This window comes from Lepidochelys olivacea (genome assembly GCF_965140295.1).
Source record: "Lepidochelys olivacea isolate rLepOli2 genome assembly, chromosome: 3".
Taxonomy (NCBI): domain Eukaryota; kingdom Metazoa; phylum Chordata; order Testudines; family Cheloniidae; genus Lepidochelys; species Lepidochelys olivacea.
Window position 1 is genome coordinate 1,432,805 of NC_140413.1, and position 139,168 is coordinate 1,571,972.

At 56.6% G+C, this 139,168-nt stretch overlaps 4 protein-coding genes across 14 annotated transcripts; 1 reads left to right on the forward strand and 3 right to left on the reverse strand.

Moving 5' to 3' along the window:
• Positions 1-10,791: 10,791 nt before the first annotated feature.
• On the reverse strand, positions 10,792-16,198 carry PRR30 (proline rich 30). Its single transcript, XM_084624054.1, has 2 exons — positions 15,033-16,198; positions 10,792-13,910 (listed from the first exon to the last, which is right to left on the reverse strand). The coding sequence occupies exons 1-2, from the start codon at positions 15,910-15,912 to the stop codon at positions 10,849-10,851; spliced, it is 3,942 nt and encodes a 1,313-aa protein (XP_084480180.1). The 5' UTR covers positions 15,913-16,198; the 3' UTR covers positions 10,792-10,848.
• An 11,149-nt stretch (positions 16,199-27,347) lies between these two features.
• On the forward strand, positions 27,348-29,151 carry OST4 (oligosaccharyltransferase complex subunit 4, non-catalytic). The gene is made up of 3 exons (XM_084624536.1): positions 27,348-27,467; positions 28,184-28,312; positions 29,003-29,151. Exon 2 carries the CDS (start codon positions 28,185-28,187, stop codon positions 28,296-28,298), a length of 114 nt encoding a protein of 37 aa, XP_084480662.1. The 5' UTR covers positions 27,348-27,467; position 28,184; the 3' UTR covers positions 28,299-28,312; positions 29,003-29,151.
• Positions 29,152-30,435: 1,284 nt separating this feature from the next.
• AGBL5 (AGBL carboxypeptidase 5) lies at positions 30,436-75,724 on the reverse strand. 10 transcript variants are annotated; one of them, XM_084624532.1, is made up of 18 exons: positions 75,606-75,724; positions 74,462-74,566; positions 73,075-73,382; positions 72,182-72,236; positions 69,126-69,292; positions 60,044-60,248; positions 56,912-57,090; positions 55,084-55,642; positions 54,375-54,544; positions 52,805-52,940; positions 52,091-52,257; positions 50,800-51,008; positions 38,627-38,797; positions 36,483-36,598; positions 34,455-34,501; positions 32,656-32,798; positions 32,075-32,166; positions 30,436-31,790 (listed from the first exon to the last, which is right to left on the reverse strand). In XM_084624532.1, the coding sequence occupies exons 3-18, from the start codon at positions 73,308-73,310 to the stop codon at positions 31,713-31,715; spliced, it is 2,730 nt and encodes a 909-aa protein (XP_084480658.1). In that variant the 5' UTR covers positions 73,311-73,382; positions 74,462-74,566; positions 75,606-75,724; the 3' UTR covers positions 30,436-31,712. The 10 variants fall into 10 exon arrangements, with proteins under 10 accessions (XP_084480658.1, XP_084480657.1, XP_084480656.1 ...); XM_084624531.1 differs by having other exon boundaries at positions 60,044-60,221; positions 72,182-72,353; XM_084624530.1 differs by having other exon boundaries at positions 32,667-32,798; positions 72,182-72,353.
• Positions 75,725-80,785: 5,061 nt separating this feature from the next.
• Positions 80,786-118,198, reverse strand: TMEM214 (transmembrane protein 214). Of its 2 annotated transcripts, XM_084625053.1 has the most exons (17): positions 118,029-118,198; positions 116,738-116,943; positions 112,766-112,916; positions 107,226-107,360; positions 105,672-105,754; positions 101,091-101,196; positions 98,941-99,022; positions 92,688-92,789; positions 91,587-91,728; positions 90,292-90,383; positions 89,205-89,253; positions 87,573-87,686; positions 86,892-87,009; positions 85,590-85,683; positions 85,161-85,329; positions 84,490-84,641; positions 80,786-83,515 (listed from the first exon to the last, which is right to left on the reverse strand). In XM_084625053.1, the coding sequence occupies exons 1-17, from the start codon at positions 118,162-118,164 to the stop codon at positions 83,389-83,391; spliced, it is 2,058 nt and encodes a 685-aa protein (XP_084481179.1). In that variant the 5' UTR covers positions 118,165-118,198; the 3' UTR covers positions 80,786-83,388. The 2 variants fall into 2 exon arrangements, with proteins under 2 accessions (XP_084481179.1, XP_084481180.1); XM_084625054.1 differs by lacking the exon at positions 85,161-85,329 and having other exon boundaries at positions 83,374-83,515.
• Positions 118,199-139,168: the final 20,970 nt, after the last annotated feature.

Below are 139,168 nucleotides of genomic sequence, written 5' to 3' on the forward strand. Positions count from 1 at the left end.
GAGCCAGGCGGGGGGGCCAGGGCTGGGGTAGCGGGGGGCTGCGGGCCGGGAGCGAGGGGCACAGGCCGAGCCAGGCGGGGGGGCCCAGGGCTGGGGTAGCGGGGGGCTGCGGGCCGGGAGCGAGGGGCACAAGCCGAGCCAGGCGGGGGGCCCAGGGCTGGGGTAGCGGGGGGCTGCGGGCCGGGAGCGAGGGGCAGGATCGGGCGTCACCGGCTCCCAGGGGAATTTCTGTCCACGGGGACATTGCCTGCGGCTGGTTTCCCGGCAGAGCCGTCTGAGTCACGTCCGGGGGGAGCCGGCCTGGTATCAGCCCAGCCCCTTCCCAGCTCCCTGCTGCAGCCGGGGTCTCCCTTGGCCGGTCCTGCCCACGCCCCGCGTCTGGTCACTCGTCGGCCCAGAGCACTAGTGATGCCCGGTGACCTGGCACCATGCCAGCACGGCAGGGAGCCAGCTGGTCCCACGCCCCCACCCTACCTAGCGCCAGGCCCCCACCCTACCTAGCGCCAGGCCCCCACCCTACCCAGCGCCAGGCCCCCACCGCACCCAGCGCCAGGCCCCCACCGCACCCAGCGCCAGGCCCCCACCCTACCCAGCGCCAGGCCCCCACTGCACCCAGCACCAGGCCCCCACCCTACCCAGCGCCAGGCCCCCACCGCACCCAGCGCCAGGCCCCCACCCTACCCAGCGCCAGGCCCCCACTGCACCCAGCGCCAGGCCCCCACCGCACCCAGCGCCAGGCCCCCACCCTACCCAGCGCCAGGCCCCCACTGCACCCAGCACCAGGCCCCCACCCTACCCAGCGCCAGGCCCCCACCGCACCCAGCGCCAGGCCCCCACCCTACCCAGCGCCAGGCCCCCACTGCACCCAGCGCCAGGCCCCCACCGCACCCAGCGCCAGGCCCCCACCCTACCCAGCGCCAGGCCCCCACCGCACCCAGAGCCAGGCCCCCACCCTACCCAGCGCCAGGCCCCCACCGCACCCAGCGCCAGGCCCCCACCCTACCCAGCACCAGGCCCCCACCGCACCCAGCGCCAGGCCCCCACCGCACCCAGCGCCAGGCCCCCACCCTACCCAGCGCCATGCCCCCACCGCACCCAGCGCCAGGCCCCCACCGCACCCAGCGCCAGGCCCCCATCGCACCCAGCGCCAGGCCCCCACTGCACCCAGCGCCATGCCCCCACCCTACCCAGTGCCAGGCCCCCATCGCACCCAGTGCCATGCCCCCACCGCACCCAGCGCCAGGCCCCCACCGCACCCAGCGCCAGGCCCCCATCTCACCCAGCGCCAGGCCCCCACTGCACCCAGTGCCAGGCCCCCACCGCACCCAGCGCCAGACCCCATCCTACCCAGCGCCAGGCCCCCATCTCACCCAGCGCCAGGCCCCCACCGCACCCAGCGCCAGGCCCCCATCTCACCCAGCGCCAGGCCCCCACTGCACCCAGTGCCAGGCACCCACCGCACCCAGCGCCAGGCCCCCATCTCACCCAGCGCCAGGCCCCCACTGCACCCAGTGCCAGGCACCCACCGCACCCAGCGCCAGGCCCCCATCTCACCCAGCGCCAGGCCCCCACTGCACCCAGTGCCAGGCACCCACCGCACCCAGCGCCAGGCCCCCATCCTACCCAGCGCCAGGCCCCCATCTCTCCCAGCGCCAGGCCCCCATCCTACCCAGCGCCATGCCCCCAGTGCCAGGCACCCACCCTACCCAGCGCCATGCCCCCACCGCACCCAGCGCCAGGCCCCCACCGCACCCAGCGCCAGGCCCCCATCTCACCCAGCGCCAGGCCCTCACCACACCCTGTGCCAACCCCACCCGATCCCACTCTGCTCATGCAGCCCCCTACCACGGTCACCTCCACATGCTCTCCCTGTTTCCAACCTCCTGCCAGCCCCACTGGTACCCCAGGCCCCGTCATCTGCCCAGCCAGACCCAGGGCCCCGGTGCTGGCAGCTCAGGGCCGGGCCGTGTCCTCCAGCAAGCAGGGCTTGTCACGGAGTGTGGGGGAGTCCGGGCCCTGCACCCCTGTTCCTGGGATCCACTGAGCCTCTCCGCCAGCCAGTAAAACGGAAGGTTTATTGGACAACAGGAACACCGTCCAAAACAGAGCTTGTGGGTACCCCCAGGACCCCTCAGTCAAGTCCTTCTGGGGGAGCAGGGAGCTTAGACCCCAGCCCTGGGGTTCCCTGCGTTCCTCCACCCAGCCCCAAACTGAAAACTAAACCCCCCCAGCAGGCTCCCTCCTGCAGCCTTGTCCAGTTTCCCGGGCAGAGGTGTTACCTCCCCCCCCTCCTGGCTCAGGTGACAGGCTCTCAGGTCTCCCATCCCCAGGACACATTCCCAGGGCAACACCCCCTCCCTCCCCCCCGCTGCGTCACATCGCCACAGGTCTCCCAGCAACGCCCGGGGTGGGGGGCACCCCACCGAGAGCCCCAATCCTGCCCAGGTGGCAGCCACTGACCCTGTAACACCCCCCGGCTGCAAGGTGCTGGCTATGCTGGGGGGGGGGGCTACAGAGCCCCGCCCCGCCCCTCCCCACGTGACCCCCCCACAAACTTCTCACAGCCCCCCGCTGTTGCCTACATTTTCCCTTGGGGGGCTGGAAGGGTCACTCCTGGATCCTGCTTTCTCTGCAGCTCCCCCCAGCCAGGGCCACTCACCCCACCCCTTTGTAGTACTGCTGCCCCTGAGCATCCCGTCAGCTCCCCACACATCCTGGAGGGGGTGGGGATGATGGGGGGGAGGGCTGGAACAATGGGGGTGGGGGGTTGCTGGGGGGCAGGGCTGGGATGATGTGGGTGGGGGATGGGGTCGCTGGGGGGCAAGGCTGGCATGATGGGGTGGGAGGATGGGGTCGCTGCGGGGCAGGGCTGGGATGATGGGGTGGGGAGGTTGCTGGGGGGCATGGATGAGATGATGGCGTGGGGGGATGGGGTCGCTGTGGGGCAGGACTGGGATTATGGGGGTGGGGGAATCATTGGGGGGCAGGGCTGGCATGATGGGGGTGGGGGAATCACTGGGGGGCAGGACTGGCATGATGGGGTGGGGGGGTGGCGAAGGGGCTCAGCCCTGGGGTGGTGGGTCCTGGCGCCCCCGGCTGGACGGTGCTGTCCCTGCCCCAGGCATGGCCCCTTGCTGCTGGCTGAGGGGGGCAGGGCCTGGCCTGGTCTCCATTAGCCCTGACAGCGCCTGGAGCCAGCCGCGCACCTTCCCTTTTATGGCGAAAGCTTCTGGCTGCAGGGGGGGGGGGGGGGCTGGCTGTGGGGGGGGGGCTGGGCCTGGGTGGCTGCTCTGGCAAAGCAAGGTCTGGGGGAGGGGTGCACCTTCTGGGAGCGGGGGATGGCACTGGGGGGCAGGGATGGGGGAATCCCCCCCGGTTGTGCCTGGGTGGGAGGGTCCCAGGCAGGGCTCTGGACCAAATGATGCTCACCCAGGTCCCCACTGCAGAGCCCCCCACCCACCTCCGGGATGATGGGGGTCGGGAGTTCAGATGGGGTCACTGGGGAGCAGGGCTGGGATGATAGGGGTGCATGGGTGGGACTAGCTCAGCTGGGCCTGCAGTGGGGCTGGGGGTGGGGTGCTGGCTCCCATCCAGCCCCGGGGGGGACTGGCTGGCTCAGTGGGGCAGGGATTGGGGCCTACGGCCTGTCCCCACTAGGGGATGCTGGCTCCAATCCAGGTGATACATAGCGACTCCGGGGCCCCCACTTGCAAAGCGACCCCCCAACCTGCCAGCCCCCGGGGCAGAGCCCGGCTCTGCCGGGGGCTGAGGGGCTGACGCCAGGTCACCAACCCCAGGAGTCAGGCTCATCCTCCACATCGGGCGCTTACGGCCAAACACTGGCTCGGGGGTGCTGGGATTTGCGGTTTGGTGCCCTGGGGTCCCATTTGGCAGCTTCCTCCAGCTCCTCAGGGCGAGAAACTCACATCTCCAGTAAGCCTGGAATCTCCCAGAGCCCCTGACTCCGGGAGATGGGGCTTTAGGGAAAACCATATGGAGCAGGGACCTCCTGCAACCTCGTGAGAGTTGGCACCACTGGCCAGGCCTGGGCCCTGCCCCGTCCCACCGTGGGCCCCTCCCCAGGGCAGCCCCTTCCCCTCCCCCAGGGCTGAGCTGGGCTAAGGGCCAGGTTCCTTTGGTTTTCTTTGTACAGTCGGCCCTTTGGGCCACAGCCACGAAGGCAGATCGGCAGGGAGCACCCCACGGCTCCAGCCCCACGGCTCCAGCCCCACGGCGCGTAGCAGTGGGTGCTGTGGGGAGTGGGGTGGGAGCACTGGCTGTGGGGGGAACTCCAAGCTGGGGGCACTGTGGGGAGCAGGGGGAGGCTGGCTGGGTGGGGGGAGTCCACAGCAGGGGGGGCTGTGGGGGAGGCGAGCTGCTCCTGAGGGGTGACCTGGTACTTTTCTCATTAACCCTGTGGGTGCTGGGTGCCCCCGAAGCCAGGTTGGGGGGTCAGGTACTTGGGCGGGGGTAGCTGGGTTCGCACCCTCTCCCTGCAGCTGGGATCCCCCCAAACATTCCCACCCCCCCCCACAGCAGTGCCTGTCACGGGGGGGATGGGGGGGCGGTATCAGCACTGGGAACTAGTGGCTGGAGGCGGCTGCATGGGGTGCCCAGGTCTGGGCTGGGGGGTGGGGGATGGGCACATATGGGGGGGGTCTGGGTGAGAAGGGGGGAGATTTTTGGTGGGGGCAGCCCCAACTTGATGCAACAGAATCAGCATCATCACCTCCAACTAGGCCAGTTTGTGACCTGACTGGGGGGAGAATCAGTGGGGCTCGGACTCCTGGGTTCTTTTGTCCATGCTCTGACCCTGGGCACAGCCCTCCCCTCCCTGGGACAGTGACCCCCCATCCTGGGGTGCCCCCCCAGGGGCCATGCAGTGTTGTTGGCTCATATCCTGGGGTGGGGGTGGGGGTGGGGGTGTGCTCAGGAACATTCCTGGAGGTCTCCAGCCAGCCCAGTCCCTGCCACCCCCGCCCCCTCCATGGCCTGGACCCTGACCCCCAACAACCCCCTCCCCCATAGGCCTCAGAGTCACCGGGCTCCCTGCAGCAGGGACCGCGCCCACGTGCAGTTGGGGGGGACACCGCTGCCCTCTGCTGGCGTTTCTAAGACCGGCTTGGGCAGAGCAGCTCGCCAGCCCCCCTCTCCCCCGAGCCGGGGGACACACAGCTGGCATAGTGGGGGGGGGCTGCAGGTCGGGAGTGAGGGGCTCTGGCAGAGCTGTGTGCTGGGGGGGGGACACAGCTGGCATAGTGGGGGGGGCTGCAGGTCGGGAGTGAGGGGCACCGGCAGAGCTGTGTGCTGGGGGGGGACACAGCTGGCATAGCGGGGGGGCTGCAGGTCGGGAGTGAGGGGCACCGGCAGAGCTGTGTGCTGGGGGGGGGGACACAGCTGGCATAGCGGGGGGCGGCTGTAGGTCGGGAGTGAGGGGCACCGGCAGAGCTGTGTGCTGGGGGGGGACACAGCTGGCATAGTGGGGGGGGCTGCAGGTCGGGAGTGAGGGGCTCTGGCACAGCTGTGTGCTGGGGGGGGGACACAGCTGGCATAGCGGGGGGGCTGCAGGTTGGGAGTGAGGGGCACCGGCACAGCTGTGTGCTGGGGGGGGGACACAGCTGGCATAGTGGGGAGGCTGCAGGTCGGGAGTGAGGGGCACCGGCAGAGCTGTGTGCTGGGGGGGGACACAGCTGGTATAGCGGGGGGGGGCTGCAGGTCGGGAGTGAGGGGCACCGGCAGAGCCGTGTGCTGGGGGGGGGACACAGCTGGTATAGCGGGGGGGGGCTGCAGGTCGGGAGTGAGGGGCACCGGCAGAGCCATGTGCTGGGGGGGGACACAGCTGGCATAGCGGGGGGGGCTGCAGGTCGGGAGTGAGGGGCACCGGCAGGGCTGTGTGCTGGGGGGGGGACACAGCTGGCATAGCGGGGGGGGCTGCAGGTCGGGAGTGAGGGGCACCGGCAGGGCTGTGTGCTGGGGGGGGGACACAGCTGGCATAGCGGGGGGGGCTGCAGGTCGGGAGTGAGGGGCACCGGCAGGGCTGTGTGCTGGGGGGGGGACACAGCTGGCATAGCGGGGGGGGCTGCAGGTCGGGAGTGAGGGGCACCGGCAGGGCTGTGTGCTGGGGGGGGGACACAGCTGGCATAGCGGGGGGGGCTGTAGGTCGGGAGTGAGGGGCACCGGCAGAGCTGTGTGCTGGGGGGGGACACAGCTGGCATAGCGGGGGGGGCTGCAGGTCGGGAGTGAGGGGCACCGGCAGGGCTGTGTGCTGGGGCGGGGGACACAGCTGGCATAGCGGGGGGGGGCTGCAGGTTGGGTGTGAGGGGCACCGGCAGAGCTGTGTGCTGGGGGGGGACACAGCTGGCATAGCGGGGGGGGGCTGTAGGTCGGGAGTGAGGGGCACCGGCAGGGCTGTGTGCTGGGGCGGGGGACACAGCTGGCATAGCGGGGGGGGCTGCAGGTTGGGTGTGAGGGGCACCGGCAGAGCTGTGTGCTGGGGGGGGACACAGCTGGCATAGCGGGGGGGGCTGTAGGTCGGGAGTGAGGGGCACCGGCAGGGCTGTGTGCTGGGGGGGGACACAGCTGGCATAGCGGGGGGGAGCTGTAGGTCGGGAGTGAGGGGCACCGGCAGGGCTGTGTGCTGTGGGGGGGGACACAGCTGGCATAGCGGGGGGGCTGTAGGTCGGGAGTGAGGGGCACCGGCAGGGCTGTGTGCTGGGGGGGGACACAGCTGGCATAGAGGGGGGGAGCTGTAGGTCGGGAGTGAGGGGCACCGGCAGGGCTGTGTGCTGTGGGGGGGGACACAGCTGGCATAGAGGGGTGGGGGGGCTGTAGGTCGGGAGTGAGGGGCACCGGCAGGGCTGTGTGCTGGGGGGGGGACACAGCTGGCATAGCGGGGGGGAGCTGTAGGTCGGGAGTGAGGGGCACCGGCAGGGCTGTGTGCTGTGGGGGGGGACACAGCTGGCATAGCGGGGGGGGCTGTAGGTCGGGAGTGAGGGGCACCGGCAGGGCTGTGTGCTGGGGGGGGACACAGCTGGCATAGCGGGGGGGGCTGTAGGTCGGGAGTGAGGGGCACCGGCAGAGCTGTGTGCTGGGGGGGGACACAGCTGGCATAGAGGGGTGGGGGGGCTGTAGGTCAGGAGTGAGGGGCACCGGCAGGGCTGTGTGCTGGGGGGGGACACAGCTGGCATAGCCGGGGGGGGGCTGCGGGTTGGGAGTGAGGGGCACCGGCAGAGCTGAGGGGGAGGGGGATCCGGCAGTGGCTGCATTGTTGGGTGTGGGGGGACATTCCCCCTGCTAAATACGACAGGAGCATGACAGTGTGGCCGGGCCAGGGGTCGGCTGTGCGGGGGTGTGTGTGAGGAGCAGCCAGGGCCTGGTTGGGAAGAGGCAGGTGTGACGTTACTGACATGAACTGGGACCGTATAGATCATTGTTGCAACCAAAGTCCTGTTGTGGCACCAAATCTTGTATAAAGGGGGTCAAATAAGGTGTCTCAGACGAGGTGATGCTTGGCTGGTTAGGATTGTGCTTGTGTTCCGCTTTCAGGGGACACCCCAGACACGTTGGCCTCAGCTCTGCCCAGCCGGCTGGACGGCCCAGTAAGGACCATCAGGGACACAACTGACCCTCTGAGAGAAGGCAGACGCGCCTGGGGACTCAGCAAAGTGTGCCGGGACTTGCCCCTGTGACTCCAAACTCCATTTTGCTGTAATTTTCCACAGTAAGAACAAAGAGGGGTTCTTACACCTGGAGGAGACTATAAAAGGCTGATGCCTCGTCTCCATCCAGTCTTTAATCCTGCTTCATACTCTGGAAGGACTGGGCTACACTGAAGCTTTGAACCAAGGACCGAAGGACCCCTCCCAGCTGGGGATGTTCTCCAGAGACTTGATCTGAACCTGCCGTTTATTCCATCACTGCTGCAAGCCTCAGCCAAGCACTTTGCAATGACTGTATGTCAGTGATTCCATTTCACCAATTCTAGCTCTCATCTCTATCTTTTCCCTTTTATGAATAAACCTTTAGATTTTATATTCTAAAGGATTGGCAACAGTGTGATTTGTGGGTAAGATCTGACTTGTATATTGACCCGGGTCTGGGGCTTGGTCCTTTGGGATCGAGGGAACCTTTTTTCTTTCACTGGGGTATTGGTTTTCATAACCATTCTTCCCCACAACGAGGGGCACTGGTGAGGATACTGGGAAACTGGAGTGTCTGAGGGAATTGCTTGTGTGACTTGTGGTTAGCCAGTGGGGTGAGACCGAAGTCCTCTCTGTCTGGCTGGTTGGGTTTGCCTTGGGGTGCACAGAAACCCCAGCCTTGGGCTGTGACTGCCCTGCTCTAAGCAATTTGTCCTGAATCGGCACTCTCCGTTGGGTCCCGCCAGAACCGGCATCCTTACAGCAGGTGTGCAATAAGGGGAGGGTGCAAGGAGCAGCCAGGGGCAGGTCGTGATGAGGGGGCAGGTGTGCAAGGAGCAGTGTGGGGGGTGCAGGGTGTGGGGCCTCGCTCCTGGCTGGGTCGCTGCTGCCCAGTCCCAGGCTCGTGGGGGTGCAGGCTGAGTACTGCCAGGGCCTGGTGGGAGGGGAGGAGCCCTGGGGCGGCAGGGAGGGGGGCTGGGCTCACAGGCTGGCGTGGGGGCACATTGGAGCCCAGAGCTAACCCCCCCCCCTCGGAGCCCCACCAGTTCCTCTACCTGCCCCCGCCCCCCATTACTTTGCAGCAGGATCCTGACTATGCCTGGCCATGGGCCCTGCTGGATGGGTCAGGGCTGGAGAAGCCCCAGGACCCATCCCCCATCCTGGGGTGGGGAGGGAGCTGGCTCCCACGCTCCCCTTCCCCACTCAGGCACATCTCCCCCCACCCAGCCCCCCCCCGAGCCGAGGGCGGCAGTCGTTCCCGTTTAACCTCCCTCCAGCCCTGCCACGTCCGTGCTCCGGGTGCCCGGGGCTTCAGGGTGCGCTGGCCTCGGCTGCCTGCTGCAGGCTGGATGCTGAGCAGAGGAAACACCTGGCTGCAGAGTGGCCTGGCACCCACCCTGCTGAGCCCCCCAGCCCATGCCAGGGCGGACGGGATTGGCACTCGGCAGGGGACATGGGCCTGGCAGGAAGCACCAGGCCCCTCGGACCCAGCACCGCAGAAATCACCTGCCCCAGAGCAGTGGGGGAGGGGGGAAGGGCTGGGGGGCAGGAACGTGACGGTGGGGCTTGGCAGTGAACGGGTCCAGCCACATCTCGCTTACCCCCGTGTCCTGCCAGCTGCACCACCCCGGGCACCCAGCAGTGCCAGGCTCCCTCCAGGTGTCGTCGCAGCCCTTTGGCCAGGATGCCAGGCCAGGCGACAGCCCTGCACTCACCTGCCAGGTGCCACGGGGCACCCGCCTGCAGCCTGCCCGGGTCTGACCCCCAGGGCCTTGTGGCTTTGCAGGAGCCAGCCCGAGTCGGGGGCATCACTAGGCTGCACTCAGGGGCACGAGCCTGGCACAGGCAGAGCCCAGCTCATTCCCGAGACCAGCCCCCAGGCACTGACCCCATGGGGGAGCAGGCAAGGCTGGCCCCAGCCCCCTCCCCATAGTTCCCACCCGTAACCCTTGTTCCCTCCTAAAGCCCACTGCCAGGGGCCAGAGTTGCCTGGGCCCCCAGCCCCACACCTACCCTGCCTCTGACCCCAGAGCTCAGGTGAAATGTCCCTAGAATGGGGCCTCCCGGCGACACCCCATACCCCCAGCTGGACCCATCTCCCTGGCAGGAGTCAGCAGGGTGCCCTGAACCCCCCATGGCTTCTGCCCCCCGGGTCGGGCCCATCCAGAGCTCTCCAGCCCCCCCACCCGGCTGCCCTCTCACCTCCCGGCGCCAGGCCCTCAGCCGCACGCCCCACCCTGGCCAAGCTCCAGGCAGGGCAAAGATGAGAGGAACCAGCTGGAGCAGCAGCAATGAGCGGCTGACTCAGCACAGGGTGGGGGCCAGGCCCCCCCGAGGTCTCGCACCCCCCCCGACTGCTGCCCCTGGGGACGGCGGGTCACCCCCTTCTGCCAGACAGGCAAGCTCCCTGCTGACCCCTGGGCCCCCAGCCCCTTTCGTCCCGCAGGTGCCCTCACGGCATGGGGCACAACACCTATCAGCGGGGTGCACCCCACCCCCCAGGCAGCTGTACAGGGCCCCTCCCCACTGTGGGGATGCAGCCCCCTCTGGGGCGGGGCAGGGCAGCTGGCTCCCAGCCCCCCAGCGACCGGACGGTACGAACTGGGGCCAGGCTTGGCAATGGAGCAGATGCCCCGGTGCCATCAAGGTGTGGACGGGCCAGGGGAGCACTGCCACCTGGTGGCCGGTGGGGAGACAGCCCTGGGCAGAACCCGCACCAGGTGGGTGGGCGCCTGGCCCTGCCCGCGGTGGGCGTGATGCTTTGCGGGCTCTCTTGGGAGCTTACGAGCCCTGGTTGCTATCAGGACACTGCACCCGGCGGTCCCTGGGACATACATGCAGCAGAGACCCCAGCCCAAGGGCACTGCTGGTTTCCCCTCCTCCCCTGGCTGCCGGGAGCAGGGAGCTGCGGGCGGTGGCAGGGGGGTGTGAACCGAGGAACGGGGGCTCTGGGGCAGAAGCTGCCTGGCACACAGGGGCCTGAGTCTCCCCCAGGCAGAGCTGGGGGATGGGCACACATGGTGCGGATGGGGCAGCCCTGCACAAGTCATGCCAGGCAGGCCCGGGTCCAGCTGGGTTTATTGGCCTCAAGAACAGAAGAGCAGGTTGATGGGAGGGATGCGGGGTGCCTGGCCCCCTGTGCCCTGGCAGCTGGTAGCCCCTCCCTGCGCCTGCCCATTTCAGCCCTGCTCCCCAGGGAGGGCTTGGATCAGCTGGAGACCTGAGCACTCTGGGGGCGCCCGCTGGGGGCTGGCTGCACCACGGGGCCCCCTGATCTCCGGGGGGAGGTTCTGGGCTTGGCTCTGCCCCACAGCTTGGCCCAGGCCTGCTGGACAGACGGGAACAGTCTCTTAAGGCCAGTGTCTCTTGGCACCTGGGCCAGGGGGGGCGCGGGGCTGGCTCCCCGCTGTGGTGCTGCTGGCCGGGACTGGCTCTGAGGCGCTGGTGCCCCTGGGACTGCCCTGAGGGGGGCACGGACACAGCTCTGGTCTCTTGGTGGCCTCGGGTCCCGGGAGGGCTCCTGGGCCCTGGCGGCCGTGGCTCCGGGCGGCTCCGTGGTGCTGCCAGAGGCAGACCCCTCGTGGAGCTGGCAGGAGGGAGCCCTGCGCTGGGCCCCCAGGCCGGAGTGAGGCATGGTGGGGCGTGGTGGGGTGCTTGGCCGGGCGGCCTGGCTGCACGCCCTGCAGGGAGGCGGCTCCCTGGGGTGCTGGACACCCAGGGCTCCGCCCGGGCCCCGCTGGCTCCTGGGCTGCCCACAGGGTGCCCCCTCCCAGGCCCTGCCCGGCCCCACCTTGCCAGGGGGCTCCAAGATCAGCTGCCACTTACAGGCTTGTTTCCTCTTGATCCTCAGCAGAAAGCCCAGGCTCATGTGGAGGCGGCTGCGGCCCCGCCCCAGGCGCAGCTGGGGGTACACGACGAGGCGGGGGCCGCGCGGGCCCTGGGGCGTCGGGTGGTGGGGGCAGGTGCCCTCCAGGCAGCAGCAGCATTGCAGGCAGACGGGGTACTCCACGCTCCACGGGCCCCAGCCCAGCAGCCGCAGCTGCAGGTCCCGCGCTGCCCGCTCGGTGCCCAGCGACTTCACAATGGAGCGGATCAGCCACTTGGGGCTGGCAGGGGCACCCCGGGGGTGTCCGGCTTCCGGGGGGCAGGAGGGACCCTCGCTGCCCCGTGCCCCTAACTTGGGGTGACTGTCCGTCCTCAGGACAATGCGCTTCTTCGGGTGGCGCTGCGTCCTGCCCGGGACCCGGCACTGGGATGGGATGGCGGAGAGCTCCGGCTGCAGGGCCAGCCTGGGGGGGCTGCGGGCAGCCCCATGGCTGTGGGGTCGGGTGGTGTCTCCCCAGGTGATTCCAGGCTGCACAGGCCATGGGGAGCGCCATGAGCCACTCTGCCCTCTGGGCTGCACTACACTGCCATCTTCCTCTCCGGCAGCCCTGGGTCCCGACAGGCCCACTGCCCTGGGGAGAGGCTTGGAGGTGGGGTGTGTGGCCTCTGGCTTCCCCGGGCTGGGCACCCTCGGCAGGGAGTGGGCACATTCACCCTTCTTGAAGTAGAGCTGGAATGGGGGTTGGCTGGCTGGTGCGTGGCCTGGGTTGGGCAGGCGGCTGGCTGGTGCGTGACCTTGGGTGGGTGGGCGGCTGGCAGGTGCATGGCCCAGGCTGGGCGGGCGGCTGGCTGGTGCATGGCCCAGGCTGGGCGGGCGGCTGGATGCTGTGTGGCCCGGGGTGGGCGGGCAGCTGGCTGGTGCGTGGCCCGGGGTGGGTGGGCGGCTGGCTGGCGCGTGGCCCGGGGTGGGTGGGCGGCTGGCTGGCGCGTGGCCCGGGGTGGGCGGGCGGTGGGATGCTGTGTGGCCCGGGATGGGCGGGCGGCTGGCTGGCGCGTGGCCCGGGGTGGGTGGGCGGCTGGCTGGCGCGTGGCCCGGGGTGGGCGGGCGGTGGGATGCTGTGTGGCCCGGGATGGGCGAGCGGCGGGATGCTGTGTGGCCTGGGGTGGGCAGGCGGCTGGCTGGCGCATGGCCCGGGGTGGGCGGGCGACTGGCTAGTGCGTGGCCCGGGGTGGGCGGGTGGCCGGATGCTGTGTGGCCCGGGGTCGGTGGGCGGCTGGCTGATGCATGGCCCGGGGTGGGCGGGCGGCTGGATGCTGTGTGGCCCGGGGTGGATGGGCGGCTGGCTGGTGCGTGGCCCGAGGTGGGCGGGTGGCCGGATGCTGTGTGGCCTGGGGTGGGCAGGCGGCTGGCTGGCGCATGGCCCGGGGTGGGCGGGCGACTGGCTAGTGCGTGGCCCGGGGTGGGCGGGTGGCCGGATGCTGTGTGGCCCGGGGTGGATGGGCGGCTGGCTGGTGCGTGGCCCGAGGTGGGCGGGTGGCCGGATGCTGTGTGGCCTGGGGTGGGTGGGCGGCTGGCTGGTGCGTGGCCCGAGGTGGGCGGGTGGCCGGATGCTACGTGGCCCGGGGTGGGCGGGCGGCTGGCTGGCACGTGGCCCGGGGCAGGTGGCATGAACCGATGCAGTGAGGCCTGGACCCTGCCGGGCAGCCCCCAGCGATGCTGAGCCTGCACGGTGATGAGATGAGACTCCAGTTCCCTCCGGGCACTGCTGCAAAGGAAGGGCAGCTCCTGGGGGCCGATGGCCACCTCCCTGGGGCGCCTGGCTGGCCGGGCGCTGGGGGGGGGTGCCGGGGCCAGGAAGGCTGCCAGGGAGCGCTGCAGGACGGGGGGCAGGCCCCACTGGTGCTGCAGCTTCTTGCTGCGGATATGCCACTCCAAGCTGTGGCGGGAGGCGGTGCTCAGGAAGGGGGTGCCCTGCTCGGCGAGCTCCAGCCCTGGTCGCCGCACAGCGCTGGGGCCGGGCAGGCGGGGGGCGCTGGGGACCAGCCGGGCCAGGGACTGCGTGTACAGGCCAGGCAGCCCCCACAGCAAGAGCAGCCCCTTCTGCCGGAGGTTGAGCTCGACGCGCCGCGCGGCCTCCGGCTCCAGGGCCGGGCACGTGCTGGGGCGGGGCTGCCGGTGTCTCTGGCCCGGGTGCAGCAGCTTGGGCAGGGCCGGCGGCTTCCCCACGGGGGCGGCTTCCTGCGAGGCACTCACCAGGCTGGGCAAAGCCCCCGCCTTGATCTCCAGACACTTCCGCGCCCCGTGGGCCTGCAGCCTGGCAGCTGCCTGCGGGCTCAGCCTGTCCAGGGCAGCGCAGGCGTGGGGCACGGGGCGTCCGGCGTCTCCATGGGGCAGTGCCACGTCACACACGCAGGGCTCCTGGCTGTGCCGGACGGCGTCAGCGCCTGAGGGGACAGGACAGGAAGGTGAGCGGCCATGGGGCCCAAGCCCTGTCCTTCGACCCCTTTTGAGGAGACCCCCAGCCCCCTTAAAGCTCCGGGTACCCCCCTTAGAGCTGAAGGAGCCCCCCATCCCCCCTTAGAGCTCCGGGTACCCCCATAGAGGTCCAGGAGCCCCCCCATCCCCCCTTAGAGCTCCGGGTACCCCCATAGAAGTCCAGGAGCCCCCCAGCCCCATTAGAGCTCCGGGTACCCCCATAAAGGTCTAGGAGTCCCCCATCCCCCCTTAGAGCTCCGGGTACCCCCATAGAAGCCCAGGAGCCCCCCAGCCCCATTAGAGCTCCGGGTACCCCCATAAAGGTCTAGGAGCCCCCCATCCTCCCTTAGAGCTCCGGGTACCCCCATAAAGGTCCAGGAGCCCCCCCATCCCCCCTTAGAGCTCCGGGTACCCCCATAAAGGTCCAGGAGCCCCCCAGCCCCATTAGAGCTCCGGCCTCCCGCAGCACTTGTGGCTCGCCGCTGCCGTCTGCTGGCAATGCCAGGAACCCGGCTAACGCACCCGCCAGTGGGGCTCCCCCTGGCTCCCAGTGTCCAGGGTGGGCCTGGGGCAGAGCTGCTGCAGTGCGGCCCCTGCTCCCGCCCCACGCCCCGGGCAGCCTGCAGCTCGTCTCTCTGCATCGCCCCGGGGCAGGACCAGTGACAGCCCGCTGGCGGGCAGAGGGGGCAGCGCAGGGGCTCTCCCTGCCCAGGCTCATCCCCGCAGAGGCTCATTGGCCCCCCTGCGTCCCAGGCCTTGAGGGAGGGGGGACGAAGCCCTGCACCAAGGCCTGGCGCTGACCCGGTGCCAGGGGCTCACCAGCCCCGCAGCGTCAGGGCTCTAAGTCCTGCCCTGCTGCCCGCCGAAGGGGCTGCTGGCCCTTTGAACGGGCCCCAAATGTGCCCTGTGCCCCCATCCTGGTACCCTGGGGGTCAGGCAGGGAGCCCGAGGGGGCTACACCCAGGCGCAGGAGGAAGGCCTGAGCTGGGCGAAGGGCGCTGCTGGTGACTGGGAGCCAAGGCCCTGGGGCACGGGCACCGTACCCATCGCCAGGGCCCAGAGCAGCAAACACCCCCCCCCCCCAGGCTTACGGGGCTGGGGCTTCCTCTCGCCCGGCGCTGGCAGCAGGAGGGCTTTCAGCAACTGCAGGAGGGCGCTGGGGAAGGCCCAGATGTGCCAAGGTGTCTCTTGCTGGCTCTGCCCGTCCCCATCTGCCTGCCTCCGGCTGCCCACCACAGCAGCCTCCTCCTTCCTTGGCCCTTTGGCCAGGGCCTCCGTGAGCCGTGTGGGGAGGCCCCAGAGGGAGGCCAGGGTCTTGCACTCCAGGCTGCGGATGGACTCCTTTGGCACGGCTGGGAACGCCGGACCCCGGGGCTTCCCGGCCTGGGCCCCGGGGCGGACGGACGTGGGCGGTGCAGCTTTTCGGCCAGGGTCAGCGCTGCTCTGGGACCATCTCACCAGCCACGGCAGCGCCTCCAGCCGGCACTCCAAGCTCTTCCTGGCCAGATGGCGCTGCAGCCTGGCCACCTTGGCCAAGGTGAGGTGGCCCAGCACGGCCCGGGAGTGGGAGCCTGCTGGGATGCACGCACGGGACTCCTGGCTCTGCTGGGGACGCAGGGGGCTGGCACCAGCTCTCTGGGTCTTGGAAAGTCCATGGAGTCCGTGGTGTGGTTCTAAGCCCTGTTCCGTGCCCGTCGGCCCGGCATTGGGGCTGCGCGGGGTCAGGGGCGGCAGGGTGCCGTAGGACGCTGGGCAGAGGCAGCTCTGCTCCTGGCGGAGCTGCTGGCTCAAAACATGCCACTCCAGCTCCTCGTGCCCCTCGGAGCTGCGGAAAGAGACCCTGCTTGTGCTGAAGGTGACGCCTGCCCTGGTGCCCCCAGCCCCCGGGCACAGGGTGGGCGCGCTGGGGACCAGCGGGGCCGGGGACTCGGTGTGGGGCGTCGGGGCCCCCCACAGGTGGTTACACTGCATGCTGAACTCCAGGCTGCGCGGCGTGACCTGGCCCAGGATGGGCAGCCTCGGGCTCCGCGCCCGACGGCCCCGGGCCCCCGCAGCCGGGCGCTTGGGGAGGGGCTGAGAGTTGCTAGCAGGCGTTGTGTTTCCAGCCGCTCCTGGGCAATGGACCGGGTGCCACGGGCGAGGCAGCAGGGGTGCCAGGGGCAGGGTCTCCCAGGACTCCCATGGGTGCCAGGCAGCGTCTCTTCCCGAGCAGCAGGGGCAGCTGCCCAGCGAGGAGGGGCAGGAGTCCACAGAGCTGGAAGCACCACTGGGGAACTCAGCCCGCCAGGCCGCCCTGTGGGAGAGAGAGACACGGACAGCGAGCGAGGGAGTGCATGGCACAGGCTGGGCATGGCGCGGGGCAGCTGGGGCGAGTCGGGGCTGGCCGCGGGGAGGGGGATCAGGGTGGGGCAGGGCCGATGGCGGGACGGGGTCGAGGGCGGGGCAGGACGGGGCTGGCCGCGGGGAGGGGGATCTGGGTGGGGCAGGGCCGATGGCGGGACGGGGCCGAGGGCGGGGCAGGACGGGGCTGGCCGCGGGGAGGGGGATCTGGGTGGGGCAGGGCCGATGGCGGGACGGGGTCGAGGGCGGGGCAGGACGGGGCTGGCCGCGGGGAGGGGGATCTGGGTGGGGCAGGGCCGATGGCGGGACGGGGCCGAGGGCGGGGCAGGACGGGGCTGGCCGCGGGGAGGGGGATCTGGGTGGGGCAGGGCCGATGGCGGGACGGGGCCGAGGGCGGGGCAGGACGGGGCTGCCCGCGGGGAGGGGGATCTGGGTGGGGCAGGGCCGATGGCGGGACGGGGTCGAGGGCGGGGCAGGACGGGGCTGGCCGCGGGGAGGGGGATCTGGGTGGGGCAGGGCCGATGGCGGGACGGGGCCGAGGGTGGGGCAGGACGGGGCTGGCCGCGGGGAGGGGGATCTGGGTGGGGCAGGGCCGATGGCGGGACGGGGTCGAGGGCGGGGCAGGACGGGGCTGGCCGCGGGGAGGGGGATCTGGGTGGGGCAGGGCCGATGGCGGGACGGGGCCGAGGGCGGGGCAGGACGGGGCTGCCCGCGGGGAGGGGGATCTGGGTGGGGCAGGGCCGATGGCGGGACGGGGCCGAGGGTGGGGCAGGACGGGGCTGGCCGCGGGGAGGGGGATCTGGGTGGGGCAGGGCCGATGGCGGGACGGGGCCGAGGGTGGGGCAGGACGGGGCTGGCCGCGGGGAGGGGGATCTGGGTGGGGCAGGGCCGATGGCGGGACGGGGCCGAGGGTGGGGCAGGACGGGGCTGGCCGCGGGGAGGGGGATCTGGGTGGGGCAGGGCCGATGGCGGGACGGGGCCGAGGGTGGGGCAGGACGGGGCTGGCCGCGGGGAGGGGGATCTGGGTGGGGCAGGGCCGATGGCGGGACGGGGCCGAGGGTGGGGCAGGACGGGGCTGGCCGCGGGGAGGGGGATCTGGGTGGGGCAGGGCCGATGGCGGGACGGGGCCGAGGGTGGGGCAGGACGGGGCTGCCCGCGGGGAGGGGGATCTGGGTGGGGCAGGGCCGATGGCGGGACGGGGCCGAGGGTGGGGCAGGACGGGGCTGCCCGCGGGGAGGGGGATCTGGGGTGGAGAGGGATTGGGCCCGTCCGTAGTCCCAAGGTGCCGTCTGCGGCTGGGCTGGGGCACAAGCTCCATGGGGGGCAGGGAGGGGGGCAGATCCGTGGGCTGGGGGGGGCTCCGTGAAGTGCTGAATCGGCATCTGGCCAGACCGAAGTGCTGCCCTCCCTGGGTGCGAGAAGGGCATGTGCCGGCCGTGGGGGGTGGCATGGGGGGGCTCAGCTCCCAGAGCAGGAGGCTGTTTGCCAAGTGGGGTGAAGTGGGCGGCTGAGGGGACCCTGACGGGACCCCGAGGGGACCCAGGCCCCGCCCCACGGAGGATGGGCCCCACTTGCCTGTGTCTGCATCGCAGGCAGAGGGCCCCACCCCCACCCCCCTCTGGGGCCCGGCCCCCACCCCCCTGAGGCTCCCCCTTACGGGCTGGCGACTTCGCCCAGGTGCCGGGCAAGGTGCAGCAGGTGGCATTCCACCGTGCGCAGCGCGTGGCCCCAGGGCAGCTCCTGGGGCAGGGCCGGGCAGCTGCAGGAAAGGAGCGAGCTCAGGTCAGCTCCCCGAGACGGGCCTCTCCCGCCCCTCTGCCCCCCAGCCCTCGTGCGTACCTGGGCCCTCGGGACGGCGCTCGCCCCCGGGGTCCCTGCTCCTGCGGCTCAGAGGGGGCTGGAGGAGACACAGAGCAGACCGTGAGCTGCTGGGGGCCTGCCGGACCGTGCCCCGAGCTCGGCAGCCGTACGGGGAGAAGGGGGCTGCTCACCTTGCCGTGCTCTCCGGCGGCCCCTCTGCCTCATCCTCCTGCGCTGGGCCTGCTGGGCACACACGACACGAGTGGCCATCACGGCTCGGCTAGGACGGGCAGGACACCTGCCCATGGGCAGCTCTGTCCTGGGGCTGCCGGCCCCCTGCAGCACTGGGGCCTTCGCTGGCCAGCTGGCCCGGAGCTGGGGGCTGCTGGGCGCTGCCAGAGGCAGCTCCCCCCCCAGACTGCCCCACACGCAGGCCTGTGCATGGACAAGTCACTGATTTCTCTAGGGACCCCAGGGGAGGCGGGACGGGACCTACAGGGTGAAGCCATAGCCGGGCTACGCTGCCCACCCCAAAATCATGGCCTGGCCATCGCCCTGAGAGCGAATTCGGGCACCCACCCAGGACACAAGTGACGTGGCTTCGAATCCCCATTGAGTCCCAGGGTGAGCAAGGGCAGGTTGTCACGGAGTCCCTGGGCGATGCTCTGGAGCTGCTCCCCATGAAGCCAGGCAGGACTCTGGGGAAGTCGCCTTCCTGTGAGCAGCCTGTCTGCAGGACACACAGCTCCCCCGGCTCCACCTTCCTGGGTCTGACCTCGGAGCAGTCAGCCTCCTCTGCCCCTCCGTGCACCCAGGCGGGGCTCCTGGGGAAGCCCGAGGGTCCTGCCCCCCAACTTCGCAGTCAGACGGGACTCTCAGCCAGCCAGTAAAACAGAAGGTTTATTAGACGACAGGAACATGGTCTAAAATGGAGCTTGTAGGTGCAGAGAACGGGACCCCTCAGCTGGGTCCATTTTGGGGGGCAGGGAGCCAGACAACCACGTCCGCACTTCACTCCATGTCCCAGCCAGCCCCAAACTGAAACTCCCTCCAGCCCCTCCTCCTCTGGGCTTTGTCCCTGTCCCGGGCCAGGTGGTCACCTGATTCCTTTGTTCTCCAACCCTTTAGCTCTCACCTTGCAGGGGGGGAAGGGCCCAGGCCATCAGTTGCCAGGAAACAGGGTGTTGGCCATTGTCTGTGTCCAGACCCCTGCACACACCTGCCCTCTAGGGCTCTGCAAGGATCATACACCCTTACCCCACCACCTAGATACTTAACAACTGCATAGGGGAAACTGAGGCACCCCCACAGTATTCAGAGGGAACATTAAGAACAGTCCCACTTTGTCACACAGGTCCCCCGTCTCCTGTCTCTCCCCTGCCCTGCAGCCCGTCTCGGGGTGTGAGAACAACACGAGGCCCAAGGCAGGCTCTGCAGACGCAGCCCGGGCCCTGCCTCCATGGCACTATTTGGCGTCTCCCTAAGCCAGGCGCCAGGAGCCGATGCAGGGAGAGTTCGGGGTGCTCTGCATTGGCGATTCTGGGGGTTTCTTGCCCCGGTCCTTGCATGAGGAGGCAGTGCCCCGGCCGCACAGTGGGTGTGAGCCACACGCTGCTCTAATCCCCCAGCACGGCTTGGGGTATTTGCACCTTTGATCCCCCTGTGACGAAGTGGGAATGTTCTTAATGGGGCCAGCCCCGCCCCGCCCCAGCTGTGTGTGCCTCAGTTTCCCCTATGTGTTACTCGAGTATCTAGGTGGAGGGATCGGGGTGGCGGGGGGAGATGATCTGTGCAGAGACCCCAAGAGGGCAGGTGTGACTGTGATGGGCTGCCTGGGCACAGAGACTGACCGACACTCTGTGGCCTGGCAACTGACGGCCAGAGCCCGGCAGCCAGTGGTGTTGGAGAAGAGAGACCAGGTGACCTGTTTGCCCAGTGGGACTAAGTGGGATTGTTCTTAATGTTCTCTCTGAATACTGTAGGTGTGCCTCAGTTTCCCCTATGCAGTTCTTAAGTATCCAGGTGGTGGGATAAGGGGGTGAGATTGTGGCAGAGCCCTAGGGGGCCAGCGTGATGGTGTCTGCACAGAGACTGGCCGACACCCTGTCTCCTGGCCCCTGATGGCCTGGGGCCCTCCCCTGCAAGGTGCCAACTGAAGGGGTTGGAGAACAAAGAGATCAGGTGGCCTCCTGGCCTGGGAGAGAGACAAAGGCCAGAGGAGGGGCTGGGGGTGACGGAGGTTTGGCTGGGGGAAAGGGCTCTGGGGTCCTGGGCTCCTCTTCCCCCAAGATGGTTGGCTGAAAGTTCCTGATTCCTGTCCTAACAAAAACTGTCCTACGCTGTGCTCCTGTCGACTGATAACCCTTCTGGTTTCCACCGCTGGCTGAGGGTCACGCCTGACTGCGGGTTTGGGGTGCAGGGCCTGTCGGGAGCTCCCAGCGAGAACAGGGGGCTGAATGCCTCAAAGCCGAGGAGGGTTCCCCTAGCAGAGCGTGCCCTGAGGGGAGCCACTGTCACACTAGAGGGTCCTGCCTGGGTTTGATTCAGAGCCTGTGACCTCCGGGAGACCCAGGCCGGGGGGAGAACAGGGGAGACTAAGTCTGGGCTGCTGGGCTGCTGGAAGCGAGTCAGCCTCTTGGTTTGGGATTCGGGGGGGAGCCCAGGGCTCTGGGTCCCCCCAGATGGACTTTGCTGAAGGTCCCCACTCCCTGTGCTCACAAGCGCTGATCTGCGCTGGGTTCCCGATGACTAATAACCCATCTGTGTCACACGCTGGCTGCAGGGTCACTGCTGGCTGCAGAGAGGGGGCAGGGCCCTTTGGGGGTGCAAGGAGTCCCGTCCAGGGGGGCTCACTGTGGGGCGCTCCCGGGGCGAGCAGGGGGCTGAGTGCTCCGAGGTCAGACCCAGGAGGTGCCGAAGCCGAGCAGGCTCCTGGCCCTGGTCACAGGTGCCCTGAGGGGGAGACACTGCCCCAGAGTCCACACCCCTCTCCCCCCCAGGGTCTGCTCAGGCCTCTGGCCTCTCTCTCTGGGCAGTGCCGGTGTCCTTCTCCCTCCTAACAGTCCCTCACACCCGCTGTGACTGTCCCGAGTCCAGCCCTGGGCCATGCTCCGCCCGAGGCTCTGAGCGCCGCGCCTGTCCCCGGGGTCCCAGCTCTTCCCAGGCATCCGGAGGCAGAAAGAGCCAAACTGCCCTGGCCGCGCTAGGGGCCGCGTCCTGCCGCAGTGCTGGGCCTCTCCTCGGCCCAGAGTCAGCTCCAGTTGGGGAATCCAAACGAAGGCCCTGGGTCGGGTCAGGCTGGCCCTGGGCCACCCCTGGGCCATGTCTCCTGAAACCCGGCCTGAGCAATGGGGGCACTTCCTGCCTGCCAGGGCCGTTCTAGCCACCCTGGCGGAGCAGAGCCAGGCACCGGCCCACGCAGCCCACCCCAGCGGTAACGCGATCCGGTGCCCAGAGCACGCCGGGCTCCCATGGGCTGCCCCGCCTTCCCCGGCCTCTCACTCACCCCCCGTGCTGCCAGGCTCCTGAGAGCCCAGAGCCCGGCGAGCAGCAGCCCAGCCCTCAGCACGGCCAGGGGGGCCCCCGAGCTCAGACACGGGAGCAGCTCGCTCATGGCCTGGGGCAGCCCTGAGAACAGCAGCTGCCTGAGCCCCGCTGGGCTGGGCGATCAGTGCCACACGTGCGATCCCCGCATCACAATGGAGCTGTGTCAGGCCCCGGCACGGCTCTGGGGCTCAGCAAAGACCAGGTGATGCCGCCGAGACCTCACAATAGGGGGCAGAGCCGGGCTGGCCAGGGCTCCACACAACTGGGTCCCCCGGGAAAGGGGAGCTCGCCCCCCGGCTGGGCAGTGCCAGGCTGGCAGGACGGGGGTGCTGGGCTTTCAGAGCTGCTCCAGCTGGGTTCCAGCCTGAGCGCCACTCGCCAGGGCCTGCCCGGAGCCCGCCCGGAGCCCGCGGCGCAGGGCCAGGGCGAGACCAGCCCGGGCAGCCCCACGCTTGGCGACGCTGGGGCGTCCCTGTCCCGCGCCGCTGCCTTGTGTCCGCCGGAGCCGCGTGGCCCGGGGCAGGGCACCCAGCGGCTCCCCTGGCTCTGGGGTTGGGGCGCCTGGCCCAGCAGCCCACCCCATGCCCCGGGTCCCCGCAGAGTCTCCTTGTGTGCGGAGGGAGAGGGGGAGGGCAGCTCGTGGGGGGGCCAGGCTCAGGGGTGGCTGCCAGGAGCAGGGGCAGCGAGTTATATGGGCCCGTGGTGCCCGGGCTCCAGCAATATTCAGAGCACAGGGGCCCGGCTCCACCAATGGTTGGGGCCAGGTCTCTGCCCCAGCCCCACCTGCCGGCCCCACACGCCTCCCCCAGAGCGACGCTGCCTGGGCCCTGAGCTGCTCCACGCCGCGGCCGGCTACAAGAGGGAGTGGTGCGGGGGGATGAGGTGCACACGTGATGGAGCCCCCCCCAGGGGACGCCCTAGGAGCACGTGCAGTGACAGTGGGGCTGGGGGGAGTCCCCATCTCTGGCCCAGCCCCAGGGTAGCCTGCACCCCAAACCCCTCATCCCCGGCCCCGCCCCACCCCAGAGCCCACCCACCCAGCCGGAGCCCTCACCCCCCCACCCCCACCCCAACCCCCTCATCCCCGGCCCCGCCCCACCCCAGAGCCCACCCACCCAGCCGGAGCCCTCATCCCCCCACCCCCACCCCTCATCCCCAGCCCTGCCCCACCCCAGAGCCCACCCTCCCAGCCGGAGCCCTCACACCCCAACCCCCTCCCCAACCCCCTCATCCCCAGCCCTGCCCCACCCCAGAGCCCACCCTCTCAGCCGGAACCTTCACCTCCCCCACCACAATCCCCACCCCCACCCCACACCAGAGCCCCCACTCCCAGCCGGAGCCCTCACACCCTAACCCCCACCCCAAACCCCTCATCCCCAGCCCCATCCCACCCCAGAGCCCACCCTCTCAGCCAGAACCCTCCCCTCCCCCCCCACCCCACACCTGAGCCCCTCCTCCCAGCCGGAGCCCTCACACCCTAACCCCCACCCCAAACCCCTCATCCCCAGCCCCACCCCACCCCAGAGCCCTCCCTCCCTCTCAGCTAGAACCCTCCCCCCATCCCAACCCTCCCCCCACACCTGAGCCCCCCCTCCCAGCCGAAGCCCGCCCCCCCAGCCCCTGCCCCACCCCAAAACCCTCATCCCCAGCCTGCCCCACCCCAGAGCTCACCCCCCCGCACCTCAACCCTCTGCCCCAGCCCTGAGCCCCACACCACCCCAAACCCCTCATCCCTGGCCCCGCCCCACCCCAGAGCTCACCCTCCCAGCTGGAGCCCTCACCCCCCACACCTGGAGCGCAGGATCTGGTCCAAGAGGTAACTATAACAGGACCGCTTGGAAATAGTGACCATAATATAATAACATTTAACATTCCTGTGGTGGGAAGAACACCGCAACAGCCCAACACTGTGGCCTTTAATTTCAGAAAGGGGAACTATGCAAAAACGAGGAGGTTAGTTACACAGAAATTAAAAGGTTCAGTGACTAGAGTGAAATCCCTGCAAGCTGCATGGACACTTTTCAAGGACACCATAATAGAGGCCTCAACTTAAATGTATACCCCAAATTAAAAAACACAGTAAAAGAACTAAAAAAGAGCCACCATGGCTTAACAACCATGTAAAAGAAGCAGTGAGAGATAAAAAGGCATCTTTTAAAAAGTGGAAGTCTGATCCTAGTGAGGTAAATAGAAGGGAGCATAAACACTGACAAATTAAGTGTAAAAACATAACAAGAAAAGCCAAAAAGGAGTTTGAAGAACAGCTAGCCAAAAACTCAACAGGTAATAACAAAATGTTTTTCAAGTACATCAGAAGCAGGAAGCCTGCTAAACAACCAGGGGGGCCCCTGGACAATCGAGATACAAAAGGAGCATTTAAAGATGATAAAGTCATTGCAAAGAAACTAAATTAATTCTTTACTTCAGTCTTCACGGCTGAGGATGCGAGGGAGATTCCCAAACCTGAGCCGTCTTTTGTAGGTGACAAATCGGAGGAATTGTCACAGACTGACGTGTCACTGGAGGAGGTTTTGGAATGAATTGAGAAACTGAACAGTAACAAGTCACCAGGCCCAGACGGCATCACCCAAGAGCTCTGAAAGAACTCGAACGTGAAATTGCGGAACTATTAACGATGGTTTGTAACCTGTCCTTTACATCAGCTTCTGCACCCAGTGACTGGGAGATAGCGAATGTGAGGCCAATACTTAAGAAGGGCTCGACAGGTGATCATGGCAATTACAGACCAGTAAGTCTAACGTCAGTACCGGGCAAATCGGCTGAGACAATAGTAAAGAACAAAATTGTCAAGAGACACAGAAGAACATAAATTGCTGTGCAAAAGTCAACATTGTTTCTGTAAAGGGAGATCGTGTCTTACTGATCTATTCAAGCTCTTTGAGGGGGTCAACAAACATGTGGCCAAGGGGGATCCAGTGGACAAAGTGGTCTTAGATTCCAGAAAGCCTTTGACAAGGTCCCTCACCAAAGGCTCTTACGTAAATTAAGTTGTCATGGGATAAGAGGGAAGATCCTTTCATGGACTGAGAACTGGTTAAAAGACAGGGAACAAAGGGTAGGCATAAATGGTAAATTTTCAGAATGGAGAGGGGTATCTAGTGGTATCCCCCAAGAGTCAGTCCTAGGACCAATCCTATTCAACTTATTCGTAGATGATCTGGAGAAAGGGGTAAACAGTGAGGTGGCAAAGTTTGCAGATGATACTAAACTGCTCAGGACAGTTAAGACCAAAGCAGACTGTGAAGCACTTCAAAAAGATCTCACAAATCTTGGAGTCATCGTGGATAGTTCTCTGAAGACGTCCACGCAGTGTGCAGCGGCAGTCAAAAAAGCAAACGGGATGTTAGGAATCATCAGAGAATAAGACGAAGAATATCTTATTGTCCTTATATAAATCCATGGTACGCCCACATCCTTGAATACTGCGTACAGATGTGGTCCCCTCATCTCAAAAAAGATAGACTGGTGTCAGAAAAGGTTCTGAGAAGGGCAACTAAAATGATTAGGGGTTTGGAACGGGTCCCATATGAGGAGAGATTAAAGAGGCCAGGACTTTTCAGCGTGGAAAAGAGGAGATGAAGGGGGGATAGGATCGAGGTCTGTAAAGTCATGAGTGGTGTGGAGAAAGTGAATAAGGAAAAGTTATTTACTTGTTCCCATAATATAAGAATGAGGGGCCACCAAATGAAATGAATGGGCAGCAGGTTTAAAACAAATCATAGGAAGTTCTTCTTCACACAGTGCAGTCAATCTGTGGAGCTCCTTGCCTGAGGACGTTGCGAAGGCCAAGACTATACCAGGGCTTAAAAGAGAACTGGACAAGTTCATGGCGGACAGGTCCATCGATGGCTGTTAGCCAGGCTGGGCAGGGAGGGTGTCCCTGGTCTCTGTTTGCCAGGAGCCGGGGACGGGCGACGGGGGCTGGATCACTGGGCGACTCCCTGCTCTGGTCACTCCCTCTGGGGCCCCTGGCCGCTGTCGGCCGACAGGACACGGGGCTGGACGGACGCTTGGTCTGACCCTGTCTGGCCGCTCTTATGGTCAGAGCCCCCCTGCGAGCCCCCCCAATCCCCTCCATGAGCCCCTCAACCCTCCACGAGCCCCTCACCCCCCTGACCGCCCCGCGAGCCCCCTCACCCCCCAACAAGCCCCCAACCCCCTCCGCGAGCCCATCACCCCCCTGCAAGCCCCCCAACCCCCTCTGCGAGCCCATCACCCCCCAACGAGCCCCCAACCCCCTCCGCGAGCCCATCACCCCCCTGCAAGCCCCCCAACCCCCTCCGCGAGCCCATCACCCCCCAACGAGCCCCCAACCCCCTCCGCGAGCCCATCACCCCCCTGCAAGCCCCCCAACCCCCTCCGCGAGCCCATCACCCCCCAACGAGCCCCCAACCCCCTCCGCGAGCCCATCACCCCCCAACGAGCCCCCAACCCCCTCCGCGAGCCCATCACCCCCCAACGAGCCCCCAACCCCCTCCGCGAGCCCATCACCCCCCAACGAGCCCCCAACCCCCTCCGCGAGCCCATCACCCCCCTGCAAGCCCCCCAACCCCCTCCGCGAGCCCCTCACCCCCCTGCAAGCCCCCCAACCCCCTCCACGAGCCCCTCACCCCCCTGCAAGCCCCCCAACCCCCTCCGCGAGCCCATCACCCCCCTGCAAGCCCCCCAACCCCCTCTGCGAGCCCATCACCCCCCAACGAGCCCCCAACCCCCTCCGCGAGCCCATCACCCCCCTGCAAGCCCCCCAACCCCCTCCGTGAGCCCCTCACCCCCCAACGAGCCCCCAACCCCCTCCGCGAGCCCATCACCCCCCTGCAAGCCCCCCAACCCCCTCTGCGAGCCCCTCACCCCCCTGCAAGCCCCCCAACCCCCTCCACGAGCCCCTCACCCCCCTGCAAGCCCCCCAACCCCCTCCGCGAGCCCATCACCCCCCTGCAAGCCCCCCAACCCCCTCTGCGAGCCCATCACCCCCCAACGAGCCCCCAACCCCCTCCGCGAGCCCATCACCCCCCTGCAAGCCCCCCAACCCCCTCCGTGAGCCCCTCACCCCCCAACGAGCCCCCAACCCCCTCCGCGAGCCCACCCCCCCCTGCAAGCCCCCCAACCCCCTCCGCGAGCCCCTCACCCCCCAACGAGCCCCCAACCCCCTCCGCGAGCCCCTCACCCCCCCACAAGCCCCCAACCACCTCCGCGAGCCCATCACCCCCCTGCAAGCCCCCCAACCCCCTCCGCGAGCCCACCCCCCCCTGCAAGCCCCCCAACCCCCTCCGCGAGCCCCTCACCCCCCTGCAAGCCCCCCAACCCCCTCCGCGAGCCCCTCACCCCCCAACGAGCCCCCAACCCCCTCCGCGAGCCCCTCACCCCCCCACAAGCCCCCAACCACCTCCGCGAGCCCATCACCCCCCTGCAAGCCCCCCAACCCCCTCCGCGAGCCCACCCCCCCCTGCAAGCCCCCCAACCCCCTCCGCGAGCCCCCAACCCCCTCCGCGAGCCCCTCACCCCCCAACGAGCCCCCAACCCCCTCCGCGAGCCCCTCACCCCCCCACAAGCCCCCCAACCCCCCGACCGCCCCCGGGGCGGCGCGTGACCGTTCCCGGCTCCATTGTGACATTATTTCATGGCGGGGGGGGGGGGGACAATGACACAGACCGGCCGGGGGGGCGTGTCGCGGTCCAGGCCCCGCCCCCGCGCTAGGGGGCGCTGCGCCTCGGGAGCCTCCCGCCGACAGAGCGGCCCCGCCCGCCCCACAAGGCACCGCGCCGCGGCCGGAAGTCGGGCAGCCGCCGGCGAGACGTGTCCGGAGGAGCCGCAGCCTCCGCGTGAGTGGGGCGGGGCCACCCCGGGACCCCCCGACCCGGCGCCTCCCCCCGGGACTCCCAGCCCCGCCCCCGAGGACCCCCCGACGCGGCCCCTCCCCCCCGGGGACCCCGACCCCTTCCCGGGACCCCCCGACGCGGCCCCCCCCCCGGGGACCTCCAGCCCCCCCCGGGGACCCCCCGACGCGGCCCCTCCCCCCGGGGACCCCCCAACCCGGCCCCTCCCCCCCGGGGACCCCGCCCCCTTCCCGGGACCCCCCGACCCGGCGCCTTTCCCCCGGGACCCCCAGAGGCGGCCCCTCCCCCCCGGGGACCTCCAGCCCCGCCCCCGGGGACCCCCCAACCCGGCCCCTCCCCCCCGGGGACCCCGCCCCCTTCCCGGGACCCCTCGACCCGGCGCCTTCCCCCCGGGGACCCCGACCCCTTCCCGGGACCCCCAGCCCCCCCTCGGGGACCCCCCGACGCGGCCCCTCTCCCCCGGGGACTCCGCCCCCTTCCCGGGACCCCCGGACCCGGCGCCTTCCCCCCGACCCCCCAGCCCCGCCCCGGGACCCCCCGCCCCGGCCCCTCCCCCCCGGGGACCCCGCCCCCTTCCCAGGACCCCCCGACCCGGCGCCTCCCCCCCGGGACCCCCCAACCCGGCCCCTCCCCCGGGACCCCGCCCCCTTCCCGGGACCCCCGCCCCGCCGCGCTGACCCGTCCCGCTCCCGCTCCCGCAGGATGATCACCGACGTGCAGCTCGCCATCTTCGCCAACATGCTGGGCGTGTCGCTCTTCCTGCTCGTGGTGCTCTACCACTACGTGGCCGTCAACAACCCCAAGAAGCAGGAGTGAGGGGCCGCCCGCAGGTAACGCCCGGCCCGCAGTGCCCCCCTCCTCCCGCCCCGCCCCGCCCCGGCCCGCAGCCCCCGGCCCCGCCCCGCCGCCCTTGGCAGACACGGCTGGGCTCTGGCTGGGGGGGGTCTCGGCCCCCCGTGGCACAGACACGGCTGGGCTCTGGCTGGGGGGGGGGTCTCGGCCCCCCGTGGCACAGACACGGCTGGGCTCTGGCTGGGGGGGGGGTCTCGGCCCCCCGTGGCACAGACACGGCTGGGCTCTGGCTGGGGGGGGGGTCTCGGCCCCCCATGGCACAGACACCGCTGGGCTCTGGCTGGGGGGGGGTCTCGGCCCCCCGTGGCACAGACACTGGCTGGGCTCTGGCTGGGGGGGGTCTCGGCCCCCCGTGGCACAGACACTGGCTGGGGGGGGGTCTCGGCCCCCCATGGCACGGGCACTGGCTGGGCTCTGGCTGGGGGGGGTCTCGGCCCCCCGTGGCACAGACACCGCTGGGCACTCGGTCATTAGAACCGTGCAGCTGGTGAAGTCTCCCGGGAGCCAAGGACCAAGATGCCCCTTCCCCTAGCTGGCCAGCGAGTCTGGCTGCAGCTGGCTTCCCTGGCTGCAGGGCCTGCCTGGGGGCACGCAGCGTAGGGGGGGACTGGCTCTCCTCCTGACTCGCCCTTGTAGCCTGAGCTGTTTGTTCTTGTTTGCCCCAACAGAGCCGAGCCCTGAGCGCCGCCTGCCATGGCCAGGAGCAGAGCTGACAGCCGCGCTGGGCCCCGCAGCCTGCCCCGGCCCTGCACCCTGCCCTAGCTTTGTACAGAGCAAACCCACTGGACACAAATAAATGGCTGGAACCTCCCCTGTGCGGGCGCCTCGGTGTCACTCTGGTGCCAGCAGAGCCCGACCTGTGGGCAGAGAGCATGCTGCTCCGGCTGATAGGAGAGGGGGAGCCCTTCAGCTGGGGGCCCAGGTTAGACTCCTGCGCCAATCACAACAAGGGGTGGGACAGGGAAGCCATTGGCCCCACCCCCAGCTCCCCATGTTCTCTTGCAGAGAAATCTGGGCTTGGCAGCCCCCCAGGGGGAGAGGCAGGTCCCCTGGTGACTTGTGTCAGAGCCACCCTGGGTACGGCCAGTGCCAGGTAGATCCCAAGGCCAGAAGGGACCATAGTGATCATCTGGTCTGACCCCTGCCTAGCATGGGCCCCACAGTAATGACCCAGAGCAGAGCTGGCAGACAAATATCCAATCTGGATGTGAAATTTCCAGTGACAGAGAATCTCCCACAGCCCTCAGGGAATTCTTCAAGTGGCAATTACCCTCCCTGCTAATAATTAACACCTTATTTCCAGTCTGATGCTGCCTAGCTTCAACTTCTAGCCCTTGGCTTGGGTTAGCCCTTCCTCTGCTAGACTGAGGAGCCGGTTCTCTCCCCCTCCCACACACACACAGCCTGGGAGCCCTTAAATCTCCTTGGGAAGCTAATTAGACCCCAGGAGCTCAATCTCTTACTGTGCGGCTTGTTTTCTAACCTGTTAACCATTCTCATGGCTCCAGCAGAGGTCACGCCAGTGCCAAATACAGAAGGAAAATAACCGCTGGCTTCCTACTCAAGCTGCCCCGGTTCATGGCCCCCAGGGCCACACTGGCAGCTCATGTTCAGTCTCCCGCAGACTCTCGCTCACTGACTGAAGGCTGGGGCTGAGCAGGTGTTAAGCCTCAGAGCTGTGCTTATGTGATTCCTTTCTGGTCCCATGGGCGAGGGGGGGGCTCACGCAGAGCTTGCTGCAGGCTTTGCCAGCTGAAAACTAGGGTTCTCCACACGAGTGGTGGCTCCTGCCAGCCTGGCGGTGCTGATGGTTGTATTGTGGGCACAGCATGCAGGCTGCATTAACCCCGTCTCCTCCAAGGGGGCAAAGCTGGCCCATGGCTCTCTTGCCCTTCCTCTATCAGTCCAGCCTTTGCTTTAGGCCTCCCCCGTTGCTCCTGAGCAGCCTGCCAGCTCCTGCTGGTGAACACAGGGGGTTCTACTCCTGCCTTCCCCTGCCCTCCTGCTGCTGCTCTGGGTGTGGCAGACTCCTAGCACAGTTCAGAGGCCTGCACCATAGCTGGGGGCAGTGCCCGGCCCAGACTACAGAGCTCAGGGGACATTTCTTCCAAACAAACTTTAATAGAAACACGTTACAAGACAAACCCTATCTCATAAAAATAGCTTCAAACCCATGAACGACTCTGTAGCCGCTCAGCTGAGTGGGAGGTGGCGAACGGCTGCAGCCGCAGAATGGCTCTGCCTTGGTGGGTGGCTGCAGGGCTCCCCAGCCCTGACCCTGCCCACACAGAGTTGTGGTTAACATGGAGGGGGCTGGCCAAAGCCGCTAGCCTGGGGCCCAGGCACCCAGGGATGGGAGCTGACCTGCAGCTCCAGGGCCTGATTTGGTTCTGCTCATGAAGCAGCCTTTGCAAGAGTCTGCCCAGCTTACAAGCTGTTCCCGTGGGGTGCACCGGGGAGAGCCCTGACTGGAGATACCCGGCCTGGGACCCTGGAGCCCACTGAGGTTCTGCTGGCACCGTGCTTTGTCCAAGGAGATGCCCACAGACCCTCCCTCAAGTTGCCTCCACAGCCCTGCTGGGTGTGGGGCAGGGGCCAATCCCTGAAGCAGGACAGCTACTGTGGGGAGACAACACCCCAACTAACTGTGCTTCACCCCAGCAGGCCAGCTCCCCCAGGCCTCACTGTGGCACAGGGAGCTGCCCATGGGCCGGGTTCTGAGACACACCATGGGAGCTTTGGCTTTGTGGAAGGGGAGTAGGGGCCATGCCCACTGGGCCTCCCTGGCACCAGCTGGCCCCCTGCTAGAAAGCCCTTTGCCCCGGGTTGATTCTCCTGCACCTCAGCACAGGGGCTAGTGCAGCAGCCTGACCCAGGGCCTCGCCCTGCCCAACCCCCTCCACGGCCCAGGGAGAGACACAGAGTGATGATGTCTGCAGCTGCTCCCCGGGCATCACCTCCAGCCCCTGGCACTGTGGCTGCTGTTGGTGCCCCCAAGCTTGTGACCTAAACCAGTCAGCTGGCTGCACCCAGTGCCCTCCACATGGCCATGGCTGGAGGTTAGCAGGGAAGTGGAGGGAACTGCACAGGGCTCTGGGACTAGCTGGAGAGCCCGGCAGGGTCCTGCTCTGCTTAGGCCATGGGCTGTGCAGAGCCCTGGCTGCTCAGCAGGGCAGCTCTGTGCTTACAGGCCAGAGCTCAGCTAGAGGCCAGGCAGGGAGGTGCTGGGCACAGGGAGCCTGCAGGGTGAACAGGGCTGGGTGGAGATTCGCCCTCTATCACCCAGCTTGGCAAGGGGCGGCTGGACTCTGCCCCACTTCCCCGGCAGCAGGTGCTGCAACCAGCTCGAGCCGGATGCGAGGGCAGAGGTGGCAGCGCTCAGGCTTCAGTGCAGAAGGACAGGATCTTGTGGTACGAGCTGAGCTGGGGCGAGTCCGGGGCCCGGCTTGGCAGATGCTGCGACAGAGAAGAGCAGGCTCAGGGGGCTGGGACGGGCTCTGCGGCGGGCCGTGTGCTCGCCCTTAGCGGCGCCAGTCTGAGAAGCCAGCACAGCTCAGAGCGGGGGCAACGGCGGTGCATGGCCACCCACCAGTGATCTCCCCCAGCTGGCGAGGGAAAGGCCACACTGCAGCTCTGGTGCCAGGGCTGCCTGCCCCAGGAGCAGGGGGGCAGCATCGGAGACATGGGCCCTGCTTGGGGTGGGTTCCCCAGCCCCCTCCCAACATCTATGGGCCTGGTACCTCGCTGAGCAGGCCCTCGGGCTCGTCGCAGATGAAGAGCGGCTCTGTTGTCTGCATCCCCATGCCGAGTGATGCAGTGTCCTCTGGGAATGCTGCAGAGGAACAGAGCCAGTGTCAGCAGCCCAGCCCAGCCCAGCCCCGCCCCCCAGTGCCAGCCAGGGAGTGGGGAAGGTGCCACCCACTGGCTGGCCCAAGGCCTGAGTGAACTGTGGGTCTGGGCACAGGGGCTGTGCTCCCAGGCAGGCTGAATGCCCCCGGAGGAGTGGCATGGGCTCAGATGAGGCACCTAGGCAGGAGCTGCTCCTGCTTTGGTGCCCAGGCCTGAGAGTAGCATCAAGCAATTGCCATGCAATGGCTCCCACCCCCAGGTACAGTGCTGAAAGTGGGGCCCAGCTGAGCACCTGCACTAAAGATTGCAGCCACCTGGCTTCCAACCTCAGAGGCAGCCCAGCATGCTGCTGGGGCCTGATGCCTGGCAGCTAGTCTGGGGGCCCCACCTGTGGCAGGGCACACAGCTGAACTTGCCCCCTACCTAACCCGGTGTATGCTTGCTGCCAGCCCAGGTGCCCGCAACGCCCTACCTGGCAGAGACCTTTGGGCCAGGGCTCCAGCGTGGGTGTATTTCCAGACCTTGAGGGCTGAGGTGTTCTCGCTGCTGAGCCCCAGCAAACTCGGGGTGCATGCTGCTGCCTTCTTGCGGACGGGGATTCTGCTGGGCCGCAGGCTGCAGAGAACCAGAGGCAGTGCTTACAGCAGGAGAGCCAGGGCCAGGAGAACGGGCCCCAGGGTGCTGTCGGGCCCATCTCTCCTCGGTTCTGTGCCCCTCACGCCTGGCCCGGCTGGAGCAGAGGGTGCCTGCAAAGCTGCTGCTCTATTCCGCTCTCCCAGCGCTGGGACCAGCAGATACTCCAGGGAGGGGTTCAGTCCAGGCTCACTCCAGCCATGGGACAAGGAAACCCCACTGCGACCCCCAGAGCTGGGCCTGGCCACAGGATGAAAGCAAAGGCACATGCCATGACAGGAGCTAGCTGGCGGGGCTCCCTGGGGCCCCAAAATGGACAGCGGTTGGGGCAGCTGCTGTTTAAACACTCCTGGCATCTTGCCAAGGAGGGGCTAATGGACCTGATCTGAAACCCACCCCCTGGAGCCACGTCCCCTCCCTCCGGGCAGCGCAGCACTCAGCTGCACCCCCAGCCCTGCCCCCAGCCAGGGCTAGCCAGCTGTGACCTATTGCTGGGTGAGGGGGAGATGTCTGAGTCTGCCTGTGCCAGTCAGTCCCTCCCCAGGGGGGCACGCTCGGCAGGCTGGGAAGGGGCGGTGTCTTGCAGGAGCCCCACACCTGATTCTGCAGCTGCTCCCGCTGGGCCCCACAGAAAGTGCCGGGGGCGGATGCACCGCAGGCTCCAACAGGTTCCCACCCCAAGGCTGGTACCAGCCGCTGGCCAGGCCCTGCCTGGGAGCACGGGGGCAGCAGTGCGCAGTGCTCCTGGCTGCAGCTAGTCCCCTTGGGCTGAGGCCGCAGGGCAGTATCTGCCGGAGCAGAAAGGAGGAGCCTGAGCAGGTGGCCAGCTCTATTAGCCAAGGTAGGGCAGCAGGGGAAGGGCTAGGTCTCCTCCTGCAACAACATGCCCTAGCCTGGCACCCGCATCCACACAGCAGGAGGGAGCAAGGGCCAAGCCCTGCTGCGTCACTCAGTTCCCCGGGGTGCGTTACGGGAGTAGCTGAATCCCCCAGGGGAAAGGGCACACCATGGGTCTGCCCACAGAGCGCTGCAGGGTCTGAGGCAGGGCAGATGCTGCCAGCGGGAGCCAGCTGGGCCCTGGGGATGGTCTCTCCAGCTCCAGGGGCTCCAGGACTTGCTCTCAAACCATAGAAAGTACCTGCAGTGGAAGGACCCAGCCATGGGCGCAGCTGGATCCTCAGCACAGGAGCAGCCCAGCATTCCCAAAAGCCCCCTCTTGCTCAGCCCCCAGGGCAGGACAGACCATAAGAACGGCCACACTGGGGCAGACCAAAGGCCCATCTAGCCCAGTATCCAGTCTTCCGCCAGTGGCCAATGCCAGGTGCCCCAGAGGGAATGAACAGAACAGGGAATCACCAAGTGATCCATCCCGTCGCTCATTCCCAGCTCCTGGCAGAGGCTACGGACACCATCCCTGCCCATCCTGGCTAATAGCCTCATGTAGTCTGATGGGCTCCCATGTGCCCAGAGGGGTGGAATGAGACACCAGGGAGCCAGAGCTGGGAACATTCTGCCTGGCCAGTGCTTGGTGGGACTCGGCTCCAGGGCGTTGCGGTCAGGGAGCTGCCCAGAGCGCCGGAGCCCCTGCCCTGCGGCATGCCCTTCCAGTGCCCTCCCCCAGCGCAGGACACACGGTACCTGGGTGGTTCTAGGACTTTCCTGGTGCTCAGCCTCTTCGGAAGGTTCTAAGCAGAAAGACAGGAGACAATTGGAGAGGGCGGGGGGGGGGCGAGTTCCAGCCCAGCCAGCTTGGAGATGGGGTGATAGCAGCCAAGTACCATGCTGGGCTCCCTGCCCATCCCCTGGGGCTCTGGCCACCTGCAGCATGAGGGGGCCACCCCCTGTCCATTGGCTTCCAGGGCAGCTCCAAGCCCGGGACCCACACACAGCACAGACAGCGAGTGCTGAGGGGAGCCCACAGGGGCTGATGGGAATCCATGGACCCAGCCAGCCCTGGAGCCAGCGGGAGTTGCACTCACCCCAGGGAGGAATCCATTCACTGGGCAGAGCTGGAACCCAGAGCTCGGGGAGTGGGCGACCCCTCAGCCTCTCCCAGGGGAGCCTGGGGCCAGCAGAGCCATACAGCAACTCACATGACTGCCAGCCAGAGGCCGGCAGCTTCCTCACCGGCTCAGACCCAGCCCCAGCCGGCGTGGGGGCTGGCTGGAAGGAGGAGAGGAGCAGGGTTACAGAGGAAAATGTCAATTCCAAAACATTTCCCTTTGGAAACGCTGCCCCGGTGCCCCATGTACCCCTCTCTGTTACAGGCAGGCGCCCGACATCTCCCCTCGTGCAGAGTCCCTGGCCCATCATTGGAGCTGTAGTCTGTGCAGCCCACCCCATCAGTTCCCGGGTGCTGCAGGGGTCCCGGGCACTGGTGGCACCTTAGACTCTCCTGGTCTCTGCCTGCCGCTGCCAGAGAGGCTCTGGGGGGCCGAGTTTCTGTCTCAGCATGAAAGGGGTTCAGACGGCCATGGTGAGGAGCAGACAGGCTGAGACCGGGTAAACTAATGGGCCCGTCGCCCAGCCCAGAGAATGGGGCCATGAGGGGCCTGGCTCCCAACCCCAATGGCAGGAGACCCACCTCGAAAGGGGCTGTGGGGGGATCCCAGAGAGCAGGCGTGTCATAGAATCATAGAATATCAGGGTTGGAAGGGACCTCAGGAGGTCATCTAGTCCAACCACCTGCTCAAAGCAGGACCAATCCCCAATTAAATCATCCCAGCCAGGGCTTGGTCAAGCCTGACCTTAAAAACCTCTAAGGATGGAGATTCCACCACCTCTGTAGGGAACCCATTCCAGTGTTTCACCACCCTCCTAGTGAAACAGTGTTTCCTAATATCCAACCTAAACCTCCCCCACTGCAACTTGAGACCATTGCTCCTTGTTCTGTCATCTGTCACCACTGAGAATAGTCTAGATCCATCCTCTTTGGAGCCCCCTTTCAGGTAGTTGAAAGCAGCTATCAAGTCCCCCCTCATTCTTCTCTTCTGCAGACTAAACAATCCCAGTTATCTCAGCCTCTCCTCGTAAGTCATGTGCTCCAGCCCCCTAATAATTTTTGTTGCCCTCCGCTGGACTCTTTCCAATTTTTCCACATCCTACTTATAGTGTGGGGCCCAAAACTGGACACAGTACTCCAGAGAGGCCTCACCAGTGTCGAATAGAGGGGAACGATCACGTCCCTCGATCTGCTGGCAATGGCCTACTTATACATCCCAAAATGCCATTGGCCTTCTTGGCAACAAGGGCACACTGCTGACTCATATCCAGCGTCTCGTCCACTGTCACCCCTAGGTCCTTTTCTGCAGAACTGCTGCCGAGCCATTCGGTCCCTAGTCTGTAGCAGTGCATGGGATTCTTCCGTCCTAAGTGCAGGACTCTGCACTTGTCCTTGTTGAACCTCATCAGATTTCTCTTGGCCCAATCCTCTAATTTGTCTAGGGTCCTCTGTATCCTATCCCTACCCTCCAGCGTATCTACCTCTCCTCCCAGTTTAGTGTCATCTGCAAATTTGCTGAGGGTGCAGACCACGCCATCCTCCAGATCATTAATGAAGATAATGAACAAAACCATCGCCACAAGGCACAGGGAGGGGCTGGCTTAGAGGCTTCAGGGGGTAGCAGCCAGGTTGGTTTCCACCTTCTTCCCAGCTCTGGGCATTACCTGCACCAGCGCCATGCCATAGGGGGGCTTCGGCTCTTCCCGGCCGTGATCTGCTGCCTGAAGTCCACGGCTGGTAACCACCAGAGCCCCGGCCTTACTGTCCGTGGGCGAGGTCCCTGGGTGACAAACAAAAGAGAGCTGAACTCCATCAGCCCCATGCACCAGGAAGGACACGCTGTGGGAGCAGTGCTTACGGGCTTTGCTGGCTGTACCTCCATGTTACCGATGGGCTGCCATGCGGGCAGAGGTGGTACGTGTGCACAGGGAAAGCGGTGTGACACTGTGTGACGGGTGACCAGTTCTTGGGAGTTGAAAGGGAAGCAGAAAGCCCGCAGAGTCCAGGCCCGAGCGTCCCCAGGGAACACCAAACCGGCTGGACTCCAAGGATCTAGTCACTAGGAAAGTCCGGTGCCCCCCCTCAGCCATAGAGCAGTTCCAAGCCCTTGTTCACCAGCTGGGCTCTTGGCTTGGGTTGCTCACGCCACGGAGCCATGAGCACAGAGCACACGGTCACTTCCCTGGGACGGGAGCAGGACATCCTGGTTCTGATCTGTGGGCATTTCCCGGGGCCCCACCCCACCCTGCCAGGGCCAGAGTGGTGCAGTCACTGCACTGACAGTCAGAAGCAGCAAAGGCTAATGGCTAGAGACCACTGCTGGGGAGCTGGGCTCGATCCCTGCCTCTGCCCGGTCTCCCCCACGGGGAAGTCACCCCCTGGCTGAGTGCCTCAGTTTCCCTACTGGCAGCATGGAGCAACGCTGGGGTGCTGGGAGATTTCACTGTTTGGCCATTGCTGGCTGGAGGGCCCCTGATCACTCACCTCACCCCACTGCCAGCTGGAGGGCCCCTGATCACTCACCTCACCCCACTGCCCACCAGGAGCCAAAGGCCCCAAGCCCACCTCTGGGCAGAATGCAAGTGCCTGCACTGTCTTGAGCGGGAGGCAGGGGCCGTACCCTGATCGGCAGCCTCGCCCGCTGGTTTCCCGGCAGTGCTGGGCCAGTGTGCTCGGCCAAGAGTCTAGCCGCAGGGGGCCAGCAGCAGGGCTGCCCAGATGCCAGGGTGCTTAGAGCACCCTGGGAGTGGCCCTGGCACGGAGCTGCATGGGGACCTCTGAGAGGAGAGCCCAGACCCACCATCTTTGGAAAATCTTTATTCCTCCCACCAGTGTGGCTAACACAGGAAGGCCGGGAAGCGCCGCCCCAGGCTCCGGCAGCAGCAAAGTACAACCGCGCCCCAGGGCAGCCACACGGACCCTCCCATGGCCCCGGGAGGCAGGGCAGGGTAGAGTGTGGGAGGGAAGAACAGGCAGCCAAGGCACAGCTGGGCTCAGATGCAGGAGCTCCAGCCTCCCAAGCTCCCTCCATGGCCTGTGGGGGCAAAGCCAGGTCTGGCGTCACCTTGGGCACTTCACTTCCTGCAGCACCAGAGCATCCCCGCTTCCCGCCCCGCCTCGGCCCCAGAGCAGCATCTGCCTGCACGGCCCCGGCTCTAGCCCGCAGGCTGCTCTGCTCTGGGGCGTAGCACAGGCTCACAACACGCTGCATGCCCCAGGCCAGTGGAAGGGCCACTGGTGCGCGTCACAAGGAGGCTGTTTCAGTCGGGGGCCCCACCGCTCCTGCCACGCAGGCCACTGCCTTGAGAGGGTTGGGCCCGTCCTGAGCCCGGCGCTGCCTTGCCGGGCTGGTTCTGGCCGGGCCTGGCTCTGCTAGCGTAGGTGGCATATCCAGCTGCCTGAGGGAGCCGGGAGGAGCCTGCAGCACAGGGCCTGGGGACAGTACCAGCCCACGCAGGCCTCGCCGGGGAGCACGGTCACTAGGACAGAGGCCTGGAGACAGGCCTGGGCTGGCGAGAACAGTCTGGGCGCAGAGATGCTGGCATGCATGGGGGGGTGCATGGAACAGGAAGGACCCCTTGGTCACCAGAACCGGCCTCCCAGCAGAGCTCGGGGACCGGCCCATATTTCCATGGTGTCCCACACAGCAGGGTGCAGCGCGCACTGTGTGAGCTCCATGCCCAGGCCTCCCTCTGCCAGCACGACTGCCAGGTGACCTTGGTCCTCCTCGGGCGGGGAGAGCCTCTCGCCTAAGGCCTTGGCCTGGGCCTGGAGAGACGGGCTGAGCGTGGAGCGGGCAGACACAAACCTGACGTGAGGAAGGAGGCTGGCAGGGAGCAGGGGCGCAGGCTGGCGGGTGGCGCAGGCTGGGACAGGCGCCTGGCACAGGGAGGGAGAGGCGCTGGCGGCTGGATGCTGTTGGCTGCTGCTCGCAGCAGAGTCAGCTGCTGGTGGCGCCGCTTGTCCTGCACGCAGGGCTCTGGGAAGGAGGGAGTTGGAAAAGGAAGTTCAGGAAGGGGCTGGTGGTATTGCCCCCTCACGGCTCCCTATGCCCAACCCCTCCCCTCACACAGCACCCCAGGCCCCCCCCTCAGAGCGCTCTCCACACCAGTACTCCCGGGTCCCACAGCCTCCTGCCAGGCAGAGCGACTCATCTCCCTGCTGCAGGCTCTGCCTGATGCCAGCCCCTCCAAACCGTGGGGGCCCGGCGCAGGCTACACCATGCCACACGAGCAGGGGCTCGGCCCATTCAAGAGCAGAAGGCGTGAGCAGCCCCCTTGGGGACCCCCAGGGACAGGACAGTCTGCAGCCGGGTCCATCAGCCTGCTGGTCAGGCTGGCCCCTGACTCCAGATGGCCCTGGCAGAGACACCACTCCCACGAGGCGCTCAAAGCACAGCCAGGCCGCCACATCTGGGTGCTAGAGCCAGGCTCTGGAACAGGAGTGGCTGGATCTGCAGCCCCAGCTGCCGCTGGAGCCAGAGCCGCAGGCACCAGTCAGGGCACGCCTAGCTCGGAGCCTGACTAGAGCACCAGGCTGGGCCATTAAGTCAGCTCAAGGCAGCCACTCGTGTACGGCGCCTTCAGCCACCTAGCATGGCAGAGAACAGGAGCGACAAGCCTCCCTCCCCCTCCAGCTCTTTCCACACTCTGCAGCGAGGCCCTTGGGGGAGAGCAGCATTGAGCACACAGGTCACCCTTACACACCACCGGAAGGGAGGAGAGGGATTGCTTCACCAGCCACTGAGAAGCAGCCACCTCTGGGGAGGAACACAGCAGCTGCTAAGCAGCACATGGCAACCCCCCACAGCAATTTAGGCCAGGAAGTGAACAACAAGCGGCGAGGGAATTTTAGGGTGACAGTTTAAGGATCAAGTAGGAACCAGGCCAAGGTATTGGGGTTAAACTCTTCCCAAACGCCATGGCATCAGGCACCCCTTTGAGATCTGCTGTGACCACGAGCACAGCGCCTCACACTGACTGGCTCACTTGCTGGTAGGCCACACCCTGGCCCTGACCCTGCAGGCGCGGTCTCTCGCGCTGGTGAGCTCTTCGGGTAGGTCACACAAACGGGCCCCAATCCCATTTGGCGCCTTTGGGCACATGTTTTTGCTGCCCCATTCCAGTGCCACAGCTGGGGGGCCCTGGGGCCCACTGGGAATGAAATGGAGCTGGCAGCAGCCCCGACTTGGCTCCACAGGGGCAGCAGGGCTCAGCACACAGCAGGGGGAGGCCTCCCAGGGACTCACCCTCTGGGCTGAAGGGTGTAATAGGGGAACAGCTGGCCCGGCAGGAGGCTCCTGCCTGGGGGAGCCCTCCTGTGTGGGTGCTCTGGGGGGAAGCCGGCTGGTGTTATTTCTGCAGCAACGTCTTACGGGGAGATAAAGGAAGCCCTTGGCCCTCCCCCAAGGAGCCTTGGCTCTGAAGTCAAGAGCACGGAGATGCATAGCAGAGCGAGGTCACGTGACGAGACTTACAGGCCTCTCTCCTGCTCAGTTCCTACAGCCCCTGGAGAAGGAGCAGCAGGCAGCCGCCTAGTGAACATGCAGGGGCTTGCCAGAGTCCCACTGGCAGTTCACTACTGTGTCACCAGCTTGTCAGGCCTGGCACACTCACTACACCTTGCACACTGTTGTCCATCTGTATCCGAAAGGCGTGATGTAAGGCATACACAAACTGGTGACACACTTACGGTTAGAAGCTGGGAATGGGCGATGGGGTGGATCACTAGATAATTGCCCTGTTCTGTTCATTCCCTGTGAAGCACCTGGCACTGGTCATGGTCAGAAGACAGAATACTGGGCTAGATGGACCGTTGGTCTGACCCAGTGTGGACATTCTTTTGTAGGACATGAGCTCCCAAACTGGGGGTTGTGGCCCCAAATGGGGTTGTGCCATAAGCAGATGGGGCAGCAGGTCCAACAGGCCTGAGAGATGATACTGACAGCCCCTGAATGTGTCTGAACCAGGTCCACAAACGCCATGCCAGGTGGCGGCAATGTTGGTCTACAAACTAGCAGCCTCTGCCCAGTGTGATCTTGCACATGCTGTACAGGTGAGGCTGCGCTGTGTGGAGGCCACCGGTTTGTAGATCAAAACGGCAGCCTCCTGGCGCAGCGTTTGTGGAGCAGTTCCAGACACACTGGCTGTGCAGATTCCAGTTTGGCCATTTGCACCATTCCAACTGTGCAAGCATCCAGCTGAAGGACTTTGAATGGAGAAGATCCTTAGCTATGGGCATCCTCTCTGCTTGAGCTGGGAGGAGCTTGTGCTGGCCTCTCCTGGGATGGGAATCTGCAGTGGTTCGTTAGCTTCTTAAGGCAGGGCCTGTATCTTCTCGCACCCCTGTTGGCACGCACGGAAAGAGAACCATTGTGAGTCACTGTCTCCATACAGCCCTAGTATCACCACACAGGGTCTTTCTACATCCTGGCCTCACTCGCTTAACGGTGAACTGTTATGGTAAGAGACCTAGTGAGCTCATTTTTATGCAAAGCATCTGCATCTCCAGCGGAGAGTCTAGTGATGCAATTAGGAACAAAAGACAAGAGTCCAAGAAATGTGCTCACAAATTTAACGGGCTTTCTTTGATAATGGAGACAGACTACACCAGTGTTTTGGTCAAGAACGAAGAAAGGCCAGAAATGCCTGCTACATCCCACAGTGCTATCTAAAGACACCATGACACCTAACAAACTTAAATGACACTTGGAGACCTCTGACAAGAAACGCAAGAAAACCAAGGTCATCTTTCCAGTGCTGGAAAGAAGAACTTTTATATCAACAAGTGCAATTCAAGAGAGCCAAGTCTGGCTCTGACCAAGCTCAAAAAGCATCATTTGAGGTGAGTGGCTGCATTGATTTTGCCAGCTGCAATCAATATGGTGAACACAGCATGTGGGGAACCGGACAGAATGGATTTCCCTAATTCTTCCTCAGACGGAACCCTCAGGGGCCAATTGTTTAAGTCAGGGGAAATGAAAATCCCTTGTCGGCTCAGATCTACTCCTGCTGGAGCCAGACACTGGCTATGAACTCTGGGTGTGGTGCTCTGGACCAAGAGTAAAAGGTGGGTATTTGCAATGGGAAGTCTTATGGAAATACGCATCTGAGATCGAGAGCAGTGAACCAAACCAGAGTAGACAGGGAAGGAATAATCACAGCCAGGGTTAGCATTTGGAACTGAATCTTCCTAATGTGCCTGTTTAAAGCTCTGAAATCAAGAGTTGTTCTGAGCCCTCCCTTCTTTTTGGCGATTAGAAAGTATTGGGAGTACGACCCTTTGTTTCTGGAAGTTAATCATACTTTTTCTATAGCTCCTGCTTGCAACAGAGCTTGTATTTCTGTCCTCAATAACCTCTCCGGGAAGGGTCCCTGAAAAGGGTGGGGAGGGGGCATTTGAACGGGATAGTATCACCTTCCTTTACTGTGTCTAAGATCCATCTGTTGGAGGTGACAGTTGTCCATGCAGTGCAGAAATGGGACAAGTCTCCAATAATGGTGGTAGGATGGTCTGAAAGGGAAGCTCTCAATCTTCACGTCAAACTGTGGCCTGACATTAGGCAGAGAGGACAGCCGAGGCGTTTTATCCTCATCCAAGGCTTATAGGCTTTCTTCCTCTTCTGTGGTGGAGAGGACCTTTGGCCGTGGAGGTGCTGCCGATAGTGTGACCGTCTCTGTTGATTAGAAGCCAAAGAGGAAGAGGGTGCAAGGTATTTCCTGTGACACCTGAACACAGGCGTAGGTGCTTTCCTTCTATAATGAGGCAGTAATCCCAGAGATCTCGCAGTGGAACGGGTCTTTTCCAATAGCTCATCAGTTTTCACACTAAAATATCCATCCCTTTCAAAGGGCAGATCCTCTATTTAGATTTTGTTTCCATTGGAAGAGAGGATGACCATAGTCATGCATGCCTATGGAGAGCTACTGCTGATGCTACAGATCTTGAGGTGGTATGGGAGACATCAAATGCTTGACGGCATACTTTAGCCTTGGCCCTTTAGTTGAGAGCTGCTGTTAACTTTTTCTAATCCCCTGGAAGAATCTTGGTGAAGACGGATATCTCCCACAAGGGCGAAATACCTGTGGCCACAACTGCTTGATAATTGACCACATGCATGTTTAAGGAAGCCAAAGAAAACAATTCTCTCTATAGAAAATCCAACTTTTCCCCCTCTTTGTCATAAGGGGTAGAATGTTGAAGACCTGACCTAAACATTTGAACTGCTGCTGTTACAGCAAGAAATGAGAGGGAGGTGACAGGTGAAAGCAGGAGAATCCTTCATATGTGACCTAATACAATCTGTCAGCCTGTTTTGAAACTGATTGACATGAAGACAGACTGGACAAGAGAGATTTTGCTGGTTGCCAAAGACCTTTTAACATAGGCAAGGAGACTTTTCTCTTTGTAGTAGAATCCAAAACATCAAACACTGGATAGGTGGTTTCTTCCAAAGCTACTGATGGGGATTTTCAAGTTGATGCTATCCTGTCCACAGGCTCATGGAACTGAATTGCGTCCTCAGAAGGAGATGATGCTGTAGCTACACCAGCATTTTCATTTGGAAACAAACCATTTTCTAGTTCCATGACTTCTTGTTGGAAGTCATCCCAAGGAGACCTTTCCTGGTACCCTGCATCAGAGACAGTGTCTTGCATTAAGGTAAGGCAATGTTCCCTGGCTGTTGGATCTGGGTGTCTTGGATCTGGACACCTCAGATCTGTAGGTTCAGGTGGAAGTTGTTCTGGAACCAAAGAATCAGGTTCTCTCGACTGCTATTAAGAAAACAGGTTGGCCAAGATCTCCAAGACATCCATGGTGGCATGGGCCAGTCTTGCCAATTACCCAAATCTGGCATTACATTACTGGTTTGCACATAGGATGTCCAAGAGTGTTCATTTGAGGAGGGAGACTGTTTCACACTAAAAGGTTGAGTCTTAGATGTGTCGGGGTGAGCACAATGTCTGCAGATCCAATCCTGGATCCGATACTGAAACAACAGGGAAGATAACTGAAGTAGGGATCTGAAATACAGAGAGTGGTGATATGGTGTTTCTTGATGAGCCAGTTGGAGGGTAAGGCGGAGGTAGCAGGGGACCCCGGAGAGATCTCCTGCTCAGTATTGTCTCGGTCTCTTATCAGGAGAACAATGTGATGCGGCCGGACCCGGTATATGATGCAGGTCCGGATCAACATGCGCTATGATACTATGAGGCTGAGCTGCTATGATTCGATCCAATGGCCTCTTTTTTGGATCAGTATCCTCTGAAAGATCGAGGTCTTAAGTCCTTAGGTCTTGTATCTGCATGCTGCGAATTGGCCAAAGAACCATCTGAGATGTTCTAAATTTAGCCTCTTTTCTTCAGAGATAATGGAGTTGGGCCCAATAAATTGCCCCAATCCTTAGGGTCTCTATCCAGTTCTGATGGAGACCATAAAACAGTTCTGGAGCTGGATTGAGGCCTTGGCTACCAGAAGCTCTGTTGACTTGGAACTGGAGCTTGGTGCCATGGTCGAAGCTGTCATGACTGACACTTTCTTAGATCTGGAAATGCTTGGAGCAGGTTCAGGTCTCCTAGCCTTCCTTTCCACCCTTTGGAATTATCAGATCCCAGAGGCTTAACTGACGAGGCCTCTTGTAACAGAAGGGTCACAAGTCTGTTCTGTCTGTCCTTCTGGGCTTAGGGAGTAAGTGTGCCGCAGATGGCACGGGCTGCCAGAGAATGATTCTCATCTCGGCATTTCAGGCATGACGCATCTCTCTTAAACCCATGCTTCTTCATGCTGGGACCCACCACGTCAGCACTGTACTCAAAGCAAAAATCCTAATCTAAACTAGCCTAAAAACACAATAACTAGGCAGTTTTGGTCTTTATTATGCTGTGTAGCCTTGTGAGGTTGCCTGCTATGCTCATTCACAGCATCAACGACCAAAGAATGAGGTGCTGGGGAATGATTGGCAAAAATTCAGAACCTTTATGAGGAACATAATCTGCTCTTTTACGAGTTGGAGGTATGGTGGCCAGGGTCTGCCAGATTGTTTTGGGAGGTTCAAGTGAAGTCTTGTTTACAGGCAAAGCTATTGGACTCAAAGTGGCAGTACAGAGAACGTCTCAAAGTTCATGGTGGGTCTCATGGACCTCCTCCAAGGGCATTTGGAGGGAGACAGATCCTTTTCAGAAGCTTCTGGAACTGCTTAAAATAATCTGTGTATGAGGGGCAAGCAGGAGAGGTTAGTTTTTGGTGTAGCTTCCTCTGAAGGTGGAGAGACTGGTGTGGAGGGACAGGAGGAGTGGGTGATCGCTCCTCTGGTGGTCACCACCAGGGTAGCTGGCCACTCTGGAGAATTCTTGCCAATAAGCACCCCCCTGAGTCCCAAAATAGCAACTGAGGGGGGCCAAAAGGAAAAAGAGTGGCATCCAGGATTGAACATACCACGAGGAATGTGGAGTGACAGCAGGCTGCCAGTGTCTTGGAGTTTCTCTCTCAGAAAAGATGTCAGAAGTAGCAGCTCTGGGCTGGGAACTAAGTGAACCTCACATGGAAACCAGAGTCCGAGGAGCAATCCTGCTCATAGTCCATGGGAGGAGCAGAAGCGCTGGTGTTGAGGCAGGTTGCTTGTCCTTTCTAGTGGGTACCTGGGAACAAGGTGGTGCCAGAGAATGATGCAGTAGCAGTGACAGACAATGTTCTGGTACAGAGTCTCTGTGTACCCGTTAGTAGGAAGGAGGTGGGTTCATGTGAGACAAACAAGTCCCTGGAGAACTTGACTTGCATGCGGTACCAGTGAATCTACACAGAAACCTGGTGAAGCTCTGCAGTGGGAAGTGGTGGCATTGACGGCACCAGTTGATCAGTTTGACATGTCAACCTGGGTACTGCAGATAATGTGGAAGCAGGACCCGCCTTCAATACCAATTTCTTGGATGCAGAGTCCTTAGAAACCCTTGCACCACGATCATGCCTGGGCATGATGCTGGGTACCATGGGACTTAAAAGTACCTGAAATCTCTGTACCTGGAGAACTTGGAACCTCAGTGGTACCCTTTTTGGGATGTGAGGTCTCTGGAAATGCAGGTCTCTGTGGTAACCTAGGCTTCTTGGCATCGAGTTCTCTGTGACAGGATCTGGAGCTCCTCTTCCTGGAAGTCATGGTGCTAACCCCCACAAAGGTCTGGTGGGTGAGTGGGCTGCAGAGGTCAACAGGCGCTGTCCTTGCAAGACCACTGTATATGGGCGGGAAGGGAGGGGATCAGGGCCCAGGCATGAGGCAGGCAGAAGGCAGTACTCAATCATGAGAAGACTAAACTTAATCTTCCTGTTTTTTCTAATCCTACTCTAAAATTCTCAAAAAAAAAAAAAAATCTCACACTTAGCTGGGACACAAGTGTCTCTTAAGCAGCAGATACAGAGAGTGAATCCCACCATGTAAGGCAAAGTTTAAATCCAGGGCATTTAACCATGAGGAGACAGACTACTTCAAAGGCAGGAAAGGCCCCTGATGGGATAGGGGGGGGAAAAGAAGCCTCCCGCCCCCTCCCCCCCCGGCAAAAGTTACTAAAAACTGCTCTAACTAGTAAAACTTAAAAGTGCTAACTACAACCTGAAACAAGAAAAGCTAAATGAGGAGCTGTTCCCAAAAGGAAAACTAGCTACAAAGTGGGCCCCCTAAACTGCTGTGTCTCCGGCTGAGGGCGGTTCCTCCGTCACTGCCCCATCCATCCTATGAGGCATGAGGCTAGCTGCGGTGCGGGTGTGGACCGAAAGGGCACTGCTGCCAAAAGTCTCTGGTCAAAGGCGCCCGGGGGCGCCCACACACCTGATGCGGAGCACCCTCGGGACATTACTCAAAGAACAGTCGTTGCATGGTGTAAATACAGATACACGGGCAAAGCAGCTAAGGAAAGAGATTCACATTGGAAACCAGGGGCTCTTGTGCCCAATCCCCCATCCGAGGGTTTTGTATGCTGCCCAGTGAAGTTACCAGCCCTTCGGGGCAGGGACCACATGTGAGCGCATCCACGCAGCACCCAGCCTGCTCTCGGGTGGCGTATAAAGCTGTTGCTGCCATGGATGCAACTCAGTGAGCCGGCTGAGCCCATCACTTCTGGGTTTGCCACGCATTGGTGCCCACATGCTGGGATGTCTCCAGGCAGAGGGAACGGCCTCTGAGCTCAGTGAATTGTTTGGTACTTTCTCGTTGTGCTAGACGCTCTGTAGAGCACAGGATCCTGCGGACAGGAGCCATCTGAATGGAGAAAGGCCGGGGGTCCGGCCAGGATCAGGTGGTTCCACTCTGTGGCCTCTGAGATGGGGCTGGCTTTGATTGTAAGCGTACACATCCTTTCTGTTGGCAATGCTGCAGGGCGAGGGGGGGGCCTCTTTGGAGCCATCTACAGGAGGCAAAGGTGGTAGCTCAGCAATTCACCTTAGAAGGTGTTCCAGGCAAAGGGCGGCAGGTGATAGGCTGTGGGGACACCTGTAGGAGGAGACCAACAGGGCATCGCAGATGTGAAAGGAAGGAAGGAGCCCACAGCAGAGCAAGGGAGGGCAGCGGCATGGTGCAGCATGGCACTGCATGACACAGGAGCTTGAAAGGTGCTAGACAGAACCTGGGGCTGGACTCCTGGCCCCAAGTGCCTGGACAGCAGCAAGGTAAGCATCCATATCCCCGGTGTCTCAATGCCGCCCTGCCAAAGCCAGGTCTAGTGGCGGGAGCAGCTCAGACTCTGCCTGTGGGGGGTGCTAATCATGGGGATGATGTGGCTTCTGGGACGTTTAAAAATTAACACCCCTCCCCCCAATTTCACACAGGCTGAGAAATCAGGTGAGGGAGTGACAGACACTCCTGACTGGTGTGGGACTCACTGGAGGCCTGCACCAAGCCAGGGAGAAGGGGGGACAGCCCTTGCCCAGGCTAGCTCGGCCTCCCCTGGCTGTTACCCATGCAGGGCCGTACAGCAGAGTTGCCCCGTTGCCAGCATGCCCAGCACTATCAGGGACAGGGAGGGGAGGAATAGCTGTGTGCTCACAGCATGGAACAGGCTCTTCCTCACTAACCACTAGCCCAAGTCCCCAGAGCAAGTCCCTCCTTGGCTCTGGCAGCCTTGGTAGGGGCAAGTCCCTGTGGCTCAGTGCCAGCGAGGCAGCAGAGGCGGGCCCTGGCATTGCCAGCACTGCCTTGTCTAACACTACACCCTGAGGAACCAGAGCAGCCAGCACTGCTAGGCACGGCTCCCCAGTCTCTACCCCGGGCTAAGCCTCCCTCCCTTCACATCAACGGCTGGGAAGCACGAGGAGCAGAAGGTGCTGAAGTCAAGTCGAGAGCCGGAACTGCAGTCAGCGTAGTCTGCTCCTCTGCACTCGAGGATCAAGCCTCGGGCCAACTCCTGCGCCAAGCAGCGCTCACATTTTACTTGCTCTGGCCCCCTCCCCTGCCCGTCTCACTCATTGCAGGTGGCTCTGTAAGCGCCGGAGGCAGAGATGTTACTGCCAGGCAAACACAAAAGCAGAACGTTACCTCCCCAAGAGGCCAATACACGCAGGCGGAGAGTCGCAAGCCAGCACAGGACGCCCCAATTCCTGGGCTCAGAGCAGTATGCTCAGTGCAGCCAGCCTTCAGACAGGGTTTGCTGTCTCCAGGGCACAGCCAGGGGAGCCTAGGGTCACAGAGCCCCGGAAACACGACAGCATGGGGGGGGCGATTGTTACCGAGCCAGCAGGAGCACCCTCCTTTCCCAGTTTCTCCTGGAGCGTTTCCCTTCTCACCAGCCCACCACAAAACTGACCCTGCTTCCGGACGCCAGGCGGGGACGAGCACTACGGAAGTGAGAGGACGACTGGTTTGCTTGAAAGGTGAGTAGGAAAGACGGGGCCTATATTTTTCAGGTCCCAACCTGCAAAGGAGACTGGGTGCTCCGCTCATCCCCACGGTTGCAGGCTGGGACGTGTCGACCCTTCAGGCCCCAGCTCTAGAGCAGAGACTAGCAAGTCAGGAGTCTCATCGCCCCACTCACCTCCACAGCAAGCTCCGGGGAAGCACACACTCTTGCTCCAGCCCTCTGAGGACAGCCTCCAGCGTCCACACTCCTGGGGGGACGACACCTGCACCAAGCCCTGTCTGCTCTCCCATTCCCAGCACTGCCATCCCTGGCAACCTTGGGAGGGCTTCCCGTGAGCTGCCAGCACTGCCATGGCCAGAGAGAGCCACTCAGGAAGCGACCCAGCCGCCCCACACTACGCTGAAGCCCAGGGTGTGCACACAGCATAAGCAGGGAAAGGATTCTTGGGATATTACCTAAGCTTCACCGCTAAAGCGGGCTCCCCCGAACCCCAGCCTCTCTCTCTCATCTGGCCTCGGGGATGTCCCAGGACAGCTCCCAGCCCTGGTTTCACTCTAGCCATGCGACCTCAGGCCAGCAGGCTGCTTTGCCAACAGAGGCAGACAAAACCAGCAAAGCAGAAGAAACAGACCTTACAACATGCCCATGGAGACACAAGCCTTTTATTGGTTCCCATGGAGGCTGCCAAGGAAAGCTGGAAAGCAGATGCACAAGGCGAAGCTACATGAGAAACGAAGGCAGTGTGCAGGAAGCCAAGCCAGTCGGGAATTCAACAATCTCTTCCGGGAGAACAGCATCTGGTACCACGAGCCTTTACCCGAGCCGTAGAATCCCACAGACAGTGCCTGGCCCCTGAGAGCACTGCAGCCCCAGCAGTACATGGCAAGCATAGACACCCTGAGGCTTTGGGACACGCTTCAGGGCAGAGATTCCACACTTGGCTGCTAGCCACTGGGACCAGCCCAGAGCAGCAGGCCTGCCTAGTGGAGCTGGCTGGGGAATTACAGCATATGGGCTGATCGTGTCCTGAATGTCCTCGGCCAGCCAGCTGCACCCCACTGGGGTTTCCTAGTGGTCTCCAGTCCGTAGCCAGGCAAGCAGCCTGCCAGAGACTCTAAACCCATCTCAAGTGTGTGTAGCAGGTGAGACAAAGACAGAGAAGTAAGTGCTGTGCACGGCTAGGGCTTTGGCTAGGGGGGTAGTCACCACCAGGAGTGCTTTGTTTCCATGTCAGGGCACCATAGGACCGAGATGTGGTCCAGAGAGGTACTCGGTGGCCAGAATCCCCCAAGCCAGGCAGGTCTGAGGTTAGCGTGGGGTCAGTAAACCAGTCTGAGCAGCTGCGTGGGCTATCGCTGGGGCTCAGGCGCTGGTTACATATCGGGACTCTGCCATCCAGCCTGCACCACTGGGAACACTGCAACTCCTACTGCTTCTCAGCACTTAGCCTGGGAGCGAAGAAGGCACTTGTGTTATGGCCCGAGCACCCCCTGGGCCTGGGAATGCTTGTGAGTGCACCAATGGCTAGGGAACGGAGCTGGAACTCCCCCTGCCAGCTTCTCCAGAAGCTGCAGTCTCGAGCTGTTTCCCATCACAGCAATTCAGTGAAAATGTGGCCTCCTTTGCGTGGCTTTGGGTCCTGATCTAGGATTTGCCAGGCTGTGGGATTTGGACAATATCAAACTGCCCCAGAAAAGCTCCACGTAGCTGGGTAGCTAGCCCACCACTGCAGCAGCCACAGATCCCTAGGTCTTCAGGAGCAGCTGCTGACCTAGCTGTGTCCAGCCACCAGCTGCAGGGGAGGAGGGCAGGAGCCAGAGGGCAGCCCACGCTCCCGAACGAACGGGAGCTGATGGAAGGTGGAGGTGTGCCCTGGGGAAGCTGCAGGGCTCAACCGGCGGGGAGCATTGCAGCTGGACTCCGTAGTCTCGTGGCTCCGTACCGCGCTTGGCTGCCCAGAGCACTGCTGAAGACACAGCAGGCAGCACCTCACGAGAAGTTACTGCTCCACGGCAAACCACTTCTATTAACTTCGCGCAAAGCACAGGCGGGCGCAGGGCCTTCCTTCAGGGGCGCCGCCTGACACAGCAGCTCCACAGGTACTGAATGAAAGCTAGGAGGGGCTCCCCGCCCAGCTTACCTCTCACTGGTGCCAGGACCCTCGGGCTGCCTTTCTGAGGGCTCTGACTCCCGCCTGCGGGGCCACCAGCCCTGTTACAGCTGAAGGTGAAGCTGGGTGCGGCTTTGATCTGGGGCGAGTTCTGCTGGCTGCCGCTGCTCCCACTTGTGCCATGGCTGTAGCTCCTGGCCCGGGAGAGAGCGTTCTCGGAGCTCAAGGCGGGCAGCCCGCTGGAAGGGACGGGGAAAAACAGCAGTGAGAGTTTGGCTCTGACCAGCATTTCCTCCTAGTTGGCTCCTGAGCCCTCACCCACATCCCCTAGGTTGCACTAGCTTGGTGCAGCATACGCTCAATATGGTCTCCCACGACTGGCAGCATGAGAAGGGCCACGCGGCCTGGCTGCTGCCTGCTGAAACGCTATGGTCTCCTGGCGGCCTGATTTCAGGCCTCTTCTCCATATGGCCTGTGAGTACTTCTCGGCAAACGCCAGCTCCCTTTCCAGAGGTTCTTTAAAAAAGGGGTTTTCAGGAGGGACAGCAAGCACTGGCCCCTCTGAAGCCCCGAGCCTACTGCAGCGCAGAGCTCCAAGTACCCATCCCATTGGTGCTGTGCACATCTGAGGGTCCTGCCAGCTCCTCGGGGCAGTGGCCCCTTCTTCTTTCCTGTTTCTGAAACACTGCACATTTCTAGTGCTATGAGCTGGGCAGGGCACCCCGTGATCTGGGCGGGTAGGGTTGCATGACCGACAGGAAGCCGCTCTCCCTCTGGGGCAGCGTGCTACATCCCAGCCCAGCTGCTGCCTGAGTTTTACAGGGGTGGAATCCAGAGGTGTAGTGCTGCTGGGATCTGGCCACCACGGTTTGGGAAGGCAGTGAAGAAAGGTGCAGGGAACGAATGTCGTCACTCCCCCAGAGCCTGGCTCGGATGCTGAGGGAAGGGTCCTGGGACCTTCAGGCCCCAGGAGAAGGCTGCTCGGGTCTGAAAGATGGGACCTCCAGTAGCACAGCCCCTCTCCACACTGCTCGGGGGCAGCACTAACTCCTTCGAGTTGCCCCACCTCTCTCTGCCAGGTCAGCACTAACTCAGAGGGGTGCCCAGTCCTGAGCAGTCTCTAGCGCTGGCCATGTCTGGCTGCCCCATGGACACAAGGCTGGAATTAGCACAAAGGAGGAGCAGGGTCCCAACCATGCGGCATCACGAACCTGCCTTCCACAGGCCCTGGAGAGCTGTGCAGATACGCTCAGCAGAACCGCAAGCCCGATCCCGGGTCCCCTCCCCGCTCTGCCCAGGGGCGAGGCAGGCAGGGCCTTACTTGGAGACTTTCTTGCGGGAGAACGCAGCTATGCCCTTCAGGTTGCGCACGTGCTTCAGCATCCAGGCTCGCAGGTTGCTGAGGCTGTTGTGCTCAGACAGGACGACCCGGGACCAGGGGTTACACTCCGCCATGTCCAGCGCTGCGATGGCCACCGCCCTCCCAACCTGCGGAGGCAAGAGCCGCTCAGCAGGGAGAGCCCAGCTGGGCAACGGCACGACGCAGCACATGGGAGAGGTCAGAGTCCCAATCCCGCGGGCCTGCATTCTCAGTGGGCAGCATGCAGACAGGGCAGACAGGCTAATCACACCCAGGGGCTCCTGGTCCACAGCTCACAGTGCTGCTGATTGAATCTCAGCCATCCCAAAGGCAGCCAAGAATGCGCCCGCAGCGAGGCCAGGCCCGCGTACTAACCCTTCCAGGTCAAGCACCCTGGCAGCTCCCTGGCACCCCCACCCCTTTACTGGCTCTGCACTGTCAGCGCCGACGCCTTTTACAAAGACTTTACAGCAAACAGCAGGAAATTGCGAAACTCTGACTCACAGTAAGGTGAAGGGTGCAGAAACACTGGCCTAGTTGGGCCCCCAATGGCGATTCCACAGGGCTGCTCCCAAGCCTGGGACGAGTTTACAGCTCACAGACTTGGTGCTCAGCACCGCGCCCGCCGGGTTCCCGCTCGCACAGCTCCGCGAGCGACCACGCCCGTGGTGTTACCTGCTCATACAGCTCCACGGTGTACTTTGTGGGGAAGGTCTGAGGGGGCGGAGGGCTTGCCCGCCCATTGTCATGGCAGGCCAGAGGGATGCTGTTCACCGAGCGCCCGGTGTTGTAGTTGCACTCCAGTGTGTAGCTAGGAAACACAAGGGAAGCCCATGTCACTTCATCCACACCACGAGGACCAGCACTGTCCCCATGCCTATTCCCAGGCTCCAGAAACATGCCCCCAGAGCAAACGACACGACACCCCTCTCAGCATCTCCAGGCAGGGGCACCCCACATCTGCATCCCCTTGAGCTGGCAGCAGGACAGCCAGGACCCCCATCCTCATTGCAGAGGTGAGCAGTCCTTTCCCAACACTTCTTGCTACAAATCCCTGCACTGAGCTCATCAATCTTCGGAGAGGGAGCCACCACCCCCTGCATCAGCACCGCTGGGGCTGGGGCCTTCTCTCGGGGAGGAGTGGGGAGGGGGTGAGGAGAAGGCAGCAGACGTTCCGAGAGCCCCATTGCCCTGGCTGCTGCACAAACACACAGCCCCTCTGGACTAATTACACAAGACAGAGACGCTCAGGGAGGCAACGGGACTTGCCCAAGTTCACAGCTGGGCAGTGACAAAGCAGATATCCTGTCCACACAGCTTCCCAGTGCAGACCAGCTCTCTACTCCCTCCTGCAACCAGACAGCCTCCTCTAAAGAATGGAGGTGGTTCCCGCTAGGAGGAGCCAAGCCGAGACCAGGACTGGTTTCCAAGCATTCCAGCTCTGCTGAACGCTCCCCGCAGGAAGCGCACACAGGGAGCCAGGATGGGGGAAACTCACTGCACGCTCCATCACTGCACTCTAGTTGCAGCAGGAAAAGCCAGAGCCTTTTTTGGGGCTCCCGAGCCTCCCCGAAAGCAGCAGGTCTAGCAGCAAACGGCTCCGAATGCTCAGGGCCTGCAGAAGCAAACTAAACAGACAGGCGAACTTCAATGCCAGCAACCCACAGGGAGAGGGGAAGCTCAGCCAGCCCACAGGGTGGGGGCAGAGCACCCAACACAGCACCCGCTCCCACCTGGGCTTACAGTGGGGGTGACTGAGCTCATCACAGCAAGTAGCCAGATCTCAGCTCCTGGCCATCACTATGGCCACTGAAGCCATATGGTGGGGAGCCCTAGTGCTGGGATTCCCCTGGCTGGCTCCTACTAACACTGAGCCTCTGTGCTGGGCCCCACTGCTGGCCAGCCCACACGGAGTCGCTGCAGAGGCCAAGTGGGTCTCTCAGCATGCACAGGCAGGCAAGGGGCGGGGCCATGGCAGGGCACCAATCCTTGCTCTCGCCTACGCCGGGCATCCAACGGAGTTTATGCCTTTCTGGCGGAGCCTGTACAGATCCCAGGCTGGCCCCATATGTTGGCCACGGAGCATTTCCTCTACAGCCACAGCACTGGCTTCAACTCGGCTTCCTGCCCAGTGTCCATGCAGCTGCCGCGTGGTGATGGGTGTGGGGGGGAGCCGCTGCACTAAACCAGGAGTGTTGACACTACACAAGCAAGCTGAAGGGGCTCCTGCGAGGGGCCCGCAGACCTGTGAATGATGCCTGAGGCCTTGTAGATAGCCACTCGCCCACTGCCCTCTTTCGACTGCCCGTCCCGCTTGTCTCTGGCATACATGTTCTTCTCCGAGAAGTTACATCCCATGAAGTCAAAGTGAGCTGAGTTCAAGGAGATGAGTTTGGGGAACAGCATATTTTCCACCTACGGGTTGAGAGAGGCAGTTGACAGAAGTCAGGCAGTGCCACGCAGTGCGGGCACACTGCTGGCTCCTGAGGCAAGCGACAAGTGACCGGAGCACCACGAACTCCAGCTCACTACAAGGCTCTCAGGCCCTGAGTTGTACTGCCCGTTTCTCCTCTCCATCAGCCAGCCCAGCCCCCCACCCCAGCCAGAATGCACTTCTCCTGCTTCCGCCCAGCCTGCACACATGCAGCTGCCCCCCTCCAGCATGCACACGCCACCACACACCAAGCCCCCCCTCCCAGCCTGCACACACGCCTCCCACATGCCAGGCCGCCCCCTGAGCCTGAACCTGCTGCAGCCCAGGAACCCCCATGCATCTATGCCAGCTTTGTGCCAAGCCCCAAAATCCTCCCCCTCCTGCCTCACCCCCATGCTGAACTCAGTTTGTGTCTGGGTTTAAAGACTAGGACTCCCCCTTTTTCCAGCCCAGGGGGAGGCAACAGGCGCCAGGGTGGCAGAATCCCCCCACTGCTCTGCTGAACTTCTCGTGCCCTCACCTGGGCGTTCTCCTCGTTGAAGCTGTTGCCATACATGAAGCAGCCGCGCTTGGAGGCGTGCCCATGCAGATCCACGTAGTATGCCAACCCGCTCTCCTGGGGCAGGACGGCTTCCAGGGGGGCCACTGACGGGGGTCTCTCGGCTTCCCTCTCACAGTGCTCCCCGGTGGGCTCCGAAGGCAGGATCCACATATCTTGGTCCTTGTTCCCCAGCTCGGCGGCGGGTGCTTCCAGCGGCTGGGGGTCCTGAGAAAGCGTGAGATGGGTGCTGGCGTCCTGGCTGCTGGGGTGGTTGAGGAGGTTGTTGGCTTTCTCCAGCTCCGACAGAGGAGCCTCCGGGGCCAGGGTGCAGTTGCGGATGGAATGGTAGGAAGATTTTGTGTTTAGCGAGCTGGAGGTGAGTGGGGAGGCGTGTGCCCTCCAGTCGGGAGCACCGGGTGCGCCCCGGCTGTGGGCGTGATGGTAAAGGAGCACAGCTTTGGCTCCGTACACAGCAGGGTGCAGCTCTGCATCAGGGCTCAGGTACTGGCGGTTCAGGTTCACCCCCCGGGCGTCGGTTCTGCAGAAGGGAAAGGGGAGACATGAAACCTGCCTGTCCCCAGCTGGATGCTCTCTGCTGGCCACTGCTGGCCTCAGGGCATGCTGCCGAAGGCAGGGGCTGGGCCCAGCGGCCTTCCCATGGATCCCCCTCCCCACCCTGCTGTTGGCCAACAAAGGCTACCCTCTGCCCCCCGACACAGCATGCAGCAAGCCGCTGGAGGCTCCACTGAGGCAGACGGAGCCATCATCAGGCCTTCACAGGCACGGAGGCAACGCAGAGGGGACAGCGCTGCCCCATCCAGGGAGATGGGGGAGTTACTGAAGGAGAAGGCCTTCGGGCCCTCCCCCCGCAGGACTCACTCCTTCAGCTTAAGTCACTGCAAGGAGAAGCTGCAGGGGTTCAGACCATGCTGCGGGGCCCAATACTCAGATACAGACACCCTGGCCTATTCACCCATCCCCACTCACCTGTACCGGCTCGAGGGGGCCCCTGGCCAAGAGACAACCCACTGCTACCAGACTCTGGAGCGTCTCCCCTTCATGAGTGGCTGGTTGTGCTCACAGACAGTGGGGCTGCAACTCCTTCAGTGGCCAGCAGGAGCTGCTGTTGTGACACCACAGCTCAGAGCCCAGCTACCAACTAACTCAAGCGCCATGTGTGCATCGGACACAGCCCTGCTCTCTTGCAAGGCCAACAAGGCGGCGAGCTGCAGCCCTCCCACCGACAGGGTCTGAACAGCCTGCACCTTGGGGTCAAACAGCAGCGTCTGGCGCCGACTGGAGCCCTGTTCACAAGCACCACGTCTGCCCCTAACGCAGTGGCAGGCACTAGGGAGGTCAGCCACTCGCGCAGGAAAACCCAGAGCTCCACACCGGGCCCGTGATTCTTGCCCCTTCACTCTAAACTCTGCACATGGTTTGGCAAGTGACCGAGGCTCCCAAACACCTGGGTGGGATCATGGACTTTAAACCTATTTTTGTCCCTCTGGAGATTCGTAGCAGGCTCCAAACTAGAGCTGGCCCTGACCTGCAGGTCACTGGCAGAGTTTAGAGCCCAACTCAACTTCTGCCTGACTGGGAGGTTCTGATGCAAACAGAACCTGTCAACAGCTCAACCCAGGCTGGTTAGCAGCTGCCCCAGAGCTGGCGTCTAGCTCTGTTCGTTACCGCCAGCCCGCCAACGCTCCTGCCACCACGCGAGCCTAGCCTCTGCCTCCAGGGAGGTATTCAAGAGAGAAACCCACCCCAGCAGGGCCGGGGCAGCATCTGCAGCCAGCGCAGCTCTCACCGGTAATGGCCTCGCACCACGCCATCTGGGTTCAGCATGGGGATGAGCTTGAAGACGAACATGCGCCGCAGCATCTGGGCTCGGGGATCGTCCTCCCGCAGGATGAACTCCAGGAAGCCATTGAAGACAAAGCTGGAGGGGGTTTCCCCTGGGTGAACTCTGCTGCTCAGGAAGAAGACCTAGGGGAGAGATACTCAGAGCTACCGACTGTTCCTTCCCAGCCTTGCGTGACACCTCCTAGCCCCTCTGGAGCTCCAGGGACTGCACATTTCCCAGGGCTCCGCCCCACATCCCACCCCAGGAACCTGGCCCACCAGTGCAGGGTGCGAGCCCAAGCTCACCGCCTCTGAACACTCCAAGCAGGTTCCATTTCAACGGATGTTAGCAGTCAGAAAAGCTAACAGAGTGTTAGGAACGACTAGGAAATATCATCCAGCCACTACCTAAATCCAAAACCACCTCCTCCACCACCTCAGTCTGGGACTCCTCAATTCCTCAGATTTGTCACCTAAAAAGAAAATGGCTCAGGTGGGGCAATCTCCCTCTGCAGTGAAGGTCAATGCAAAGAATTTGTTTAGCTTCTCTGCAACGGCCTTGTCTTCCTTGAGTGCTCCTGGGTTCCCTAGGGAGGTGGTGGAATCTCCTTCCTTAGCAGTTTTTAAGGCCTGGCTTGACAAAGCCCTGGCTGGGATGATTTAGTTGGGGTTGGTCCTGCTGAGCAGGGGGTTGGACAAGATGACCTCCTGAGGTCCCTTCCAACCCATATCTTCTATGATTCTATGATCGTCCACTGGCCGCACTGACTGACTGGTTTTGCTGTTAGTTTGTGTGTCTTTTGCTAGTTACTCTTCAAATTCTTTTTGGGCCTGCCTGATTATTCTTTTACACTTGACTCAGAGTTTATGCTCCTTTCTATTTTCTCAGTATGATCTGACTTCCAGTTCTTAACGGATGCCTTTTTGTTTCTAACCACCTCTCTTACTCTGTTGTTTAGACATAGTGGCATTTTAACATACAAGACCATGCTGGGTCAGACCAAAGATCCATCTAGCACAACAGTACCCAGTGCCAGGTGCCCCAGAGGGAATGAACAGAACAGGGAATCATCAAGTGATTCATCCCATCGCCCATTCCCAGCTTCTGGCAAACAGAGGCTAGGGACACCATCCCTGCCCATCCTAGCTAATAGCCATTGATCGACCTATCCTCCATGAACTTATCTAGTTCTTTTTTTGAACCCTGTTATAGTCTTGGCCTTCACAACGTCCCCTAGCAAAGAGTTCCGCAGACTGACTGCGCACTGTATGAAAAAATACTTCTTTGTTTTAAACCTGCTGCCTATTAATTTCATTTGGTGACCCCTAGTTCTTGTTTACTTTCTGTACACCAGACATGATTTTATAGACCTTTATCATATCCCCCCTTACTCATCTCTTTTCCAAGCTGAAAAGTCCCAGTCTTATTAATCTCTCCTCATACAGCAGCCATTCCATACCCCTAATAATTTTTGTTGCCCTTTTCTGAACCTTTTCCAAGTCCAATATATCTTTTTTTGAGACGGGGCAACGACATCTGCAAGCAGTATTCAAGATGTGGGCATATCAGGGATTTATATAGGGGCAACATGATCTTTTCTGTCCTATTATCTATCCCTTTCTTAATTATTCCCAGCATTCTGTTTGCTTTTTGACTGCCGCTGCACATTGAGTGGATGTTTTCAGAGAACTATCCGCAGTGACTCCAAGATCTCTTTCTTGAGTGGTAACAGCAAATTTAGACCCCATCGTTCTATATGTATAGTTGGGATTATGTTTTCCAATGTGCATTACTTTGCATTGATCAACACTGAATTTCATCAACCATTTTGTTGCCCAGTCACCCACTTTTGTGAGATCCTTTTGTAGCTCTTCGCAGTCTGCTTTGGACTTAACTATCTTGAGTAGTTTTGTATCATCTGCAAATTTTGCCACCTCATTGTTTTTTTGGTTCTCAGTTTTTTTTATTTGGAGGCTCAAATTAAGTGTGTACTTTCTTACGGTGTTTTTAAAGCATTTCCATGCAGCTTGCAGGCATTTCACTCTTGTGACTATTCCTTTCAATTTCCGTTTAACTCATGTCCTCCTTTCTGTGTAGTTCCTCTTTTTGAAGTTAAATGTGACTGTGATGGATTGCTTAGTATTACCCCTCCCCTGCAAGAGTATTAAATTTAATTACATTATGGTCACTATTACTGAGCGATTCAGCTGTATTCACCTCTTGGACCAGACCCTGTGAGCCACTTAGGACTAAATCAAGAATTTCCTCTCCCCTTGTGGGTTCCCGGACTAGCTGCACCATGAAGCAGCTATTAATGGTGTCTAGAAAGGTTCTCTCTGCATCCCATCCTGAGGTGAATCAGTATGGGGATAGTTGAAATCCCCCTTTATTATGGAGTTTTCCAATTTTATAGCCTCTCTAGTCTCCCTGAGACTTTCACAGTCACTATCACCATCCTGGTCAGGTGGTCGGTAATAAACCCCTACTGCTATATTCCTGTTATTTAAACTTGGAATTTCTATTCATGGAGATTCATTTAAAATTTTCACTATATGTGACTCTACGCTTTCTTTCCCATATAGTGCCACTCCCGTACCAGCGCAACCTACTCTGCCATTCCTGTACAGTTCGTACCCTGGTATTACTGTGTCTCGTTGATTAGCGTTCCACCACATTTCTGAGATGCCTATCAGCATTGAATATCTGGCACTCGAGGTCACGCATCTTGGTATTTAGACTTCTAGCATTTGTATACAAGCACTTACAACATTTGTCACTATTTAGTTGTCTGCCCTCATTTGATGTCATTAATGGGACTCTCTTTCATTTGATGGTTTCTCTTCAGATCCTACCTGTACTTTATCAACTTCTATCTTCTCCTCTTTACTGGGTTATAGGGTATCCCCGTTAATAGGTCCTCCCCTCAGGGATGCCTCCCACCATGAGGACAAGGCTGTCCCCTGCATCCTCTGTGCTTGGATTCAAGGAACTGCCAGGGGCAGACATGCCAGCAAGCAGAACAGCCAGTCTGCTGGCAGGCTGTTGGTCCCAGGCAGTCCAGTCCCCATCCCCACCCAGAGGCAGCCAGTGACTCACCCTCTTCCCTGCAAAGCAATGCGGCCGAGGAGTGGCTTCGTCAGGGAACAGGTTGTCCAGCCTAGGCTCGTGTTCCTCCCTCATACCGTGGCACGAGGTGACAGTAATCAAGTCCACCCGCAGATTGTCCAGGGAGCGGCACAGCAGCTCTCGATGGTAATAGATGGCGTCGAGGGGACTGCGGGGGGGGAGATGCAGAAAGGCCCTGAAGAGCAGTTGTGACAGTTGAGGAAGGAAAGGCAGCTCCCCCCACATACCAGCTGGGCACTCCTGGAAAAGCGAATCCCAGGCCTCAGCACTAGCGAGGGGTGCCCACCTTTCCAGCCAGGGGACAGGCCCCACCAACGAGGACTATCAGAGTCCCACCTGAGTTTGGAAGGTGGCCACCAATCCAAGCAGCGGGTCTCCTGCCAATAGCCTCCCCTCTGCAGGCTCCATTCTGCATTAGGAGGAAGTCCCACACAAGTTACCTTCTCCTGGCTTCCCTCAGTGCCTGCTCTGCTCCCATCCCCCAGAACGGTTCTGGGGCCTTTGGGTGAGGTCTCCAGCTGGCTTGGCTATCCAGTCTAAGTGCAGGAAGCCCTAAGCCACCCTGCTCTCATCTAGTTCCAAGTCTTGCCTGGAATCTGGAGCCTAGTCCTATCCACTCCAGCAACACTCACAGGCCCACTCAAGACCACCATGGGTGAAGCACAAACAGGTACGGAGACACTGCCCTCACCCCACGGCAGAGCAGACACCCCAGCTGGTGTAACTTGCAGGTGGAGGGAGTGGGCGAGGGAGGCAGGCACTCAGGATGATGGGGCCATGGGCATGTGTTGCAGGTTTGAGAGTAGTGGGTTGTGTCAACAGGAAGCACTGGACTCACTGGTCCCTGCCAGCCCCCTACCAGTTCAGCTCACAGATTGCCACAGGTGCATCTTGGGGAGGGTATTAAGGCAGGACCCAGTTGCCTCTTTACAGATCAGTTCAAGGAGGGCATTGCCTATGGGAGGGGCAGGTGGATGGGTAATAATGGCTGGCGCTGCTTGCAGGAGGAGGGGTGCCCTAGTGAGACAAGAGCAGGCACAAGGAAGGAGCAGAGTTGTGCAAGGAGCAACAAGCAGTTTGCACCAGATTCAGAGGCGGCAGTGCAGGGCTCCCCAGGGGCTGACATGGCCAGAGCGATGGCCAGGAAGATAAGCTCACAGCAACATGGACAGTTCCAAGAGGCACCCAGGAGGCCAGAGAAGAGGCAGCAATAACCAAACAGGGCAGACGAGGAATGGCCTATGGGGACAAAGTGGATATTTTTGAAATATTTTTATGAAGCCTGTGAGTGCCTCAGTTTCCCCTACAAGTAGCAATGTTACCCAGTGAGGGGAAAGGGACTGTTTGCTCTCAGGGAGGCTAAGAGACATAAGTGTGAATGGCGCCCAGTGGTCTGAGCCAGGATGGGACACTGGAAAAGGACTGGCTGAGGCAGACCCCTATCCACGGAGAATCCGAGAAGACAACAGCAGATCCAGTCCCCAGGACATTTACATCTGGCAACCCTTGCCCCAGAGGCAAATGGATTTCCTCATCTCTCTGCAGCGAGGTTCAGCAACTGTTCCCAGCTCGAGAGCAATGGACTGAGGAGGTGTGAGGATAAGAACTGGGGGCTAGAAGGAGACTGGGGCAGGGCTCTCACCTGGAGTCTGACCAAGGAGATCAGACACCGAGATAGACAAAGCTTGACTCAAGGGGGTCGCCACAGCTGGGCTGGGTGCTGACTGCCCAGGCTGGGCTGTAACCGTCAGTTCTCTGGACCATCCAAGGGACTGCCTGGGCCATGTGCCAGGTGACTAATAAACCCGCCTGGTTTCACAGCGCTGGGTGAGTGTCCCCGCAGACACTGGGTGAGGGGCGTTAATTCCTGAAGAGAGGACACGTCTCCCCCAGGGTCTGGCTCAGTGGGACTCCCTAAACTGGGCTCACAATGTGAAGCAGGGGGTCTGCAGACTCAGAGACCCAGTCTCAGGATGGGGGGAAGCCTTGTGGCTCACCCTGGAGGAAGAGTGGGACCCCTGGGGGTCTGGCATACTGTAGGGATTCCTCCCAGAGACCATGCCAAAGTTGGGGTGTAGCACGGACCCTGTAGCTCCCTGACACCTGTATGAGGGAATCAGGGGGTGATGAAAGGCTGCACCTTGGAACGCTGTACAGAAAGCACCAACAAGACCTGGCCTGGATGTGCAGGTTCAGAGACAGAGGAATCACAGATGATGCCCACATCACAGAGGATGGTGGTTCTGGCTGATTAGTGAGTAGGAGCAGGGAGGTAATCTTCCCTCCTTATATGGCACTGGGGAGACAGACAGTGGAACATGGTGTCCAGATCTGGAGTCCACATTTTAAGAAAATATTGAAAAATTGCAGAGGGTATAGAAAAATGATTCAAGAGCCAAAGAAAATGCCGTACAGTGAGAGACCTGACGAGCTCCATCTGCTAACATTATCAAAACAACAACTGAGAGGTGCCTTGATTACAGCATGTAAGTACCTTCCTGGGAAGAAAATCCTATGTACCAAAGGGCTCTGGAATTTAGTGGGGAAAGGCATAAACACGAACCACCAGCTGGAAGACAAATTCAAATTAGAAGTAAAACACATTTTTAACACTGAAGCCTTGTCTACACTTGGGGACGGGGGAGAATCGATCTAAGTTACATAACTGCAGCTTTGTGAATAACGTAGCTGAAGTCGACGTACTTGGATCGACTCACCGCGCTTCTTATTCAGATGGAGTACAGAAGTTGAAAGGAAAGTGATCTGCGGTCAATTTAGCGGGTCTGCACTAGACCTGCTAAATCAATGGCCAATGCATCGATCGCCAAGCCTTGATCCCTGGTGATTAACCCTGGGAACAAGCTGCTGAGGGAAGTCTCCTGATGGCTTTCTGGAAAATGCCTGAGCCAAACACAAGCTGTTGGGCTCATTTTAAGGGTAACTGGTGATGTTTAACAGCTTGTGATACACAGCAGGTCAGAATAAATATCCAATGGTCTCTTCTTACCTTAAACTCTTTCCCTGAGAGAGTAAAGGATGCAGTTACAAGAGTGGGGAGAGCGGAGGGAAGATCACGAACCTGTTACAATTCAGCTGACAGTGAGAGCTGCGGGCAGAGCTGAGCAGTCAACTTGTGAGAATGGGATGACCCTGGTAACTATAGGCCTGTCATTGGACATAGATCCTGGGCAACATCATGGAGCGGCTGGTATGGGGCTCATTAATAAAGAATTAAAGGAGGAGAATATAATTCATGGGTTTATGAAAAACAGATCCTTACCAAAGAACCTGCTCTCTTTCTCCGACGAGATCACAGGTTTGGCTGATAAAGGTCATAGTGATGAACTCGCAGACTTCTCTAAGGCGTTTGACTTGGTACCACGTGACATTAAAAAACTAGAACAATATAAAATTAACCTGGCCCACAGTAAATGGATTAAAAATTGGTTAACTGGTAAGTCTCAAAATGTATCTGTAAGCAGAGAATCATCATTGAGCAGGAGTTTCCAATGGGTTCCCAGAGGGATCAGTTCTTGGCCCTATGCTATTTAACATTTTTATCAATGACCTAGAAAAAAAACAAAATAATCATTTATAAAGTTTGCCGATGACACAAAAATTGGGGGAATGGTAAATAGTGAAGAGGAGAGGTCACTGAATCAGAGCAATCTGCATCACGTGGGAAGCAGTGTGCAAGCAAACAATATTTACATTTGGCTGTATTAAAATGCATGTGTACATCTAGAAACAAGGAACGTCAGGCATTCTTACAGGCTGGGGGACTTTATCCTGGCAGCAGAGACTCTGAAAAGGATTATGGGGGTTGTGATGGATAATCAGCTGAAGACGAGCTCTCAGTGCAAAGCTGTCGCTAAAAGAGCGAATGCCATCCTGAGATACATAAAGAAGGGACTTGAGTAGGAGTCGAGAGGTTATTTTACCTCAGTACTTGGCTCTGGTGCAACCTCTGCTGGAAGCCTGTGTCCAATTCCGGTGTCTCCAATTTAACGACATCCTTCTTGAATTGTGGAGTGTGCAGAGAAGAGCCACAAGAATGATTCTATCATTAGAAAACCCGCCTTATAGCCATAGACTCAATAGACTGAGTTTATTGAGTCTAACATAGAGAAGGTGAAGGGGTGACTTGATCCCAGTCTGTAAGTACCTACAGGGGGTACAAATCTTTGAGAATGAGGGCTCTGAAATTTACCAGAGAAAGGTCTAACACCATCCAAGGGCTGGACATTAAAACAAACTCAGACTGGAAACTCTAGACAAACTCAGACTGGAAATAATGTGTAAATTATTAACAGGGAGAGTCATTCACCACTGGAACGTCTTTCCAAGGGTCATGTTAGGTTCTCCATCACTGACAATGTTACGACATCTCCCTGGCTTCAGGCTCTTTCTGTTGAGCCCTTTCTCACTCTGTGTGCCTGGCCATATCTCTCCCTCAGCCCCTGCCCGCTAACTGCTCTAGAATGTTTAACACTTCTGTAAACATCAGTTTATGTCTCTGGTTTAGCCTTCCGTCTCCCCAACACTCTCTTCCTCATCTGGTCTATCATCCCCCTGTCCTTCCCCACCCCCAATTCCATTTCACAGCATAGACTTATTCTTTCCCTGAGCTTTTTGATCTCAGCAATACTCCCATCCTCCGTGACCCTCTCCTCCCCCAAGGAGTATCGAGGCACCAGCTGACCTGAAGGATTCTAAGAAAAAGGCTAATGTAGTGCCAATCTTTAAAAAAGGGAAGGAGGAGGATCCTGGGAACTACAGGCCAGTCAGCCTCACCTCAGTCCCCGGAAAAATCATGGAGCAGGTCCTCAAAGAATCAATCCTGAAGCACTTACATGAGAGGAAAGTGATCAGGAACAGTCAGCATGGATTCACCAAGGGAAGGTCATGCCTGACTAATCTAATCGCCTTCTATGATGAGATTACTGTGGATGAAGGGAAAGCAGTGGATGTATTCTTTCTTGACTTTAGCAAAGCTTTTGACACCGTCTCCCACAGTATTCTTGTCAGCAAGTTAAAGAAGTATGGGCTGGATGAATGCACTATAAGGTGGGTAGAAAGTTGGCTAGATTGTCGGGCTCAACGGGTAGTGATCAATGACTCCATGTCTAGTTGGCAGCCGGTGTCAAGTGGAGTGCCCCAGGGGTCGGTCCTGGGGCCGGTTTTGTTTAATATCTTCATAAATGATCTGGAGGATGGTGTGGATTGCACTCTCAGCAAATTTGCGGATGATACTAAACTGGGAGGAGTGGTAGATATGCTGGAGGGCAGGGATAGGATACAGAGGGACCTAGACAAATTGGAGGATTGGGCCAAAAGAAATCTGATGAGGTTCAATAAGGATAAGTGCAGGGTCCTGCACTTAGGACGGAAGAACCCAATGCACAGCTACAGACTAGGGACCGAATGGCTAGGCAGCAGTTCTGCGGAAAAGGACCTAGGGGTGACAGTGGACGAGAAGCTGGATATGAGTCAGCAGTGTGCCCTTGTTGCCAAGAAGGCCAATGGCATTTTGGGATGTATAAGTAAGGGCATAGCGAGCAAATCGAGGGACGTGATCGTTCCCCTCTATTCGACATTGGTGAGGCCTCATCTGGAGTACTGTGTCCAGTTTTGGGCCCCACACTACAAGAAGGATGTGGATAAATTGGAAAGAGTCCAGCGAAGGGCAACAAAAATGATTAGGGGTCTGGAACACATGACTTATGAGAAGAGGCTGAGGGAACTGGGATTGTTTAGTATGCAGAAGAGAAGAATGAGGGGGGATTTGATAGCTGCTTTCAACTACCTGAGAGGTGGTTCCAGAGAGGATGGTTCTAGACTATTCTCAGTGGTAGAAGAGGACAGGACAAGGAGTAATGGTCTCAAGCTGCAGTGGGGGAGGTTTAGGTTGGATATTAGGAAAAACTTTTTCACTAGGAGGCTGGTGAAACACTGGAATGCGTTGCCTAGGGAGGTGGTGGAATCTCCTTCCTTAGAAGTTTTTAAGGTCAGGCTTGACAAAGCCCTGGCTGGGATGATTTAATTGGGGTTTGGTCCTGCTTTTGAGCAGGGGGTTGGACTAGATGACCTCCTGAGGTCCCTTCCAACCCTGATATTCTATGATTCTTCCCTCCGAACTCTAGAGAGAGCAGCCCAGAGACCCTCCCATCACCTAGCCAGCCCCTATGGATGGCCTAGCCCCAGTGCTCCTCCATCGGTCGCGCTCATTTTGAGGCCTCTGCTGGGGAGGCTGTAACTTCTGCTAATGCCTGAGAGCAGTGAAGTGGAAAGGTCAGGTGAAGTCTCTGCTTGGCTGTTGCCCCAATGCAGGGATGCACCGAGAGGCCAAAGACCAAGTCAAAGGGAAGGGCAGCAGCTGGATCAAGCTGCCCCGGGCCAATCCTCTGGTGCCTCTCGTTTAGATGTCTAGATGATCTAGGTGAGTGTGGAACACAACTGGAAGCATGATTCAAAACAGACTGAGCTACTGAATTCAAAGGAAGGTGTGGAGAGGGAAATCCGGATGGGCAGTGCAGAGCCCTGGGGAGGGAGCCATCAGTCCAGAACACATGCAGAAGGCAGGAAGCCCACCATGCAGTCATGCATACAAGCAGTGTACATGCCTAGGGCCAGCTCTGACTGCTGGCCTCCAGCAGGACTCAATCTGAAACAGAGCCATGACATGAAAAATCCCAGGCAATAGAACACAAGGGATGTGGAGGGAGAGCTGGTACCTAAGCATCAAAGTGGTGTTTTCCCCCTGCTACTGGTTTGCCACTATCCATTGTATAATAAGACCGGGGGGGGGAGGAGATGTATGTGAATGGTGATCTAATGTCCCCAGGATCCTTCAGGCAGGGGGCATCAGGCATCTGATACCCAGCCCACTTGCTTCAAAACAGAAGGGGGGTGAGGACAGGAAAGAAATGAAGGCAGTCACCGTGACAATGCCGTGAACAGCCTGACAGATCACGTGTTGCCAAGGACAATAGATCACATATGGAAGAAAACAAATCCTTAACAGCAAAAGGGTCCAATCAGAGGGCTTAAATTCAGCCCAAGGTTCTTCAAGGAATCCAGGCCAAAGGATCAGCATAGGACACAGGAGCATTCTGCCCTGTGGATGCTGGCTGACACTGCCTGAAAGGGCCCTTTGCAAGCCGCGCTCCAAGAGGAGACGTGTTGAAAGTTGCAGACAGGCTCTCTCAGGAGGGCTGGATGTCAGCTTCAGAGGCTGGAGATATGACATGAGCACAGGGAGAGAGGGTCAACAAACACTGCTCCGAGAGTGCAGAGTTCTCCCCCCCAACCCCCAGCACGTCCATTCAAGAGATTCCCAACACACAGATGAAGTCAGGAATCCAAGGAAAATACGCAGAATGTCTGAATTCGACAAGCCTGCCCACCACTGGCTCTTCAGGGAATGCTCACCATTCTCTGAAATCACCCAGGGCAGGCTGAGACTGGTTCCCTCCAGTGCGATAGGAGCAGACAGGTTGCTGTTGGCCCTTCTAGTCAGGTGTCCTGCCATGGGCACCGCCCCAAGACCTGAGCTTTCAAGAGGACAGTCACTCTTCCAAAGCAGCAGAGAAGTCTGGTCTGGGATCAGGAGAGAGAAAACTTGCTCAGCCAAAAGGAAAAGGCTGCTCCAGATTCCCAAGGAGACCCCCCACAGCCCCAGGGAGGGAAAAAGAAACAGCAGGAAGCACAACCAAGTATCACACCGGGATTTCCCACTCATCGGCCTGGCAGAGCGGGGAACACTGGTGTTATGAGGCCAAATTCATCCCTAGTGCAACGCCATGGACTTCAGCAGCATGGAATGAATTTGCCCCAGTGAGCGTAACTCTCAGGCTGGGTATGTAAACATGGAGCAAGTGGCTGGATTCACAGTCCAGTTTCCTCTCTCTTCCTAAAGCGACAAGAGAGCTCTCTGCGCCTGCTGATCCAGCTCCTGCACACTCTGTCAAACCAGGGCCTAAGGCAGGCCAGGGGCTGTCATGGAACTGCAGCTCTTTGTGCTCAGAGACCAAAGGCTTCATGTGCCAACATCAACTGCCTTTTCATAGCCAGCTGATCTCTTCTATTCCCTGAAACCTCCCTGGGAAGCCATCAGCAGAGGAATGAAATCCACAAGTACACAGAGTGAATGCCTTTGATTTGCCTTGAGATAAAGAATTACTTTCTGCTTGCCTAAGGAAAATGATTTAGGATTGTAACAGCAGAGTATGGAAGAGCCTCCGGGCCAGGAAGCAATGGTGGTGGAAGGGACTGCAACACAGAACAGCTCAGCAGAGATCAGAATTAGCTTCTGAGAAAGGGAGCAAAGCAATTCCCAGAAACAGGGGAGAGTCTTTGGTGCGAGCACCATGCAGCCAGAATACCTGGGGCTGACGATCAGACCCAGGAGGTACGGACCTCCCCTGTGATCGGGCTGCTGAGGGAAGGGAAAAGGTCCGTGTGAGATGATGTTCTGCAGCCAGGAAGCTAAAAAGGAATGAAGCCTTTGCCTAGCCAGGTCTCCTAGAGCACCTCTCAAAAGGCAGCATCAGTCACCTCTTCTCCTCAGTCTGAAACGACACCGTGGCTGCGAAACCAGGAATGCTACAGAACCCCCCCCCGCCTGTCCCCTACACTTGGGTCCCAGACGGCTGAGAGCTATGGAAATTAGTGATCCACTTAGGACCCACGCACAGGAATGCATGGAAGCTGGTCTGATCTTGGGATAATAGAGAATGCTGTTCCAGGAGGAGACCCAAAATAAAGCCAAAAGGGCACCCTCTGCTCACTTGCCCCCTCACCAAGAACCACTCATTTGGGAACCAAGCGGTGCAGAGAAAACGCTTGTGGCTGCTCATTTCTGAGCTGGAGAGGAGAGACATGAGCCCACGGCAGCTAACAAGAGGGCAGCTGGCACAATTACCCCAACTCCCCACCCAGGCAAGAACCACTGCAAAAGGGGTGGAGGACACCGTACATTTGAACAGAGACAAAATATCAAGGCTGGGGGAAGACAGGCAGAGAAAGAGGGGGTAACAAGGGGGGTCCGCACCTGCTGGGTGACATGTATTTACACTCCTCAAAGCGGCTGTCCAGCTGTGCCAGCATCTCCTGGCACTCCGTGTATGAGAAGGGGTAACAGAAGGCAAAGTAGGTGGTGGTGCCACGGTACTCCAGGAAGCGATGCACAAAGGACAGCACAAACTGGGTCTCCATCATCTGGGACAGACACACACAAAGCAGATGCTGAGCGGCTAGCATAGCTCCCAGGAGCAGAGAACCACGAGTCTGCACAGTCATCCCCCTGGGGGCACACGGCATGGAATATATGGCTACTGGCTGGCATCCTACAAGTCATCTCATTGCACCTAAAAACATGCCCATTTTACCCCCGGCTCTACCATTATAACTAGTACTATAAGCACCACTAAACAGTGGCTGCAGCTTTGCAGTCAAACCCACAATCAAAGCAGCTTCCAGTCTATGTCTGCTCTGAATCCCTGAGGAGCCCAGACACCACCACCTAGGAAAACAGGCTCTGCCTTACCGGATCAGACATTTGGTCCATCTAACTTTGCTGCCTCCCGACAGCAACGGCCAAGACCTGAGACTTCAAAGGAAAGTGAAAAGCCCCAAAACGCACCAGGCCATTTGTGCAAAACTGTCCAGGAAAGTACAGGGGACTCCTTCCTGTCCCCTTGGTGATCTGCTGAGACCCGAAGTCTGAAATACTGAGTATTCTTAATGTTTTGTCTGAATACTGCATATGTGCCTCAGTTTCCCCCATATGTTACTCAAACATCTAGATGGTGGGACAAGTGTGTGAGATCATTGCAGAGACCCTTAGAGGGCAGGTGTGACTGCCTGGGCACAGACAAAGGCCAACAATCTGAATCCTGGCAACTGATAGCCAGGGCCCATCCTCTGCAAGAGCCAGCTGGAGAACAAAGTGAGAGCTGGAGGCCAGGTGCCCTGTTTGCCCGGGAAAGAGACAAAGGCCAGAGGATGGGCAAACTGGGCATGACAGAGGCTGGTCAGTCGGCAGTTGAGGGACTGAAGAGGGGACAGACCAGAGTTCAGGGTTGCGCCCTCCCAGGATGGACTTTGATGAATGTTTCTAATTTCTGTGCTAACAAGTTCTGTTCTACGCTGTGTTCCCAACAACTAATAATCCTTCTGTTTTCCACACTGGCTGAGAGTCACTGCTGGCTGCAGAGTTGGGGTGCAGGGCCCCTTTGGGGGTGTGTAAGGCTTCCCCAGGTGTCCCATCCAGGTGGACTCACTGCAGGGAGCTCACAGTGTGAACAGGGGGCTGAACGCTCCAAGGTCAGACCCAGGAGGCACTAAAGCCAAGGCGGTTTGCCCTAATGAGAACGTGCCTAGAGAGGAGACATTCTGCATTCAGAGCACCGAGACTCAGACCCCATGACGCCATCTGAATCTGTTCAGCTGCAAATGTTGATGTCCTCTAATTATCCAGTTCCAGTCTTAATTCAGCTGCAACATCCCACCCCTTCCATCAAATATTTTCTGACAAGGTTAAATGCCCAAGCATTTGGGGTTGGTTTTTGGGTGGAAGGAAAGGCAAAGAAATGGGACAGGCCACCTCGGGAAATCTGCAATGGAATTAATAGCCTTTCAACTCTTGGTTGGTTGCTAAAACAAACCAAGCCCAGAGTAACAGTCACCAAGAGTCACAATCCAAGGGTTACTGGTTTTCAATCCATCTCCAGCAACAACTGTACACATAACAAAGACAAGCCTCTCCAAAGGCCAAGCGCTGGATGAGCCAAAAGACCAAACTCCCTGCAAAGGGGTGCATTTCACGGCAGGGGCACGGCATGCTAATGAAGCAGTGCGTATGTCAGTGTGACTGCTGTCCTGCTGCTACCCAGGCTGTATCTCCACCAATCCTCCAGGGACTCTCAATCTAGCAGTTTTCAATTCATGTTTTTTTCTTAAATATGGAACTATCTTAATTGCATTTCAGTTCGGAAGGCTGTTTCCCAGCTATTGTTACAACTGAAGAATTGAGAGAAAAAATATCTTCAGTTGCAGAAGGAGTTTCCTGGGCGTGACACTGGTAAACCAGGTGCCAGCTCTTGCCAAGACTGTAGGCATCGGCTGAGCACTGACAAAATTCATAGCTGGAAACCAGACCAGCTCACCTGTATATTAATATTGTTCAAGATGGGTGCTGAACATGTAAGAATGTGTTTAGTCTCTATGAAATGCTTGTGAGTTGCTGCCTGCATTAGCCTGTCTCCTCTGCTATAAGGGAATAAGTAAGTTTTGCTTTACAGGTATAAAAATGCCTGCTCTGAACTAGTGAACCTAGACAGGAAAAGTGACCCCCACACCATCCAGAACTATCAAGACTAAATGGGCCACTGTGGAACATCACAACACAAAGACTCATGTAATGGCTTTCTTGCAACCATGAGGGTCTACATGCGTCCCATCAGCTTGAGTTCTGGAAGAGGGAACTAGAGATAGCTGACAAGAAAATTTTTCATCTCTTTGCTATTTGAACTCTTACAAGGGCTGAAGCTAAGAAACAAAAAGCAGAGATCCCCAGGGTTGCCCTGGGTTAGCCTTAAAAAGACATTTCAGTTCTGACAGATTACTACATCTCTGTCACCTTGTGGAACCACAGAATGAACTCATTTGTGTATCTATGTTGCCTGCTTTAATCTGTAAATAACTTTTTTCCTAGTTAATAAATCCTTAGTTAGTTTACTATAGGATTGGCTACCAGTGTTTTCTTTGGTGTGAGATCTGAAATACAAATTGATCTGGGGTAAGCAACCTGACTATTTTGTGATTTTTGGTATAAGTGATCATTTATCACTAAATCCATCTTAGGTGGGTAGCAAGATAGACTGGAGTGCCCACGGGGACTGTCTGTGACTCCATGGTGAGACTGTTACAGAGACCCAGGAGTTCACATTTACCTTTATGAAGTTACACCCTCTCTTACATGCTGCTCACTGAGCCAAAGAGAATGCTAAAGAGTCACAAAGCTGCAGACAGGACCTGACCCCAACGCACCAATCCACCGTCAACTCCAAGCAGCATCATCCCCCGACGCGCTCACTGCACGGATACCTCGAAGGTGGGCCGCTCCCGGATCCGCTCCCAGCGGGGCCTGACAGGCAGGGTCCTAACGAAAGGAGACATGCCTTGGGAATAGAGTTTGCTCTGCTTGTTCATGTTCACAATGTTGATTTTGATCAGCTTGCCTGGAGCTCCTCCCTTCACACTGAAATAAAACCAGGATCTGAAAAGGACACACAGAGGGACCAGGTCAGTCTGTCAGCTGAGTAACTGAGCTGACATTCTCTCCCACAGACAGACTCTGTCTGCCACCCCACAACAACTCTGGTGCTGGGGCACGAGCACTGGCAGTAAGGTCAGAATCCGAATGGGTCTCCAGCATTAAGTCACCTCAGCAACCTCAGGCCTCCTGGAGTAAGAGTGCAGCATAATCAGAGAAGTGGGCATGTAAAAGTGTCTCCCTTTTCTACAAAGCTACCCATAGCAGCTCAACCACATGGGTCTCTAGGGACTTGAGGGACAGATTCTTTCCCCATTAGCCCTGCAGAAGCTGACTGTGCTACAGGAGAACCCGAATACTAGCCTGCCATAGGTATCATCCCCAGAATTGCCTGCTAAGCATCCTCCTGCGAGAAGCTTTACTATTAACCTGGATGCAAGAGGCAGTGAGGCCCCAGAGGGATTCTCAGAGTGCCAGAACAGGAGGCTCTCTTTGGTTTCTCCGTGCTCTTTATGCACTTTGCAGTAGAAAGGTTCATGCTGTCCCCAGCACCGCACATGGGTAGAAGGCAAGGAATGGCCAAGGAACAGAGCCACATGCTAAAAACCTGCTAGGATTGGCATGGCTCCAGCTGTTAGCTCATGTTGGCCTTGTCTCCTGGCACAGGGACAATGAAAGGAAGGCTCATCAGGAGATGCTCCACCATCCTCCCAAGCCCCTTTACCTGTTCCCGTTTTCATACTCCGTTTCGGCACAGTCGGGCTTGGTCCACACATTGAATTCATAGTCAGCCGTGGGCAGGGAGCTGCCAAACACAGCCGACACCGTGGTGCTGCTGCTGCTGCTGCTGTTCCCAGCTATGTCCCCTTCTCCTTCCTGGTGTTCCACCTTCTCCACGTGAGCCAGGTTCCCTGAGTCAAACTTGGAACTGAACAAGAGGCCGCCACAGCGTATCTCCATGTTTAGCCCGCCCCTGAGAGTGCGATTTCATCCTCTTGTCTGCACCAAGGCTGCTGCGGAGCTGTCCCTGAGCTGAGGAGTGCAGAAAACAACCCAACAATTAGAAGCCCCTCTCTCGCCACCGCTAACTTGTGATCATTGTATCGTACCTTCTGGGTTCCAGGGCCTCATTCTATGCCCTCACGGAGACCCACAAGGATTTGCTACAAAAACATGAATTGAACTATCAAGTTATACCCCTACACAAATTGCGTAGCACACCACTTCTTGTCAGAATATGTGGCCACCCACACACCTTCGCTTGCCTCCAGTTTGTTCAGCTCAGGCTCCACATGGGGCCTGACGTGAGACTGGAGGCTGTCTGGAGCAAGGACTGTTTTTCTATTTGTCCTATACACATGCAGCCCACTATTCAGCACTGTAAAAGCAGTCGGTACGCTTCCACAGCACCTTTTATCCTGAAGGGTCCCACAGCATTTAGCAAACTTAAATTGACACATAGCAGCAGGAGCTGCTGAGAACTCACTGCTTTGGAATCTCAGTCCACTTATTTAGGTGCTTAAATATGGATTTAGGAGCTGAACTTTAGGCACCTACTTTTGAAAATCTTAACCAAAGAATAACAATAACACCCGTTGAGAGGGTGTGAAGAGAAGGTAGAAAGAAAGAAAACAGTTAACAAGGTTTCCAAGCCTAGGAAAGACAAAGAGCTTAATTACAGCTCCTACAGAGAGGGACACCCTCAAAGATAGAGAGGTCCTCTCTTTTCTCCTGACAGCAATCTGAGAGGAAACCATTGACAGACTTCTGAAATGAACACAAGAAATCAATCCACCGCTGAAATCACCAGGAATGGATTTAGTCTAAAGGCTTTATACGCTGAAGACATCGTATATAAAAATGACCTTTTTGTGTGTGTGCAGAGGTGGGACAGGGGAGGAGAGTAAGAATCTAAGAAGGTTTCTGGCCATCGTATTTCCACAAATGAGCAGATCATTCACACATTTGCAAGAGACAGCACTAAGCTCAAAAACTTCAGGATGAAATCAAAGTTGAAGCTACATGGTTTACCTCCCTATGAACCAATCAGCTGTGCTGCAGCAAATGGGCCAGGCCAGTTAGAGGTCAGCTCAAGGTATCCCATTTGTTACCTGCTGGATGAAACAGGCTTCCAAATACAGATGTTTTGCCAGTGGATCCTCCTCCCTCCTGCTTTTTATGCTTCTAAGTACAAATCATTGTTGAAGCTGGCCAACCTACAGGGTGAAACACAACACGATTCAAAGGCACTTAGATATTATGGTGCTCGATCTTACCTAATAACCGAGATCAAAAGGCAGCAACCCGATACCGATGAAAAAGGGAGCACTCTTCACACTGGCTCTTTGGGAAGGGGGATACCTACTGACAGCAGGGGACACAGACGTCTCCCTGCGGTGCAGAACAGTAGGTGGAAGGCGTCCTGGTCCACCGAAGCGTCCCTGCAGCCCGCACGGGGAAGACACCCCACCCCCGTTTGCCAGACGACGTGCAGGCCACTCCCTCACACCTGGGGAGAGCTGGAGATCGATGCCGTACAGATCTCCCGAGGACGCCGCGCTGACTCCAAGCCCAGCCCAGCTCCGGCGCCGCTCCCAGGGGCCGGGGTTCAGCAGCGCAGCCAGGCGAAGGACACGGCGGGGGCGCTGCAGGGGAGCCCCCTCTCCGGGGCGGGATTGATCCCGAGACCCTCGGGCCCGGGGGCTCCATGGCCCTGCTCCGGGCCCGGGGGCTCCATGGCCCTGCTCCGGGCCCGGACACAGCAGGGCGCGGGCCTGGCGCCGGGGTCCCGCGGCCTGTCACACGCGCGCAGCGCCGGAGCCGCGGGGACCGGAGTCGGGGGGGGGGGGGGGGAGGCAGCGGCTGGGAGGAGCCCAGAGCGCGAGTCCCATTGTCACAGACGTGCCGGGGGGGCGGGGCCCGCGGGGCGGAGGCGCCGAGCGCGCGGCGGGGGGGCGGGGGTGCCGGGCGCGCGCGGTGGGGGGAGGGGCGGAGGCGCCGAGCGCGCGCGGTGGGGGGAGGGGCGGAGGCGCCGAGCGCGCGGCGGGGGGGGCGGGGCCCGCGGGGCAGAGGCGCCGAGCGCGCGGCGGGGGGGCGGGGGTGCCGGGCGCGCGGGGGCCCGCGGGGCGGAGGCGCCGAGCGGGGGGGGCGGGGCCCGCGGGGCAGAGGCGCCGAGCGCGCGCGGTGGGGGGAGGGGCGGAGGCGCCGAGCGCGCTACCAGGCCCCGGCAGAGGAGCCACCGGCGGAGTCTCTCACCTCCACCTGCCGGGCCCCGCCGTCCGCCCCTCTCTGCTCCCCGGAGCCCGGCCCCGCTCGGGACCCAAACAACGGCCGGCCCGACAACAACAACGCGCCCGCCCATTGGTCGGCCCCGCCCCGCGGAGCAACACGCCCGCCCATTGGCCGGTCCCCTGCACGTCAGAGCAACGCGCTCGCCCATTGGCCGGCCCTTCCCCTTAGCGCAACGCGCCCGCCCACGGGCTGGCTGCACGAAGGGGAGGAGCGAGCCGCAAAGGGGCGGGGCTCCGGGGGGCGCTGGTTTAAGGTTCGGCTGCGAGGGGAAGGAGGGGTCCGCAGGTTCGAGCCCCGCAGCGCCGGAGGAGCCGGACCGGGACCGGGACCGGGACCGGGACCGGGACCGGCTCCCGCCAGTCTCGGGTGCCCCCGCTCGTCCACGCGGGAGGAGGTGCGGGATCGATTGGAGGCGGGTCTCGCTCAGGTGGGGCCGCCGGGGGCTTGTGGCGCCGTAGAGCCCCCGCCTCGGGTGCGCCCGGGGGCGAGTGCAGCGCGGGGGCCTCTGTGCCCGAGACCGGGGCCCCCCCGCGACTCCCCCGCCGCCCCCCCCGCGGCAGCCCCAGCGGTCGGGGGGAGCTGGGGCCGGGGGGGCATGTCCAGCGGGGGGCATGGCAGAGGGGCGTTGCGGGCCCGATGGCATGGATCACATTGGTGGATGTGCAGGGGAAGGAGCCTCTGATGGTGCGGCTGATGTCACTGGGCCCTGGGAGGGTGTCCCCTGAATAGATCTGTGGGCACAGCTGGCAACGGGCTTTGTTGCAGGGTTTGGTTCCTGGGTTAGTGGGTCTGTTGTGTGGTGTGTGGTTGCTGGTGAGTATTCGCTTCAGGGTGGGGGGGGCTGTCTGTAAGCGAGGACTGGCCTGTCTCCCAAGATCTGTGAGAGTGATGGGTCGCCCTTCAGGATAGGTTGTAGATCCTTGATGATGCGCTGGAGAGGTTTCAGTTGGGGGCTGAAAGTGAGGGCTAGTGGCGTTCTGTTATTATCTTTGTTGGGCCTGTCCCGTAGTAGGTGACTTCTGGGGACTCTCCTGGCTCTGTCAGTCTGTTTCTTCACTTCCGCAGGTGGATCATTACACAAAGTAAAACTGTTTCCCCATGTTTATCCTCCTCCCCCCCGCCCCCAACTGTTCTTCACACGTTCTTATCAACTGCTGGATGTTAGGCCTAGACTCTAAGAATTTAGGTGTATTCTTATCACTTGGCTAGTGATAGAGAGGTATAAAAGAAAGAATCAAAATCACTGTCTGCTGGTGTAAGGGCCTTCTCTCCCCGTGACAGTCTGGGGCCCTGTGCTTAGGCTCAGGCCTTAGGCTAAGCAGCAGAGGCAGCCATAAGCTGGGAAGCGAACGGTCACCTCCTCACATTCCAACCTAGGCACACTGACAGAAAGTGCTATGGGGCTGTTAGGCACTATCAGGACAGGATTGTGTCCTATCGCCTCCAGAGAAAGGGAAGTGCCTAGAAGATGTATCAATATATCAATATTGTATCACTTATCAATAGCTGGGATGTGAAATCCTCACTTCTGTATTGTTTTGTCATTATAGTTCCCACTTTGCTGTTGTTTGTCTGTATAATCTCTGTCTGGTTCTGTGATTGTTTCTCTCTGCTGTATAATTAATTTTGCTGGGTGTAAACTAATTAAGGTGGTGGGATATAATGGGTTAGCTAATCATGTTACAATATGTTAGGATTGGTTAGTTAAATTTCAGGAAAATGATTGGCTAAGGTATAGGTAAGCAGAATTCAAGTTTTACGATATAGTCTGCAGTCAATGAGGGGTGGGGAATTGGAATCCTGTTTTGCTAAGGGGGGAATGGGAACAGGGACACAGGTGTAAGGCTCTGTGGTGTCAGAGCTGGGAAGGGGGACACTAAGGAAGAAAACTGGAATCATGCTTGCTGGAAGTTCACTCCAAACAACATTGAATTGTTTGCACCTTTGGACTTTGGGTATTGTTGCTCTCTGTTCATGCGAGAAGGACCAGGGAAGTAAGCTGGTAAAGAAATAAGCCCCCAACACTGGAAATGGCCCACCTTGATTATCACTACAAAAGGTTTTCCCTCCCCCCCCCCCACTCTCCTGCTGGCAATAGCTCACCTTACCTGATCACTCTCCTTACAGTGTGTATGGTAACACCCATTGTTTCATGTTCTCTATGTCTATAAATCTCCTCATATTTTCCACTGAATGCATCCGATGAAGTGAGCTGTAGCTCACGAAAGCTCATGCCCAGATAAATTGGTTAGTCTCTAAGGTGCCACAAGTCCTCCTTTTCTTTTTGCGAATACAGACTAACACAGCTGCTACTCTGAACCAGACTGTGCACCCCATGTCTGATGGAACCACTCCAAGCCCCCCAGCACCCTGGCCAGAGCCCTCCTGAAATGCACCCTTGCAAACCACCCCCATGACCTTCCTGCCAGTGCTGCTGCCCTTAGCCCCTACCCCTCTGGCTACTGGCAGCGGTGCAGCGTGTAGGGCTTGCCCCAGCAGGGGAGACGCTGGCTCCAACTGGTGAGCTGCGGCCACCCAACCCCTCGGTGCTCTCCTGGCAGCTCTGACCTATGTGCCCTTGGCCCTTCGTTTTCTTGTCTCCTGTCTCCAGCCAGCTAGCCCAGGGGCTGGCAGCCCCAGAGGCATGTGAATAACCTGCCCCTTTCTGTATCCCCCCTATTACCTCTTCCCTTTCCCCACAAACCCACCAAGGCAGGAGTCATCGATTCTCTTCCTGCCCTGCTCCAGCATTGGCTCCCATCAGCTGCGCTTCCAAGCCGTCCTTTCCCTCGAGGCAGGGGCCAGGTCCTGTTTGTGATGGCCAGCACCGCGCCCCTGGCCTGGCCTCGGTGGTTCAACCGGCCTTCTGTCCAAACAGGGCCTATACAGGAGATCCCTGACACCGCCATGCAGGGATCATGTGTGGAGAGCTCAGCGTGGGCCCCACCAGAGGCTGTGCCGAGGGCTGCATGGAACCTGCTGCACATTTCTATGCTGTCCTAGGCCTTTGCTCTCCCTTGGCTTCATCCCCAGCCCGCGGGCTGCCAGCCAGGCCCTGGGACTCACCAGTGCTGGGCCAGCGGCTCACAGCCTAGGCAGGAGAACATGAGCCTGTCCTCGCTCCTAGAAACCAGCCCTGCTCCCTGTGGATATGCTCCTCAGGACAGGGAAATGGCTCTGGCCAGGTATGACCCAGCAGGGGCTATGGGGGCACAGCCTCTTCCCCCTAGAGTCCTAATGAGGCCAGTGGCCACTGTGGCATTTTAACCCAGGGTATGACAAAAGCAAGACACAGAGAGCACTGACTTCTGCCTTCCCTTCCCTCTGGTTTTACTCACTCACCGGTGCCCTTCCCACAAGGAGGCTGCAAGCTCTGTGAGGTTAGGGTGGCATCACCCCATGGGGCCATGCAGCACCCAGCCCAACAGACCATGAATGGCACCTCTGGGCACTGCCATGGGACAAGTAGTCATGGGGGGTGCCAATGGAGTTGAAGACCAGCCCCCTTGGGAGTACAGCAGTAGGACAGTGAGACTGGACAGGTTAAAACTCCTCATGCCCAGGGGCAGTGGGAACCTTGGGAGAGGACAAGCTCAGGCAGGGAATGGGGAAGGGAGAGTGAGGGGGGCCATCAGGGAGACACTGAAGCAGGGGTCTGCAAGGTGGGAGGGAACCAGGAAAGCAGCGCTCACAGCAGGAGGCCACCCTGCCTGTAATGGGTGGACAGGGCTTCTGGTCTAGAGGGGGCAGCAGGCGACTCTGTGCAGTGTTAAGATGGCCAATGAGGGTGCTGGAGAGAAAGGGGGATAGTAGAGATGGGGTGGGTGGGTGGAAGGAAATCAAGGGATGGCTTTTCCAGGGTGGGGTGGGGGATGCAGGAGTGTAGCTTCAGGGCCAGGAGATGGTCAAGAGCCATGGACAGTCAGGGCTGCTGAGTCAGGGTTGGTAACAGCTCAGTCGTCCTCTGAGCACAGGGCCATGTATGCCAGGGGAGGGCCAAGGGGACAGAGGCCAAGAGGTTCCACAGATTTTGTATCAGTTACAGCCAGAAGGGACCGTCTGATCATCTCCCCTGACCTCCTGTAGATCAGAGGCCATTAAACCCCACCCAGTGACCATGTGGAGCCGAGAACTTGGGCTAGACTAAAGTCCTCAGCACCGTGAGCCACAGGCAGAGTCCAGGAGAGACCAAGGGGCCATCAGTACCCGGGCCCCTGCAGTGGCAGGGTCTTGATTAGGTGGGATGTACCCCAATGATCCCAGCAGGTAACCTGTGCCCCCCACTGCCAAGGCAGACAATCCCCCACCCAGGTCCCTGCCAACCTGCCTTGAAGGGGAATTCCTTCCCAACCCCAAATCTGGCCCTCAGACCCTGAGCATGTGAGCAAAACACACCAGCCCAGCACCTCAGAGGGTTCTTTGTACCATCCTGCCAGGTGTCCCAGCTCCCACTGTGGCCAATCCCTGATGCTTCCAAGGAAAGTGAAAAAACAATCCATCTGGCTAATTGGACATTTGGGGGAGTGGATCCAGCCCAACCCCTGCACAGACCAGCTGAAGAAGGAGATCTGATTATTGCTTTTGGCCCTAGATTGGAAGCAGGTGGGCAGACGGGCTCAGGGTCAGGCTGTGCAAAGGGTAAAAGTGCAGAACTGGTCCCAGGACAAGGCCAACTGCTTTTGTTTGCAAGATCCTAGCCCTGGAAGGCTGGAGGAGGGATGGGGCTGAGAGAGAAGTAAAGCGGTTCACTGGAGAAGTGAGTGCTGAGTGGAGCAAAGCAGCATAGTGCTGACTGTCTCTGAGGGGCTCTGCTGAGCAGGGTGGGTGGCAAATGCAGAGGAGAGTAAAGCTGGGGTTGCCAGAGGGAAACCATGAGTCAAGAGCAGCAAGAAAGCTGAGGCCAATTAAACTCTTCCTTTGAGCTTTGGCTTCTCCCCACTTGGCACCACAGGGAGCTCTGGCCACAGGTCTTTGATCCACAGGACAATGGGAAGGAGCCCTCTTTACAAACACTCCTGTATGGCCAGGGGAGGGATAGGCCTGCCCCAGTGATTACAGTCCCCACTGACCAGGTCCCAGAGCTGTTCCCCCTCCACCACTGCCAAGGGCAGTTTTCTAAATGAAGGACAGTGCAGGGGCATAGATCAAATAGAGTTTCCTTTATTTCATTTGAGAAGAGTCATATACAATTTAAATTATTTGGGTCCTGCAACCTTTGGAATTCTGTTAACAGACAGGAACACAGGCAGCTGTGTGATTCTCCTTCTGGTCCCGTCACAGGTGGCAAGAGGGGATCTTGGACACAGGGGAGACTCATGCATGGCAAGGCACACCCCAGCCGTGGGCAGACGACGATGCCCAGTGCTCCCCAAGGAGAGCACACCTCAACAAGACATACAAGCATGGAGAAGTGAGGCCCCTGCCACGCCCGTCTCCCCCCCCGAGTCCTCACACTGGCACCCAGCACACCCTGTGTCTCCAGCGATGGAGGGTTTGGGGTGTTGGGAAAACTCCCTAGCAGGCTGCAGAGGGCAAGGAGGCAGGGAAGGAGACAGGCTTTCTTAGACTACCAGAGCAGCAGGACTGCACTGAGCTAGCTGATCCTTTGGGGGACAATATGGCTCAGATGAGGCAGTGGGTTCACCAAGCAGCCTCCACTGCTCCCCACCAGGGCTCAGCTCGGTTAATATGGCTTTTACAGATGTGCCTGAACATCTCCCCGCCCATTAGTCACCCTGCTCTGACTCTTCTCTCATCTAGGCTGATCGCCAAGAGCCTCCCAGCTATCTACCCTGCAGCAACAGCCTCGCCCCATTCCCAGTGTCTAAGGGAGCAGCCAGGGCCTCGGCTGCTGAGACTGCCAGCCAGGGGGCTAGCTGCTGCTTCTGGTGGGGGGGGGAAGGGTGGTGACAGAGACTGGCCCCGGAGGACAGGCTGGCTGAGACCCAAGCAGCTCATTTCACAGAGGGCCCGTCGCTGGGCACAGAGAACAGGAGGCTAAAGAGCAGGCTGTTCCCTTGAAGCTGGAACTAGTCGAGAGGAGGATGGTCACTGCTGCAGTCTAGGACTGAGAATCCCCCAGCCCCACGCAGGGCTGGGGGCAGGAGATGGGTGTGGGGAGCGCGGAAGCACCTCGCTCTGCCAGCGGAATGAGACCCGCTCCAGACCTCTCCACCCAGTGGCCAGGTGACACTATTCACACTCGGCTCCTGCCTGTGCAAGCTGGGGTAGAGTCTGGCTCTGGTTAGATCTTATCCTGGGCAGGAGAGCAGCCTTCCCGCAGAGGCCTGTCCAGCTGGCTGGGGAGAGAACAGCTCCTCCTCCTGCCACAGGCTCTGGGCCTCCTCTCCCCCTCCAGTGCCAGGACAGCTGCGCCAGCGACCGCCACGCCTCCGGCCCCTCCTGGGGGGGGGTTAAGACGCCGCCAGGAGGGGAAGGTCCAGTCTGATACGGAGAGACAGGCTGCCCTACAGGCACAGGGGCAAGGAATACGTGAAATGAACGAAACACCCCCTCTCGCCTCCCCCCTGAACTGGAGCCTGAATCTGTTCTGCTCCCATGGAAAATACCTTCCCCAGGGCTTCAGGGCCTGGCTGCCAAAGCCAGATGTTACTCAGCCTGCCCCGCAGCCAGCTCCAGCACGGGCTCAGCCGCCAGCCGAGGACTGGAGCACCCTCGGTAAGGCATCCCACGGGAGCTGGGTTTGGCCCTTCTCTCCTCTCCCCCTTTGGGGCACTGGAGAGGTCCTCTGGCAGTGGGTGTGGCTTGGGGAGTCAGGGCCCAGCACGTAGCACTCCCTCCTGATCCCAATGGCCAAAGCAGAGCGATGCCTGCTGGGGACTGGAGTCCCCAAGGCCCACGCTGCCACCTTCAGCGGAGGGTAGAGTTGCTCTGTTCCACATTGCAGCTCCTTGGAAAGCTGCCAGCACATCCCGATAGCTGTTAGAATCTGGGGGGCTGCTAGGAACAACCGACACGTTGTCAATGCAGGTTTGCCCTGCCCGAGATGGGCTCTGAGCGGCTGCCCCCTGGGCAGGGCAATGGATCAGAGCAAAGTAGGTGACCTAAGGCTGCATGGCGAGATTCAGCAAACTAAGTGACAGCGGTTGGGGCCGGGGGAGTCAATCGGGAAGCGAGCTCATGGGCTGCTACCACTGCACCTCCACGCCAGACACCAACGCCTTCGAAGAGGAACAGACGGTCCATGCACTAAATTAAACGGAATGCATCTGTCTGACAACTCATCTGGGACAGTAACATCCCAGTGGCTGGTCCAAAGCCACATGAGCTGAGCGGGGAGGGCTGAGTCCACATGGGAGGGGAGAGGCGCGAGGCTAGCCTGGGCAGGCAGGCAGAGATGTCTATGTGCTGCCAGGTGCACACCTGAGCCCCCACCCTGTGAGGGGCTGCTCTTCCCGATAACGTCACTGCTAAGACAGCAAAGCACAGGGCCTGTTACAGGGCTGGGCCCAGGTGGAGAGGCACAGTCAGCCGCTCACTTGCCAGAGTTATGGGCCAGGGGTGGGAGAGCTGGACATGAATAACCAAAACTAAATCACAGGGTGCATAAAGCTTGGACATGTCACCCCAGGGAAAACCACCCCAGCTACCCCCGCCTCTCAGCCAGCGCAGACACCTGCTCCAACCCCTCAATGCAGGCTACACTGAAAACACACTGTCCTTTGTCACTATACAAGAGGAGATTAGTGACGCGAACGTCGTCCCCACTGCTCCAGAGAGCCAGGCTCTAGTGTCCAGAAATCATGGCCAAGGCCCAGTTCTTGACGGCTAGCGTTGTGTTTTGCAGGTATATCCAGGAGGAATAGGTAAAGCTTGTCAGATGTTTTCTCATGCAATCCCATGATACTTCTCCACTAGAAGAGTAAGGATACCAGGTTATAGGCTAACAGCTTACAGACAGCTGCTAAGCAGACCAGCCGCAGCAAATGCAGCTGTCTCACACCCACGCAAGCCACTAAAGGGGACAACCGAAATCTACTGCAGGGAAAGTCCACTCCCCAGTTCATGTACAGACACCCATGCACAAAGTAAACAGGACTTCTCCGGCATTCCCTTGACCCCACCAGGCAAACGCCAACACCTCTGCTTGCTAGTCTGTGCCTGCCACTAACCAAGGGCAATAAGAAAATAAATAGCTCGGCTCCTGTGGAGATGAGCTCCAGCACAAAGCCCTAAAGAATCAAACACACAGAATCACCTGCCTTGCTCTGGACAGCTGCAACTTCTGGGGCATTTCACATCACACCTGAGTTCATGTACCTGAGGGTGTGCACTCCCAGTGCCCAGCAGCAGAGTCCATGACAAAGAGAAGTTTCTGGGCTGGGCAGTATTTTAGCCAGAGGGCAAAAAGCCAGGGGATTCTGGAGGAAGGACGGACAGGCTTGTGGCCAAGGCCCTGGACTGGGAGATCTTGGATCAAGCCTCAGTTCTGTCACTGACTCCACGTGTGAGCTCAGGCATGTGCCTTAATCCAAGTCTGGCTCCACCCCTGGGAACAGCGATCACTAACACTGCCCCTTCCTCTGCTCTGTTCTGACTCGTTGGGGCCAGGACCATGTCTTACCACGTGCCCCCCGCACAAGGGGGCTCCAGGCACTACCTCAGTGCCCACTTATCACTCCCCTGGCTCTAGTTCAAACATTCCCCTTTTACAGACTCGTACGTGGACCCAGGGAATTACTCACAAACTGCTTCTGTTCCTTCTAACCAAGGGCAGATGGGCCTGACCCCTGGGACAGTGGAGCCTCCCCACTTTTTGACCCCAAAGCTCACAAACAAGACGAAAGGAACAAGAACAAAAGCCAATCAAGCGGCCAGCGCTGCTCACTTGCAAGCGTCCACACAGAGCTCCCATCCCCGCTCGAGGGCTGCCCCTATGGATTCCAGCGCTGGCAGCAGGCAGCTCTGCAGGAGGAAGAGTAACAGCTCCTTGATGCATTCAGCAAAGTGCAGCACGAAGTCCGGAAGCCAGGCCTGGAGCTGAGAGCGAAGGGGCAAAAAGCGGTTTGCTTAGCAACGTGCTCCGTCAATCTATCCACCTGGCTCGCGTCAGACCAATTCCAGGAGGGCTGCAGCCATTAACACCCGGTCAGTTAGAACAAACCGTGGGCTGCAGGGCTCTCTCTTGTCTGGGAAGACAAAGCTCTTCACTAAACCCCACCCCGCTAAATCTTCCCAGCCGGAGGCCTAGCTGCAGTAGGCAGAGCCCCACCCCCACTGGTACTCACACTGTGACAGGCCCAGCCTCCTGGGGCTAGTTCAGATCCCCATATCCTAGCACAACAGGGTATCCTTCACACCCCCCCGAAAGACAGGTGCCTACCCTCAGCACTATTGCCAGAGACAGCTTGTTCAACAGCCTTAACTGTCGTACGCTCCTGTCACACGTGCTCTGAGATGCGTGTGACCTGGTGTCACTAACCAGAACAGGCAGTTCTCTGCAGCAGGTTTCTGCCTCCCGAGCTGGTGAGCAGGCAGCTAATGCAAGTTCTTCCTTACCCACTCAATGAACCAGGGCAGGTTGTCTTTGACCCATGAGATCTGAGAGGAACATTTCCCAGAGACATAAACTGCAGTCTCGTTGGTCTTTGTCCAAACCAGTTTCAGGTTTGGTCCCAACACCGTCAGCACTTGGGAATAATAAACAGGGACGTTCCTCTCCAACCAGCTGGAAGACAGAAGGCAGCTAGCATCAGTATCTGAACAGCAAAGGCAATTGGGGAAACGGAACCACAGTGAAACCTGCCTTTCGAGACCAGGCAAACGGAGGGGGGGCTGTAAGGTTGTATTAGGAACCTTGGGGACCATTCGCGAGTGGCTTTCCAAGACAAGGGGATTTCCTAATGTCTGTGGTCTTCAGTGCATTAGTAACCCCACATGCATTCATGCTCATTTGGCCCCTTTGCTTAATTAAAAACTGTCACTGACCTGTATCCTTCCAGGGAGTAATGAGACACTTTATTCCAGGCTTGCTGGGAGACCGACAAGATGCCTGAGGAGCGAAGGATGTGAGCAGAAGAAGCTGGAAAAGAACAGAGGACTTTGGGAGAGGAATTTAGATAAGGGTTGGCCTGATTTCCTAAGCCACAGCACCTGGCAGCGCTCAAACACAGCATGCTCTGCAAGCTCTCCCTCCTGTGGCTGCAGTTTGTGCAGCTAGCGGGAAGCAAAGGCTTTCAGAGAAAGTTTGTTACAGTAGGGTTAGGGGCAGGGCAGGGGCAACTGTCATCGGCAGGAAGTCCTAGACACACAGGGAACCCAGCGTGGAGAGCAGCCGCAGAGAGAAATAGCTACTGAGCGGGTAGAGGTGGTCCTGGGAGAGACGACAGCCCCCGTGGTTAGCACGGTTCCACAAGGGCCGCGTGGACCCAGCCACACAGGGGAAGGAACGGAGGCTGCTGGCGTTGCTCGATGACCTGGGCTCTGAGTAGGCATTATTCTGCAGAAGGCTCACAAAGCCACAGCCATGGGACTGCGCGGAGGCAACACGAAGATCTTGCTGCTCAGGTTGGGAGGTGGACGGGGAACGCTGCTGTCTGACGAGTAAGGCTGTGACTGTGTCACAGAGGTCACGGATTCCATGACTTCCCGCAACCTCCCTGACTTCCGCAGCTGCAGTGGCCGGAGCAGCAGCCTGGAGCAACTGAGCATCGGTCCCGGGGACAGCCCTGGGGACTGCCTGAGCTGCAGCGATCCCAGGGGTGGCCGGAACAACGGCCCTGGAGGCTGTCGGGAGAGCCGTCTCCTGGGGCCTCGGAGCAATGAGCCACTGGGGCAGGGCCCCCCTAGAGTAGCGGAGCCCAGGAGCAGAGATTCAGTCAGGGGGATTTATAGTAAAAATCATGGACAGGTCACAGGCCCTGAATTTTTATTTATTGCCCATGACCTGTCCATGACTTTTACTAAAAATCCCCGTGACTAAAGCGTGGCCTTATTGATGCGTGAAGGGTGAACAGAGACATGCCCCTCGTGAGGGGCAGTGTGGCCTGCGTGGGACATGCTCCCGTTGCTGGCTGCAGAAGGGATGAAAGCATCCACGCAACACAGGTAACAAAGCCCACCGATTCCCAGCAGGGAGCCACACGGCCCTGGAGGAAAAAAGGTAGCCACTAGCATGGACTCTGGGATGCACAAGAAGGAGAACCTGCTGGGGAATCACAAACAATGGACATTTACAAATCACACTCTCCTCCGTGGAGCTGATACGGTTTCAGTGGGGGAAGGGCTTACCTTGAAAAGACCCCTGTGTCCTGATGTCATGCACCAGGAAGCCAGCAGCGAACACCAGAACCACAAGCAGCAGTCGAACCCAGGGGAAGCCACGGCCTTTCATCTTATGCAGCAGGTTCTTGGAAAGAGAACAAAAAGTACCTGATGATGCTAAATGCAGCCATGTCCGAACTGCTTAACCATAGGCTCCTACAACTGAAACTTTGGGTCCCCAATTTTGTTGTTCTTTTTTACTCCCCCCTCCCATCCGTTGTGTTCCTTTCACTTTTCCTGCTGCCCTGCGCACAGTGCCTGGACTTCTCTGCGCCCTGTGCAGATGGTTCCCCACTCGCCGAGCTTGCGGTTAGCCATACAGTCCTCTTCTCAACATGCGGCTGCTGTGTTTCCAGTTGTTTTACACAAGCTGCCAAGCTCTTCTTTGCAGCTGGAAGCAAGGAGAAAGAGCCAGCAGTGCCCTGCCAGTCCCTCTGAGCACCACTCCCAAGCTGCATCTGAAACCGAGCAACTCCTACAGACGCCAGAAGAGAAAAGCAGGAAAACAAACAGCCTGAGGACTCCCAGGGCAGCGTGCGGAAGTCCCACTCCTATCAATGCCAAACAGGCGCTAGGTGTGTGGGGTTAGTTCGCAAGCCTCTTCTGGCCTCCCTGGCCCAAACCGCCCTGCATGTGAAAGCCAGGCACCTTGCAGGCGGCATGGCAGGCTGCTAGATCCTGGAGGCTGTTTGGTCCTTTCACAGCAAGTTCTTCGTTAGTCACTTTGAACGAACAAACAGTTTCCTGGAGAGATTTTCGCACCTTGAAGAAAGAAAGACACTGAGTTCCACAACACAGAGATGCAACAGAACACCCCGCTCGGGCAGAACCTCTGAGGGCCCAAAGCATGGCCTACCGGGCAGCCACACTGCCCTGTCCGGTGCAGAGTGGCAGCCCACCCAGAGCCTGCTCCCATGCTGCCCCCAGTCCAGTTACTCAAGCCTCACTCTCTATCACACTTCCACCCCGCAAGGCCTGACACTGTGCGAGGGGGTCCGTACACTGGTTGTGTTCTGTCAGCCGGGGGTGGTGACCGCAGCTGCTCTAGGTTCTGTCCCACAGTCAGTGCAGACAGACTCACTGCTGCCAGTGCAGCACCCATACTGGGCAAAGTTCGGGCAGCCCAACTTGCACAAACCCCACGGATACCAGCAAGGGGGGAGGCCAGCTAGATCCCATGTAGTCCATTCCCTTCCTCCCAGGAAACCGGGGGGAGCAGTCTCTCGTCTGTTCTCCAGTCTAGTGGTACATGTAGAAATTCAATCTAGTTTAAAGTCCAAGAGCTGCAATCCAAATGGCAGACATGGAAGATGGGATGCACTGGAAAGCCCACAAAGGCATTCACTCTGGCCACATAATTATAAACTCCCTTCTGGGAGGCCTTGGAAAGAACATGGGACTTGACTACAGATGCACATTGGCCTGGGCTGGGCTCCACGCACTGGAGAGCAGCATGGGACAGCGGAGGGAGGGAAAGGAAACCAGGCACTGAGACCCGCAGCATCGGCACTGCGAAGGACACAGTACGAGACAAGGTCAGAGACGTAGGCAGGGAACGCAGAGTTATACAGCACTTTGAAGGAGAGGAGAAGATATGAACCATCTCAGTCTATACCAGTATGTTAGAAGGCTCCCTCCCAACAGTGACCAAGCACAACAGCCCCCGAGAGGCAGTGAGATTGCGTTAGCCCCACTTGGAAAGTGCCCTCGAAGTAGGCATGGCAGGATTCAATTTTTACCAGTAACCATTGATTTCAACGTACACAAACCGCCAGGAACACATTTCCATCGACAAGTGACATTTATAGATAAGCAAAGTAAGAAAAACAGGGGCTGAGATCTCAGAGTTTCATTTAAAGGTATTTCTAGGTATATTTTGACATGCAATGCTGACAATGGGTTTTAATGGTTATTAAGATTTAACTCTTTGAATCTCGACATTAACTACCATTAAAGAATTATTGTCTGACCCCCAGCATCTCCCACACCTGTGAGCATTTAACAATAAAAACAATGCTTAAAACAAATATCGCTACTGTGTCAAAATGATAAAACCGCAGCAATTCTGCCCAGCTCGCTGCAAGGCAGAACTGAAACACAGGCAAGATTAAGCAACTGGCCAGATCACACAGGGAGTGGACGGCAGAGCTGGGTTTGAACCCTGATCTCCTAAGTGCCAGTTCAGTGCCGCCTTCCTCCCTCCAGCACATACCGCCCCATGGAAAGGGACTGCTGCCCCACTGTCCCTGCCCTCCAGCCCACCCCCCGCAGATCACCTACCTTTTTGGTGGTGCTGTCCCAAGACTCCAACAGATGGTTCAGGAGCAAGCTGTGGAGCCAAAGGAAACACGTCTCAGTCTCTCTGTGGAAGGGTGTTGCCAGCAGACTAGTGTTTTGAAAGCTGGCTGGAGCAGGAAGATGTCCAACCACAGAATTTAGTGATTATGGACATCTCGCTCCTCTCTTCCCACAGGCTGCTTTTGCTCCAGCTGTTCTTCCTCGCATGGTCCCTCCCCAGCCCTCACGCAGAAGATGTCAGGGCTGTGCTGTATATCCCAGCCTGCCAGGCAGGCCAGAGAGTATGTCCTAGAGGGCTCCATGGAGTTTCCATGCTGCCTGGATGTGCTTATGGAGGCCCAATACTGCAAAGGGTCACCAGTCACGGGGAAGAGAAGGCCTGGACCACCCTGAAGGCAGCAATAGTCAGCTCCGAGCCACTGCCCCAGCCTCACAGAGTTCACGCTGCAGTAAGGAGTGAGGGGCACGTTCCTGGGACTCAAAGGAACATTAACAACTGGCCCCACTAACACCAGGGGCCCCTGCCTGGAGATAAGGGAATCTCCCCAGATAACTCTGTGAAGCACAGCTCTGGCCTTTGCTGCAGCTGTGCAGGACGCAGCCATGCAGGGAAAGCACGTTAGCCAGGCTGGCTGTGCACCAAGCCCATAGCTCTGCTCAGACAGTTGCTCTCGATTTCCGGAATTTCATCAGAATGGCTCAACTTCCCAACAGTCAGCCCAGTGTGGTTCTGGGGGAATCTGACAGTTACCCCAACGCTCCAGCCCTAGGCTTGTACGCAAGCAGACATGCTGGGCTATCAGTTGAACTGCCGCTCTCCGGAGGAATCATTTCTTGTTAAACTCATCAGGCTTGTTGTCAGCTCCTCCTGGGCTCGCTGCCATCACAGGGTGGGTACCTTCCTCTCCCCCCGTTAGAACATCAGCTGTGCCCCCTGTGTAGCCCGAGTCCTCCAGAACAGACCCTGAGCCAAGCCCAGGCAAGAGGAAGTGGATCATCTGCCTCCTGCTGACTGTTTCTGCTCATGTGCATCGGCCCAAAGCCCAGCCGGCCATGTGCACACACCTACCTGGACTGGGAGAGGTGTTTAGTGTACAGCTGTCGCCAGACGCTGAAGCTCAGGGCATCCATGCTCAGGCACTCATTCAGGCAGATCAGGAGCTATGCAGGAGGAAAGCAGAAGGGCTGGATGGCTGCTTGCTACAACTTCAGCGTGTCTCCAGTCCTCCCTCGGGGAGGCTATAAGTTCTGCTACCACCACACTACACCCGCAGCTTGCCAGGCCAAAAGCTTGTTGACAGAGTTTGGGACCTACATGCAAGGGACCTGATTTCCAGAAGGGCTGAGCAGCCCCAGCTCTCCCTGAAGCTCACAGCAGCTCCGAAAACCAGGCCCACTCGCCCCCTGCGAACGAGACAGCGTTTCTGATCCTGTGGCAGTATTTGGCTTCCCCACTTGATAGAACCAGCCCTGGTTCAGCACGCCATCTTGGACCACCCAGCACCACTATGCAGTTCAGGTTATTTCTCAACTCTTTTCTCTAGTCTAGTTCTCCCATCTCTCTAGCTACCTACTTACAGCGTACTAATCACCATGGTATCCAGGCACTGGACCCCTCACACCTGCACTTCCCTCAACGCACAAAATCTGGGGCTCGGCCTTTTTTTGCTTTGTTGTAATGGATAAAGAAACCCTGAAAGGTGTTTTATTAAAAAATCCCTTTTTCTGCCCAGTCTTTCCTTAGAGATATCTGCACAAACAAGTCCTCCTCACTTCACTGGGGGCCTGCAGTGTGAGCGGGAGCTTTCTCAGCCCTTATCTGATGGGTGAGGGTGATGGGTCTCTGCACCAAGAGCTTTTCACCCAGCTGCTGGGAATGAACAGGTGTTAAAAACCAGCTTAGAGCACCTGGAGAATTCCCATCTCAATCAGGTTTCCTTTGCTAGGTCTCTGCTGTCAGTCCTAGCGGTTCTCCAGTCATCCCGACAAGTCTTCCAGGAGCGACACAGTGGACAAGACTTGAACGTTTAACATAAGAGCTAAGCAGAAGGCCAGCTGTCAGACTTTCTTTATCCACCCTAAGGCAGCAAGAGGCGCACAAGTCCCAGCCCCCCACTCTTTGTTAAGGCAGCTCTCTGGATTGGCTGGAACTGGGCTTGAACAACTCACCCACGGGTCATCCCGGCCCGAGGTGTGCTGACCTTGCCTCACTTGGTTCCCATCCGCCCCTCCCTGGGGATGGTGGAACAGTGCTAACTCCGCACAGAAACCTCACGCTCAGTCAAGGCCCCCCTCGCTGGCCCAGCTCACTGTGCCAAGAACAAAGACGAACCCCACCGCCCTGCCGACTCTCCAGGCGCTCACCTCGTTCCTCATGTCGGCAGGACAGTTTGGAGTGGCTCTGGACAGGAAGGAGGGGAAGTAGGTGTGCAGCGTGGTCTCAGGTTTAGCGCCAAACGCCAGCACTTTCAGTCTGGGGTACGACTGGCGTAACTGCTCCTGCAGGCTGAAGAACAGATCACATGAACACTCTGCATTCGTTCCAGCCCTATGCACTCGGCTTCACTGAGGCGGGGACAGCTGCTTCAGGGAACACTGAACGGGTGGCAAGGCAGCACGCACTCCTGAGAGCCAGAGTAGGTACTAGGAGACGGCTCTCCAGTGGGGCTGCTGGCGAAGCACGATTGTTCTCTCCTCCCATTCAGACAGCACCCAGGATGCACCGAGTGTTGCACTGGGCGATCCCAGTTGGTGTGAATGTGGGAGCGCATGCCCTGCTCAGCACCATGGGGCGGGAATGGAGGGGTGGCGAGCAGCTGCAGTTTCAGGAACATATCATTAGGATGGGCTCCCCTTTGCCAGTGTATCTGCCCTTCCCCCGTCATTCTCTTGTTTTTCAGTTCCAGCCTCCTCAATCGGCTCAGCCCTCATGGTCCTGGCCATGCCCTTCCTCCCAAGGCTCGCTAGACTCAGGCCCTCAGACACTCCCGCCCCGCCCCAGAGACTGAGGAATGGCAATTGTGCAACCAGCCACTGTGACGCAGCTTTCCCGACGACAGGTGCAATGGGAGCTATGAACAACTGCTTCCAGAACAACACACGCTCCCCAGCTCACTGTCTGAGGAATGATCTGGTCTTCAAACCAACAGTGAAGCTCCCTTTCATTCATTCAGAGCGTGTCTACGATACATACATGCGAGCCTCATTAGTTACAGAAAATAACTCAGTCTAGTTTCAATTGAACCAACAAAAGTCAAGAAAACGAAGATACCAGCAGTCACTCTCCTAAGCCCACGCCAGGTCCCCAGCTAGCGCCTCCCGCCTGGTATGACATCTCTCACGCTGCGGGCACCTGCCCAGCCAAGCTGCTTTTCTCACTACCCATTTCTTCACTTGCTTGAAATAAAGCCCCAAGGATTGCAAGTCACCTTTCCTGTATCAAGACCATGGGCAAGTCAGCCATACCTGGGTGATAAGGAGTTGTTGGGCATAAAGGCAAAGTCCAAGAGTGGGAAAAAGTCCTTCGGTCCAATCATGCCAAACCCTTTGGTCAGGTTTGCGTGCGTCCTGCAACGAAAGAATGACTCCTGTAACTTCTGTCCTGACATGTCACTGCAGGCAGGCAGACAGATGGGAATCCCTTGGTGAGCTGTTTCCAAGGCCTGTGCATGCTGATCCCCCCACCCTCCCATCACTAGCCCTAAAGCTCCAGGATTATACCCTAGATTAAATCCAAGCTGCCTAATTTCAAAGTGGGAACATCAAACAAATCAGCCCATAAAGAATCTCCTTCTGGACCCTTGGCAGTGGGAGGCTGCTTTGCTGTTAGCAGAATTTTCCCCGCTTGCTAATACTCTTACAAGGGATTGCTTCCAAAACAGCAGCAGCTGGCCTGAACATTCACCACGTTTCAGGCCTCAAACGCAGGGAAGATGCCAGTTCATTATGAGAACACAGCTGTGGTGGGAGTGCAGCAGGTGGGTTTCACAATCCCGCTGCGTCTATTTCAGGCCCAGTTTTGCCGTGACACATCACTGGCTGCGGAACCGGTGGTGAGTGGCCCTGCGTATTCTGCAGCACTTTGTCCTAAGCAAAGAGCCAAGCTCCTCTCCAGCTACTCTACAGGCCCAACTCGGAAGCAGCATTCAAGGCTGCACCTTACAGCGCCCTGTGCATCTGGAGACTACAACCCTGAGGCCATGAGCCACGGAGAACAGAGCCGGTAGTAATCAGCCCCCAGGAATTCTGTCAGGGTTGCGCTGATTCTGTACTTTTCACTCCCACTCTCCCAACACTGCCCAGCTTGTTTTCTTGTGCAGTACACACCGCCTTTTGTTTCTGCACACTCAGCAGTATACCAGAACAGCCTCTGACGAAAGGCTCTCTCTCTCTCTCTCACACACACACACACACACACACACTCACTTACCCCCTTTCTTCTTTTCAGACAACACGCAAAGGAAACAAGGGGCTTGCGCACTTGTTTGCTCCTTTATAATGTAGGGCTGGATTGGGGAGGCAAGAAAGGTGTTTGTGCTTGTTTCTAACATTAGGGACATAGGCCTTATCTACTCTTTCTGGGAGACTATGGACAACTAGATACCTGGCAGGAGAGTGGCAATGGAAATAGCATACAGTAAACCCTGACCGAAGAGCCAGACCATTTACTCAGGCTACCGAAGGCTGAAGAGTTTGGAGGAACACTGCCCAAGATCTGGCTCACACATGACAGATGTGACATTCCCGAGAGAAAAGACAAAGGGGGAAAAAACCCTTATTTAAAGTAAAAACTTTTCAGGAATTCTCTTCTGTTGCTTTATGGTGGCTAAAGAACCAGTCCCCTTTATCCTTCACAGATCACCTTCAAATGGCTTCTCTAGAGCCCATGCCCTAATGCAGGGAATGGAGAAAGGACATCTTGGGGACCGCATGCTGCCTGCCCTCCAAACTGCTACTGAAAACGTCTCTTGTGTGGCTGTCTGTGCAGCAATGAGCCCATGCTCACAACCCTCATTTCCACCAGTCTGCGGGAAAAGAGACAGGAGAAGAGACCAGAAAACCAGTGTCTGAAGGAGGGGAAAGGATAATTGAAGAGCTAGAGGCTGTAGGCAGCCAGAGGCATTAGTGAGCGAGAGCAGCCCTCCCCCAGCTGCAGTCTAGATTCAGCCTATAAATTGTGGAGCCCACCCCGGGGAGAAAGTCTGTTTGCCCCCTTCATAAAGCAAAGGAGCTTTCCAGCCTGCTGAGTGCACTTCCCTCTTCTCCTCCTGTGCCCACCAGTTAGACCCCCAGCTTCTCTCAGGAATGGACAGTGCATGGTCTCTGACTAATGACCCCGCCACGTTCCACGAATGCGCAGCTGCACAGCCTGGCTATCTCGGAGAGGATCTGAGGTCTGTCCCGGCACAGCCTGCCACCCCAGGCCACGCTGCAGCCTCTCTTCCCAGGCCCTTCAGCCGGACATGCCCTGCACCTTTCTGGCAAGGAAAATTAGACAAATTTGAACCCAATTCATAAGAACATAAGAACGGCCACACTGGGTCAGACCAAAGGCCCATCTAGCCCAGTATCCTGTCCTCTGACGGTGGCCAGTGCCAGGTGCCCCTGAGGGAATGAACAGAACAGGGAATCACCAAGTGATCCATCCCCTGTCGCTCATTCCCAGCTCCTGGCAAACAGAGGCTAGGGACACCATCCCTGCCCATCCTGGCTAATAGCCATTGATGGACCTATCCTCCATGAATCTATCTAGCTCCCTTTTGAACCCCATTATAGTACTGGCCTTCACAACACCCTCTGGCAAGGAGTTCCAGAGGCTGACAGCGCTTTATGTGAAAAAATACTTTCTTGTGTTTGCTTTAAACCTGCTACCTATTTATTTCATTTGGTGGATCCTTGTTCTTGTATTATGAGGAGTAAATCACACTTCCTTATTTACTTTCTCCACACCACTCATGATTTTATAGACCTCTATCATCTGTCCCCTTAGTCGCCTCTTTTCCACGCTGAAAAGTCCCAGTCTTATTAATCTCTCCTCATACGGAAGCTGTTCCAGACCCTTAATGATTTTTGTTGCCCTTTTCTGAACCTTTTCCAATTCCAATATCTCTTTTTTGAGATGGGGCGACCACATCTGCGTGCAGTATTCAAGATGTGGACGTACCATGGATTTATATAGAGGCAACATGATATTTTCTGACTTATTATATATCCCTTTCTTAATTATTCCCAGCATTCTGTTCGCTTTTTTGACTGCCGCTGCACATTGAGTGAATGTTTTCAGAGAACTATCCACAATGACTCCAAGATCTCTTTCTTGAGTGGTAACAGCTAATTTAGACCCCATCATTTTATATGTAGAGTTGGGATTATGTTTTTCAATGTGCGTTACTTTGCATTTAAAAATACTGAATTTCATCTGCTATTTTGCTGCCCAGTCACCCACTTTTGTGAGATCCTTTTGTAGCTCTTCGCAGTCTGCTTTGGACTTAACTATCTTGAGTAGTTTTGTATCATCTGCAAATTTTGCCACCTCACTGTTTACCCCTTTTTCCAGATCATTTATGAAAATGTTGAATAGGACTGGGCTCAGTACAGACCCCTGGGGGACCCCACTATTTACCTCTCTCCAGTCTGAAAACTGACCATTTATTCCTACCCTTTGTTTTCTATCTTTTAACCACTTTCCAATCCATGAGAAGACCTTCCCTCTTATCCCATGACTGCTTACTTTGCTTAAGAGCCTTTGTTGAGGGACCTTGTCAAAGGCTTTCTGAAAATCTAAATACGCTATATCCACTGGATCTCCTTTGTCCGCATGCTTGTTGACCCCCTCAAAGAATTCTAGTAGATTGGTGAGGCATGATTTCCCTTTACAAAAACCATGTTGATTATTTCCCAACAAATTATGTTCATCTATGTGTCTGACAATTTTGTTCTTTACGATAGTTTCAACAAATTTGCCTGGTACTGAAGTGAGGCTTACTGGCCTGTAGTTGCCAGGGTCACCTCTGGAGCCCTTTTTAAAAATTGGCATCACGTTAGCTATCCTCCAGTCATTTGGTACAGAAGCTGATTTAAATGATAGGTCACAGCTGACAGTTAGTAGTCCTGCAATTTCACATTTGAGTTCCTTCAGAACTCTTGGGTGAATCCCATCAGGTCCTGGAGTCTTATTACTGTTTAGTTTATCCATTTGTTCCAAAACCTACTCTAAGGATACCTCAATTTGGGACAGTTCCTCAGATCTGTCACCTAAAAAGAATGGCTCCGGTTTGAGAATCTCCCTCACATCCTCAGCCGTGATGACTGATGCAAAGAACTCATGTAGCTTCTCCGCAATGGCCTTATTGTCTTTGAGTGCTCCCTTAGCCTCTCGATTGTCCAGTGGCCCCAAGGGTGGCTTACCAGGCTTCCTGCTTCTGGTGTATTTAAAAACATGTTGCTATTACTTTTGGAGTCGTTGGCCAGCTGGTTTTCACATTCTTTTTTGGCCTTTCTAATTATATTTTTACACTTCATTTGTCAGAGTTTACGCTCTTTTCTATTTTCCTCATTATGATTTATCTTCCACTTTTTAAAGGATGCCTTTTTGCCTCTCATTGCTTCTTTTCCTTTGTTGTTTAACCACGGTGGCTCTTTTTTGGTTCTTTTACTATGTTTTTTAAATTGGGGTATACATTTAAGTTGAGCCTCTCTTATGGTGTCTTTAGAAAGTTTCCATGTAGATTGCAGGGATTTTACTTTTGGCGCTGTACCTTTTAATTTCTGTTTAACTAACCACCTCATTTCTGTGTAGTTCCCCTTTCTGAAATTAAATGCCACAGTGTTGGGCTGCTGTGGAGTTTTCCCCGCCACAGGGATGTTAAATTTAATTATATTATGGTCACTATTACCAAGCGGTCCAGCTATAGTCACCTCTTGGACCTGATCCTGTGCTCCACTTAGGACTAAATCCTCTGGTGGGTTCCAGGACTAGCTGCTCCAAGAAGCGGTCATTTAAGGTGTCATGAAACTTTATCTCAGCATCCCGTCCTGAGGTGACATGGACCCAGTCAATATGGGGATAACTGAAATCCCCCATTATTATTATTATTATTATTATTACTACTACTATTAGAGTTTTTTATTTTAATAGCCTCTCTAATCTCCCTGAGCATTTCAGAGTCACTAACACCATCCTGGTCTGGTGGTCTGTAATATAGCCCTACTGCTATATTCTTATTTTTCAAGCATGGAGTTACCATCAATAGAGATTCTGTAGTACAATTTAGTTCATTTAAGATTTTTACTTCATTTGATTCTATACTTTCTTTCACATATAGTGCCACTCCCCCACCGGCACGATCTGTTCTGTCCTTCCGATATATTTTGTACCCTGGTATTACAGTGTCCCATTGATTATCCTCATTCCACCAGGTTTCTGTGATGCCTATTATATCAATATCCTCATTGAATACTAGGCACTCTAGTTCACCCATCTTATTATTTAGACTTCTAGCACTGGTATATAGCATTCATCTTCTACTGCGGAGATGTCTAGTCCCGGGCTCTCTGTTTCTGGTGCCAGTGTTCAAGATGTCAGTGACAGTTTTGTTGGGCTGTTAATTACAGGACCTATTACACCAAAATGAGGTCATAAACCTGTAATCCTAGTTTATGGATTCATGCAACACTCAGTATTGTTAGCACCATTCAATATTCTCTCCTGCACAGGAATGTCCATCCAACACCCAGCCCAAGCGCAGCTGGGGGGAGCCTGCTCCATTCTCTCCCCAGGCTTTCAAACACAAAGTAGCAGAGCTGCATAACAGAAGCGTCACTCCTCTCTCACACTGCGGTTGGGGAATTTTCAGTCGTTCTGGAGAGACAGAATGCCGTAACTAGGCACTGCCAGCAGCAGCAGTGGGATGGACACCGGCTTCCTTCACAGCACTCCATCTGCACAAGTCAATCTGTCGGCTTCCAGCACCTCCCCCAACCCGTGAGCAGTCCACAATAGACACAGACCAGTGAGCTTACTGACTCACTATGAAAACTGGCCAAAGCTGGGTTCTCACTTGTGTCATTTGCTTTAGATCTGGGTTGCTGCATTAGCAGCTGGCCAGGAACGTGAGGGCTGGACCTAATCAGCATACAACAACGCAGCTGTCCCGATCTTTGACACAGGGCACAGCCATGGTTGCTTGATGCTGAATGACAGCGTTCCCTTCTTGCGCGCCTGGCTACTGAAGGAGGAGCAGAACACAGCCAGGCCAGAAACCCAGTTTACACAGCCCTTGATTCTCCAGGAGACCATGGGAGACTTAGACGCAATCCTGCTCCTCAGCTAACCAGTGCTGTCAGGATTCTGGCGTTAGGCAGAGAGCAGGCAGCACTGAGTTACAGAAAACGGACACTCTAAAGGCCAAGATAACAAGATACAGTTATTACTGATACTTCGTTTAGACAGTCGCCCCACTGAGGCTGAGGTCATGGGTCAAACCTCACTGCAAGTCAGGCAGCATCACATTTGCAACGCTATGCCAGCGTGACACACCGTCAACCCCTGCTGAGGGCAGGAGTTCCCATCCGGCTGATCAGACTTGAATACGCACACTCCAGGCTCTTAATGTCAGTAGGCCGGGGCTACCCGTGGCCCAGGAAGCGCTGTACATGACAACTGGGGCAGGCTTTATCCTTAACGGAGAGAGACTGATCAAATTCAGCTATAACTCACATCAGTAGCCGGTCCAGGTAGGCAATCGCATAGGGGGAGAGGGACTTGATCCCCAGCACTGGAAGCATAATGCCAAGCCACACTGCATAAAAGGAGAAAGCTATTAGAACAGTACAGGGAGGAGTCTCTGAAGTGTTTCCTAACGACTGTCCGGCAACACGATCAGTGTAAAAGGTAGGTATTTATAGGAGCCACTCCCCTGCCTGAAGCTATCTGGGTCCAAAAGTGTGAGCAGCTCTTGGTTCTACCCAAACAGCTCTTGAAAGAGACAGGCAGGGAGATTAATGTTTTAAATGTTTTTATATGTAACCCTAAACCAAAACTCCTGTCTGTCAGGTGTAGTACACACCTTGTTAATGGGCATTAGGCACACGGTACTAGGAGGATGTATACAGTGTGTGTGTGTGCTGAAGGTATTATGCTCTCTCCATTATTCTGTTTACTCACGTCCAGTATCCCACAACACGCTGCAAAGCTGAAGTCAGCTTTGGCATTAGGAAATTGGCAGCCTGTCAAAGCCAGGATACAGGAATGGGGTGTCCTAGCACAGGCTGGGATGGAGCTCTGCACCAGCTGGTTGGGAACGCAGTATCCAAAAAGAGATAAGAAAAGTACCAAATAAAACAACAGGTTAAGGAACTGTTACAGACTGGTGGGCTTGATAATGGCAGAGAGCTTTGTACCGATCAGACTACAAATACTACCAGGTAAAATGTGTATCTTTGAAGCTCCCCTTCTGCGTAAGGTGCATATACTGGGAGAAAAGAACTGCTTTCCAGAAGGAGGGTATGTATGTCTCCTTTTTTGTACTGTGCCACTTTGACAATCAATTTGGCTAAGGCTATGTCTACACTACAGCGCATGCCGGCATAACTTGTCACTCGGGGTGTGAATAAACCAACCTCTCAACGACACAAGTCACGCCGGCAAAAACGCTCGTGTGCACAGCGCTATGCCGGCAGAAGAGCTTCTGCCGCTCGCAGAGGGGGGATTTCTATGCTGATAGGAGAGCTCTCTCCCATAGGCGTAGAGCATCTTCACCACACACGCTGCAGCGGCAGAGCCGTACGGGTGCAGCCGCATTGCCGCAGCGCTGTCCCTATCGACGTGGCCTAAGTTTGGTCTTTGGTCTCTGGAACGTGTTGAAGAAAGCTCTGAGAGCGCAGTCGAACAATTGGCTACACCTTTTACTCAATATGTCTCGCCTTCCTCTCTCCCTTCTCCCCTAAAACGCCCAGCAGACCATGGAGCAGCCTGGTTCCAGTCCACAAGAGCTCTCTCAAATAGGTCAGACTACCCAGCTGAGCCCTGTGACTGACTGAGCAGTCTTAGGTGCTTTATAGCAATGTTGCAGTGGAGGCTAGTGTCTGATCAGGCTGGAAAACACCCATCCTGTAGCGAGACTGTTTAACTTTCAGTACTATAGAGGTACTTTCCAGAGTCTAGACACCACAATCATGGCCGCTCTCCAAAGGGGAAGTGAAATAGTTGCTTAGAGCACTGCCCAGCACGACTATTAGTTCTGAAAATTAGCTTCTCTCTCTCCATGCCAACAGTAGTTTGAAAATAATCTAGCACTTCCTAGAGCTGCACATTTTGTAGTATTAAATGTTGCACTTTATGGATCAGAAAACACACGGAGGTCCAGAGCATGCGCGTCATTTCCAGCCGTCATTCCCTGGTTAAACCCAATCTTTGTTTGCATCAAAGTTAAGGAACAAAGGAACTTGCAAAGCCAACAAGCACTAGTTCCTAAGGAGAAGCAGTGAATGTAACACCTGTTACATCTCTGCTGCACTGATGGATACCTCCCAGAGGGACATCAGTTATTTCATTTGCAAACAAGCTTCCAAATAAATTAGGTGACCCCCTGCTTTTACTGTTGAAAATGATTTACCCCAGCAATGAAGTCATGAAAGTGAGGTAAGAGAAAGCTAAATCCCATTAGAGAGAGGAGCCTCACCACACATTTACAAGTCTTGCATGAATTATTTGGGGTCCTTCACCCACTGTGCCCCACAGCGGCATGCCTTTGCTATCTCAGGTACGTGTCCTGTTTTCAAGTAGAGCGGAGCAAGTGCATGAGTGGAAATTAAGTTCACTCCCTGGATCTCCCCAGGCTGCATCTTCTGGATTCAGGCAGCTCTTACCTTTCAGTCCTTCAGTGAGGTCTGTGAATCCAGCTTGTCCCAGAGCCCACATGATTGAGAGGCATTTCATTGGCTTGTTCTGATGGGACCGTAACAGCTCTAAATACTGAAGGGAAAATCAAACACAAATTAATTTTAAAACAAATTCCACAGCCTCCCTCCCCCCATAACATTCTACCAAGAAAAGGCAGTGAAAGGCTCAGAGCAACAGTCTGTGAATCTGATCCCCAGCTAAGCCACTTTGTGCCATGACTTTGACATGGAATTTGAGGACAGGAAACAATACGACAAGAATAGCTGAAACAAATCTGAAACTGAAGTGTTTGCAGGAAGAGAGAGAACTATACAAGATTCAGAGCAAAAGCGTGATAACACGAGACTAAAACAGATGGTGTATTTTATATTTAGTGTCAGACATTCCCCCAGATGCAACTAAACGCAGCTGTATCAAAGCAGATATATTGCTTCAAAGCACAGGAGGGGAACAAATATGTGGTCCAGCAGCAAAAGATCTATCAAAATTAGGCTGCAAATGACCTCTGCACAGGGTTAAAGGCCACAAGATACACACACACTGAATAAATCCATTCTACCTGCCAGTGCATTTAAGATATAAGTGAACTGCCACTAATACTATTAGCCCCAGAAGCGGAGACAGGCGGTGGGGAAAAAGTAAAAACCGGGTGAGATGCCACTGCTGTCTTTTCTGTTCTCTTCACATCTGTTACTGGTCCCCACAGACTCTGGACTTCAACTGCCCACAAATACTCAGACATACTGAGAGACAGGTCAGCATTCTCCCCATACCTACACTTACTGTGTGGGCCCATCATGCTAGGCCCCGCCCACACACACAGGGAGATGCAGTCCCTGCCCTGACCAGATTATGCTTCAAGATAAGCTATAACAAATGGATGCAAAAGACAAGAGGAAGGACTGGAGAGACCCAGGGTACTGCCGTAAGCTCAAGCAGGGACAGGCTGGCTAGGACCACAGCAGGATCCTGCTTGGTCGTTTAGAAGGATTTGGGGTTTTTTTAAACAAACAAATGAGAAGCTGCCCCCATCCCCAGTACAGCTGTCACCAGCCGGATGATTTATTCTAGCTGTGAGCTCTGTGAAGGACAGGAGGCAGGCTGAACAAATCACATTAATGAACCCTGACTCAGAGGCTTGGAAAGCAGCCTCGTTCTTCATTTCCTGACTCTCAGTTTCATCAGCTGAACAATACTTACGGCCCCAGAAAGACAGTGTAGTAAGTGGAGGCCCTGAACCATAAACCTTTGGTATCAGAGGCCTGGTATGAGATCTGAGGCCTGAACTAAAGTAATGGTCAAGACTTTGCTAACATAAAGCAAAGTTAAGTTGTGAGCCAGAGGTAGGCCCTGCTCACAAAAGTTGGCAAGAAGAAGGCTGCTAATTGGATGTATACACATATCTATAGGGGATCAAGCACTAATAGGATAAACATGGGCCAGGATGGCACCAGAACGGTCCGGTACGAACACATTCCACAGAGATAATGAGGAACAGGCTGACCCATCCTAAAGACAGGGTCAAAAGGATAATATGATGGACAGACTTGTTTGTTCAAACCAACACGTACCAGGAGAGAGGCAGCACCCCAACACGCAGAGGGGTTGTACCTCGATGCCTCAGGAGTGATGTGTAACTGGTCTGTACTTGTATATAAGATGCATCCCTGAAGATAAGATGTGTATATGTGCAATTAGCAGCCGCCTTCTTGCCAGCTTTTATGAGCAGGGCCTGCCTCTGGCTCACAACTTAACTTTGCTTTATGTTAGCAAAGTCTTGACCATTACTTTAGTTCAGGCCTCATACCAGGTCTCTAATACCAAGGGTTTATGTTTCAGGGCCTCATCTTACTACAGGCAGAATAACTGATGCTTCTTGGGTGATGCCTATGCAACGAATGTGGGAATTTTCTGTAATGTTTTTATGATCCATATGCCAGCTTCGGAAGCCCTGTGCACTTGGTAGTGATATACACTGAGGCCTGGTCTACGCTTCCTCAACAAAACGATGCTGCTCAGGGGTGTCAGGGCGACGTCAGATAAGCTGACCTAACCCTTGGTATAGACGTGATTAGGGCGACAGAAGGATGCGTCCGTCAACTGAGCTACTGCTGCGCGGGGAGACAGACACATCAACTGAATAACCCGTTCTGCAGCCACAGCAGCATGGCTACAGTGCTGCAGCCGTGCCACCGTCACGCCCGTAGCGTAGGCATCACCTAGCTGGAAGCAGACTTTTCACAAGGACTCGCTCCAATACACTCATGTGAATGGAGAATCTGGAAGACTCAATGGAAACCCCAAGGGACGTTAACACCTTGCAACCAGCAGCCAAGAGAGAAGAGCAGCAGAGAAGAAAAGACCTAAGCTGGAAACCAAAGAGGGAGTCAGGTGTGGACAGACATCTCTTAAGGGGGTCTGCTGGGACAGAGACAAAGAGAACAGAGCAGGCAAAGATGGGTGCAGAGCAATCCTACCCTTCCAGGAGCAGCGGCAAGAGGCCACTGTTTCTTCCCAGTATCCTAGTTCTTGCAAGCAGGTGCACAGCGTATGAGAGAAGCTCACACAGCCCCAGGATGCAATACGCCTGATTCCGCGGTTAGTGCCATTGGCCCCTCACTTTTCTGAGCACACTTACAGTCAGAAAAAAGGTCCGTCTCAAACACCTGTCAGCCCGGTTGTTGCCGATACGGAGCCTTAGTGACCTCCCCCGGCCGCTGCGCAGCATGGGGAGCTGGGGCAGACAGCTCAGGCAGCTGTGTCCCAAAGTGAAACCGAGCAAGTCAGTGTGGAGGCCTGGGGGTTGGATTTTTTAACATTCATTAAAGAAACTGCCTGTTCCATAGCGGCTCACAGAAACCTTCAGAGCCGGGCCAAAGAGCAGTTTTATGGGGGGACAAAAAGAGGGAAAGCTCACAGCATCCAGCTAACTCCAGGTTTTCCAGAGTGTGGCCTTCCAGAACTCAGCCATGCCATCCAATTCTCACAGGTGGGGCCCCATCCACTCCTGCCTTCTCTTCTTCTGGCCAGAAATTAATTAAAACAAACCACAAGAGGTCACATAAAAGTGAAATTGTGGTTTGTTCTGGGCCACAGGAACACAGGGTTCAAACTATAATGGGCCAGAAAAGCAGAGTCAGCAGCACAATGGGATGGCACAAGGCAGAGCCACAGCCCAGGGCACAACCGTAGTGACTGCATGGCCCACATGCCAAAGTCAGTGGCGTTCGTTTGCTTTGAACCAGTGCGATATTAAAAAAGTGGATCTCATCACTAATTAACACCAATAAGCAAAGCTAACAGGTAAACTTCCTTCTCCACTCTCTCCAGCCCAGAGAAAAGCTCAGTGGTTTGAGTATTGGCCTGCTAAACCCAGCGTTGTGAGTTCAGTCCTTGAGGGGGCCATTTAGGGCTCTGGGGCAAAAATTGGGGATTGGTCCTGCTTTGAGCAGGGGGTGGGACTAGATGACCTCTTGAGGTCCCTTCCTACCCTGATTGTCTATGATTCTATGATAAAAGAGTGCAGTGACCTCTAACAGGGAAACAGGTTACTAGACAGGAATGAGATTCTTCAAGGGAGTGGCAAAACGTGGTACCTGTTATTTACTGTGACTCTAGCATCTGGGCAGGAGGCACTAACATCCACCTGTTTATTGTGGGCTATTTCTACCCTCAGGAAATTTTCCGACCATATCCCTCTTGGGAAGGCAGCTGTCAGGAATACTCTAACTCAGTGGCTCTCAACCTTTCCAGACAACTGTACCCTTTTCAGGGTTTGTCTTTCGTACCCCCAAGTTTCACCTCACTTAAAAACTACTTGCTTACAAAATCAGACATAAAAATAAAAAAGTATCACAGCCCACCAGTACTGAAAAGGAGTATCTGTGGCACCTTAGAGACTAACAAATTTATTTGAGCATAAGCTTTTGTGAGCTACAGCTCACTTCACTGGATGCATCCGATGAAGTGAGCTGTAGCTCACGAAAGCTTATTCTCAAATAAATTGGTTCGTCTCTAAGGTGCCACAAGTCCTCCTATTCTTTTTTGCGGATACAGACTAACACGGCTGCTACTCTGAAACCTTACTTTCTTGTTGTTACCATATAACTATAAAATAAATCAACTGAAATATAAATATTGTTCTTACATTTCAGCATATAGTGTATATAGAGCAGTAGAAACAAGTCAGTGTCTGTAGGAAATTGTAGTTTGTACTGACTTCGCTAGTGCTTTTTATGTAGCCTGTTGAAAAACTAGGCAAATATCTAGATGAGTTGATCTATCCCCTGGAAGACCTCTGCATACCCCTGGTTGAGACCCACTGCTCTATCTGAATGATCCATCAGTATGTTCTATGCATGCTGGTCAGCATATGGGGGTGCTCAGAAGGCTCATGGCTTTCTCCACTAAGCTAAGCAGATCCCTTGTGGCTCATGAAGCAAGAGATCTTTCTGAAGGACCAGCAGGACCCACTTGTTAGGAGGGGAACCGCTGTTTGGTTTTACGAACAGGCCAGCCTAGTAGCTGGAGACACACATTCAGCTCACCTTGCCCAGATTCACGGTTGCAATTTTAGGCTTGTCCAGCACCACTGCCTGTATGCAGATCCGGTATCCATGCAGCGACTCCCCTGCAAAACACGCCACACCAGGCTCAGACTAAGCTGGAGTCCCAGCATTTGAAGGTTATGTTGCTTTTAAACACATCTCTCTTCTCCCTACAATGTCCAAAAACTGAAGGGTTACCCCCACACACACCCCCAAACGGCACACCCAGCTGGGTTCACACAACCCGTTCCCGCATCCAGCGGCACTCCCTTTTGCTCACTAACCCTTTCATAACAGAGGTGGGGCCCAGCATGATGCTTTCGGGTCCACTTCTTTCTTATCCACCCTCCTTGCTTTCCATTCCCACTCTGGGTCCCTCCCTCCTCTCTCAGCTGTGCTGGTAGCACACAACTGCCTCTGTTAGAACGGAAGCACAGTCCCACCCCTGAGAGATAATCACCCCCACTGTGGTGATCCCCAGCAGCCCCTGCCCCAACCACTCCACAACTGAGTCACCCAAGTTTCCAAGAAAACAGGCTTCTCCAGGCAGAAAAACCTCCTGCCTAGCCCAGGCTTCCAAGGAATGCAGAGGTGGCTTCTGCTGGCTCCCAGACAGATACTGCCACGGGGTAACTCAGTGGAGCAGCCTGGGGCTAACCCCATCCTGGTTTAAATTAAAAAGGGACACGGGGGGTGGGGGAGGCAGGAAGACAGTGGCTGGTGATGGTTATGAGAAGCAGCTCATTCATTCCTTAGTGCTTCACTATGATCACAAGTTGTGCACACTGCAGCCACGCTGCAGCACTGAACCAGTGGCAACTCCCTGTGAATTAAAAAGTGAAGGTGGAAGAAGCACAGGAAGCTCTTTCCGATTATGAGGTCAGCACATTAGCGGAATGGCTCTGCTAAAATGATCAGCAGTGAAATAGTTAATGTTGGTATTTATGGTATCTTTAGGTTTCAGAGTTAACACTCATTGAGACAAATGGGGCAATTCACACCTCTCAGAGCTGTTGTTTTAGGCAGCCCACAGAGTCACAAATGGACAGCATCAGTTCACACACTGGTCACGTGTTCGCGGTTTTCTTACTTAAACAAGCAAGCATCGTATAATGATCACTCTAGGCTTGCTGTTGAAAGCGTGTGCCAAAAATACAAGGGAAAAAAGGGGCTGGGAGGAGGGTATTTTCCATGAGGCATTCTCAGCTCAGGAATTCCCTCCCTGCTACGGTCCTACCGAGCCCAAATCTGAGCTGCAACTATCAGAAATGCAAATCAATCAGAATGGGTTTCCCCCCAGCAGTCTGCATGCTTTACCATACAAGTGCCTACAAGCTGTTAGGGTAGTGGCTAGTGATAAACAGAAATACACAGCGAGAGATTCCTGCCGCTTCAAAACCTTCCTCAGCCCCAGAATGTCTCAAACCTACTACCTCTAGGCTGGGCCTGAGAATGAGCCTCCTGTTCTAGTCGTTCTTGGAACGACTGAACATAGGCAGTACCCATAGCCTAGAGATACTGAACTGACCGGGCCCTGGTCCAGGTGGCTCTTACCAGGAGTTTTGTCCAGCTCTTGCAACATCGTATAAATACAGTGATCGAAGAAGAGCTCCAGCACGCTGGAGGCTTTCACTAGCAGGGACTTGATGATGCTTCTCAGCTCCTTGTTCACAAGACTGTAGGGGTAATCTGGAGTCAGAAGATCACACAAGTGTGAGGGAATTTCATGGGCCCACATTAATAAATGCTACTATAAAAGCTTGCAAGTGGCTTCAAGGGAACATGTGCAATGCAGGGTCAATAAGCGACTCCTATTCTCAGTTACGCCAGAGGAAGCGTGCAGAGTTTAGGAATAAAAAGATTATTTTTTAACTGCTGGTTTCACCGGAGTCACGTGGGATTTGGGGGACAAAACATCACGGTGCTGTCTCTGTCTTCTAATCTACAGGAACGAAACTCGGTGGTTTGGCAATGCATAAAGCAGAAGAGATTCCTGCAAATAATCTGTCTTTACAATTGTCCCTTTCACGATGGATGAACAGAGACCTTTGTATTCAGATTCTTGCTTCCAGGTAGACAGTGAACCACCACCGGAGCAAGTCATGCTGTCCTATGATTAAATCGCAGTTTCCCAGGCATCAGCAGTGCTCCAGAAGTGAGTTAGCAAGGACCGTAGGGGATCTCAAACTGCAGGTGGGAGTCGCTCGATTATTAAGTAGGGGGTCACAAGTATATGCACAAAAGAGAGCAACTGCTATAAAATATATCATTTAAATCTAGCGTTTTAGAAAGTTACACACACCTTTCCATCGCCATGTAGCGCATTTACTTCAGAAAGTATTGCAACCATAAGATGCAGCGATCATTGTTCCTGAACAAAATATACGTTTGTAATATCACCACCTTAAGGAAACTGGACTCTGGGGATTGGAGCATCGTGCGCGCAGGTTTGTTGTTTTGAGACTAAAGAAGTGGGACTGAGACAACATGAGAGGGCTTGACTGTTCAGCAGCTGACGAGCTGCATTAAACACAGAGCAATCAGAACACTGAGATCAGCAAAAAAAAGTAATTTATAATTTAACGGTCAGCCACACAGGCAGGGGCGGTGCTGGGGGGCAGCCCTTGCAGGGGCAATAGCCACTCCAAATTTGCCTTCCCCCCCACCCCCCCGAGCCAAACTCCACAGCACAAATATCAAATGTTGCACAGAAGTAAGGGTGGCATGGTGTGGCATTGCCAGTCTTACTTCTGCACTCCTGCACCCAGCCAGCAGCCCCCGCTCTCCAGCCATCTATCTCCGAAGGCAGCTGGGAGGCTGTGAAAAGTGACTAACAAACATACAAATATCACTTTTCACAGCAGACTTAGTGCCCCATTCCCACCCTTTCTTCTGCGCGGCTGCTGCTTTCCGGGCTGCCCAGTTCTGTAGGATGAGCCTCCGTCAGCAGCCGCGCAGAGGTAAAGATAGTAACAGGGTGCTAAGTCTGCTGCGAAAAGTGATATCGACCAAGTTTCTTTGAGCCCTCCCCAGTATTAAAAAGTAACTAGTTAACAAGGTAAGTTTTATGCTTATAACAATCATTCAATAAAAATGTGTTTTAGTCTCAATTTAAAAGCGGTGAGAAAACGTAAATTCATTTTGAACAGGATTATAAATTTAGCATTTAAAATAGTGTTCAACAGAAAAAGGTGTTTTTAATTTATAAGAGGAGTCGCGCTCAGAGGCTTGCTGTTTGAGAGGGGCTGCCAAAACAAAACGTTTGAGAGCCACGGCCACACAGGAACTTTGTTGCCCAATTTTAGAAGACCAGGTGAGAAAATGTAGGCTCTTGGGGAGCAGGTAGGATTAAGGAAAGTCACTAATTTGTCAGTTCTCTGACATGTGTGAAAACTGTGACTTTTTAACTGGCGTATGCAGATGTCAGATTACAGAAGTACACAAAATTAAGCAGTGGCCCATGCTTTATCTGCACAGTCACAGATAAGGGTTATGATTCTGTTCCACCCTCAAGGTACACAAAAGCCTGCTGACTGAGGAAAAGCTACTTTTTAAATGAAAAACATTTAGCTTTGTATAATGTGCGCACATGCAAAGGATCTGAAACAGATGGGCACCAGCACACGGCTCATATGCAGAGTGAGCTTTAAAATCTAAAGATTAAAATCCAGTGGCTGCTTGGAACCAAGTCTCTAGGTTTCCTCTGGTGCTGCTGAGCTAGCAGTAGCCACTACCAAAAATGTCATGCAAGCCTAGCATAGATAAGGCCAAAGTCAACATACTCAGCCCTCCGCTCCTTTAGTCCTCAGATTCCTACATCCAAGGCCAGAAGGGACCACTGGGACCATCTTGTCCAGTGGTCCCCACACTTTTTACGTTGTGCCCCTCCTTACCATGTCCATGCTCCACACACACACCCCAGGAGCCTTGGTTGGGAGCCAGGGCTAGGACCACGGCTGGGGCCGATGGCCAGAGGGGGACGAGGGGGCCAGGGGCGCTCCCTCCCCGCATGAGAGTTGGCCTGGACTCCGCCACCCCCCCCAACGTTCCCCCGCGCCCCCTTAAACATTCCTCCACGCCCCCCTAGTGGGGCGTGCCCCATAGTTTGGGGACCATTGATCTAGTCTGACCTCCTGAGAACTTCAAAAATAATTCCTAAAGCCAATCTTTTAGTAAAACAGCTTATCTTAATTTAAAAATGGTCAGTGATGGAAAATCAACCACAGCCCTTGGGAAATTGTTCCACTGGTTAATTACTCTCCCTGTTAAATATTTACCTTATTGCCAGTCTGAACTTGTCTAGCTTCTACTTCTATCCACTGGATCTTTCTCTGCTAGACTGAAGAGCCCATCAACTATTTGTTCCCCATGTAAATACTTAGACTGTGATCAAGTCACCCCTTATCCTTCTCTTTGCTAAGCTAAATAGATTGAGCTCCTTGAGTCTATCATTATAAGGCAGGTTTTCTAGTCCTTTAATCATATTCATGGCTCTTCTCTGACCACTCTCCAAATTATCAGCATCCTTCTTGAACTGTGGGCACCAAAACTGGGCACAGTATTCCAGCAGCAGTCACGCTAATGCTAAATACAGAGATCAAATAACCTCTCTGCTCCTACTGGAGATTTACGTTTATGCAGGATCACATTAGCTCTTTTGGCCACAGCTTCACACTGGGAGATCATGTTCAGCTGATTATATGTAATATGTAAAAATGGCCTGCATTTCTTGTTACTAGATATATGCTTTTAGCCATATTAAAACACACGTTGTTTTCGTAAACTGGGAGGAAGCAGAGACCCAGATAGCTCTGAACCAGGGACCTGTTTCCTTAAATATTTACCACACACCCACAGGTTTTGGGTCATCTGCAGTCTTTGTCTGTGATGATTTTATGCTTTTCTTCTTGGTCACTCAAAGGATGAAGAGCGTATGGCCTAGAACTGATCCCGGCAGGACCCCACTACACACACCTCATTTACAATTACAGTTTGAGACCTATCTGTGAGCCAGTTTTGAATCCATTTAATGTGTGCAGTGTTAATTTTATATCAATCTAGTTTTTTAATCAAAATGTTATGGGGTGCCGTCAAATGCCTAGAGAGAAGTCTAAGTATATTATCTCAACACTATTATATTGATCAAATAAACTTGTAATCTCATCAAAAAAAGATGTTAAGTTAGTTTGACAGGGTTGATCTCCATACACCCTTGTTGCTTTGCATTAATTATATTACCCTATTATTAATAGTCTTATATCAGCTGCTCCATTATGTTGCCAGGGATCAATGTCAGCCTGACAGGCCCATAGTTACCTGGGTCATCCATTTACCCTTTTAAAAACTGGCACATCATCAGCCTTTCTTCAATCTTCTGGAACTTCCCCAGTTCTCCAAGACTTACTGAAAAATCAACATTAGTTGCCAGTTCTTTCAAAACTCTTGGACGCAAATCATCGAGACCCACTGATTTTAAAAAGTCTGACTTTAGTAGCTTCTGTTTAACATCCTCCAGAGATACCAGTGGAGTGGAAAGAGTGCTATCATCACCATATGATGAGACTATATCATGTGTCTTTCCCCCAAATACAGAACAGAAATATATATTGAACAGTTTTGTCTCTTCTGCATGATTATTGATAATTCTACTATTTCCATTTAGTAGTGGACCAATACCATTGTCAGGATTCTTTTTGTTCCTAATATATTTAAAAAGCGCCTTATTGTCCTGAACTTTGCAGCCATAGATTTCTCCTTGTGTCCCTTGGCTTCCCTGATCAATTTTCTACGATTTTTAACTTCTGATTTATATTCATTACTGTCAACTTCCCCTTTCTTCTATTTGTTTTTTTTATAGCTGCCTTCACTTCCCCTCTAAACCAGATCAATTTTTGAAACAGCACAGCCTTCTTCCTCGATTGTGAGATTGTGCCTTTGGAGGCATCTAGTAAAGTGTCCTTAAATGATTCCCAATTATCGTTCACATTTTTCTGATTAAACTCTTCCTCCCAACTGATCTGGCTCGTAATTGCTTTCAGCTTTGCGAAACTGGCCCTATTAAAGCACCAAGTATGTATATTACTGGTCTGGACTTTATGCTGGTTGTGCATTCTAAATGTGATCAAGTTATGACCACTTGTACCTAAGCTACCATTAATTTTTAGTTCGGTGATCAGTTCCTCTCTATCTGTTAGGACATGGTCTAATACAGAATTTCTTTCCCCAGGTTGGCTGCAACACTTTCTGGGTTAGGAAATTGTCATCTGTACTGTTGAGACATTCCAAGGATGTTAGGCTACTGGTAGCTTGAGGCCTCCCGCAGGTGTCACTCAAACTAAAGTCCCAAGTGATTATGCACCTTTTCCCCCTACACATTATATACAGGTGCATAAGGAAGTGGTCATCTGGTTCCCTGCTGTGATTTGATGGTCTGTTGCAGACACCAACTAATACACCATCTTGTGCTCTCACCCGCCAGGACCACGATCTGTGCCTGTGAGGGACAACAGAACTACAGCCCTGATGAGCACTGGTTTTCTTTAGCATATTGTGCATTAACTCAACCTCAGGTTCAAAATTTTTCCTCTGAGACATAAATATGCAGGGATAAAAATGGGAGCAGGTTTATAAGGAAGGGATCAATTTGGGTTTAAAACGAGACCTGTATCTTAACGTTACAGTTAGCAAGTTTCCTTATGGTGATGATTAGACCACTAGCTATTAAGTAGGTGGGCTAATTTCAAGCACCATGTCACGCAGACCTGCTCGGAGCAGGGTTAGACAGCAGAGCGGTAAAAATGCCTAAGTTCTGTTTACACCGCAGGTGCCACCACTCCAACTCCTCTTCTGAGTGCACCCATGGGTGTTGAGTTATGGGCCCATTTTTGCCAGCATAGATTCAGTGTGTGTGTCTTCAAAGCACCTAGCTCAAGGGCACATCAGAACTGACCAAGATGTCTGTATTATCAGGCTGGCATCAGTGTTTGTAAAGCAACATGCAAGAGCAGAGCACGGCGACCAGAATGAGGTTTTACTGCCCTCGTGCCGCTCAAGCATTTCACACTGGACAGTTTGTTCTTTAAAGAGTCACTGACCAGGAGTATGCTGGCTGAGAGTGGGGTCGCTCCGAGGGGTCTGCAGCTTGTAGTTTAGATATCCAGCCAGGTCTTTAACCCACACAGATGGGTTCTCAGGAAACACGTTCTGACTTTTATCCAGCTCCTTCTGAAGTTCTGTCAAATCAAGCTGTAAAAGACACACAAAGAACATGGTATAAAATCTCAATCTGAGATTCAGAGAATGGATCTGAATCCTAAGTACCCTCAGTATGGAAGAGTGAGATCTGAAATATAAGTTAGTTCAGGAAGATTGTGTAAAAAGACAGTTGAACTACATTTCCATCTGTACTGGTTCAAGAAGAGCCCTGCATTTCCAATATAGGACATACAGGCTTCCTAGGGCCGCGACCTTCACTGCTCCCCCACTCACCGACCCTTTGCATCCTTACAGGAACAGCAGCAGTGATACTGATCCACAAGATCTGGTTTTGTTTCTTTACATAGAAACTATTAAAACCGGTAAAGGCCGATGCTGAGCCCAAAGAGAAGAATAAAAAAATATGCAGGGACCTGAACACTTGTCCAGAACTGAACAGATTTTTATAGCAAGACTGAAATTCAGTAAAGCAAATAAAAATAGAACGCTGCTCTAAACCGAAAAAAGACTGTGCAGAACTTGACCCTTCTTGCTCCCCATGAATATGAAAGTCAGAGCTGGTGACTAAAATGTGTTTTCTCCACCGTATGCACCTGTTAGCACTGGCAAGCCAACAGCTGAAAGGGAGTCACAGCTGGACTCAACTATTTTTTGCAGCAACAGAACTATGTGCTAAGTTTCAATTACAAAGCCAGTTGGTTCACTGTGTGCATCCCCACCAACTGGCAAAGGGAAAACCAGGTGTTACCAAAGGCATAATCCGAAGATAACGAGATAGTACGTAGCTGCATTTTTCCAAGCAGTCTGAGAGTCAACCATGTTGAGTTGTCCACACTTACCACTACGCACAACTGCATTTGTATCAGAATCAGTGCACTTTGGGGCATCAACCTGCACAGAGACCTGGAGGTAGGAAGTGACTGGATAGCAAGATTCCTTGCTTGTCTGAACGACCCAGAACCAGCACACTGGGCCAATAACTAGTCTACTTCAAGATACGTTCTTATCATTGTCACCCTCTACCTATTTGGCACATCTTGTTTTAAAATTAGATTTGAAGCTCTTCAAGGCAGGGACCATCTCTTGCTACATTTGTAAACACACCCAAAGCCAAGAGGGCCTGTTTGCCTGGAAACATTACTGAATCATTGTGCACTAGTTCACTCCACCCCCAGGGACCAGTCATGTAAGCTTCCTAACTTCTATTAGGAATTCCATTCTAAAAGCCAGGCTATTTATCCCGTTCCACACTCATTTGGTTTGGATTGCTCTTTTTAACGCCTAACGTCTATCCTTCTTGTAAAACACAAACACAACTAACACTAAAAGAAAAGGAGTACTTGTGGCACCTTAGAGACTAACCAATTTATCTGAGCATAAGCTTTCGTGAGCTACAGCTCACTATAGCTCACGAAAGCTTATGCTCAAATAAATTGGTTAGTCTCGAAGGTGCCACAAGTCCTCCTTTTCTTTTTGCGAATACAGACTAACACGGCTGTTACTCTGAAACCAACAATTAACACTGACGCACAACGTGAATTTGGCTTAAACCAGAAATCGAATGTAAATGGTAACGTCCTTCTCCAACAGAAATGTAACAGACACCCCTATGATGAGCATGGAATAAGAACCTAGATTAAAGAGAAGGAACTGAATACAGGAGCCCAGCAGACAGCTGGTGCACCAAGTCTTCATTATCCCATGACAAGCTTCAATGTAATCCTTGTCTGGCTTTTCTAAGAGTCAGTCTACACTCAGGTACCACGCCAATGGGCGCTGTATAAGCACCTAGGCAGACAAACATTCTAGCAGTAATTTCCCCCTACTCTTACTCACACCTTCTTGTCAACTGTTCGAATGAGCCATCCTGATTATCACTACAAACATTTTTTTCTCCTGCTGATAATAGCCCACCTTAATCGATTCGTCTTGTCAGAGTTATGACAACCCCCATTTTTTCATGTTCTATGTATATATCTAGCTTCCTACTGTATTTTCCACTGCATGCATCTGATGAAGTGGGCATTAGACCACGAAAGCTTATGCTCAAATAAATTTGTTAGTCTCTAAGGTGCCACAAGTCCTCATTCTTTTTGGGATTATAGTAGCACCCAGAAGCCCCAGTCATGGGCCAGGCCCCATTGGGCTAGGCGCTGTACGAACACAGAACAAAAAGAAAGTCCCAGCTTGGGCTTTGGCCAGGCATAGCAACAAGATGTTTGGTTTTTTTAAAAAGGAAGTCAATGTTCACTTCAAATAATCAACGTGACCTCCAAGAATGGCACTAGACACACCAAGACAGTAGCCGGGAGTGCCCCCATCTCACCTCATCTGCACTGGGGGCACTAGAATGATGATACTGGGACAGAGGCAGTACACTCCCTATACCATTTTCCTATCAAGATTTAAAAAGGTTATTAAAGCTAATGTTAAAATTATATAATACACAGGTTAAGAGTGTCTGTACATCCGGGCATAGTGCTTAAATTATCCAAAAGTCCAAAGGTTGATCTAAAAGTCATACAATACATATAGTATATTAAAACTCCAAAGAGTCCCTACTGCTCTGCAGAGACGTTTATTCAGACAGTGCAACGGTGAATAGCAAAATACTAGTTTGGCTCAGTGAGGACTAGGACACATCAAAGGCAGCAGCCTCTGAAATCTGAATTCTAGGAAGCGGTAAGATGGGCACTTTCCAGAACTGGCACAGAACGGAATGCTGCTCCTCAAGGCACACGGGTAGTCTGGGCATCACAATTTGCCCCACTAGTCTGGACAAGCAATCTCTTACAGCTCTGAAAGCACCAGGGGCAGCATCCGAATCCCCACGATAAAAGAGCAACAGAGAGAACAGCACAGGAGGCGGGAGCTCAGAAACCTTCACATTCTTGTGTACTCGGTTTTTACATTCTGCTTCTCCCATCCAGTTAAATTACCCGCAAGCTTTTCCCAAAAGCTGTTTTCCCTTTACATCCTCTGACCTTTCTTATTACTGTGAGATCACAGAACTTCTCTTTAGAGACACGTTTCGCCACTTGTCGTTTTCCCTTACATGATGCTTTTGGCCCCCCTGCATTCTTCCGGACCCCTTTTCAGCCCACTCCCACATTTCACCTTCTTGCTTTTCTTAACATGAGCTTCACAGATTTCTACAACATGGCCCATGCCCACCCTGGTCTTTAACATGAAGGTGCAAACCCTGGAGATAACAGGTCCCAGCACACAGTATTCCAGGGTGGTGAACTGCTTGCTGAGAACGGTCAGTGCCACCACCCTATTTTCTCCTATACACGGAACAAAACCTCAGTCCCAATACGCCATCTTGCCCCCATACCCAACACATACCCCTCAAAAACCGCTTCAGGGCTCACTTCTTCCATGCAACCTGCCCCTGTGGCACACATTAGTCAAATGCCTTCCCCACCCCAACCTTAACAGTGGGTAGTAGAAGTAAGATGGAAAGGGGGGGAAACGAAGAGAACACTTTCCTACGGATTGTCCAGTACATCTTTCCTCATCAGGGTTTGAATTTTGGAAGCTAAGAAGCCCAAGCAAAGGACTATATTTGTGTGTCAGACAGCACTGAGCAAATAGCTGGCATTTAATTACATTAATGCATACATCTCTGACAGCTCTAATTTACACAAATGAAATGCCGTTCTTCAGATTCTGAAACAAACATTGAGGTTGGAGACTACGGGCGCCCTAAGCTCTGCGGCAGCTCTGGACCTGGCTTCTTGTGACATCACCAGGATGAGTTAAGATGAGCAGGCCCATCTATAAACTCCTGACTGCTGATGCACTGCTCTTTACACCCTTCTGCTTCAATAGTAGGAGATAAAACTCACAGCTTTCAGTGCATCCTCCAGCGTTCGGAATTTGCCTTGCTTGAGTCCTGCATCAACTGCAGTTGACTTTTTAGCATTTTTCCCCATGTTCTGTTTTTTGTGATGCTGCTCAGGGGCAGGGGCTGGAGGCACTTGCTCTTTGTTCTGCTTCTTCACGGTTTTCTCAAACCCCAGCTCAAAGATGGTGTCTGATGTAGTGATGGGCACTAGAAATAAGAAAAACAGAGGGAAGTGATCCATTCGGCTGAGACCGTAGAGGCCGCTCAAGTACAAGCGGATGTATTGGGATGAAGCACATCAGCTAAAAAAGACCCCGTAAAAAAGCAAATCCAGTATTAAGTGAATAAAACTTTTACAAGCCAGGGACTACAGCTCCTTAACAAACCACTATCTCCCTTGTACAGAGTCTTGGCCCTGCAGTCCATCTCCTTCCCCCCGGGCTGAGCTCTGGGCAGTGGGAGAGGCTGCACGGCAAGTCACCATTTAATATGGAAAAAGAAAAGGAGTACTCGTGGCACCTTAGAGACTAACCAATTTATTAGAGCATAAGCTTTCGTGAGCTACAGCTCACTTCATCGGATGCATACTGTGGAAACTGCGGAAGACATTATATACACACAGAGACCATGAAACAATACCTCCTCCCACCCCACTGTCCTGTTGGTAATAGCTTATCTAAAGTGATCACTCTCCTTACAATGTGTATGATAATCAAGGTGGGCCATTTCCAGCACAAATTTGGCTCTGCCCCCCAGGGGGACCTGAGCCCCCCTCCTCCCCCCAGCCCGCCCGCGCCCACACACACCCCCCCCGGAGGGGGCTGAGACCCGCTCCTCCCCCGGAGGTCTCCGCCCCGCCCGCACCCCCCCCGGAGGGGGCTGAGCCCCGCCCCCCCCGGGGGTCTCCGCCCCGCCCCGCCCGCGCCCCCCCCAGAGGGGGCTGAGCCCCGCTCCCCCCCCCCGGGGGTCTCCGCCCCGCCCGCGCCCCCCCCTGGAGGGGACTGAGCCCCGCTCCCCCCCCCGGGGGTCTCCGCCCCGCCCGCGCCCCCCCCTGGAGGGGGCTGAGCCCCGCTCCCCCCCCCCGGGGGTCTCCGCCCCGCCCGCGCCCCCCCCTGGAGGGGGCTGAGCCCCGCTCCCCCCCCCCGGGGGTCTCCGCCCCGCCCGCGCCCCCCCCTGGAGGGGACTGAGCCCCGCTCCCCCCCCCGGGGGTCTCCGCCCCGCCCGCGCCCCCCCCTGGAGGGGGCTGAGCCCCGCTCCCCCCCCCCGGGGGTCTCCGCCCCGCCCCCACTCACAGGCCGAAGGCAGCAGGCGGCCGCTGTTGGCCTCCTGCAGCGCCCTGCGCCCGCCAGCGCCCCCCGCGGGCCGCCGACCCCGGCCCCTGCGCACCAGCTCCCAGCGCCCCGCGCCGGCCGGGCCCGCCGAGGCCATGGGGCCGCCCGTCACCGCGCGCCGCGCCCGCCGAGTCAGCGCGCAGCCAGGGCGCGCGCCCGCGGCAGCTAGGGGAGGGGTGGGGGCGCGCGCCACGGCCCGCGCTGATTGGCCGCCGGCGCGGGGACGCGCCCCCGGGCCCCGCGCTCGCCCTGCCACGTCTCTGCCCCGCCCCCCCGGCCTCGCTCACGTGGACCAATCGGGGCCGAGCAGTGGCTGTCTCCGCTTGGGAGGGGCCATTCTCCCCCCCACCCCAGAGCCCCTCCCCCAGACAGCTCAGAGCCCCTCCCCCAGAGCCCCTTCCCCTCACTCCCCCACCTCAGACAGTTCAAAGCCCCTCCCCCCACCTCAGAGCCCCTCCCCAGAGACCCCACTCCCCCCCTCAGACAGCTCAGAGACCCTCCCCCACTCCAGGCAGCTCAGAGCTCCTCCCCCAGAGCCCCCTCCCCCCACTACAGACAGCTCAGAGCCCCTCCCCCAGGAACTCCCCCTCACTCCCACCCACCCCAGAGCCCCTTCCCCTCACTCTAGGCCACCCCCACATTCCCAGTCCCCCCTCCCTTCAGAGCCACTCTCGCGCACTGACCCCCTTACCGCCAACCCACCCTCACGCTACCAGTCCCGCCACCTAGCTCCCCTCACTTCCCCCCACCCCCCATTGACCCCCCTACCCACACACACCCAGCAACGCGCCCTCTCCTTCATCTTGCTTCTCCCCCCAGTACCCCTCACATACCCACCCTTTCCCCCCTCAAGTTTCAACCCTGACCCTCCCCCTCAATGATCCCCTGTGTCCCATCCCCCACCTGCTCCCCCTCATTGACCACCCAGCTCTAATCCTTCTGCATGGACACCCCTCATCTCCTCCCCTTCCACCCCCCGTGGCCCTTCCCCACCTCACCTCTCCCCTTGCCCATGGGGGCACTGCTGGCTCAGGAGGGGCTGCGCCCCCGCTGGGGGAAGTGAGAGCCAGAATGCCTACGCTCACCAACTAGCCTGTGGTATTTGGCACAAGAGCAAGGAGCCGGCCAGAGTCTGGCCAGTCTTTCTGAATCTCCCTCACAGCTTCCATTTAATACCAGCTTTGTTTGCACTCCCTCTCCAGCATGGCCATGCAGCTCTGCTGTGCACAGTTATACGGCTGCTACATTCCACCCCAGAGGTGGCTGCATTTCTGTTCTGGCAGGAGCTGTCTGGTACACGCAGACTGTAACGTGCTGCTGAACCCTCCAGGATGGAACAAGGTTATCTACTGCTCTCGCTGACTGCCCCCATGGTTTGCAGCATCTTCCCACGAGTCAGACATTTCAAGACCAGAAGGGACTGTTAATCCTGTAGTCTGACCTCCTGCATCCAGTCCATCACCTCTCTGAGAGCTGGCATCTAGATCCAGTCTTGATTTAAAGACTTCAGGAGATGGAGAATCCACCGCCCTTCCTAGGTACGTTTTTCCAATGATTAATTCCCCGTGCTGTTAAAAATCTGCACCTTGTTTCCAAGTACGAATGTGTTCAGGTTCAGAGATTGCAAGGCCAGAAGGGACCACTGTGATCGTAGTCTGACCTCCTGCCGAGCACCAGCCAGAGAGCTGCCCCCCAATAATTCCTAGAGCAGATCTGTCTGAAAAACAGCCAATCCTGATTGAAACATCGTCAGTGACGGAGGATCTACCATGACCCTTGGGAAATTGTTCCCATGGCTAATTATCCTCCCTGCTAAACATTTTCACCCTATGTCTGGTCTGAATTTGTCTAGCTTCACCTTCCAGCCCTTGGATCTTGTTAGACCTTTCTCGGCTAGATTGAAAAGCCCATTATCAAATATTTCTTCCCATCTAGATATTACTGATCAACCTTCTCTTTGTTAAACTACATAGATTGAGTGCCTCCCTAAATCTATCATTATAAGGCAGGTTTTCTAATCCTTTAACCATTCTCTTGGCTCTTCTCTGAATTCCCTCCAATTTATCAACATCCATCTTGAATTGTGGACACTAAACCTTGACACAGAATTCCAGCAGTGGTTGCACCAGAACTAAATCCGGAGGTAAAATAACCACTCCACTTCTGCTCAAGATTGCCCTGTTTTATGCATCCCAGGATTACATTAGCCCTTTTGGCCACAGCGTTGCCCTGGGAGCTCATCTTCAGCTGATTATCCACCACAAACCTCAAATCCTTTTCAGTCTCAAGATGCCCAGGATATAGTCCCCTGTCCTGAGGGGCGATGCTCTGGAACTACTCATACGAAGCCAGTCAGGACTCTGGGGGAGCCTCCTCTCTGGGAGCAGACGGTCTCCAGGGCAAGAAGCTCACACGGCTTCAACCTTCCTAGGTCTGACCTCGGAGCATTCAGCATCCTCTGCCCCTCCATGCACTTCCCACAGCGAGTCTGCACAGGCGGGCTCCTGGGGAAGCCAGGGGGTCCTGCACCCGAATTCTGCAGTCAGACGTGACTCTCAGCCAGCGAGTAAAACAAAAGATTTATTAGATGACAGGAACATGGTCTAACACAGAGCTTGTAGGTGCAGAGAAGAGGACCCCTCAGTCAGGTCCATCTTGGGGGCCAGGAAGCCCAGACCCCCATCCGGGCCTCCCACCATTTCCCCAGCCAGCTCCAAACTTCAACTCTCCTGCCCCTCCTCTGGCCTTTGTCTCTTTCCCGGGCCAGGAGGCCACCTGATCTCTTTGTTCTCCAACCCCTTCAGTTGACACCTTGCAGAGGAGGGCCCCAGGCCATCAGTTGCCAGGAGACAGGGTGAGTTGCCATTCTCTGTGCAGACACCATCACACTGGCCCTCTAGGGCTCTGCAACAATCACACCCCCTTATCCCCCCACCTAGATACTTAAGAACTGCATAGGGAAAACTGAGGCACCCACACAGTATTCAGAGAGGACATTAAGAACAGTCCCACTTCGTCACAGCAGGTTTGTATAATTTTTGTTGGTGCCCAGAATGGGTCCAAGTCCCACCCCTCCCCTCACCTGCCTACGTCTCTGGGAGGGAGTTTGGGTGCGGGAGAGAGTTTGGGGTGCAGGCTCTGGGAGGAAGCTTGGGTGCAGGAGGGGTGCAGGCTCTGGGAGGGAGTTTGGGTACTGGGTGCAGGCTCTGGGCTGGGTCAGGGGGTTGGGGTGTGGCAGGGGACATGGGGCTGGGGCAGGGATGAGGAGTTTGGGGTGAGCAGCAAGGCTACCCTGGGGCTAGGGTGGGGGACCAGAGAGGAGGACTCCCCCCAGGCCTCTCCCTGCTGGCAGCAGCGAGCTCCGGGGGGAGTGGAAGGGGGGGCCCTCCCTGGCACGACACTCACCCAAGCCCCCCGGCTGCTGCTCAGGAGGTCCAGCCAGGATAAGCTCCCCCCACACCCGAGTTGACTCAGAGTCACCTGCCGAGGGGCGGGGGGGCTGCCATGCACCTCCTCCCCTCCTTCCTCTGCAGGCACAGCAGCCGACTCAGCCTGCCCCCGGCGCCGATCCCTTGTAGCTGGCAGCAGCTGGTGAGGGAGCACAGTGTGGAGCTGCAGGGAGCAGCCGCCTGCTGCCCAGGACAGAAGGCGGGGCCGGGGGAGAGACCCGACCCCAAACATTGGTGGAACCGGGGCCCCAGGCCCTGAATTCATAGATATTAAGGTCAGAAGGGACCATTATGATCATCTAGTCTGACCTGCTGCACAGTGCAGGCCACAGAATCTCACCCACCCACTCCTGCGATAAACCTCTCACCTATGTCTGAGCTATTGAAGTCCTCAAATCATGGTTGAAAGACTTCAAGGTGCAGAGAATCCTCCAGCAAGTGACCTGTGCCCCATGCTACAGAGGAAGGCGAAAACCCCCCAGGGCCTCTTCCATATTTGGGAGCGGGAAAATTCCTTCCCGACCCCAAATATGGCGATCAGCTGCATCCTGAGCATATGGGCAAGATTCACCAGCCAGATACCCAAAATTTGCTGGATCCTGGGCACCATGGGTCCATACAACTCGCTGCCCCTGCCTGTTCTGTAAGTACGGCCTACATTCTTTGGTCCTAGATGTGTGCATTTACATTTAGCAATGTTAAAACAATCCAGATCACTATATCAATGATTGATCCTCTTAATCATTTGCCACTCCCCCAATTTGTGGGTCATCTGCAAACTTTGTCAGTTGTGATTTTGTGTTTTCTACCAGGTCATTGAAAAAATGGTTAACTAGCATAGGGCCTACAACCAATCCCTACAGCACCCCCCACTAGAAACCCACCTACTCAATGATTATTCCCTGTTTACAATTACATTTTAAGACCTATCATTTAGCCAGCCTTTAATCCACTTACTGTGGGCCAGGTTAATTTTATATCATTCTAGTTATTTCATCAAAATGTCATGTGGTAACCAAGTTAAACGCCTTAGAGAAGTCTGCTACATTAACACTATGACATTTATCCAACGAGCTTGTAATCTCATAAAAAAATAAATTGTTAGTTTGATAGGATCTATTTCCCATACACCATGTTCATAGGCAATAATTATATTACCATCTGTTAATTCTTTATTAATCAAGTTCCGTATCAGCTGCTACATTATCTTGCCTGGGATCAGTGTCTGAATGACAGGCCTATAATTAGCCAGGTCATCCCATGTGCCCTTTTTAAATATTGACACAGCATTAGCTTTTTTCCAGTCTTCTGAAACTTCCCCAGTGTTCCAAGACTGATTGAAAAAAATTGACATTGACGGGCCATCGGGCTCCTGAGACAACTCTTGTATAACTCTTGGGTGTGAGTTACTGTTCAAATTCCAGCATTTGGGTCCCATTTTGTCTTTGTCTGCAAGGGTCAGAACCCGCTGCTATTACAAGACTTCTCCCTGGGGTACAAAAATACCAAGATCAAGTCACAAGTCAAAAGGTGCGTAGTATGTGAGTTACCGGACTGCATGAGTCTGTCCTGCACTAAATGGGGGTTGCTAGAGAGATGGGTGATATCTAGGGTCAACATTTAAGAACATAAGAACGGCCATACTGGGTCAGACCAAGGGTCCATCCAGCCCACTGTCCTGTCTTCCGACAGTGGCCAATGCCAGTTGCCCCAGAGGGAATGAACAGAACAGGCAATCATCAAGTGATCCATTTGATAAGATGCTACTTTACTTCGGTATTCCTTGAACATGCCTCCTCCCCAATCCCCCCTTCCATAGCAGAGGGCCCAGAGTCTCCCCAGAAAAAGAAACAGTCGTCACTTCTGCAAGAAGGCTGCAGGGCCTGTTATCCTGCTGCTGCAGCTATGTTCACTCTCGCTGCCCTTGCTAAGGCCATATCCCAGGGTGCATGACATGCCCGAGACCCCAGGCAGAGCCAAATCTCTGGGGCTGTGATGATTCAAAAGCTTGGAGCATCCTGGTGTGTAAACAGGGAGCCTCACAATGCCAGGGAGGTAGAATGGAGCCGCTCTGTTTGGACAGTTTGGCAAATGAAGCAAGTGCCTGTCCCATGCCTGGTTGGCTAGGAGCTAGCCGGGGTGAGAGAAGGAAAACAGACCTATCCAGCGAGGTCTCAGTGCTCTACCAACCTCCATGTCTTGTGCACTGAGGCAGGCTGCTCCCCACCAGAAGCAAGACAAACTAACCTTGGAAGGACCGACCGTCTAGGGCATGTCTAGTGCAATCAGGCTTCCTGCTGAGCTCTGCAGAGGCCAGACAATTGCTCACACCCAGGCTGCCCCCGTGACTTTTCCTCCAGCAGACACCAGCCCTGTGTCCAGCCTTAGTATTTATTCCCCTGCCCCATCCAAAGTGGAGCAGAAACCTTTGCCCAGAGAAATGGTGTCCTGTATGGGTTAGCGAGCTCAGCTCTGAGGTGTGGAAACTGGACTTCAGGTCATTCCTAGAGGCGTTTCCGGTTGCATATTTTGGGGTCTGTGGGCGAGTAGGTGCCCCGGGATCCAAGTGATGCCATAGTCTGTTCCTGTGACTGTGCAGCAGCGCTGCACTGGCGACCAGCTGAATTCCCTGGAAGCCGCGTGGCCGCGCAGCAGGCCATCAAGGGCCGCACAGGTGGGGAGAGGCACCCCTCCCCCAGCCCGGCCCGGCCCTGCCAGAGCTGCTGCGGACATGGACAGGCTGCCACAGCCGGGAGAGGTGCCCTTCCTCCTGCCTGGTCCCGAGTTGCTGCAGCAAGAGAGGGCTGGGGGGAGTCCTCTCTCCCTGGGGCAGCCTGCACCCCAAACCCCTCATCTCTGGCCCCACTCCAGAGCCTGCACCCCCAGCCGGAGCCCTGCACCCCAATCCTCTATCCCAGCCCAGCGCCCCCTCCTGCACCCAAACCCCTCATCCCCGGCCCCACCCCAGAGCCTACAACCCCACTCGGATCCCTCACCCCAGCACCCCAATCCTGTGCCCCAGCTCTGAGCCCACTCCCCCACCCCAAACCCCTCATTCCCAGCCCCACCCCAGAGCCTGCACCCCTGACCAGAGCCCTCACCCCCCACACCCCAATCCTGTGCCCCAGTCCTGAGCCCCCTCCCGCACGCCAAACCCCTCATCCCTGGCCCCACCCCAGAGCCTGTACCCCCAGCCGAAGCCCTGCACCCCAATCCTCTGCCCCAGCCCTGAGCCCCCTCACACACTCCAAATCCCTTGGCCCCACCCCTGCCACACATCACCTCCATATTGGTGCACATGTAACCCTTCTGCCTGTCAAAGTTGGCAGCAACAAGGGCCGGGTTCAGTATCTAGGGGTTCCATTCCAATAACACAATGCAAAACCGGCTCGAGCCCCCACCCAGTGACCTGGGACAAATATATACCACCCCTGCTGGGCGCCTCCAAGAGGCAATACTTCCCCTCTCGCAAGCACAGAGTCTGAGTGTAGCAAAAAGCCTTTTAATAACAGAGAGAAACAATGTGGCATTATGTTGGGGAAACACCACCAACAGGATTCATAACACAACCCATGAGCAAAAAAAACCCACCCCAAGCAAATTGGGGCGTGTCCTTTCCCTTTGGTTCTTGAGTCCAGCAACCCCAAATCACCCAAAGTCCCAATGACCCAAAAGTCTCTGTCCCTGGTCAGGGTAGCTCCAGAGTTTGAAAGTTTATCTGCAGAGTTATACCTCCCAACCTGAGTAGAGATTGGGGGGGGGGAGTGGGGGTTAAGGGGCACCTTACATGGTCCAAAGCTGATGGCCCCACCTCTCCATAGGGCTCCGCTCTGCCAGCCACCCCATGAGCTGCTCTAGACATCCAACAAACTGCTCTGCTCCACAAGCCGTTCTGCTCACCCTCCCGCAAACAGCTCTGCTCCACAAGCCGCTCTGCTCGCCCTCCCGCAAACAGCTCTGCTCCACAAGCCGCTCTGCTCGCCCTCCCGCAAACAGCTCTGCTCCACAAGCCGTTCTGCTCGCCCTCCCGCAAACAGCTCTGCTCCACAAGCCGTTCTGCTCGCCCTCCCGCAAACAGCTCTACCCCACAAGCCGCTCTTCTCGCCCTCCCGCAAACTACTCTGCTTCACAAGCCGCTCTGCTCGCCCTCCCGCAAACTACTCTGCTCCACAAGCCGCTCTGCTCGCCCTCCCGCAAACAGCTCTGCTCCACAAGCCGTTCTGCTCGCCCTCCCGCAAACAGCTCTGCTCCACAAGCCGCTCTGCTCGCCCTCCCGCAAACTGCTCTGCTCCACAAGCCGCTCTGCTCGCCCTCCCGCAAACAGCTCTGCTCCACAAGCCGCTCTGCTCGCCCTCCCGCAAACTCCTCTGCTCCACAAGCCGTTCTGCTCGCCCTCCCGCAAACAGCTCTACCCCACAAGCCGCTCTGCTCGCCCTCCCGCAAACTACTCTGCTCCACAAGCCGCTCTGCTCGCCCTCCCGCAAACAGCTCTGCTCCACAAGCCGCTCTGCTCGCCCTCCCGCAAACAGCTCTGCTCCACAAGCCGTTCTGCTCGCCCTCCCGCAAACAGCTCTGCTCCACAAGCCGTTCTGCTCGCCCTCCCGCAAACTACTCTGCTCCACAAGCCGCTCTGCTCGCCCTCCCGCAAACTCCTCTGCTCCACAAGCCGCTCTGCTCGCCCTCCCGCAAACTCCTCTGCTCCACAAGCCGCTCTGCTCGCCCTCCCGCAAACTCCTCTGCTCCACAAGCCGCTCTGCTCGCCCTCCCGCAAACAGCTCTGCTCCACAAGCCGCTCTGCTCGCCCTCCCGCAAACTGCTCTGCTCCACAAGCCGCTCTGCTCGCCCTCCCGCAAACAGCTCTGCTCCACAAGCCGCTCTGCTCGCCCTCCCGCAAACTACTCTGCTCCACAAGCCGTTCTGCTCGCCCTCCCGCAAACAGCTCTGCTCCACAAGCCGCTCTGCTCGCCCTCCCGCAAACAGCTCTGCTCCACAAGCCGCTCTGCTCGCCCTCCCGCAAACAGCTCTGCTCCACAAGCCGTTCTGCTCGCCCTCCCGCAAACAGCTCTGCTCCACAAGCCGCTCTGCTCGCCCTCCCGCAAACAGCTCTGCTCCACAAGCCGTTCTGCTCGCCCTCCCGCAAACAGCTCTGCTCCACAAGCCGCTCTGCTCGCCCTCCCGCAAACAGCTCTGCTCCACAAGCCGTTCTGCTCGCCCTCCCGCAAACTACTCTGCTCCACAAGCCGTTCTGCTCGCCCTCCCGCAAACAGCTCTGCTCCACAAGCCGTTCTGCTCGCCCTCCCGCAAACAGCTCTGCTCCACAAGCCGCTCTGCTCGCCCTCCCGCAAACTGCTCTGCTCCACAAGCCGTTCTGCTCGCCCTCCCGCAAACTGCTCTGCTCCACAAGCCGCTCTGCTCGCCCTCCCGCAAACTCCTCTGCTCCACAAGCCGCTCTGCTCGCCCTCCCGCAAACTCCTCTGCTCCACAAGCCGCTCTGCTCGCCCTCCCGCAAACTCCTCTGCTCCACAAGCCGCTCTGCTCGCCCTCCCGCAAACTCCTCTGCTCCACAAGCCGCTCTGCTCGCCCTCCCGCAAACTGCTCTGCTCCACAAGCCGCTCTGCTCGCCCTCCCGCAAACAGCTCTGCTCCACAAGCCGCTCTGCTCGCCCTCCCGCAAACTGCTCTGCTCCACAAGCCGCTCTGCTCGCCCTCCCGCAAACAGCTCTGCTCCACAAGCCGCTCTGCTCGCCCTCCCGCAAACTACTCTGCTCCACAAGCCGCTCTGCTCGCCCTCCCGCAAACAGCTCTGCTCCACAAGCCGCTCTGCTCGCCCTCCCGCAAACTGCTCTGCTCCACAAGCCGCTCTGCTCGCCCTCCCTCAAACAGCTCTGCTCCACAAGCCGCTCTGCTCGCCCTCCCGCAAACTACTCTGCTCCACAAGCCGTTCTGCTCGCCCTCCCGCAAACAGCTCTGCTCCACAAGCCGTTCTGCTCGCCCTCCCGCAAACAGCTCTGCTCCACAAGCCGTTCTGCTCGCCCTCCCGCAAACAGCTCTGCTCCACAAGCCGCTCTGCTCGCCCTCCCGCAAACAGCTCTGCTCCACAAGCCGCTCTGCTCGCCCTCCCGCAAACTGCTCTGCTCCACAAGCCGCTCTGCTCGCCCTCCCGCAAACTGCTCTGCTCCACAAGCCGCTCTGCTCGCCCTCCCGCAAACTGCTCTGCTCCACAAGCCGCTCTGCTCGCCCTCCCGCAAACTGCTCTGCTCCACAAGCCGCTCTGCTCGCCCTCCCGCAAACTACTCTGCTCCACAAGCCGCTCTGCTCGCCCTCCCGCAAACTCCTCTGCTCCACAAGCCGCTCTGCTCGCCCTCCCGCAAACTCCTCTGCTCCACAAGCCGCTCTGCTCGCCCTCCCGCAAACTGCTCTGCTCCACAAGCCGCTCTGCTCGCCCTCCCGCAAACTGCTCTGCTCCACAAGCCGCTCTGCTCGCCCTCCCGCAAACAGCTCTGCTCCACAAGCCGCTCTGCTCGCCCTCCCGCAAACAGCTCTGCTCCACAAGCCGCTCTGCTCGCCCTCCCGCAAACAGCTCTGCTCCACAAGCCGCTCTGCTCGCCCTCCCGCAAACTGCTCTGCTCCACAAGCCGCTCTGCTCGCCCTCCCTCAAACAGCTCTGCTCCACAAGCCGCTCTGCTCGCCCTCCCGCAAACAGCTCTGCTCCACAAGCCGCTCTGCTCGCCCTCCCGCAAACAGCTCTGCTCCACAAGCCGTTCTGCTCGCCCTCCCGCAAACAGCTCTGCTCCACAAGCCGCTCTGCTCGCCCTCCCGCAAACTCCTCTGCTCCACAAGCCGCTCTGCTCGCCCTCCCGCAAACAGCTCTGCTCCACAAGCCGTTCTGCTCGCCCTCCCGCAAACTACTCTGCTTCACAAGCCGCTCTGCTCGCCCTCCCGCAAACAGCTCTACCATATCTCTTCAGGCTCCCCCAATACATAACACAGCACTCAGTGATTTCAGCTCTTAGTAAGTTTAGCTCTTTTGTGGTTTCAGCTTGTAGTAGAGGAGCCTCAGTGCTGGTGCTCCATTAATCCAGAGTGAATTCAGTTCAGCAGCCTGTAACTAGACTCTTAATGGAATCAGAATTAGCTCTGATATTCCACAGTGGAGAGGAGAAAGTGCAATTAGCATGTAAGGCCCTCACCAGAGGCCCATGTCACCAAGTATTAATACATATCCCCTACCTCTCTCCATTCACGGACTTTTGGAACCCATGTCCCTTGCCTAGTGAGTGCTACTTAGTTGATGGCGAGTCTGTTTCTTGACTTTAGCAAAGCTTTTGACACGGTCTCCCATAGTATTCTTGTCAGCAAGTTAAGGAAGTATGGGCTGGATGAATGCACTATAAGGTGGGTAGAAAGCTGGCTAGATTGTCGGGCTCAACGGGTAGTGATCAATGGCTCCATGTCTAGTTGGCAGCCGGTATCAAGTGGAGTGCCCCAAGGGTCGGTCCTGGGGCCGGTTTTGTTCAATATCTTCATAAATGATCTGGAGGATGGTGTGGATTGCACTCTCAGCAAATTTGCGGATGATACTAAACTGGGAGGAGTGGTAGATACACTGGAGGGGAGGGATAGGATACAGAAGGACCTAGACCAATTGGAAGATTGGGCCAAAAGGAATCTGATGAGGTTCAATAAGGATAAGTGCAGGGTCCTGCACTTAGGACGGAAGAACCCAATGCACAGCTACAGACTAGGGACCGAATGGCTAGGCAGCAGTTCTGCGGAAAAGGACCTAGGGGTGACAGTGGACGAGAAGCTGGATATGAGTCAGCAGGGTGCCCTTGTTGCCAAGAAGGCCAATGGCATTTTGGGATGTATAAGTAGGGGCATAGCGTGCAGATCGAGGGACGTGATCGTTCCCCTCTATTCGACATTGGTGAGGCCTCATCTGGAGTACTGTGTCCAGTTTTGGGCCCCACACTACAAGAAGGATGTGGATAAATTGGAGAGAGTCCAGCGAAGGGCAACAAAAATGATTAGGGGTCTGGAACACATGAGTTATGAGGAGAGGCTGAGGGAGCTGGGATTGTTTAGCCTGCAGAAGAGAAGAATGAGGGGGGATTTGATAGCTGCTTTCAACTACCTGAAAGGGGGTTCCAAAGAGGATGGCTCTAGACTGTTCTCAACGGTAGCAGATGACAGAACGAGGAGTAATGGTCTCAAGTTGCAGTGCGGGAGGTTTAGATTGGATATTAGGAAAAACTTTTTCACTAAGAGGGTGGTGAAACACTGGAATGCGTTACCTCGGGAGGTGGTAGAATCTCCTTCCTTAGAGGTTTTTAAGGTCAGGCTTGACAAAGCCCTGGCTGGGATGATTTAACTGGGAATTGGTCCTGCTTCGAGCAGGGGGTTGGACTAGATGACCTTCTGGGGTCCCTTCCAACCCTGATATTCTATGATTCTATGATTCCCTCCATTATAACAAAAGGCCAAGCACAGTTCCACTGTCCTTGATTCCCATAATCAGGGTAATAACAATTTATTCTTCCTGCCCCAATAACAGAGACACTGGGGATCCCACAGCAGCCAAAGTGACCATTTGGGCAGCTATGGCCTCATTCTAGGCGGGGTGGGTGTGCCAATGCAAATGAGATCGGCCCCCTGAAGTTCTTTTCCACAACTTGCCACACCTCACCACCAGATGTCAGGGTGGAGCTCATCCTGACTCTGCTTACACACATAACAAAATTCATTCTGCACATGGACGTAAAAAATTACAGAGAACAATGGTCAGCAGCCAGCAGAGACAGCAGCCCCTTCTGCGGCGTCTGTCTGGCATCCACCCCATCTCTGCAGCCTCCCAGGGAGCGAGTCCAGAACTTGCTTGTCAGCCTAGCTCTCCTCCCCAGCAAGGGCTCTAGCATTTCACAAATGTGCATTGCGAAGTCTAGTTCATTATGAACATTATTGTCCTTTCCGAAAATCACAGGAACTGTACATGGAATGGACCTTTAGGGTAGGTTCATCAATCCCAATCGTCCATGGCAAGATTGTTTATGACAGTCAGGGCTTTCTCCAGTCTAGTGCAGACATCCTGAACAATTGGGACGCTTCTCATTTCCCCATATCTCACCGTCAGGCATGATTTCCGGAGAGCAAGCCTAGAGCTAACCCCCTTTGCTCCCATGACCCCTACAGGAAGGACTCAAAGAGAATCCCTGTAAAATCCACCCTCCTCCAAAGATGTCCAGGCCTGTGGATACATGGAGACACTTAATTGGAATCCACCCACCCATGTGTGAAAGGGACCCTGCCATCTGGAACAGCGTGCACACCCACAACTCCTGGTGAAGCCAGGCCTCAAGCACACTTATTCGACAGCAGCATGATTCCATGTGCATAACAGAGGAGGTGATGTTGCATTGTACATCAAGAATATATAAACTTGTTCTGAGGTCCAGAAGGAGGCAAGAGACAAACCAGATGAAAGTCTCTGGGTAAATATAAATGAGTGGGGAAAAACTGGGGGGATGTCCTAGTAGGAGTCTTCTGTAGACCAGGAAACCAGGAGGTGGATGAGGCATTTCTAGAACAAATAAGAGAAATATCCAAAGCCAAGACCTAGTAGGAACGGGGGACTGTCACTACCCAGACATCTGCTGGAAAAGTGATACGGCAAAACACAAAATTTCCAGTAAGTTCTTGGAATATATTAAAGACAGTATTTGTTTCAGAAAGTGAAGATAGAATCAGGGGGGCAGTCATTTTGGACTTGATTCTGACCAACAGGGAGGAATTGGTTGCGAATCTGAAGGTGGAAGGTTCTTTGGGTGAAAGTGATCATGAAAGGACAGATTTCATGTTTCTAAGGAAAGAAAGAAGTGAAAGCAGTGGAATAAGAAGAATGGACTTCTAAAAAAGCATGCTTTAACACACCCCGAGGACTGATAGGTAAGATCCCATGGGAAGAAAACCTAAGGGCGAAAGGAGTTCAGGAGAGCTGGCAGTTTCTCAAGGAGACAATATTAAAAGCACAACTGCAAACTATCCTGATGCAATGGAATTATAGGAAGAATAGTAAGAAGTCAATATGACTCCATCAGGAGCTCTTTAATGACCTGAAAATCAAAACAAATCCTATGAAAAGTGGGAACATGGACGAACTGCTAAGGAGGAGTACAAAAGAATAGAACAAGGATGTAGGGACAAAATCAGAAAGGCGAAGGAACAAAATGAGTTACACCTAGCAAGGGACATAAAAGGCAATAAGAAGAGGTTCTTTAAATCGATTAGGAGGAAGAGAAAGAGAAAGGAAAGCATAGTCCTCTACTTAGTGGAGAAGGAGAGTGAATAATGGATGACATCAGGAGACTGAGGTGTTGAATGCCTGTTTGTCTTCTGTAAAAAGGTTAATTGTAACTAGATATGTGATGTAAACAACAAGGGGAAAGGAACATAAACCAAAATAGGGAAAGAACAGGTTAAAGAATAATTAGATAAATTAGATATATTCAAGTCAGCAGAGCCTGATGAAATTAATTCTAGGGTACTTAAGGAAAAAACGGTTACTCACCTTCTCTAACTGTTGTTCTTCGAGATGTTTGTTCATGTCCATTCCAATCAGGTGTGTGCGTGCGCATGTGCATGGTGGCCGGAAGATTTTTCCCATAGCAGCATCCGTTGGGTGGGCCTGGGCACCCCCTGGAGTTGCGCCTTCATGGCGCCCAATATAGAGCCCTGCTGACCTGCCACCCCCTCAGTTCCTTCTTGCCCGCTACTCCGACAGAGGGGAAGGAGGGTGGGTATTGGAATGGACATGAACACCACATCTCGAAGAACAACAGTTACGAGATGTGAGTAACCATTTTTTCTTCTTCGAGTGCTTGTTCATGCCCATTCCAATCAGGTGCCTCACAAGCCCAAGTTCAGGAGGTGGGGTCGGAGTTGGAGCACTGCTCATCCGAAGGTCACGTCGTCTCTGGCCTGCTGGGTAATCGCATAGTGCGCGGTGAAAGTGTGGATGGAGGACCATGTCACTGCTCTGCAGATTTCCTGAGTGGGAAGCCTGCCCCCTGGTGGAGTGCGCAGTGATTGGAGGTGCAGGAACACCAGCCAGGTCGTAGCATTCACAGATACAGGACACGATCCATGACGAGATGCGTTGGGATGACACAAGCTGACCTTTCATTCTCTCCGCCACTGTCACGAGCAATGGGACCAACTTTCTGAACGGTTTGGTTCTCTCGATGTATAAGGCCAGCGCCCTTTGGACATCCGGAGAGTGGAGTCTCTGCTCCCTGCTGCTGGAATGTGGCTTAGGTAGAATACCGGGGGAAATGAGTCCTGGTTGATGTGGAACTACGACACAACCTTCTGGAGGAAAGCAGGAGGAGGCCTGAGCTGCAGCTTGTGCTCATAGAACACGGTGTAGCGAGGGTCTGATGTCAAGGCCCTGAGCTCAGACCCCCTCCTGGCTGAGGTTGTCGCTACCAGGAATGCCACCTTGTAGGAGAGGTAGAGCAGGGAGCATGTTGCTAATGGTTCAAAGGGGGGTCCCATGAGCCTAGAAAGGACCAAGTTGACGTCCCAGGCAGGGACAGGCTGACAGACATTAGGGTACAGCCTGTCGAGCCCTTTTAAGAATCAGTTAACCATGGAGATAGCAAACACAGAGTGGCCCTCCAGCCCAGGGTGGAAGGCTGAGATGGCAGCTAAGTGCATCCTTATTGAAGACAACGAAAGTCCCTCCTGCTTTAGATGGAGGAGGTAGTCCAGAATGAGCAGCGCCGAATCGGGGACGAATGGCGCGGCGCCGACCAGATTGCAAATCTCTTCCACTTGGCAAGGTATGTGGCTCTCATAGAGGGAGGACCTGTCTAACCGGGTCTGAACAGGAAAGCTCCAACGGATTTAACCATGGAGCTTCCACCCCATGAGATGAAGTGACTCGAGGTTCGGGTGCTGGAGACATCCATGATCTTGCATCAGAAGGTCCGGGAAGAGCGGCAGGTAATCGGGGCTTCCACGGACATGTCTAGGAGGGATATGTACCAGTGCTGATGGGGCAAGGCTGGTGCTATCAATATGACTTGAGCTAGTTCTCTGTGGCTCTTGAGCAGCACCTTGTGAACGAGCGGTATGGGTGGAAAGGTGTACAGGAGAGAACCTCCCCAGTGGAGGCTGGAGCCTGGTCTGTGATTCTGGAAGGAGCAGGACTGCTGGCACTTCCTGTTGCGTCGCATGGCGAAGAGATCTATCTGCGGGAAACCCACCTCTGGAAGATTGAAATCGCAACGACCAGGCAAAGGGACCACTTGTGGCTGTGAAATGACCTGCGGAGGTGGTCCGCCAGCTTGTTCTGTACCCCAGGGAGGTACAAACTTGTTGAGTTCTCACAGGTCCAGGATAGGCCTGAGGCTGCCTTTGGCTTTCACTATTAGGAAATGCCAGGCATAGAAGCCCTCACCCCTGTGCTTGAGGAACCTCCTCCACTGCCCTTAGCAATAGGAGCAACTGCACCTCCTGGATGAGTAGATGCTTGAGAGAAGGGTCCCTGAAGAGTGACGGGGAAAGGTGGTAGAAGGGCGGGAGGGCACAGAATTGGTTGGAGTATCCCCTCTACTGTGAGGAGCACCCAGCGGTCTGAAGTGATATGGGACCATGCACGGTAGAAAGGGGACAGTCAGGAGGAAAAGGTAAGGGGGGGCTAGATCCAGTCTCTGATCTGGTGCGGTGTCCTCGACTGCACCTTCAAAAGGCCGGGAAAGAATTTTCTGTAGTATCTGGCTGATGAATCTTGCCCATATGCTCAGGGTTTAGCTGATCGCCATATTTGGGGTCGGGAAGGAATTTTCCTCCAGGGCAGATTGGAAGGCCCTGGAGGTTTTTCGCCTTCCTCTGTAGCATGGGGCACGGGTCACTTGCTGGAGGATTCTCTGCTCCTTGAGGTCTTCAAACTACAATTTGAGGACTTCAATAGCACAGATATAGGTGTGAGGTCTTTTTTAGGAGTGGTGGGTGAAATTCTGTGGCCTGCATTGTGCAGGAGGTCAGACTAGATGATCATAATGGTCCCTTCTGACCTAAATATCTATGAATCTAGGCCACTTTGGGGCCAGACAGCAGTTTGGGTTGCCCAGAGCCCTGGCCTGAAGACGGGTGTTGTCTTCTCCTGCCATTCCTGTTCCTCCTCCAAGAACCATCCTGTCGGTTCTGTTGATGGAATCTCGGAGGAGATTGCGGCCTGAAGTGTCTCCACTGCGTGACGGGAGTGTGCAGACCCAAGGACTTGAGGGTAGCTTGTGAGTCTTTCAGGCTGTGCAGCCTCTTGTCTCTTTTCAGAGAAAAGAGTCTCACCCTCAAATGGGAGGTCCTGAATGGTCTGTTGGACCTCATAAGGGAGCCCTGAGACTTGAATCCAGGTGCCCCTCCTCATGGCTACCCCAGTCGCCATGACCCTAGTGGCGGCATCTGCACCATCCAACACGGCCTGGAGGGAAGCCCGGGAGACTAGCTTTCCCTCCTCCACCAAGGCCGAGAACTTGTCTCAGGAGTCCGAAGGGAGGAGTTCTGTAAATTTGGCCATCGCCGCACAGGTGTTGTACGAGTACCTGCTGACGATGGCCTGCTGGTTCGAAATACGGAACTGCAGACCCCCTGTAGAATAGACCTTTCTCCCAACAAGGTCAAGTCACTTAGCCTCCCTGTTTTTGGGGAGGGCCCCTGGAAGCCCTGCCACTCATGCTGGTTAGCAGCATCCACGACAAGAGAGTCAGGAGGTGGGTGGGAGTACAAATGTTCGTACCCTTCGGAGGGCACAAAATAACGCCTCTCGTTGCACTTGGCAGTGGGTGGTAAGGAAGCTGGGGTCTGCCACAGGGTCTTGGTGGTGTCCACAATAGTCTTAATCAGCAGCAGGGCAATAGGAGAAGGTTCTGAGGGGGCGAGGATGTCCACCATGGGATCAGCCTCCTCAACTAAATGCCCAGATCCTGAGCAGCCCTGCGCAGTTGCTCTGTTGTCCTCAAGCGCCGGGGCTACGGCTGCGCCTGCCAATGCCTCATCTGGAGACAAGGAGGAGGAGGAAGCCCCTGTAAGAAGCGGATGCTCCCCGCCCTCTGCTCCCAAGGTGTCCCGCGACTCTTGGGGCAACGGCAGTGCCGATGGAGCTGGTTGGTACAGCCATCTGCAACCCTGCTGGAACCACTCATGAAGCTGGTGCCAAACTCCTGCCTGCCCCGACGAAGGGGGCGGGGCCGTTGCTGGTGTCAGGCCGGGGTCACCAGTGCCTGCGCCGTAGTCGGTGTCGAGATCGGTGCTGGCACCAAAGCTGAACGAGTCCCTGGTGCCGAAGTTGGTGCTGAGGCGGGCGACGGTGCCGCAGGCAAAGGCGTTGGCGTGTGGGTGGCACCGAGGCTAGCTGCACGGTTGATGGCGGGATGAACGTGGCTGAGGCCAGAGAAGATGCAGCACAGTGGTGCCCTTGAATCCCTCTCTGGCTTTGGTGAAAGGCCCAGGGGGTCCAGAATGGCCACTGTGGTGGATTCTGCCACTGCAGCGGCCACTCCTGGGGCTCTCTCCTGTCTCTCCCTGACCTCGATTGTTGGCTCCTACTTCTCCTGGAGCGATACGAGTGGGACTCTGACTCCAAGGTCTCTGAGACTGAAGACCACGGAGGAGCCGAGCTTTGGTGCCTCGAATGTCAAGAGCTTGGGGAGCAAGTAGGTTCTCTGTCCGAGTGGGCCAGTGCCGAAGGACATGGAGAGGGGGAATGCATGGTCATAATTGCTGGCTTCCCTCTTGACTGCCCGTAGGGGTGGGGCGGGACTGCCAGCGCCGAAGGTTCCTCTCTCCTACGGGGCGAGAACAGTGCCGTAAGGTGTAGCAGGTCCCGTGCAGCTTCAGAAGCTTCTGGCGTTGAAGGAAGCTGTAGCTGGTGGCCCGTAGGGACCTCCCGGGATGAGTCTTTTCTCGGCACTGAGCTTGACGATGGTGCTGGGGTGCTCCACGTCGAGGATGGTGCGTTAGGAGCTGGGTGCCCTGAGCCCTGGTCTGAATGGGAGCGTAGAGTGGCCTCCATGAGGATCACTTTAAGCTGCTGCTCCCTTTCTTTAAGAGTTGTAGGGTGGAACTTGTGGCAGATCTTACAGCGATCCTTTTGGTGGCCCTCCCCTAGGCCCCATAAGCACGAGGAGTGTGGATCACTCGTCAGCATGCGCTTTGCGCAGACCACCCAGGTTTTAAACCCCGGAGACTGAAGCATAGCATGGCTCCAGGGAGTCGAAATGTGGTGGGGACCCCCAACAACTCTAATCACTAATAACTAAGGTAAACAATGTACAAAGAACTGTTGAACATGCTTGCTAAGCAAGGGCTATGGGAAGTTCCAGCCAGCGTTACTGGCAGTAAGACGGAACTGAAGGGGTGGCGGGTCGGCAGGGCTCTATATTGAGCGCCATGAAAGCATGACCCCAGGGGGCACCCAGGCCGGCGCGACAGATGCTGCTAAGGGAAAAATCTTCTGCGCATGCACACCTGAATGGAATTGACATGAACAAGCACTCGAAGAAGAACAAGCTGAAACAATCTTGGAACCATTAGCAATTATCTTCAAGAACTCATGGAGGACGGATGAGGAGCAAACATAGTACTTATCTTAAAAAGGGGAGAAAGGAGGACCTGGGGAATTATAAGCCAATCAGCCTAACTTCAATATCTAGAAAGATACTTGAACAAATTATTAATCAATTAGTTTGTAAGCATCTAGAGGATAATAGGGTTATAAGGAATAGCCGTCATGGATTTGTCAAGATCAAATCCTGCCAAACCAGCCTAATTTCCTTCTTTGTCAGGGTTATTGGCCTACTGGATGGGGGAAGCAGTAGATATGATGTATCTTGATTTTCGTAAGGCTTTTGGCACAGTCATACATGACATTCTCACAAGCAAACTAGAGAAATGTGGTCTAGATGGAATTACTAGAAGGGGGGTGCACAACTGGTTGAAAGACCATATTCAAAGTGTAGTTATCAGTCAGTCCTGGGTTTGGTGGTATTCAATGTTTCAGTTAACAAGCTGGATAATGGAATGGAGAGTATGCTTATAAAATATGCAGGTGACACCAAGCTGGGAGGTGTTGCAAGGACTTTGGAGAACCAGATTAGAGTTCAGAATGACAAATGGGAGCATTGGTCTGAAATCAGTGAGATAAAATTCAGTAAAGACAAGCGCAAAGTACTTCACTTAGGAAGGGAAAATCAGGTGCAGAACTACGAAATGGGGTCTAGCGGGCTAGGTGACAGTGCTGCTGAAGAGGATCTGGGGGTTACAGTGGATCACCCACTGACTAGAAGTCAATAAAGTGGGTGAGGTGATAGCTTTTAGTAGACCAATTTTTGTTGGTGAGAGAGACCAGCTTTCGAGTTTACACAGAGCTCTTCTTCAGGCTGGCAACAGTGTGAGGCAGTTGTGAAAAAAGCTAATTTATTGGGGTGTATTAACAGCAACGGCCTAACACTCGGGAGGTCATTGTCCCGCTCTAGCCAGCAGTGGGGCGGCTGTGTCCCGTTCTGGGCACCGCTCTTTAGGAAAGATGGGGAGAGAGTCCAGAGGAGAGCAGGAAACCAGGAAGAGGCCCATCTCCCGCTGTGCTCTCAGCGCAACGCACAAAGCCAGGCCAGCCTCCCTGCAGCACAGAGCTCAGCGCCCCGCGCGGCGGGCTCACCCCAGGGGCTGTTTTCTCGGCACGGCAGACAGCGATAGTGCCACCTTGTGGCCACAGTAAACAACGCACGCGTCCATGGGGTAATCAGCCCTGAAAGAAATCTGTCCCGAAGCCCCCTCTTCTGGCCCCCAGAGCCGTCCCTTGGGTATGGCAAACTGGGGCAACCGCTCCAGGCCCCGCACTTTAGGGGGCCCTGTGCTGCAGTGTGCATGAGTCGTGGGGGGGGGCGGTAGGCTGGCCTGAGCGGGGGGCTAGGGGTCTGGGCCAGCCCAGGGGTGGGGTTAAGTATTCGGGGGGGGGCAGGCCGGCCCAGGGGATCAACGGGAGGCCGGGCGCCAGCAGCGCGGGTCAGGCCTGCGCTCACCGCTGGGAAGCGCACGTTGTATTTCTTTTTCTTGCTCGCCCGCCGCCCCACCAGCCACCAGCGTCCCAGCGCCGCCAGAGCACGCCAGCGCCAGACTGACCCCGTCCATTGCCCTTCCGCCCTGGACACCTCCATTTTCTGGGACCCCCCAGCACAGGGGGGTCCCTTGCCCCTAGCATAGGTGCCACCCTGTGACTCTCCATCGTCCCTCATCACTGGTGTCCCCGCCCCACACCAGATTTCACCTGTATAAAAATGTTAAGGGGGCCCCATACAGGCTGAGTTGTGCCAGGCCCCGCACCCTGCTAGCCCCCAGCCCCTCCAACCTCATCATCAGAAGCAAGCTCCCCACAGACCAGCATCCACCTACTCAAAGCGGCGCCAGACCCTGCCAGAGCAACAGATGCAAAATCTGCAGACCTCTCTCCACTGCTACAATGAGCAACACGCCCCACAACTCACTACAATGAGCAACATCCCCCACAACTCACCTTTCAATATACGTGCCTGTCCCAACACGCGGTATGGTGCGCCTCATCCCGTGCACCCCAATGCCTGTCCCAACAGCAGATTAC

What these genes read in the sequence shown, in the direction of transcription:
- PRR30 (XM_084624054.1), bottom strand. Translation starts at nt 15,912, where the DNA reads ATGCAGTGTAACCACCTGTGGGGGGCCCCGACGCCCCACACCGAGTCC. An exon ending in CGAGAGGAAGCCCCAGCCCC is followed by an intron (nt 13,911 to 15,032) that starts GTAAGCCTGGGG and finishes CTGTCCCCTCAG; the next exon opens with GCGCTGACGCCGTCCGGCAC.
- OST4 (XM_084624536.1), top strand. Translation starts at nt 28,185, where the DNA reads ATGATCACCGACGTGCAGCTCGCCATCTTCGCCAACATGCTGGGCGTG.
- AGBL5 (XM_084624526.1), bottom strand. Translation starts at nt 73,310, where the DNA reads ATGGAGATACGCTGTGGCGGCCTCTTGTTCAGTTCCAAGTTTGACTCA. An exon ending in CCGTGGAGCTGTATGAGCAG is followed by an intron (nt 52,258 to 52,804) that starts GTAACACCACGG and finishes TTGCCTCCGCAG; the next exon opens with GTTGGGAGGGCGGTGGCCAT. An exon ending in ATGGCATGGCGCTGGTGCAG is followed by an intron (nt 34,502 to 36,482) that starts GTAATGCCCAGA and finishes CTTTCTGCTTAG; the next exon opens with AACCTTCCGAAGAGGCTGAG.
- TMEM214 (XM_084625053.1), bottom strand. Translation starts at nt 118,164, where the DNA reads ATGGCCTCGGCGGGCCCGGCCGGCGCGGGGCGCTGGGAGCTGGTGCGC. An exon ending in CCTCACTGAAGGACTGAAAG is followed by an intron (nt 99,023 to 101,090) that starts GTAAGAGCTGCC and finishes CCTTTTATGCAG; the next exon opens with TGTGGCTTGGCATTATGCTT. An exon ending in AAACACCTCTCCCAGTCCAG is followed by an intron (nt 89,254 to 90,291) that starts GTAGGTGTGTGC and finishes TTGGCTCCACAG; the next exon opens with CTTGCTCCTGAACCATCTGT.